At 40.5% G+C, this 138,092-nt stretch overlaps 2 protein-coding genes across 4 annotated transcripts in view; one reads left to right on the forward strand and one right to left on the reverse strand.

Annotated features, from left to right (window-relative positions):
• The first annotated feature begins 11,312 nt into the window (after nt 1-11,312).
• Nucleotides 11,313-118,297, forward strand: LOC126418448 (uncharacterized). Of its 3 annotated transcripts, none has more exons than XM_050085223.1 (11): nt 11,313-11,389; nt 12,882-12,922; nt 27,278-30,535; nt 41,169-41,276; nt 42,465-42,598; nt 56,759-56,873; nt 57,523-57,702; nt 76,581-76,708; nt 88,062-88,239; nt 91,293-91,473; nt 117,589-118,297. In XM_050085223.1, exons 2-11 carry the CDS (start codon nt 12,908-12,910, stop codon nt 117,768-117,770), a joined length of 4,479 nt encoding a protein of 1,492 aa, XP_049941180.1. In that variant the 5' UTR covers nt 11,313-11,389; nt 12,882-12,907; the 3' UTR covers nt 117,771-118,297. The 3 variants fall into 3 exon arrangements, with proteins under 3 accessions (XP_049941180.1, XP_049941173.1, XP_049941187.1); XM_050085216.1 differs by having other exon boundaries at nt 11,326-11,389; nt 12,882-12,952; XM_050085230.1 differs by lacking the exon at nt 11,313-11,389 and adding an exon at nt 11,535-11,627.
• A 14,970-nt stretch (nt 118,298-133,267) lies between these two features.
• The window catches only part of LOC126418468 (mitochondrial inner membrane protease ATP23 homolog), a 26,462-nt gene continuing 21,637 nt past the window's right edge, over nt 133,268-138,092 (reverse strand). Inside the window, exons 4-5 of the mRNA XM_050085243.1 lie at nt 134,645-134,869; nt 133,268-133,609 (exon numbers count right to left, since the gene is read on the reverse strand). Of these exons, the coding sequence (XP_049941200.1) occupies nt 133,412-133,609; nt 134,645-134,869 (423 nt within the window). The 3' untranslated portion in view covers nt 133,268-133,411. The remainder of the gene's footprint in view (nt 133,610-134,644; nt 134,870-138,092) is intronic.

A 138,092-nucleotide genomic window follows, 5' to 3' on the forward strand; every position in this document is an offset into this window, starting at 1 on the left:
AATGCGGAACAGGACCTGAAGTTCTGACGTCCGCAGTCACGCTGCATTGGGAGCCGTTGAGAGGTTAAGGTGATAAGTGTGGGGCAGAGAGAGCAGGTAGTGTGGCTGGTACATTGCTAGGTGGCTACACTGTTCCATCTCGTGAAGTACAAGATCTTATGAGACCTACTCCGGGTGGGCGAGGAGGAGGGACAGGCTTTCCACAGCAGGACTGTCAGTGTAAGTAGCAGAATTTGTTCTCGCAGAAGTGACGAGCTGGCAGTGCCACACGACTTGATACATGCAATCCACATGTCGAAGTCTAAGTTCCAGTGGTTCTGTAGACGTAGATAACAGCTGCAGCTGGATGTAGTATGGAAGCTTGACGACCCAAATGGTCCACAAGGCAGCGTTCTGCAGGATGTTAGGATCGAAAGGCCACTAGGTGCTGCCAGAGATGAGAGGATGTCCTGTCGCTGATTTGTTCCAGGTGAATTACGTAATGAAGCGCTTCCTCCGATGAGTGGCAAAGATGCTGGACGATTATCTGCCTTGCACTGAGATATCAGGGTGGATGGAGTAAGGTCAGGATACTATCATTGATAATTTCCAGTTCGTCTTGTAAGTATCCAAAGCTGTTTCACAGAGGAAGACCGCACTGCAGTTCCTTCTCTAAATCCTCGCACAAACGAAAAAATGGCTGACATCGAAATAAGTGTCCAAGGAATAGAAAAGCAACTGGAATCACTCAACAGAGGAAAGTCCACTGGACCTGACGGGATACCAATTCGATTCTACACAGAGTACGCGAAAGAACATGCCCCCCTTCTAACAGCCGTGTACCGCAAGTCTCTAGAGGAACGGAAGGTTCCAAATGATTGGAAAAGAGCACAGGTAGTCCCAGTCTTCAAGAAGGGTCGTCGAGCAGATGCGCAAAACTATAGACCTATATCTCTGACGTCGATCTGTTGTAGCATTTTAGAACATGTTTTTTGCTCGAGTATCATGTCGTTTTTGGAAACCCAGAATCTACTCTGTAGGAATCAACATGGATTCCGGAAACAGCGATCGTGTGAGACCCAACTCGCTTTATTTGTTCATGAGACCCAGAAAATATTAGATACAGGCTCTCAGGTAGATGCTATTTTCCTTGACTTCCGGAAGGCGTTCGATACGGTTCCGCACTGTCGCCTGATAAACAAAGATAGAGCCTACGGAATATCAGACCAGCTGTGTGGCTGGATTGAACAGTTTTTAGCAAACAGAACACAACATGTTGTTATCAATGGAGAGACGTCTACAGACGTTAAAGTAACCTCTGGCGTGCTACTGGGGAGTGTTATGGGACCATTGCTTTTCACAATATATATAAATGACCTAGTAGATAGTGTCGGAAGTTCCATGCGGCTTTTCGCGGATGATGCTGTAGTATACAGATAAGTTGCAGCATTAGAAAATTGCAGCGAAATTCAGGAAGATCTGCAGCGGATAGGCACTTGGTGCAGCGAGTGGCAACTGACCCTTAACATAGACAAATGTAATGTATTGCGAATACATAGAAAGAAAGATCCTTTATTGTATGATTATATGATAGCGGAACAAACACTGGTAGCAGTTACTTCTGTAAAATATCTGGGAGAGTCCTTAGAAAATGTAGTCCATCAACAAAGGAGGTGGCTTACAAAACACTCGTTCGACCCATACTTGAGTATTGCTCATCAGTGTGGGATCCGTACCAGATCGGGTTGACGGAGTAGATAGAGAAGATCCAAAGAAGAGCGGCGCGTTTCGTCACAGGGTTATTTGGTAACCGTGATAGTGTTACGGAGATGTTTAGCAAACTCAAGTGGCAGACTCTGCAAGAGAGGCGCTCTGCATCGCGGTGTAGCTTGCTGTCCAGGTTTCGAGAGGGTGCGTTTCTGGATGAGGTATCGAATATATTGCTTCCCCCTACTTATACCTCCCGAGGAGATCACGAATGTAAAATTAGAGAGATTCGAGCGCGCACAGAGGCTTTCAGACAGTCGTTCTTCCCGCGAACCATACACGACTGGAACAGAAAAGGGAGGTAATGACAGTGGCACATAAAGTGCCCTCCACCACTTACCGTTGGGTGGCTTGCGGAGTATAAATGTAGATGTAGATGTAGGCAGAAAAAACAGGCTTCGTCACTACTGATGCCGCTAACGTCCAGATTAGAGTCCACCAGGTGAACAACATGAGAGAGCTATCCTTGTGGAGGGGTGACAGCTTAGGGAAGTGGCTGGGATGCAGCCTGAGACAGCAACGGAGCATGAAACCATGTACTAGATGAGGGCAGTACACTCAACAGAGTGAGGACAGTGTGTGACAGTGGTACGGTGCCCGATGTCTTGGCAGTTGGGGGGAGGGGCATTTCAGAACGTCACACATCACAGCAGACATGGCAGGCACCAATGATGCAGATGGCGTGGAAGATACAACTGGCACAGCAGCAGCAGCTGTGGCCATTACATCATGAAAGAGTCCAGTGTGTTCGGACTGAGTGGATAAGGTGGCACTGCCTAATGGTAAAAAAAGGCACAGGTTGGGAGGGGTAGGAGCTCATGCACTGTACCCAACCCAGGGATGTGAAGGTGGTGTGTGGGGCTGTGAGTGTGTAGTTGAAAGCTGTGTTCGATGTACTTGCAGTGACACTCCATACTGCACTCAAATATAGAGATTGGCACGCTATGTCCGATATGTGATACAATGAGGAAGCACTTGTCATGGCGAACATTGTTCACAACAAGCAGTAATGATCACTGTGGAAAGTCGACACGACATGGAAATGCACGATAAAGGGGTCACCATTGTGGGTACTCCAATACTAAGCCATAGCTGGAAGTACTAGAAACATACTATTAAATAATAAACACTTTATTAATTGAGTCTTTCTACGCAAAGGGTGCATCAGATACAAAAACGTCACACAACATGGCTGAAAAAGGGCATACATTGAGAGAAAACCAAAATTGTTAGTCCTCAAAGAGGTGGTGGTCAATTCGTACTGAGTCGACTGCTGCCACACCCCTTTGTTCACTAATTCCCTATTGTTCTGGAAAAAAGTGGTATTATTCTTCAATCCCACTACTGTTCTGTTAAATGCTTTTTCAGGTCCTACTCCCTCCTCCTCTATTGTTTTGGAACAAAAGATATTGCCTCCTAAGCTCACCTCCTCCCTCTTGGGTTCCCAGTTCTGGAGCAGTGTATTGTTTCCAAAGGTCACCACCTATTGTAGTTAAAAGACGGGTTTAATTCAGCCACAAATTCAGTTTACAATCTGAGAGGGATTCCATTGGGCCCTGGAGCTTCGTTCAGTTTTAGTGACTTCAGCTTTGGCAACACCACTGACACTAATATTTATTTCACTCATCTTTTCAGTGGTAAGAGAACTAAGTTGGGGCAGTTCTCCTGAGTTTTCTTTAGTAAAGGAATATTTTAAAATGGAGTTAAGCATTTGAGCTTTTGCTTTGCTACCCTCAGTTTCAGTTCCTGTCAGCCTCTAGGGCTGAACACCAACTTTGGTGCCACTAAAAACTTTTAGATACTACCAGAGTTTCTCTGGGTTTTGTGAAATATTATTTGACAGTATTCTGCTGCAGTAGTCATTGAAGGCTTCATGCTTTGCTCTCTTGACAACCAGGCGTATTTTATTCAGCAGCTCTCTGTCTATAGTCTTATACTTTGTTTTACACTTACTACGAAGTAGTCTCTGTTTCTTTAGAAGTTTCTTTACAGTGACTGTATACTGTAGAGGTTTCTGCCTCCCACCACAACTTTGTGAACTGTTCTACAGAGTACATATCTAGCCAGTGCGTGGTCAACTGTTCTTTTAAACTTGATCCATATTTCCTCTACATCCTCCTTCCCTGTGCTGAAAGTTTCAGGTCCCTCTTTCAGATATGCATTTTTATTTTCTTTGCCCACAATGTATACCCTTCCACTTGTTTTAGTTGTCTTTTGTACTTTTGCAACTATTATTGCCACAGCTATATCATAGTCACTGATACCAGTTTCCATGTGGGTATCCTCAAAGACGTCAGGTCTATTTGTCGCCATTAGATCCAACATATTTCCATCATGAGTGGATTCTGAACAGTCTTTTCTAGGCAGTTTTCAAAGAAGGCATTTAGTAATGTTTTGCACGATGACTTATGATGCCCAGCACTAACAAAACTGTAATTTTCCCAGTTGATTGTCTGATGGTAAAAAGTCTCCACCAATGACTACAGTATCACTGGGGAACTTACATAAAAGCAAACTGAAGTTTTCTCTAAAGCCCTCAGTAACATCAGGAGATGAGTCTGGTGGGCGATATTAGGATCTAATTACCGTTTTAGGCCCACCCCTGGTACTGAGTTTTGCTCAAACAATCTCACATGAAGTTCCATTTCTATCTTGGAGGATATCAATTTCTTGTCTACTGTGACAAATACACCACCTCCATTTTCCTTTCGATACCCTTTCCCAAAAATCTCATTCCTATCAGTTTTGGGTTTCAACCAGGTTTCTGTACTTCATATAATGTGAGCTTCATTGCTTTTCAGGAGTATTTCAAACTCTGGCACTTTGTCACAAATGCTTTATCAGTTTATCACTCGGATTTTAGTACGAAGCATTTCTTTCGATTTTACACTGATACTTCAGGGTTGCTAAAACTGTCGATATCTAAAAAAATAAAAAACGAAAAGAAAAACATGCGTGAGCCCCACACACAGTCAGCTATCTGGTAGCAGCCTCTGATGTGCAGTGCACACCTGACTCATTTTGGGGAACCCGAAGGTTCTCAATCCTACGGCACAAGTCCAGGAAGGTGCAGCCTACCCTGTCACAAAAACTTTAAATTCTCTGGTTCAGTCCTTCCACTGAACCAAAGGGCCACGAACAGCTCTGTTGACAATGCTGCAAACTGTGAGCTCCATTGGAACTCCATGTCCAAGGCTATTCTTCTCAACCTTCTGTGCCAGTCGCTGGAATGATTCATGTACAACCTCAGAGCCCTGGCAACAAGCAACATTTGTTGAAGGATCATTATAATCTGCAGCTGATTGAACTCTGTCCCATCAATGGCTGCCGAAATAGCCTCTTCAGCCTTTTGGATGAGGCCCCGAGGCATACACACTCAGTGTCCTTTCCTGTTTCTTGCTGCTGTTTCCCTAAGGGATACCATCATTCGCAGTATGTTGGAACTACCGAAAATTAACAGACCCCTACCCTTTAGCATTTGCCTCCTCTGGACACCAGACAAAATAGGTTTCCCCAAATGAGGTGAAGTGAGCCTCACTGTCTCAGTTCCAGTTTTAGTGAAAGACAGCACCTCAAACTTGTTGGTTATGGTGATCAGTATAACTCCCTGGATCCACCCTGGTCTGCGTCCATCCTGTACAGGACGCCTGGCTCTACCATTGAAATGCCACTTGCAGTGAAGTGGACGAATAATGACTAGTCCCATACTTTTTGCAAAGGAGAAAGGATCCACAATAGAGGATTTGCAGCAGCCACCAATCGTTTGACAGTAATTAGTGCGATTTCCAGCTGCTTACAAGCGTCTACCAACTCTTTCCATGTTCAAGAACAGCATTCACAGTGGGGATGCATTTTGGCTAGTACTCGTAATGCGTCACAGGACAGTGAGTACATAACTTTAAACTAAGTCCCCTGATTATCTTTTAATCTGTCCAGCCTCAAAATTATTAATTCCCTATAGGAACTGAAGCAAATAAACAAGGTGAGATTTCTATTAAGGCAACAGGGAAATCTGTAGTAAAAATTGTTAGTTTCCTAAAACTTTTTGAGGTTAACTATAGTTATTAGCAAACTCGGAAATAGAGTTAATTTATGATAAATGTAGAAATACATACTCTTTAAGGGAACACTAGATGTAAGACAATAAGTTAGTAACAATATCTGCTATTGTAACTAAATCACAAAAACTGATTTATTACAAATTGAATTGTACAAGCAACGATAGTTTCTGAAAATTCTCAAAAATGCGCGTTTATTTGCTTTGATATACATTGAAATTTGGGGTGATCTGTTCTTTGGAAGTGACTGTGAATTACAAACGCTAATTTGCTGGGAAATATGTTATCCAAAACACTCGTGCCCGTAATTTAAGAAAACATAGTTTCATAAGCGTCTGCAAATACGCAAAAGAAACTATTCCTCGAGTGCAGTAATTATACAATGAAATTAGAGAACGGTTGCTCTGAATAAGAAATTTTAAAAGAGTACAAGTAAGTTTAAGCCTACAATTGACGACAACAGTACTAGTTTATCGTGGCACTCACGAATGTTCGCACTTTCACAATATATCGCCATACAAATAGGTATTGACACAATCAATGAACGATTACGCAGAAGCAATCTGAAAAATAAAATATGTAAATCCAGGATTTAAAATCAGCTCACGAAACTTGCACATGAAGTCTCATACAAAGGAAAATTCCGATGATGGCTTTTACATATAATTAAACGTGCGAATTACAGGGATTATTCACTTAGCTGTTTCTGTGGCAATTTCTATACTGGCGTGCTGAAGAAGAAAACTGCAGCGTGAGTTTATGTCAGTCAAAATCGTGAAAATGTACGGCACCAGCAAAGCTTGTATTCTGCCTGAAGCTCAAGCTTTTGGCTCAGTTCAAAACGGAACTCATCGGTGACAAAAATTCTACTCTAGTCAATGAGATTCCAGACTGAAGAAGTATCTGGAGACGCCCCAGAGGGCGGTGGGATGTCAACGTGACTGTCGCCCACCATACGACCCAACAACCCGTAATGATGGTTCAGGGTGCCATTTCCTTTCTTAACAGGACCCCTTTGGTTATCATCTGTGGCTCCCTTACAGTACAGTGGTCCATCGATATTCAACGCTCCGTTTTGCTGCCTTTCATGGCAAGCAATCCTGGGCTTACGTTTCAGCAAGAAATGCCCACCCACACATGGTGAGAGTTTCTACTTCTTGTCTTCCTTCTTTCCAAACCCTGCCTAGATCAGCAAGCTCGCTGAATCTCTCCCCAATCAGGAGTGTTAGGGTATTATGGCATGTCTCGGGATTTTGACGATCTAACGCGCCAGTTGGATAGAATTGGCACAATATTTCTCAAGAAGACATCCACCAACACCATAAACCAATGCCAATTTAAGTAACTGCTTGCAAACTGGCCAGAGGTGGACCAGTGTATTATTAACTTGCTCAATTTGTGAAGCTCTTTCTCTTGAATAAAACATCCAGTTTTTCTGAAATTATTATCATTTATTTGTCTGGACATGCACTACGTTTCTACCGATTTCCGACCCATTTCGATAATTCCTTTGTGGTGAGCTGTTTTGTTTTTTTCTTAGAGTGTGTTTGGCATACTTACACTCAACAATGTCTTATGGAGTAATTTTCTGCGATAGCTCACCACCTAGAAAGAAAGTACTGATTGCCAAAGCAAGCAATAAGAATAATATGGAGTTGACCATAGAAGTAGATGTATGTATCTCATTGAGGAGGTAAGCATTTTAATTTTGCTGTCACAATATGTATATTCGCTGATATAATTCATCATAAATAATCCATCACATTTCAGAAGAACAATTAGGTCCATACCTACAACACTAGAGACAAACGAGGCCCTTGATGTGTGACCTGAGGTTTTCCCGGCATACAGAAATTTTCAAAATGTGGTCCTTATCACCTATTATTAAATCTGTCAGTGCTTCAGAAATGAGTTCAATATGCAGCAACAAAAATCTTTGATCATTTGCACAGTACAGTAACTTAGTATGTCTGACAGGTATCTAATGACTGTTCTTAGACAGTATATATTCAGGTACCGCATTTATGTGCATGATACAAAGAAACATTTAGCATGAGAGATAAAAACCACAACTAAATTATTCGCAAAAAGGAAGAGCTAGACATCTGAGGCTGTTGTTTATTCAAAACCTTTGGACAGCTTTCCACTATTCGTTCTGAGTATTATGCTGTTTATGAACGACCCGGGGTAGACAATATTCAATTAGAACTACTGATAGCCTTGGGAGAGCCAGCCGTGACAAAACTATTCAATCTAGTGAGCAATATGTATGACACAGGCGAAATACCCTAGACTTCAAGAAGAATGTAATAATTCCAATCCCAAAGAAAGCAGGCATTGACAGGTGTGAAAATTATCGACCTATCAGTTTAATAAGTCACAGCTGTAAAATACTAACACGAACTATTTACAGATGAATGGAAAATTGGTAGAAGCCGACCTTGGAGAAGATGAGTTTGGATTTCATAGAAATGTTGGAACACACAAGGCAATACTGACCCTACGGTTCACATTAGAAGGTAGATTAAGGAACAGCAAACCTACGTTTCTAGCATTTGTAGACTTAGAGAAAGCTTTTGACGATGTTGGCTGGAATACCCCCTTTCAAATTCTAAACGCGGCAGGAAGCGAAATGCTATTTACAATTTGTACAGATATCAGATGGCAGAGTCCAGGGCCATGAAAGGGAAGCAGTGGCTGAGAAGGGAATGAGACAGGGGTGTAGCCTATCCCCAGTGTTATTCAATCTGTATACTGAGCAAGCAGTAAAGTAAACAAAAGAAAAAATTGTAGTAGGAATTAAAATCGATGGAGAAGAAATAAAAACTTTTGAGGTTTGCCGATGACATTCTGGCAGAGACAGACATTCTGGCAGAGACAGCAAAGGACCTGGAAGAGCAGTTGAACGGAATGGATAGTGTCTTGAAAGGCGGATACAAGATGAACATCGACAAAAGCAAAACAAGGATAATGGAATGTAGTCGAATTAAATCAGGCGATACTTAGGGAATTAGATTAGGAAATGAGACACTTAAAGTAGTAAATAAGTTTTGCTATTTGGGGAGCAAAATAACTGATGATGGTCGAAGTAAAGAGGATATAAAATGTTGACTGGCAATGGCAAGGAAAGCGTTTCTGACAAAGAGAAATTTGTTAACATCGAGTATAGATTTAAGTGTCAGAAAGTCGTTTCTGAAAGTATTTGTATGGAGTGTAGCCATTTATAGAAGTAAACACGGACGATAAATAGTTTAGACAAGAAGAGAATAGAAGCTTTCGAAATGTGGTGCTACAGAAGAATGCTGAAGATTATATGGGTAGATCACGTAAGTAATGAGGAGGTGCTGAACAGAATTCGGGAGAAAAGGAATTTGTGGCACAGCTTGACTAGAAGAAGGGATCACGGTAGGACACGTTCTGAGGAATCAAGGGATCACCAATTTAATATTGGAGGGAAGTGTGCAGGGTAAAAATAGTAGAGGGAGACAGAGGTATGAATACACTAAGCAGACTCAGAAGGATGTAGGTTGCATTAGTTACTCGGAGATGAAGACGCTTACACAGGATAGAGTAGCATGGAGAGCTGCAGCAAACCAGACTCTGGAAGAAGACCACAGCAACAACGGCAACATGAACGACCATCATTGGCAACGGAAAAGTTCATACCAAACAAAGATTCAAAATGCCCTGTATTAAATCTGCTATTTGTTAACACTGACATTGAAGAGTTAATGTGTAGAACTGTTCGAACAATATGCTACCGTATTGCTACTAAGATATGACTATTGGAAATATTTCTTGAGTTCAATAGCTACTGATTTTAACCATGGAATGTTTTTCTCTCAAGTTATATAAGTTTTTATTTAATGTGGTCCTACTTCACTTTCCCTAATCTTTATATTTCAATGCTAGCTCAGTCTATATAATTTGATAATGAAATGCTAAAGGGGCCCTCACACGTTCAATAATACTGTCAAACTGACAATACATTGACCGTCTGAGGGCGCGCACGGAAGCATTGTCAATACTAGAAACACTTACGAGCAGTATTGATGGATCTCAAAATATTCTCAATACTGTCAATACATGCTGAACGTGTGAGGACAAGTATTGACGATTTGACAATATTCTCCATTCAGATATTCACAGAGCTTCAGGAATCAACTAAGCGACATTAGTGTGCACCACTTATTTTTAAATACGCCGTTGTGTATGCTATGCCTCTCATTCAGTTTTTAAGACGTCTTTTTACCACAAAAGAATTTTGATATGCCTATTCAAGGGTAATCATTGTATATACCACTTTAGGACGGTTAACGTTGATTCTCGAAGACCCTGCTTACTTCATTAATTTGAAAATATAGTATAAATTGGTGTATTATATAGCAGTTTGGAAAAACGCACCCATTTCGAAAAATAGGTGATATATCTGCAATGAGTAGTAAGAGGTCTGTGAAATAAATGCCAGTTTCGCCAAATTATCAAAATGCGAGAAAAGAAACTGTTAAACGTTAATTGCCTGAATAGATTCTTGCCAGGCAGATATAATTGCTTAATAGGTTTCCACGGAATTTTACTAATGGTGCTAGCTGATATTACAGAACTAAACTTAAACATTAGGATGACTTGCCTGTCGCCAGAAATCACTAACTCACTCCTATCCTCTTCTCGACTGCGACTGCCTCTCTCATTAACGTACGGTGTTTTGCTTCTCTATTTTATCTCGTATCAGCGCTAATAACTATACGCATGAACCAGGGCTCATGGGAAAACAACTTTCGGGTCCATGGTTCTGACTTCAGACAGTAAATTAACACGTGATCAGTCGTTCCTTTTTTCCAACCAGTCTCAGGCCCGTTTCGTCTTTCTAGTTGTTTTCTACCGCTTGCAAGCTATCTACGGCTAATACAACAGCAGCACACGCTTTCATTTTCGTGTTCGACATTTTAACTGTAAGCTCTCGTTGCCAGTTCTCAATTTTTGTCAATGTTATTGATAGTCTGAGATCGCTTCCGTATGTTGAAGGTTTGACAGCTATAGTTGTCAATAAATTTGAACATGTGCAGGCCTCTTAATAATAATAAAAATGATATTAAAAGACGACTATTCTGGCCATGACACCCGGCACGCTTGTACAGGCAGATTTTAGTTTTTTTCTTATCTATCGTCTGAAAAGTCTTACTTTCCTCTGCTGCACTGATACACTAAATTCACCGTCTTATCTCTAACAAATCGTTATTACCGCGTTATTTTACTGTAATGCATCATGTTTCAAGGCAAATTGCCTCTGTACCTACAACAATGAGTAAAACGGATCGCTTTAGTGTTGAGCATTATATGCTTGAGAAAGATAACACAGATCTTTCACACTGTTACTGGACCCTGAAATTATAATAATACTTGAGAAATGATAAATATAAGAACTATTCCTATTTGTTACGTTCAAAAACGTTACCGTCGTACAGGACTTCATAACTACGCAGTGATTACTGTTGCTACGAGCCGTTTGCATCTTTGGTCTATGAAGTTGTGTTAAAATGTGTGACTTGTGTTTAAAGGCATGCGGATCAGCTGTGTGATTTAAAGTAAGCTAAGCACGAGTCTTATCGGAAGTTTAGACGCCAGTGTTTGTCTTTCTGTGTATAGAAAGTATATCGATATAAATAAAATAAACATTGTGAAGGCGTTTTGGTGTATTGCAGGTTAGGAAAGGACAACATATGTGCGTTTGGTTTGTTATGGTACTGTGTATATTTGTAAAACGTTTGTCGCCTCAAATTGTTTAAAATACGTCTTGTTCCTTCGCGGCTCAACTGCGTAAAGGTAATTCTCAGAAGTTCACTTGAAGCTAGGATAGTACGACTTTGTTAGTATTACCTTAACTATTTCGCTCCTCGTTTACGTCAAGGCGTGCTGGGATGTCTTCACTCAGGTTATTTTCTTGGTGTACCTTTCAGTTGAGAAGGGACTTTGCGTTTCTTATGCGGGGAAATGGGTAAAAGTGGTAATATAAAGGGGTCTGCAAATTTCACTTTTTACTTAATCTTCCCAAGAGCACTTCTTAAATTTGAAACATCGATAATCGTTTTAATCATACAATAAGTGTGCTAAATGTAAAAGAATTTGCAGAAAATCTGAATGGACTGATGACATAACCAGGAAACTCTTTAACTGAAAATGATAATTTTATTATTCATCGCCAAATACCGTTCCCTTTTTGTCTTCTGCCTACTCCGCCCACTCCCTTTCTGATGTGTAAGTTCCACTTTATAATGCACATGTGTTAGTCATTGACTCCGATGTCATTCAGTAACACTGTATAACGTGACTACATTTTAGGTTTTGTATACGGAAAATATATGATGAAACATTTTTCCCGAATGAGTAATCCATTAATGCTAGTGTTCACCATGTTTAACATTACAAATTCGTCAGAGAATAACAGCTTATCATTACATCCACAGTTTTATAAAGCTGAGAATAATTACTAGTTGTACTTTCAGTACATGTTAACATATCAAAATAAACTCTCTTACAGCTGTACACTGACATTTTTCATTGACCTTGCCTATGTAAGATTTCACAAATGACGTGTATACACTGTGAACTTTTACTGCATAACGTAGTGGTAGTTGTCAGAATAAGAAACAGTTAAATGCTGCTCGCAGCTTATTTCTATGTTATGACAAGGCACAAAATCCTTCTTGCTGATAACTGTTTACATACCTGTAGGGGAATTGTTTATGCAGTAAATGATCATTTGTGAAGCAAAAGAGAACACTGTGAATGTCAAAAACCACATGGAATGACATGTACTTCTTTTCATGGTGTACACTGACTCATTTAAAAAGTTCAGGTTTCTAAATAGGGCTTCTTAGTACTTCATGTAACAGCCTAGTGTTTAACATTTAATTTTTGTTATTTATAATAGTGTCCATTTTTCAGGCTCAACACACAACTTGCCATTTTAGTATGCATGTTCATTTGTACATAATGTCTCTAGCATGAATAGTATCATTTAATTATTAAACATTTAACTGAACTTACATAATGTGTGCTTTGGTACTTTCTTTATAGTATACTCTGGACGCAAAAGGAAAGCCATGGAGGGAAAACAGGTATTTTCCAAATGCCTGGAAAATAACATTGTAAGAGCTTCCTGTAATGCTGAGTTTTTGCCAGAATTTCTATTCTGTAACATGCTTGTGCATTCTAACGAAGCAAGTAGCCAATTGTATAAAACCTGTAGCCTGTTCTATAACTGCTTTTTTCTTTCACCATTCATCTCATTATTTTGGCTGACAGTAACTTGATTTGTAGCAGTCTCTTTCTTCAGAAACATGATTTCTAATGACTAGTTAACTCTGAGAGGTACTCTTTTCTGTAATGATTTGATTTCCAAGTTTTGCATGAAGCTCTTCTCGTGGCTCTAACCAAATATGATATGATACTGTATTTTGGGCTCTGACTATGCATTTGCTTGCCAGAGATTTAAGTAACACCTTCTGTTTTTATTCTGAAATGTGGTTCCCATTGCTAGATTGTGATGGGTTTGATGACACATTCTATAAAGTATATGGTTTATTTATATAATAATGGTAATATGTGATATGCTGTTGGTTTTTATTAGATCTTTGTCTATGATTGTCTATGTTTCCATTTTCAAACTGTAAGTAGATGATCACATTATAGGTTACATAATGAACAACAGTAGTTTGTGACCCTCTATAACAATATATGTTTAAGTTAATGTGACAAATGAAATTACATCAGTGCATAAGAAATTATGTTATAAAAACACTTATTAGTTGTATATTGTATTAAACATAAGATAGATTAATATGAATCCAGCACAGATACAAATTTTGTAAAGATATTATATAGTTGTTAAAATGTACCCTGACAAATCCTATATCACAAATGTGATCATTGGGATGATGATAAATAAATAAATATTTGTTCTTATGTTCATGTTTAGTTTCAAAATCAGATTTGCGTTGTAATTCGCAAACTTGGCAAACAACAGGGTTATAACTCACTATATGGGCTTGATGACAGTGTAGTCCTAGTACCCTAGATTCAAGTTTAAACTTTCCTTTAGCATTAGGACAGCACAGATGAGTTTTATGTCATCATTTTGTAATGTAATTATGCAGTCTTGAACATGGCTGTTAAAAGCAATTGTGAGTAAGCTTTGATTAATAAGACAAACTGCCAGTCAGTTGTCATAAGTTTACTTATTTAAACTTGATCTGGGTTTCAATACTTCTGTAATTATCTTCTTCAGAAGTACAAGACACTACTTGGTTACATTAGTAGAAACATATTATGTGAATCTCGAGCTAACCACTCGAGTCACATGCAGTAATTGAAGTATCCGTTAAAACAGTAAAAGTGAAATATATATGGCTGCTGACCAATTGCAAACTTCTAACTAAGATTTACAGTTCCATTGGACTTGAGCTGATTAGCTCATGATTATGTAATGTGTTTCAACAAATATGTACCAAGTAACAGCATATACTTCTGAAAAAGATACTCACAGCAGTATCGCAACCTAGGTCAAGTTTTAATAAACTTCTGGCTGCTGATTGGGGCTTTTTACTTTCTTGATCAAAGTAATGTTATCATATATTTTGTCATTTGACATGATATTGTGCTTGGCTTTGATTAAAGTATGTTCCTCTCAGCACCAGCTTTTTAAATTTCAACATTTCAGACATCCTCTTCATCGTGCAATTTTGGCCTCAATTCTCCATTTGTTGTTTCTCATCATGAATGGATGAACATTGTTGTTACAATGTTCGATATATGAAATAAATTTTAAAAGTTATGTTAATTGACATCATTGTTTAGTCAACCATGTGACGTCCACAACTGGGTAAGACTTTACCCTAATTACATGTACCCATCTTTCATTGGGTCATCATCTCAGACATTTCTTTGCTCTTGAAGTTAAGATGAAATAAATATTTGGGCAGAATGCCTTTGGCATGCCTTCTTGATATTTACCGCATTTATAGTAACTTGCAGGGCATTACTATGTAGCCGGCCGCGGTGGCCTTGCGGTTCTAGGCGCTGCAGTCTGGAACCGCGGGACTGCTATGGTCGCAGGTTCGAATCCTGCCTCGGGCATGGATGTGTGTGATGTCCTTAGGTTAGTTAGGTTTAAGTAGTTCTAAGTTCTAGGGGACTGATGACCTAAGATGTTAAGTCCCATAGTGCTCAGAGCCATTACAATGCAACACATTGAGATTTTCAAGGTCAATGTCAGTGACATTGCTTGTAAAAATTCTTAGAAACCCACAATGTTACATGTGAACCTGAAGCTCTACTCATTAGCTTTCTGTTACGTTAAGTTTGACTGCTGTATCAGCATTGGAACTGGAATTATAGTCATTTATGTTGAGACAGATATAAATTTCACACAATTTCCAAACTTGGAAGAGCTATAACTTTATTCACAATTTTCAAATACCTATGCAAATTAGTAGTTTTACACCACATACCTAGATCATTGAATTATCCAAATTTGAAATAAATCTAAAATTGTCAGTTTTATAAGCAGTAATTTAAAATGTTAAAATATGTAATTTTTGTTAAGATGTGTAATTCTCTATTTCTTAACCTACATTTCCATTTGGTAATATATATGGAATTTAATTTTTTTTAAATTCTACTAACGAGATTGGAACCAGCGACTTTATGGGTACAAAGTTTTGCATTGCATACTTTTATTTGCTGTTAGTTGAATTCTGTGTTAGAAAAATGATTTAGTTCTGTAACAGATCAATTTTTTGATAGTTTAATGGGTAAGTGGAAGAAATTATCCACACTTTATCACTTCAGTTTATTAATTACTGGCTGCTCACCTATATCTGTGCTCTCGTGTTACTAGTTTTGTTGTGATGAGCGATGGGGAGTGAGAAAGCTACTGTATGAGATTTTCACTCTGCAGCGGAGCGTGTGCTGATATGAAACTTCCTGACAGATTAAAACTGTGTGCCGGACCGAGACTCGAACTCGGGACCCGAGTTCGAGTCTCGATCTGGCACACAGTTTTAATCTGCCAGGAAGTTTCAAGCTACTGTATGTTTGTATTGGGTGTAAGACTTTGGGGGTAATCTGTGACACTATTTCCAGTGGTCACAGGCTCCTTTCTCCATCGTAGTGGTCACATATAAGCTGTCACACTCTGTGAACAAAGGTGGCGTCTGGAAACTAGTAGGTGCAAAGAATATTTAGTTAGGTGGATAGTGTGTACACGTCAGCCTTGGGTGGGACCAGGCATTTTCAAAATTCGAACTATGAAAGTTGGTGATTTGTTCAAACAAAACAGACTAGAATGGACTCGAGGTTGTCTGACTGTCCTTTAATACCTTTAGAGTATAGCAGATGCACCTCTGAAGCTGAAAAATGTAAATGGTACATGGAATTGTTTTAGTAATTTAATTTCATTTTGAAACTTAAGTTGTTGACAATGTGTATAAAACACACACACACACACACACACACACACACACACACACACAAATATATATATATATAGTGACTTACCAAACGAGAAAGTGCTGGTAGATAGACATAATAAACAAAATTTATTGTGTCTATCTACCTGCACTTTCTCGTTTGGTAAGTCACAGCATCTTCGTTTTTTATATATATTTGTTCCCACGTGGAATGACCAGAAAGGAACAGTGGTTAACAATTTCGTAGAAGTTGTATCTTAGTCCTTCCATTTAGTCTAGCAAATCATTCCTTTGGACATTTTCCTTCGCAAATGACCCATCTCTATTTAGAGTCCAAGCTGCTCTTCACCGAGGTCGTAACATTCCATTCTTCTGTAAGTGATATGTGTGAGTATTCGGCAACAGTGACTTATTAAAATGATGGTTTGTTAATAGTCACACTTGTCAACTCGTGAATTCTGTGGAATATACTTTGTCCCCTTTTTTTTAGGTTTCACCCCTGAGGTACTTTTGTGGAGTTATGCAAAACACTGACCCACATCTGGCATAACGTCTTCACAGGACTTGTTTCCTTTTCCAGCCATGTGTTGTGTAGTGTGTATTTCATTCAAATGGGTGAACTAAAATGCCATGCTCACATAAAATAAAATTCTTTGTTTCGCACAGTTTATTGACCTCAGAAATTCGTCAAAAGTTAATCTTGGGATACAAAGCGTCTGCTTTTTGATAGGGAAACACATTGTGACTAGATTCACTATTAGTCAGAAACTGACAAGTTTAGTCAATGATGTGGACCTTCCTACAATTTTCACTTATAATTTCTCTACTCTCCTATTTCCAAAGCACCTTAGTTTACAGGTATGTTGTCCTGAATTTTTTTGTTTTGCAGTCATGGACTTTTCTTCCATGTTAGCAGAACCACCAGCATCCACCCACTACTTTGATTGGTGTTTTCTTTCTGTCATGAAATTGTGGACCCCTGTCTCATCCACAATAACAAATAAATCCACAGTATCATGTGGATTCTGTATGAAAGATTTCAAACGTTCAGAAAAATGCATTTTTGCCTTGCTTGTGGTCAGTATTCGCTAATCAGCCATCTTCCACAAAATTTTCTCCTACTTGATTCTTCCCGCAGAATACACCATGCTCTTTCTTGCTGGCCTTCAAAAATAGGCATTTCATGAAACTGTAATTGTCGGTTGTTCAATACAGTGTTGTACATTTTGTCTCGGTTTTCGTAGGTAGTTGAACTTTCAGAGGGTCCTCTTTCAGTAAAACTGTTTTTTTAATCGAAAAACAAACTCCTTGTAAATGAACACTAACTTTTCATGATATTTCCAAGGACAATAAAATGTTATAATTGTGTAAAGAAAAATAATATGTACGTGAAATGAAGATTCTTCAAGAACCACCACAGCACTTACTTCAGGGTTAGGAAAAACCATAGGAAACCTAATCAGAATAAATGGATAGGGATGTAAAGTTACTACAGTAATCATCTCTCTCTGTCAGGCACTATTTTATGAGAACCTGCTGCTCACACAGCTACATTTGATGTTGAATTATCAGTGGCAGTGGCAGGCAGTCAATGATGAAGTTGAACTAATTGCAGTACCTTTCAACATCACATTCAAACCATCTTTCTTCTTGCATTGGCAAGGGCAGTTACAGCTAGCGGTGCATCTGAAGAAAAACAAATGAGAAACAGCAGCAGTGAGCATTCTTATAGCCTATGGTAAGCAGAACTTGTTTGCTATCAAAAATTTAAATTTAGATATGCCTTTCAGTGTAGGGGCAAACCAGAGTCATGTGCTGCTTTAATTTGTCAGAAGGCAGGCAACACTTTGATATTATTCATGTCGTGTGGAAGCTTACTGTAAAAAAAAAATACTGCATGCAGCTATTGAGTCTTTATCCATTAATTTTAGACACTTACTTTCTATGTGGTTATCATTCTGATTTTCAGTGTTGTAATCATGTGTGTCTCGACTGAAATTAGCTGAGCAGTGAAGATTTAAGAAAGGAATGACTTTGTATGTGTACAGTGCTCGGACAGTTAATATCTGGAGATATTTAAATTTGTCTCTGCAACGATTTCTACAACATATTTTCGTGGTACGTGTAGTGACCGTCTTTGGAAGCTTTAACAAATTCTGCATATATACATTTGCAGCACAGCCCCAGACCATAGTACATTTTAGTAAAATCTCGTCATTAGAACTAGACATTTTCCCTGTAAGAAATATGTTGAAGCTTATTTTTGAGCAAATATGTTCCTGTGATATTCTCAAGTCGCATGCCTGTCCAATACCACTTCCACAGATTTGTCTCTGTTTGTCTCCTGTAGAGCTTAGTTTCGAAGACATAAGTGTGCCATCAAACTTATGTTTTCTGATTCATAATGAGCATGTGTAAGCAAAAGTGGCATACTCAGGCTTTGCCTGCAATGGACCAGCCACTGCAACAACCCAAACACAGCACAGTGAAATGAGATACACAATTCAGCAGTGGCAAGTGCAATAAAACTGCACTACATTATTGTTTGTGAATTTTCTTTCCTTGGTCATTGTACATGAAACATTGCATGTTTCATGATAAAATTTTCTTTCTGTACCAGGGAAATTCGCAAGACGTGTTTCATATGGACCTTTTGTATGATGTAAAAGCTTATATCATCCTGCGGATTGTCATTGTGAATGGTATGTAACGATGGTGTTTTCATTAAGTCTTTTGATCTTTTTGATCAACTCCTTTCCCAATTCATTTCCTGTGGGATTTATTTTCTTTACTGGCAGATATTAGAAACAGAAGAATAATAAATCAGTTTTTACATTGGTATGTGAAGAAACTGACTGTTGGCCTTTGCCAATATTAATGCTGCACAAACCACTTACAGTGTGCTGTGTACTCATACCTTTCTTTGCATACGTTTCGCTATCATTACCCAATCTGATGTGAACCTTGGACTACACTACAGATAAGTCCTTCACTACAACCAAGATTCCTTAGTAACAACAAAACTGTCGCCTTCCGCCTTAACCTAGGCCTTGGACAGTGGTGTAGATCTATGTGCCACCAGAGTTAAGATTTTATGTTTCAGCCTAAATCATTAACAGCTACTTCAACATTGCAAGCAGGTGCAAAGGTACTATGAATAAATTGATAGCATAAATGTTTATGTAAAACTTGCATAGGAAATGTGAAAAATTCTTACTTCTGGCATATGGTCATCATCTGTCATTGGCTACACCATTCCACCCTCCCATTGACTACCTCTAACTTGACATGATGAAACTTTGCCAATATGTGCTCTATACGACACACAAGTGCATCATGTGGAAGGTCATTTTAGACTGTAGTCGGGTATGTAGAGAATTCCTTTCTTTCCCTTCAGTTTTGTACAGTAGTCATTGTAAGTTGTGATTCACTACCATTTTGATAAAATCGAGCACTTTTGTTTGTCAGTCAGCAATTCTAAGTCTTGCCTTATACCTGTTGTGTAGCATCCGTTGTGTTTAAGATATTTCCTATTTCTTACCTGCTATTTTCCTTTACCTTTCCTGGTTGCTACAATCTTTTTTTACAGATTTAGCAGTTAATTTTTTCAACATGAGCAACATATCTGTTGCTGGAATTAATAGTTTGTAGTTCCTGTTTTTGAAATATGGCACAATCAACTACTTGTCCATTTTACTATACATACATGGAAACTTTAATGTTTGTTTTACAGCCCTCAGTTGCTTGATAAACATTATTGCAATATCTGGGTTTTGATGACTGATTCCAGTATGTGTGTGAACTTGGTCAGATATGTAAGTTTTATTTGTTTTCAAAAGATTTTCCCTGTGGAAGTGTTTTCTTCCATGCAGTGGTTAAGATATTGGTCTTCAAACAAGCTCGAATACCCATCTGATCATCCAAATTTAGCTTCTGTCTGTTTTTCCTAAATAATTTAAGATAAATTCCTGGATGGTTCCTTTGAAAAGCATATGATCAATTTACTACCACATGCTTGTCCTCTTAAACTAATCTACTTCTAATGATGTTGTTGATGACATTTTAAAATCCTGATATACCTTCTTTGAAAAGTGCTTCATTTAATTTCCAAAGAAAATTTTATAACAGTTGTACAGAAAGTTTGTCTCATGTGGTGCAAGTAAAATAGGTTTTTTTTTTCCTAGGATAGTTAAAGTTAATTCAAATTATACTGCATGGTTATGTAACATCTGTAGTCATGAATGAAGGTTTTCTGCTCCTACATTTTTGGCCATTTCTGCTAATTGCCATGGCAGTTGGTATAGGTTTCAAACTACATTCAAATTCTTCCACAGTAAATTAAAATTGGGTATCTTTAACAGCTATAAACTACTTCCGTTTTCATGTAACCTGTTGTTCCATTAAACAATGAGGTTTGTCCTAAATATCATACTGTAACCGATTTCAGATTTTAGTTCAGATTTTAGGCCAGACCCTGTGAAGTGTTACGTGAGTCCTGCTGCTATTCAGGAGGGCTAGAAACTCTGGTAATCCTTCAAAAGTATGTACTCTAGATCGCCAATACCTTGATATTGTAAATTGTCAGGAACTATTCTTGGAGCCTTATATTTGCTCTTTGGAGCAGCAGTCTGGAGACAGTCTCACAATTAAAAAAAAAAAAAAAAATTCTGCCACACACTGTGACATAAAATGTGTGTTGCAGCCTAGAATGTCTTGGGGCCCAGCACTTCTTGTCTCGGTGGTGCATGTACAGGTTGTCAGAATCACACAAGTCTCAGGTTTTGTCCTTTTGGCTCAAAATCACAGTATTACAGTCGTTTCGTTGTTAGTTGCATAGGACTGTGTCATGGTTGTTCAACTCCACCTTCTGTGACCATCGTGCTTTCTCAGAATCCAGGTGAAAGTTCGTGCACCCCTTCCTCCTGCACCTTATTTAATGTAGTCGTTTCAAACAGCGTTTCATATTTGTTGATAGGGGGTAAGGGCATAGTATCCTCAGCTCTTCATTACTACTACCTGTGCTGTACAGAGGACTTAGTAACTGGCTCTTTTGGTATAACTTACCACTGACAGTCTAATGGGTATGCAGTTTGTGGCTCAGTTGTTCTGAAGAGAAAGCAGTGTAGTTCAATTACTTTGAGTATTCCAGTATATTACTTGTTCCATTTTGTCCAACTGCCACATATACAATAGCTGCCAGTTCCTTGATAGCAGTCAGTGCACCTTTCAATTGCACAAAAAGCAGGTTCAGCTGGAAAGAGCATTTACATGGTGATATGTTGCAATCAGTATTTAACAGTTTGTCTCTCATTTGTACTGAATAAGTTAACTTTCATACTAACAAGGATGGACAAAGACTAACATTTACAATAAATGCAAATAAAAAAATTAAATTCTACAACACTAGACATAGAAATAACATAGAAATAGGCACTGAGGTGGCTTTATGGTACCAGCTGTATCACTAAATGAACTCGGGGAACATCTGGATTAAATAGGTATTGGTTAAAATAATGTAACAGATTTTTAAGATGCAATTTGGAAAGGAAAAATAAAATATGAGAAAGTATTGCTTAACACAGAAATATGTGCCACAATGAAGGAAGGTAAATCAAAGTACTAAAGGTATAGTTCTTACAGGTTGCAAAAATGTCATTTGCGGCTTTTGGTTTTGTGTATGACACTACTAAATTTTGGAAACTTCACAAAGCAAGACATTCAGAAAGTTAGTACCGTTGTTCTGCTTGTTAATAGGTATACTAAGATCAAATTTCTACCATCTTCTTGTCTGAAACACCATGTCTGTTATAAGTAATCAAGTAGTGGTACAATCATACCCATAGTAGTTGTTAGCTTATTTGCACCATTGATATTTTACATAGCGTGTAAACAACAGTTGTTGTATCAAGTTGATAGTAATATACTCACCAATTGGACATCTGCATTTGAGATTAAGTGCCACAATAGTGAATGAGTATTATTATTATTATTATTATTATTATTATTATGATTATTATGTTCATTTCTCCACATTAAGTAACAACTTTCCTGTACATCAGTAATCAGTACCAGTATTTATTACAAGGCTTCATCTAGAAAAATAAAAATGGGATCTACAGTTTTCTGGATTTGAAGAAGAAGAAGAAGAAGCAGGAGTGGCAATAATATCCCCAATACACCAATGTGTTGACTGGAGCTTCCGATAATGTATGTGTCATGGCATGATGAGTTATCCTTATTTAAAGTGCATGGGGACAGTGCCGAACAGTCAGTTTATTTTTAAGAACAGGTGTTTCCATTATGTTATGACTGTTGCATGTGTAAAGGCAATAAATACTAGCTCAATAAAATATATTATGCAAATATTCTTGCTACAAGTGTTTATAGAATGTACCCATTACATTCCATTAATATTGACTGATATTGGCTTCCATAACATGATTCGTTAAACAATTATGAAATTTACTGTTCTGGTAACTTGTTTTTATATAGTGGTTTCCTTTTATGACCTGTGTTTCCAATAAATTTATTCTATGTATACAAATAATGGAAAATCCAAGATGGTATAATGACAATATTATGAGAAGTGATGGATTGCTATGCACCATATAGTGGGGATATTGAGTTGCAGACAGGCACAACAAAGAGACCGCTAAACAAATAAGCTTTTGGCTAAAAGGCCTTGTTCTGGAGTAGAAAACACACACACGTGTGCACTCCACTACTCACAGATACATGACTACTGTCTCTAATTGCCAAGGCCAGACTGTGAGTAACTGTGCATGATGGGAGAAGCAATCTGGCTAGTGGGTGTAAGGAGGAGCTTGGGCTGAGAAGAGGAAGGGATAGCTGTGAGGGGACAGTAAAGTGCTGCACGGTTTGTTGGTGGCCATTCATGCGGATAGACATTTTGTTGGTTGTCATGTCATGCCCATGTAGAATGCAGCACAGTAGTTGCAGCTTAGCTTGTAGATAACATGACTGCTTTCACAGGTAGCCTCACTTTTGATTGGATAAGTGATATTGTGACTGGACTGGAGTAGCAGTGATGGAGGATGTATAGGACAAGTCTTTCATTTCGATCTGTTGCAGGAATATTAACCATGACTCAAGAGGTTGGGAGCATGGACGGAGTGGAGATGGATGAGGATATTGTGTAGGTTCAGTGGCCGGTAGAATACCACTGTGGGTGATATGGGAAGGATATATTTCAAGGGACAACGAGAGGTAGGCAAAACCTGGTGGAGAATGTGATCCAGTTGCTCCAGTCCTGGGCTGTACTGAGTCATGGGACGAATACTCCTCTGTGGCTGGACAGTGCGGCTTTATGAGTTAGTGGGTTATTGGAGAAATAAGACACAGGAGAGCTGTTTCTGTACAAGAGTGGGAGCATAATTCAGTCTGTGAAGGCATGAGTGAGAACCTTGGTATATTTCGAGAGGGACTGCTTGTCACCACAGATGCGGCAGCAGTAGGTGGTTAAGGATGTATGGAAGGGTCTTCGTGGTATGGAATGGATGGCTGCTGTTAAAATAGAGGTATTGTTGACAGTTGATAGGTTTGATATGAAAGGATACTGAAGTAGCCATTTAGGAGTGGAGGTCAATATTGATGAATGTGGCTTGTTGGGTTGAAGACCAGGTGAAGCGAATGGAGGAAAAGGTGTTGAGATTCTGGAGGAATGAAGATAAGGTGTTCTCATTCTTGATCCGGATCACAAAAATGTCATCAGTGAATCTGTGAATCAGGTGAGGTGTTTGGGATTGTGGGTGGATAGGAAGGAAGCCTCTAGATGACCCATGAATAGGTTGGCAGAGGGCAGTGCAATGCAGGTGCCCATTGCCATACCATGGATTTGTTTGTAGTTGATACCTTCAGCGGTGCCTTTTATATATGGGGCAGTAAACAGAAAACCGGGTACTATGCTTCCACTGCCGTGCAGTCTAGCGCACTGCTTCCTGAGCGGGAAGGTGTGCCAGTCCTCGGCATGAATCTGCCTGGAGGATTAGTGTCAAGGTCTGGTGTGCCATCCAGCCTGGTGGATGGTTTTCAAGGCGGTTTTGCATCTGCCTCAGCAAATGCGGGCTGGTTCCCCTTATTCCTCCTCAGTTACACTATGTCGGCGATCACTGCGCAAAACCGTCCTGCCACAGAGGAGTGTTCCCCTCTTGACTCAGTACCACCAGAACTGTAGCAACTGAATCACTTTTTCCGCCGGGGTTTCGACTATCTTTCGTCGTTCTCCACCTGTACTCCATCACCACTCCCAACCTGTTGCCTCATGGCTCATATCCCTGTAATAGATATAGATGCAATATACCTGCCCCATACATCCTCACTCCACCACCTACTTAAATCTGGTCACAAGTATCATCTGTCCCATCAAAGGCAGGCCTACCTTTAAAAGCAGTCATGTGCTATACAAGCTAAGCTGCAACCACTGTACATTTTATGTGAGCATGGCAACCAACAAGCTGTCTGTCCACCCAAATGGCCACCAACAGACTGCGGCCAAGAAACAGCTGGACTATCTAATTACTGAACACGCTGTCCGACACAACGTTCTTCACTTCAGCGACTGCTTCACAACCTGTGCCATCTGTATCTTTCCTATCAATGCTAGCTTTTTTGAATTGTGCAGGCGTGAACTCTACATAGCAACGCACCCAGTCTTTTTACTTTTCTCATTTTCAGCTCCCTTTCCCCTCCCCCTCCACCCTTCCACCCTCTGTCTAACCTCCCGACTACACGTAGCTGTCCTACCCTCTCTCCACCTCATCCCTGTATGCTCCTACAAGCAGCAGTTTACCATCCCCCTCCCCGCCCCCAGCCTTCTCCTTACCTCCACCACCCAGATTGCTTCTCCCATTATGCGCAATTGCTCGCAGCCTGGCCCTGGCAGCCAGAGAGAGTGGTGTGTGTGTGTGTGTGTGTGTGTGTGTGTGTGTGTGTGTGTGTGTGTTTCTACTCCAGAATTAGTTCTTTTGGCTGAAAGGTTATTTGTTTAGCAATCTTTTTGTTTTGCCTGTTTGCAACTCAGTATCTCCAACACAGTGTGTGTAGCAATCCATCATTTTCACAATATTGTTATTTTCGATCATTGATGAGAAACTTGTGCTTTGTGGCATTGTTAGTGAAACAATTTTTGATTCAGGCCTAGTTTCAGAGATTTGTTTATTTAATTAAATTTTATTTTTATCTGTCATCAAGCAATATGCCTTGGGAAGAGATTCAGGAGAATCATTCCAAGAATCAGATGAATGTTGTGGGAACCTCAGCTTCAACAGAAACCATTCAAAAGGACTCAATGAACCTTACTGTGGAACAGTTTGTAATCGCACTTATCATAGGACTATACTGATTTAATTGAAATTACATGTTGCATGTATTACACATTCCAGTTACGTTTCTCGCTGGATTAATTTTTACTGATCTAAATTATAACAACAATGTATTACTTGTTGTGCCATTGTTACTTAGATATAAAAGACACGTTGTTTTGCAGTTTATAGAAAATTTTTGATTTGAAGTCTACTTTATTTCAAGGAGCAGTGACCAAGAAAGAGTGGATTATCATTCTTTTTATTAATTGTGTGGCCCAGGTGTACTTTCATACACCACAAGATGTTAGAAACACCAAACCAAGCCTTCAGATATGTACAAAATGGTCTTTCCCTACTTTTTTTGTAGTAATTTCAAGCAGCTGCTGTCAGTAGTAATGAAGATAGTGGTAGATTAGGAACGTAGGTCAACTGGCAAAAGACAAGTTTGGTGCAATATTATGTAGATGCTTCATCTTCATAGTGTGCTGACATGAATCTACGACAGCCGGGGTGCCTTAAAGTTCTTCGTTATTATTATTATTATTATTATTATTATTATTATTATTATTATTATTAAAATTTGCTTAAAGCAAAGGAGCAAAATTTAGCCTGTTAGGTAATTTGTATGAAACAGTTGCATCACTCCAAGACTGTTTCTTTTGCTTAGTGTTTCCTGGCATTAGTAATAGATCATTCCAATGTTCAGTAGTGCTTGAGAGCTAGGTTAGAAACAGGGGGTGACTAAGCTGGAGGTGGCACTGACACACATACATAGATTCACAAAGATGGAGGAAATATGGTATATCAAGTTGTTGAATTTTGGCACTCTCTACGACAAAATTATTTCTTTTGTTTTAGTCACTATCCTGAGATTCTGTTCCACAAAGTGAAACTCAAAGTCAGATCACAATTATTTTGCTGCGAAATCTGAGCCCTCCCAACCCCTGTAATGGTACCCAATACATTTATAGGTGTATAAATGGGAAGCAATAGAGGGAAGTTCTGAATTGTAGCGTAGATAGTGACTTTTTTATGCCATGAATGCCCTGCATTTCTATCATTTTCTCATTCTATTTTAAATGTGTACAGGTGTACAGTTATTTGTAACTGTTTTGATGTGGCGGTAACTAAACTATAAGGAGAGTTCCGCACATCAGTAACATTGTACTCTTGAGTTATATGGGTCTCACGTCGCTAGCTTTAACTGCATTATCTGGATCAGCTGCGTCAATAGTCTGTTGCTCCTCAAACCTTTGGCTACTACCTCAGACATCATTAAAATAATATAAAATTAACAGTGTTGATTGTACTCAGAAACTAAACTTTCAAGGTTGAAAGATATAGCAAGAGGGATAGACTTCAAAAGCATAGAACTATGAAGTGTGGATGGTGACACACACATAGCAGAGTGATACCTTCTTCCACTTGTTTCAGATACTTATTTATTTTTACACACACACACACACACACACACACACACGAGTTATTCATATCCGTTATCTCCATAAAATAAACAGATCTCTTTTTTTATTTATTATTATTAATAATAAAATGATTTTTAGAGTGAGAGATATTATTTTTCCTTTGTTAAAACCTTGCATCTTACGTAACATCACATTTATGTTCATGTTGCTGTTTTTAAAATGTGGTTTCACTACTGATCACGATCTTTGTGTTACAGGACGTGCAACATCAGAGAGAAACAGTTAAAAGGAAGCAAAAGTCAGCAACAGTGCAGAATGAAAATCAACATAAACACATTGAAAAAAATTGTGAATTGAAAGCCAAGAGAAAAAAGAAGGGTCTTGGGCCCTTAGTACCTACCCAAACCATAGAGAATTCATCTTTAAGTAAGGCAGCAGTTGATAAAAAATCTGAAAATAAATTAACTCAGAATGTGTCCAAGACTAGAAGAAACGCCAAAAAAACTTGTGTTTCAAATGAAAAAATAGGTTTGTGTTTCCAGGACCATGCTGCTCAGTCACTGTCCTTGTCAGAGAAACAAAATATCTCAAATAAAAACGAAGTAAAACCTAAAGACCTTGAGACTGGACATGCTGTGGTCCCATCATCTGATGAAAGTGGATCAAAAGTGCCATTGAGTAAAGCAAAAAAAAGAAGACTAAGGAAGAAGCGAATTCTGCAGGTGTTGGGTCTTGTAAACAAACAGGTTCCAGCAAAGTCCCGAAAGAAGAAAAAGAAGAAGTGTGGTGATAGTGAATCTAATCTTGAGGAGAAAGCAAATGACAGCAGCAATTCACAGACTGAATTTAGTAATTTGTCTAGTGACATCAGTACTAGAAACTTTTTGTTTGAACAGAATTCAGATAGTTTAAGAAACGCACACAAAACCAATAATATTTGCAATCACATTGTACCCAGAAGGCCAGTAACAGAGGACACATGTTTAGATGACAATGGTGGACATTTGTGTTCTGCTGTGAGAAACAGTTATTCCCAGGGAAATACTTTGCCAAATGGTACAGCTTCAGAAAATCCCAAAGCAGTGTCGGAAAATATTTTAGCGACCAAGAGAAAACAGAAGAAAGAGAAACAGGCTGTAGTAAGCTCAAACAATCCTTTATCCTCAGAAACCAGCAATGGTATTCTATTTGAGGGTTTACAGAATGATATTAGCTTGTCACTGAATAGCGGAAATAAGGCAAAGAAGTCATCGGGTCGAAATGACAATACTGTAGAGAAAGGTAAACCTGTTATTGAATCAGTGTCAAAACTTCCCAAAACAAAAGAGAAGGAAAAGAAGATTACTGTTTCAAATCGAAGTTTGGCAAGTACTGAAACATCCAGCTGTGATACTGCATCCAAAGTTTCTGGGAAGACACTTTTGCCTGAAAACACAGTTAGAATTTTACATGAGAGAAAAAAGGAGCCTATAGGTAAAGGCTTTCCAACCAGTTCAGTAGACAACACTGATAGTTTAAATGTAAGAGTACACACGTTCCTTCCAGAAACTGAAGGTAAAATAATTAAAAATCCTCTTTGCGATACGGAATTGCCCTCTGCTCTCTCACTACAGAGAAGTGTCCTTATAAGTGGCCCCATATATACCAGTCCAAACTTTGAAAACAGAGTCACTAGTAGTGCAGAAAGCAATCAGATATTCAACATCAGCAAGACCTCCTCAGTGCTTTCCAGCAGCATTTGCAGTGCAGCACCTGTAAAATCAAAGGAGAGTGATAACAGTCACGTGAAGATTCAGAATACTAAACCATCAATAATTACTTCAAAGAGCCCTACATGTCGTGTAGACTCATCTGGATTTTGTGTGAATGAGCATTTTTCACTTACCGATAAAAAGTGCGAGAAGACGTTATTAGAGGAAAAGGCTGTTTTTAGCAAAAGTGTGGAAAAAGAAAGTCATATTTCTATACGTGAGTTAAAGCAAAGTCCTTTGGAGTTGCAGGAAATTTCTAAAGAAACAGCTGTTTCATCGTGCGAGAAAAAGAATCTCCCCTTGTTGACTAAAAAGGAGAATACTACCATAGAAACTACTAAGGGCATCAAAAATACTCCTGTAAGTTTAGTTGAGGCTGATTGTGGTAAAAGTGCTGCAGATAATTGTTTAAGTGAGTCTTCATCAGAACCCCTCACAATGCCAAAAACAGACAAAACACGTGAAGAAATAAAGGCAGAGAGGGAGGCAAGAAAGTTAGCTAAACAAGCAAAAAAATCAAAGGTGGTAGTTACGCAGAAGCAGCCAACTGCAGCACAAACAAATGATGCTGCTTCCACATCCAGTATCACTGCCGAGCAAGCAAATGTTGTTGATAATAAACAAATAAAGAAATCCAGTGCAGCTAACACTGTTCAGCTACAACATACTGAAGTTGCTGGTAGCAGAAGTTCCAAGCTAAACGCTGCTGCTGCCGCCACTGAAAAACGAAGTGCAAATGATCCACAGAAGTTACCTGACGGAACCTCAAATATGGCGATGAGTTTGAGTCAGTCATGTGTACAGGCTGATGATAGTAGGCCCAAAGTAAATACTGTAGGTGAGAAACCAAATAAAAGTGATGCTTTGAAGTTAGCTGATGGTATTCATCCAACAGTTGTCAACTCAAGTCAGCCTCATGAACAGGTTAGCAATACTGAACGTAAGGTAGATGTCGTTGCTCAAAGCCCAAATTCAAGCGATGCTTTAAAGTTAGCTGACAGCATTCATCCTGCAGTGATCAATTCAAGTCAATCTCTTGTGCAAGCTGGAAACAGTGGACATAAAGCCAGTGCTGTCAAAAAACCAAATACCAGTGATGCCGTGAAGTTAGCAGATGGGCTGCACACTTCAGTGATGAATTCAGGTCAGCCTCATTCACAAGTTGGGAGTAGCGTTCCTAAAATAGATACTGCTAGTTCTACTCACACAGAGGGAACAAATGTGAATGTTTCTGTGAAATCTGTTGATGGAATTAGTCTCACACAGCATGTATCACCTTGGTCCGAGTTGAAACCTTCTGCAAATGAGTCCAAGACAGATGCTGCTGCAACTGAGCACCCAAATGCAAGCGACTCTTTGAAGTTAGTTGATGGAATTTCTACTCCACAACAGACCACGAATCGGACCCTCACCCAGACTGGCAGTAACAGTCCCATATCGGGAGTTGCAGGTGAGCAAACCAATACCAGTGATGCATTGAAATTAGTTGACGGTGTTCATCCTCCACTGCAGGGCACGAGTTGTGTAGACACAAGTGATGTAGCATCGGGAATTCAGGCAGCAATGGCCCAAATTAATGACCACAAGGCAAGGAAGTTGCCGCAACAGTCGGTACCAGTACAGAAACGAATCAATGCTTCAGATGATGAAAAAGTGAAGGAAAGGTCTGTTATAATGAAACAGAAGACAGAAACTCCAGTGGCAGCGCCAAGTACAGATGGAAAGTCAAAAGCTGAGCTCAGAGCTGAAAGGAGAGCAAAGCAGGTATATCTTTTTGTATCATTTCTTTGCATTTATTAATAATATAAAGTACTTAAATGTAGTATACATCTAGTGCTTACTTTTTTATTTCATGAGCAAAAAATATGAGAGTTTTTCTGTGAAACTATGTGATTATGCAAAGTTTTAAAATAACAATTAGATTTACTCTTTATTACACCAAATTACATTCCAGTAATACATTAATGAAACACACAGATCCTCTAATTTAAGGTTTACTAGTAAACTAAGATCTTCAGTGGGTTACCATAGTAAAAACAGCCACATTTTACGGCTGCACTTTACAGCTCAGCACCAAGTGTTAACACTGGAACAGTACTCAAGAATAGATCACATTTTAGTCTATATCAACAAAAATAATTATTTTCTGAAAATATAATTGTAGAGATAAAAAAATCTACTCACCAAGCCATGCCGAAACCACACACACAAATGTTGAGGAAATATGCAAGCTTGCAGAGCCACTGACGGAAGGGCTGAAGGGAAACGAGGAGTGGCGAGATTTAGGAAATGAGGAGAATTACGGAAAAGGTGGCCAGAACTGTGGATTGGGGGAGACTTAACAGATGGAATGAGAAAGAAAGACTGACTCAGTCATTCCTTCTCATCCCATCCAGTAAGTCTCCCTGGACATGTGGTCATGGGTGACTTTTCCATAACCCTTCCCATTTCTTACACCTTTCCAGTCCTTTTCCTTCATCCTTCTTCCTTCCCCTTAAAAGCTTGTACTAGAAGGAGTCACTGACTTTAAAAGCTTGCACATTTCCTTAACTTTTATGTGTTTTATCCTGCTGGTGCTTGTTGTATAGATTTTTTATCTATCTATTTATATCACATTTTTCTGTGGTATGCAGTTTCATTAATAGCTGCATTAGATTGTCCCAGCAAATCCAGACCTAGCTTTCCCTTTCCCTACCGCTGTTTTCAAATTTGTTCTATTTCATTTTACTTCCTAGTCTAGTATGTAAGCATTTAAGTGATATAACACCTTCCTGGTGTGTATCAGTAATGTTACAATCCAATACTATTGGGTTCTTTATGGAGAATAATGGAACCTTCAGTCAGCTGCACTCCTGAAAATATGTTCCCTGTAATCATACTGGGATTAACTCGGTGATTACATATTTTTTTATTTACAGATTTGTCTGCAACTCCACCTTCTGAAAAATCAATGTCACTATCCTCAAAATTATGAGATAACTCTTGAGCAGTTTCAGCATTTGTCAAACTGAATCATGCCATGTTGATGCAACTAAGTGCATGTGAACTGGAAAATGCTGTTGTGAAAACCTGCAAAAATACTCTTCTGTAGGATACCGGCTCAATCTGGTAATCAATACTTGAGCTACAGTCTTTAACGAGATTGCTAGTTGTTTGAGAAGTACAAGAACACAAACAAGATTGAAGGAGAACGTCGAGAAAGTGCACTTGTAAGATTATGTGTGGTGGTGGACTTTCAGGCAGCTCCAAAGTATTATGAGTCCTAATCAATGGGACTTGTAAACAGGGGTGTGGTCTTTCACCCCTAGTGTTCAATCTGTACATCAAAGAAGCAATGATTGAAATAAAAGAATGGATCAATAGTGTAATTAAAATTCAAGGTGAAAGGATATCAGTGATATGATTTGCTGATGACATTGGTATCCTGAGTGAAAGTGAAGAAAAATTGCAAGGTCTGCTGAATGGAATGAACAGTTGACAAGTACAGAATATGGATTGAGAGTAAATCAAAGAAAGACTAAAGTAATGAGAAGTAGCAGAAATGAGAAAAGCGAGAAACTTAGCATAGGTAGCAAAACAACCAACGACAGACGGAGCAAGGAGGACACCAAAAGCACACTAGCAATGGCAAGAGAAGTCTGCTAGTATCAAACGTAGGCCTTAATTTGAGGAAGAAATTTCTGAGAATGTACATCTGGAGTATTTTAGTGGAACATGGACTGTGTGAAAACAGGAACAGAAAAGAATTGAAGCATTTCAGACTGAGTGCTACAGACAAATGTTGAAAATTAGGTGGACTGTTAAGGTAAAGAATGAGAAGGTTCTGCGCAGAATCAGAGAGGAAAAGAATATGTGGAAAACACCAATAAGGAGAAGGGCCAGGATGATAAGACATTTGTTAAGACATGAGGGAGTGACTTCCATGGTACTAGACTGAACTGTAGAGGGTAAAAACTGTAGAGGAAGGCAATATTGGAATACATACTGCAAATAACTGAGGAGTAGGTTCCAAGTGCTACTCTGAGATGAAGAGGTTAGCACAGGAGAGAAATTTGTGGTGGGGCACATCAAACCAGTTGGAAGAATGAAGACTCAAAAAATCAATTGGGTTGAAAATAGAGCATCAAAGCAATTCGAAGGATGCTTTTGGAATTGCAGCCCGTCAGTATAGACCACACAGAAGTGTAATAGTGGTGCTTGGGAAACTTAAGTGGTTAGAGATATAGTTTTGGGAAAGATCTGATAGAATGTAAATGCTTTTTAATTAAAACAGACCTCACCAAAAAGCAGAAGTGTTGAGTTGTCAATACACACACACACACACACACACACACACACACACACACACACACACACACACACACACACAAAAGAAGGGAAACTTGCTAGCTTTCGGAGTAATCATTTTTCAAGTTAAGAAAAAGAAACACACACTTGTGCACACATGGCTATCCTCGTACATGATTCTGTCTAGATGAGCAGTACTAGTGCTGCATTTCAGCAGCTGGACTAGTTTGTGGTGGGGGTCGTGTTGGGTGGGGCGAGTATAGGGTAAAGTGGTGGGAGGTAGGAGAGGGGGTATTGGGGGTGGGTGACTAGTGACTCAGAGAGAGGCAACCAGCTTACGAGCTAGGAATGCAGGATGGAAGGGTGACGGGTACGTGGGGTAGGCATGTAATGTTCAGTTGTCGGAGATGGAGGAGAGTTGTGCACATTGAAGATGATGTGGGAACATGAATTGGGAGGAGTTGCAGGATGGACGAAGGAGAAACTGTTGGGTAGATGGTGTGGGGTCATTGGGCCACCAGAGATTAAGACCAGGACCATTACAGAAGCATAGGGTTTGGTGCAAGGATATCTCTCATCTGCGTTGTTCAAAGAACCTGGTCATGGAGGGAAGGATCCTGATGGCCCAGGTTGTGAAGCAGAGATTGAAATTGAGCATGTTGTGTCACCAGATGGCATGTTTTGTTATTAGCAACAGTTTGGCAGTGGCCTTTTATCCTGGTTGATGACTGGTTTGAGTCATATTGACATAAAAAACAGTACAGTGGTGGCAGCAGGGTTGGTATGTGAAATGGCTACTTTCATAGGTGGTGGGACTGCTGATGGGGTAGGATAAGCCTGTGACAGGACTGGAGTAGGGAGTGATGGGTGGGTGGATTGGGCAGTCTTGCACCATGGTCTACCTCAGGTATATGACTCCTGTGACAAAGGGTTGGGAGCGGGAATGGCTTAGGGATGGACTAGGATGTCTTGTAGAATGGATGGTAGTGAGGACACCACTTCAGGATGGGTGGGAAGGATCTTGAGCAGATTGTCAATCATTTCAAGGGATGCTGAGAGTTCATCAATACCTTGACAAAGGATATGGCTCTGTTGTTCAACTCAGGAGTTGTGTTGGGGGATGATGGGGGCACTTCTTTGTAGCTGATTCTGTGGGGGTGTAGAGAGGATAGAGGGTGCGTTAGTATTTGCATGGGGCATATGTTTGTTGGCTTGGTTTGCGCGGGGGGGGGGGGGGGGGGGGGGGGTGATAGAGCCTCTGTGCTCTGTGAAGACCCATTTGAGAGCTTCAGCATTCTAGACAAGGGAGTTCTCGTCATTGCAGATACATCATCCACAGGTGGTTAGGCTATATGGGAGGAATTTTTTTACATGGAAGGGATGGCAGCTATCAAAATGCAGGTACTGTTGGTGATTAGTGGGTTTAATATGGACAGAGGTGTGGTTGGAGCCATCAGAGGTGGAGGTCAGTGTCCAGAAAAGTGGCACATTGAGTTGAAGAGGACCAGGTGAAGCAGATGGGAAAGAAGCTGTCGGGGTTGTGAAGAAATTAGGATTGTATGTCTTGTCCCTGAGTCCAGATCATGAAAATAATTAGCGAACCTGAACCAGACTAGGGGAACAGAGTTTTTGGGGGCTAGGAACGTTTCCTCTAGATAGCCCATAAAAGTGTTGGCATAGGAGGGTCGCCATAGCTGCATTGCACATTTGTTTGCATACCTTCCCATCAAAAGAAAAGTAGCTGAGAGTCAGGATAAAGTTGTAAGGTGTATAAGGAATGCGGTGGTGGTTTTGGAGCGTGAAGGGTATTGGGAGAGGTAGTGTTCGATAGCAACAAGGCTATTGGTGTGTAGGGAGATGGCATCAGCAGTGACGAGTAGGGATGTGCGTGGTAAATGGGTGGGGATGGTGGAGAGTTGGTAAAGGAAGTGATAAGTATCTTTGATGTGAGCAGCTAGGGTTTGGGCAATTGGTTGGAGGTTTTGGTCTGTCAGAGCAGAAATTCTTTCAGTGGGAGCACAATAATCAGCTACAGTGGGGCATCCGGGAGTGTTGGGCTTTTGGATTTTGGGGAGCACGTAATAGTTGGTTGTGCAGGCTGTTGTTGGGGTGAAGAGGGAGGAAGACTCATGGGAGAGGTTCTGGTAAGGACGTACGAATTTCAGTAGGGGTTGGAGCTTGTATATTGGAGTTCTCAGATGGGATGCCTATAGCAGAACTTGTAGGTGGAGGAGTTAGACAGTTTTGTGGAGGCTTTCTGTTAAGTAGTCACTGCAACACATCACAAGAGTGGTGAAGCCTTTATCCTACCTAAGGTACCTCCCACCCCTCCTAAAGTGGTGTTCCTCGCCCACCAAACCCCAACAACATTCTAGTCCATCCCTGTGGTAGACTATGGTGGAAGACGTGCCGAGTCAACCTACCCAGCACTTCCTACTCCATGCCTGTCACAGACTTATCCTACCCCATCAGAAGCCAGGTCACCTTTGAAAGCAGCCGTGTCACATACCAACTCTGCTGCAAACACTGCACAGTTGTTTTTTTTTTTCCCTCTGCATGACTACCAACCAATTGTCCAGTAGGGTGAATGGCCTCATTCAATTTCAATGGCTGCTTACAACGTGGTCCATCTGGATCCTTCCCTTCACAACCAGGTCCTTTCAACTATGCAGATGGGAGATAGCTTAGCAACATGCCCTCTGATACTGTAATTGCTCTGCAGTCAACCTCTAGTAACCCAATGCCCCACCCTCTACCCAACAGTTTTCCCTTCCTCCATCCTGCCACCCCTCCCAATTCATGTTCCCACATCACCTTCAGCATGTGCAGCTCTACACAATCTTCGACAAGTGAACATCACATGCCTACCCCATGTACTTGCCACCCCTCCCTCCCTCCCTCCCTCCCTCCCTCCCTCCCTCCCTCCCTCCCCCCCCCAATCCCTCTCCTTTCTCCCTCTACCCACCCTACCTCACAGCACTGGCATTGGAACTTTCCATCCTGCTGGCACCATGTAGGGGCATAGATGTGTGAATGGAGAGGGGGGGGGGGGGGGCAGTGCGTGAGAGTTTTACTTTACTCTAGTTGGAAAGACGATTACTCTGAAAGCTAGCAAGTATTCTTTCTTTGGTGTGTGGTTATCAACAACTTAATGCTTCTGCTTTGCTGTGAGTGATCTGCTTTAACCCAAAAGCCTTTACATAGAGATATAGTTTTAGGTGTAGGCACAATTCTACTATCTTAATAAGATATGAGGTGACTTCACAAACAAAGTTAAAAATTATCATGGCAGGCCGAATAATCGAGACGGGTTTTTAGTTTTTTAATATATTAACCGACGATTGCTGACGCGCTGCGATGTTGAAGGTTCCAAATAACTTTTATTAAATGTTACCCTACACTTCAAAGTGATACAGACACATAACACTATTTTTGTCAACATAGCCACTGAGCCTCTGTAAACAGCAGTCTGAACATGCCCCTTGATGCCAGAGATTCATTTTTTGGTCAAGGAGCCATTCAAGAACCACTGTGTAAATGTCCTCACCACTGGAAAATTTCACCCCCCCCCCCCTCCCCCCCAATGTTTGCTAACAGAATTATGGGTGTGATTTGCATCCATTATTGAGTGCTACTTTCTGCTGTTTTTACAGTACTGACATTCTAAGCAAACTGGCTCTGTGCTACTGAATTAGCAAAAATTAGATCATTTTGTGCTAACAGTGAGCATCATGAATTCCCAATCTTAAAAATTGACAGTGTTGTGGAGCAGTAACAGTTTTAGCACTCTCATTGGGAACTGGCATTTGAATAGCAAATAAATTCCAAATTTTGTTTGAAATGAAGCAAAACAGGCTAAGAAACATTGGAATGATGGAAAATTTGTTCGGTAGTGACTGATCCATTCATTGAAACATTTTTGTATCATATGCTGTATTTTGTGATGGTACAAAGGAGAATTAAGGAATTACATGAGCACAGAACCAGGAACATGTCAGCTGCCTCAAAAAATCTCAGAATGCTTGCATCTGGCAGAAATAAAGGCTCAAGATTCATTAGGCAACTTTCAAGGATACCAAAAAACGTTTTTCGGCAAATATTTGCCAAAGACTTAGGCAAATGAAAGTTGTCTGTGCAGTTGTGTTAAGAATCAAAAGTGCTTGTGTCAAGACTTGCTGATTTCAATGTGAACTGTTTACAAAGCAACATAGCATAATGTTGTGTAACATAAGGAATTAAAATCCTAAGTATGTTTGCATAGAGTGCCTGTTATGTTAACATCAGAAGGTCAAATATCTTAATCTGATTATTATCTAGGAGTCCTCAGTAGTGTGTGGGCAAGAATTCACCAGATGTGACCTGAATATTTGTAGCAATATACTTGATACTTCCTCCACAACTGTGCCTTAGCTTGAAACTTCCAGAATGAGATTTTCACTCTGCAGCGGAGTGTGCGCTGATATGAAACTTCCTGGCAGATTAAAACTGTGTGCCGGACTGAGACTCGAACTCGGGACCTTTGCCTTTCGCGGGCAAATGCTCTACCAACTGAGCTATCCAAGCACTCTGGATGCCAAGCATTCTGGATGCCTTAGCTTAATTATCATGCCCAATGTTTGCTAAATGAGGGTGCTGCTGACTCTTGATTGTTCCCAAAAGTAAAACTGATGATGGTGAAATACCACAATCTAAGATGTGGAAAGGAAAATGTGGTTACACAAAATGGGTACATTAACTGTTTGCAAAACTAAATTGAGTCCTGTGAAATTATCAAATTATTAATATCTTGTATTTCTTATGAACACAGTATTAACTGATCCAGAAAGATTGTGTGATCTGACTTACAATGCACTGAGTGCATTAATGATTTAATGAGCAGCAACAATCAAATGCTTATGTTTTAATTTGTACCAAAATTAAAATATCTGCTGTATGTTGCTGTCTTAAAACAGTGACATGCCCTGGTGTCCACACTTGTTTTGAGGTACCATTAATTCCACAACAAAAGCATTGAAAGAAAAGACAGTCTCATTTAAGAATCAAAAATTATATACCTGTGATATTTGGTGAATTAGGCTGTTTAAACAAACTACTGTTAATGATTTGTGACCCTCCCCACAGTTTCCTTCTGTCAGTAACTCTCTCTTCTTCCTTCCCAACTGTATAGCAGCTCTCTGTCCCATTTCAGCTTATTGATTAAATCTGTCATGAATTTTCATGTCAATATACACTACTGTAGAGGAAAAAGTTCACTTTGCTAACGACCCATATGTTTTAAGAGGAGAAAATTCTAAAATATTTGAAATCAGTTGGTATTAAAGCAACTGGAAACCTGTGAAGAGAATCTGCAGCAGAATTATCATTAACATAATACTGAAGACAACTGCTACTATTCAATAAGCAAGCATGTGTCTCAAAAAACTTCTGCAGCAGTTGAACCACAGCAGCTGTGTCATTGAACTAACTGTTGTAATTGTTAACTGCCCCAAAAGCATCACACAGGCAGTCCTCCCCAGTCAAGGGATTAACATAATCTTGTTTCCTTTTTATATGTGAAGTGTAAAAGACAAATATATGAGCTCATACTATGGGGCAGATCTGCTTATCTACTGGTGAGATAGGAGTTACAGTTGGTACATTTTTTGCAGATGATGCTGTTGTATGTAGGAAAGTTACAATACCAGAAAATTGTAGTGAAATGCAGGAAGGCATGCCAAGGAATGACACTTGCTGCAGGAAGTAAATGTAACATAATACACATAAATATATAGAAAAGCCTATTATATTTCAGTGACACTATTGGTTATCAATCACTGGAACAATAAAATCTGTAAACTATCGTACAGTAACTGTCTGTAGTGACCTAAAGTGGGATGACTCCATAAAATTAGTTCTAGGAAATGCAAACACCAGTTTGGGATCCATTGAATGAACCCTAAGAAATCCAGAAGAGAGGAATGAGGATTATTACTGGGAGCAAACCCAGAGACTCCTGCAAACCTATCTTCAGAAAGTTGGAAATCCTTACACTGCCTTGCCTATACATTCTCGAGACTTAAAATTTTTCAGGAACCACATAGTGCCAACCGACTCCAGAGTTGTAAAAAATAATGAAATACATAAACACAACACCAGGAAAAACTCAAATCTGCATGTTTTATGTACAAACACTCAACTGTGTAGAAAGGGAGCTTTCCACATGGGCCTCCAACTGTTCAACAATCTTCCCACTTGTATTAAGTCTATCAAAGACAACGTAAAATTTAGCAAAGCCGTGAAGTCATATTTGTTGTGTCACTGTTTTTACTCTGTAAATGAATACTTAGAACAGTAATCTTGCTATCTGTGTTAAATTGAAAACAATGAGCAATATAATACATTATGATACTATATGTTAACAGTGTTAACTGATATTTTCCGACATTTGCAACACACTGTGTACCATCAGATCACATGGAATAAATAAATAAAAGTCATCCAAGAATGAAGCAACTTGGAAAACCCGAATTTGACTGAGTTTTTAGCATTACTTACCAACCTCGAACACTTCTAGAGGAGAGAGAGAACATACAGAGGGAAAAAAAGAGTTTCATCACAGTTTCATTTGGTAAGTGTGTGTGTGTGTGTGTGTGTGTGTGTGTGTGTGTGTGTGTGTGTGTGTGTGTGCAGGAAATGCCCATCCAACATCTTTCATAGACACCACAAGCAAGACAATATGCATCACAGCAGTGTTTACTGTTAAAACTCCAAAAGTGTGTGGTCCAAGAAGTTGATATTAGTTACTCTCTGATTCATCTTGCAAAATTGCTGTAATGGGAAAATCACAGAAATAGAGCTCATGCACAGTGCCAGGTCATTCATTATTCCTGCACACCATTTGCAAATGGGAAAGAAAAGGGTAGATAGGAATGAGAATACTACCCAAAGTACTGTCTACTACACACCTTAAGATGGTTTCTGGAGTACAGACATAGATGTAAAAGTCTGGGATACTTATTGGGGGGAGGAAATAGATATTAAACATCAATCTTTTCGACCATTAAAGGGGAAGCACATATTTTGTCTGTTGGAAGAAAAATGTGGAAGGTAATTAGAAAAGCATATAGGACAAGCTCACTGGTGCAACATCCCTATTCTTTATCCCATGTGCCTCCTTTGTAATAGCCGGCAGCCATCCTTCCCTCGGTCTCTGTCTTTCCCTCCTGTGACAAATCTCCTCTCACCCAATTATTTCCCCTTATTTCTTTGCCGCCCCCCCCCCCCTTTTTTAGATTTGTGCATGGTTATTTCTAAATTCAAGCCCTTGAAGACAAGTGCTGAGGAGAACTCATGTCTGCAATTTTGGAAATTGATTACTTGTAATGTATTGTGGGTGTTGGCCTGTCTCTGTTGACCAGTGGTCCCGGTTCCACCCTGAACAACCCCATTTCATCCAACTTTTGTCTCTTCGTCAAACAAAGAATCTACAGGTCTCAGAGGGTAATAATAGTTTATGTTCAAATATATATCATTATCATTTCCTATAATCTAGGTTTCTCTATTTGCATTTGGTTTTTAATATGGTAGTGGGAATACCTTGGATAGAACTGAAATAGTAGTTTGAAGTTGTGAAAGGTATTAAGCAGCAGCTTTACTCTCCCCCCTCCCACCCCACCCCCCACCCTCTCCCACCGCACTCCTCTCCACCCTCACCCACCGCACTCCCCTCCACCCTCACCCACCGCACTCCCCTCCCCCTCTCCTACCCTACTCCCCCCGCACTCCCCTCCCCCCCTCCTACCCTACTCCCCCCTCCCTCTCCCCCGGCCCCCTCCCTCCTCCGTCCCCCCTCCATCTCCCCCTACCCCTCCCTCTCCCATCACCCCCCTCCCTCTCCCCCGTCCCTCCCCCTCTCCTTCACCACTCCATCCTCTGTTGTTACATGCCTATCTGCTACTCAGTGCCTCTTTTTATATGTTGATTATATGTTTTCTTTCAATAGTTGTCTTCCATCATATTGTTCATGTTCTAAATTTGTGGGACTGTATACTTCATGCATGTTCACATTATATTTATTGCAATACAAATTAAAAGAATCTTACTATTTAATCTTTTCATAAAAACTTTGTAGGAGGCACAGAGAGCAGCCAAATTACAGAATCAGCAGCGTAAATCGGGAGATCAGAAAGAGGAAAGTAAAAGCAAGGCTGACAAGCCACCTAAGATTTCCAGAGACAAGGTAGGAATCCTGTTTTGTTGTTCTGTTGTGTCATAAATGAGAAAGTTATTATGAAATTGCTTATAAAACTTTAGAAACCCTGCTGTTATCTTGTCAGAGCTTGTTTTGGATAAATAATAGTTTGACTGTAAGAACCCTTATTCTGCATATGATGATTTTATCTTGTAATTAGTTATTTGTACATTCTATTTGTGCTCAAAGCACTGCAATAAAAATAATTTCCTTTCAAGAATGTGCATGTGTTCTGCATCTGAATGGAGTCAAAACAATGAAAGGTCATTTAATATTGCAGACCTTACTCATATTAGAATATGTATGCCAAGTCACATTCAGAGTTGTGAGGATAATGTGGTTTTCCAATGTGTTAACAGAAGCTGTAACCTCTTCTCAGGTGCATGTTACCACCAGAATTAAATATTCCAATGATAATAGATAAACGTTAGTGAGAGGAGGGGAATTCAGAGTTGGGGGGTTCCAATGTTCGCTGTAAGGTCATGAGTAAACGCATGATCTGTGTTCATTTTTCATATGTTCGGTGTGCACTCGGGCGTGCACGTGCACACGCAGGCACACGATCGGAAACTCGTTGAGCAATATTTTTTCAGAAATCCATAAAGAAGGCATTATCATAAAGAGCAGATACCACTAATTACTTTGGTTACATGGGACCTGCTGTGTGGATGTTTCTGATCAATGTGTAATAGCAGCCACTTTCATAATAGCTCTTCAACTGTCCAAGAAAAGCCACCTGAAGAGGTCTCGAGAGTAAAAGTGGAGATACTGTAAGCGAGGGTTCTGGAAGTACAACATAGTCATCAAATCATCCTGTAGAGACAGCAAAGACAAGATTAGACTAACTACACAGTGCCCACTGAATCATTTAAGCAATCACTGTTCTCATGCTTAGTTTGTGAATGGTATAGGAAGAAGTCCTCATAAGTGATACAATGGGAAGTACCCCTCTGCCATTCAATTCATGTAGTTCACAGAGTGTAGATGTAGATATTAATTTGTCACATTCTATCAGTATTTAATCGTAATAAGATTGAGAAATATTTGTAATTAGATATTTGATTGTATTATAGATGTTAGTAACATTTCGTTTATGGAATGAAATACAGCTAGAGTTTTAAGAATGTTGTAGTTAACAATTTTTCTTCTTCTCATCTTTTGCATATCGCATTCCAGCAACAAGCACCAGCCAAGAGCAGTACCGCGAGTCCTGTTTCGAAAGTAGCGCAAGGGCTTGTAGATGTTCAGCACAAAGTGAAGCTGTTCAACCATTTATATCTACGTCAGAAAGAAGCCATCTCTGCAGCTGTGTAAGCATTTCATTCCTTAGTTTAATACAAACCGTACAAGAAGTTTTTGTTATATATAGACTTGGCTGTGAAAGGTTCCAAGTTAGAATTCCAGTACATAAGAATTCTTTTTGAATTACGATAAAAGATATCTGTAAAAGCGAATGAAAGCTCTTTTGTATTGATCAGATATAAATATGGTGTACAGATTTTCTTCTAAAAGTCTTCATATTGGCTTTAAAAAAAAAGGCAACTGACTAAATTCAGGTCCATGAAACATCTGCATTTACATGAGAACAGCTGTATTTATATAAACATCTATACTGCGCAGCTCACCTTGAAGTCTGTCGTAGAGGGTACATAGTATTACAGTATTGTCTCCCACTCTTTCCTATTTCGTCTACAGGTGGCGAGTTGAAAAAAGACTGTGGGCTCATCTCAGTGTAAGCTCAGGTTTCTCTGGTGTTACCATCATGATTATTATGAGAGATCTATTTGGGAAGAAGTAATGTTTCTTGACTCACTCCAGAACCTATGCTGAACCATGCAGCTCTTCTGTATTAATTAATCCAATTTGTTGTGGCTTCCAAATTGATATATAATGCTCAAAATTTGATTGAACTTGGGTTTTCCTTCATGGATCTTTTCGGAGCGTTCCCCACAATCGGATTTCTGTAGATATTGCCAGCACATATTTCTAAAATTTTAGGTGTAGGAACATATCTTTTCAACCAGGCCCCCCCCCCCCCCTTTTCCCTTACGTGTCTGTGGAGGGGGGTCAAGGGAGCACTAAGTTCAAAATTCTCACATATTTCTGGAAATTACTGTGTCTGATTTTACTCAGCCGCATGCAAGGGGTAACACAATGTCTCTAGTAAACACTACATTGTTTGATTGGCAAGACTGCTGATTGTTTGATTGCCAAGACTGCTGACAGTAAATTATATAATTTTCTTGTCATGGCAGCTGTTTCGCCATTATTTTACTGTCTTGGGAAATGTGAATTTTACAGAGCATTGCGGAAATAGAGCACCCATTCTTTTCTCTGTCGCTTCCTTGTACAGTCCTTAGTGAGCTACCAAAATGGACAGATCCAACATCTAGCACGGTATAAACGTGGCCGCATTTTACATTCCCCACAACCATCCTCAGTGCCCACAAGAGCAGCCCTTTAGCTTACGTAAATTATGATCTCAACAGTAAGTTTGCATTTGACTGATCAAAGGTTGCTGAGACTACATTCAGTTTTACACGGTAGAGTGATTGTAGTAGAGTATGAAAGATATGGTCTTGTTATACTGTAGGTTTAATCACCTATACTTCATCTGCAAGCGCAAATACAGAAGAAATAGAAATTTCTGCACTTGATGAGAGGGATAAAAAGTTGAATAAAGAATGAAAAGGTGTCTAGACATTCTTAAACTATATGATTCATAAACTATTGGGTACAACCCTGCGCAGCATCCAGCCATAGATTTAAGAGTTCCATAATCCATTTGCCATGTCTACACCATCACATGCGAAACATGGGAGACAAATACTAGTTTGGTTAAGTCGTAGGCAGTGAAGGGCTGGTTCTATCAACCAATTTGATGGGTGTTTTCGCAGGTTTCATTCATCCATGTTCGTATTAATAATATACAAAGATATATGTTGGATACAGTAATGAAATATGCTTACTTTCGAGGTACAGCAGTAATCTGCCTTACAAAAGATTCACTGGATAACTAGCAAATGTTTAAGATAGAATGAGCTGTGTGTACTTCATGTCAAATTTATTTCTTGGGGCACAACATGTTCTCAAACTCAACTAATCAATTGTATAAAACATGGAACTTTTGGAATCTTGCCCCCGCTTGGATAAATTTCTGTGGATACGTGTGACATGGCAAAGGAAAGGGAGACTTGAGTAGAAAATGTGGGTGCAGAAGGTTAGCGAAGCGGGGGCGTGCAAATAAAGACAGACAGCTGCCACCACCCTTCACAGAGGAATGGGGTACTTAAAACTCAAGTACATAGGGCGCGCACTATCTCTGACACAGAGAGTCTACCCTAGGAATTGGAACATCGGAGAACTGTATTTCGAAAAAATGGGTACTCAGAGTGGCAGATTCAACGTGCTCTCCGCCCAACCACTACAGCACAACCTGTGGATATGGATGAAATCACGAGGCAGGAGATCGGCACTGCGTTCATTCCATACGCAGGCGCACTCTCTGGGAAAATCGCCCGCATTTTGAAGAAACACTGGGTCAGAACTGTGTTTTGTCCTCCGAATAAAACTCGTGCACTGGTGGGGAGCGCCAAAGATGACCTCGGTTTGAGGAAGGCCAGCATGTACCAGATTCCGTGTCAGTGTGGCAAGTCGTATATTGGTCAGATGATGCGTACCGTCGAGGATCGATGCCGTGAACACCAGAGGCACACTCGACTGATGTATCCGAGCAAGTCGGCGGTCGCTGAACATTGTTTGTCGGAAAATCACGTTATGGAGTATGAATGCACGAGGATTCTGGTACAGACGTCGAGATACTGGGACAGCGTTGTTAGAGAGACCATCGAAATTCGCACCAATGACGACCTCATAAACTGTGACTGTGGCTATAATCTTAGCAAGGCTTGGGAAACAGTGATTGGGTTAATCAAGAGTAAATCGAGCAAACGTATAGTTGTGATGACCACGGCGGACAGAGCCATCACTCCGACGTCATCTGAGATGCCGTCGCAATCTGTTCCACCATGCGACCATGGCGCGGGGCGCGGACAGCGATTGCCGTGGAGGGTTTCATTTGCAGTTGCTCATAGTTTGTAGTACAGCCGACGTTTTCACTTCAAGGTGCTCTCTTAGAGTTGTTCATTATCACAAGAATTAGGTCATCAACATATGCGATTACTCCTTCTGTGCAATCATACCCTTCCTTTAATGTTTGGAGTGGTTCAGTAGTTATGTTCCAGAAAATGGACCTATAAATCGACCCCTGTGGGCACCCCTTAGGGATCTTTTCGGTAACTTCATCATTCCTTGCTCGCCACTCATTGACCCTATTTCTGCAATAGTCAAGAAGACTGTGGTGTGGAGCTGCCGGGAGTTGCAGGTCTTGAAGGTGTGCAGACTTCACGTGCCACCGTAAGTTGTCGAACACTTCTGCTATTGTGTTATAGCCAGATTCACAAACAGTGGTTGTTCGAACAGGTCAAAGCCCATATGAGGAATCCAGTGTTGCCATTTCTAAGTGACGGTTGTAGTATGCACATACACATGCTTTGTGCTTGAAGAAAATGAGTATCCCACAAATTACGTCTCTTGGTAGCTTATGTAGAATTTGTTATTTACCCATCACCATCAGCAATGAGAAATTGTAGCAAATGTGAGAAATTGTAGCAAATGAAATAAAAATGTACTAAATAACTCACTACAGTCGTATTTATTGCTCGCATTGGCTAAGATATTTACAGTAGAGCGTGCAGAACACTACTGAATGCTCATTGGCTTCAGAGAATGTGACATAGGTGCACAGAACAAGCATAAACTTGACTGTCTTGTTTGTGGTGCCAATTATAGTAATACTACATTATATTTATTTTCTCTTCCGTTTACTGTTTGGATAGCCTGATTTATTGTGCCATCTTTCGACTTTTTGCGTCTTATTACGAACTGATTTAAACTAAGGCCCATGAGTGCCCTGTGCACATGAAAGTGATCGCAAAGGAGAACGTTAATCATTCTACCTATTTAATTTACGATATCTGATGAATAAATGAGAAACACACTTGGTCAGAAAATGCTTCCTGCACTCATGAACATAAATACAAGCTGTCCGTAACCAACTTTGACTGAGGAAAACTGCGTTCTAATGCCAAGCCTCAGCAGCCGCCTTAGCTCTTCCTTTGGCGGCGCTGATCACCATTTTCACATCCACATGGTGCCTGCTTCTTTCTATCTGCACAGCATGATCTTAATCCACCTACATGATGCCGTGCACTTTTATAAATTTAACTGTGGAGTCAAAATTCCTGTTACTAGTATCAAGCAAGATGCAGAGTGTGATTTCCTGAAAGAGTTGTGTGTTTGATAGTTTCGTATGAATTTGGAGAAGTTCTGTTTCACTTGATTCGCCTGGTTGATAAGTGTGTTGGTTTTCATGTGGAGGAATTCCGTTTAACTTACTCCTCCTAACATGCATGTTGACTAGTTTTTCTAATGTCTTTAGAAGAATGAAGGACAGGTTGGTTGGTTTCACTTTCTTAGCCTTGGTATGATTGATTCTTCTTGGCTTTAGAATGAATACAACCTTCACTGCCTTCCAAGCATTGGGAATGACCCATGCAACTAAACTAGCTCTACACCGTCTTCATAGGAATCCAGTTAATCCTTCTCCTGCTTGTTGCAGTGGAGCCAGAAAGATACCATCTGGACCTGGAGGCTTGAATGTTTGAAATGTTCCCATCACACACAGGATTTTATTGAAATCCACACATTCCTTGGCATTGATCACCTGTAAATGAGTACTGTGTAAGGGCTGAATTTTGGTTTGAAACATCTGCAAGTGTGCATTGGGTGAGTGAGTCTTGAGGAGGTCTTTGAGTATCTCAAGTGCTAACCTAGTATAATCACCATCCTTCATCATTAGTGTGTCTCCTGAATTTGTTCGCAACCTAATCAGGATTTTTTTGAGTCGGACTCTGGCAGCTGTACTTTTTAACTCTTCACAAAATGTCTTCTAGGATGATTGTTGTGCTTGCTTAACAGCAAGATTGGATTGAAGAAGGCTTCTCAACATTTTGTTCATTGTCCTTTCCTTCTTGCAATGGTAAACAGTCTTCTTACTAGCTTTCTTCGCAAATCCAGATTTTTGTCCCACCAAGATACATTCCCGTGAGTGCTCTGCTTGGTGATTGGGCAGTTTTTTTTAAATATGATGTCATGCATCCGCCATTTCCTCCAAGTCTACTGGATTTCTTATCAAAATTTTAACTTAAGATGGATGAAAGTTTAGGCAGACATTTCAGACTTTGTAATGTTTCAGTCTATGAACTCTCAAAGTGAAACAAAACCGTGCATTCATAATATAAACTGTAGGACTTAAAAAGCATGTCGATTGGATAATTATTTCTTTTTTTTCACAATATAAAGTTTTATTGTATTTAAAGTTCAAGAATTACAACTACATGTTTTTCGAGATAAGGAGGATACCTCTACTTGCATATTCTTGACTGTTCGATGTAAATGTTAAGAGTGAAGCAAGTGTTCTGTTCCTCACAGTAAGCCTTATAAGTAATGTTGGGTGGTCCTCAGCATACTTTAGAGGACATGTTCATGCTGCAGCCTCGCTGGTGCACATCGCTGGTACACCTGGCTGACTGCAATAAACGAACCCAATGCCCATTGGCTGGCCACAGGCACATTTAACCTGCAGCTTAATTGCTCACATGAATAAACTTAAATCCAGTTCCTTCGATTCGTGACACACCCAGTTTGTACGACTATGGTTCTTAGATCAGGGCCTGTCTTACTCGAAAGTGACTCATCGTGGCAGTTGCCCCATTACTGTGCTGCAATTTTATCTGCAACATTCCAGCAACACTTTAGGTCTTACTCTTGCGTTGCTTTCAGGGATTTCTCTCAGACTTTATCACAAGGGATTGACCATCAGTTCCAACCTTACAGTTAATGATCCTCCAGTCCTCTGTCAAGGCTGTGCTTTCTCTAATGGTGTTTCTGGAGAACATCCTTAAATAGTTTTGGTACCCAGATTGATATTTTAGCGGTCTTCAATAGTCCCGCTGCTGTCCTGAGCAGCAACTTCGCCTCTTCCCACGGAGGTATTGTGGGCACCAAATCAATAATCCCCTTTTAGCATATTTCTTTTTTGTCATTCCCGATGCTTCAGTCACTGCTTTATTGTACCGTATTTACTTGAATCTAAGCCGCACCTGAAAAATGAGACTCGAAATGAAGGGAAAAAAAACTCCTGAATCTAAGCCGCACCTGACATTTGAGACTCGAAATTCAAGGGGATAGAAAAGATTTAGACCGCACCTCCAAATCGAAACAAAGTTGGTCCATTGTAACATGAGACACAATTTAGGTCGAATGGATGAAGATACAGCTACAGTAGCTTGGTTCGAGTCGTAAGTTTAGCAGTTAAGCTTTACCAGGTAGCCGTTGCTATGTCAGGCGCTCCATCCGTATTTATACGGGTACCCTTCCTTTTTCACGAGCTTCGTCTGGTTTGAATGGTTTGCTTATTTTGCTTTGATCTGATAAGTGCCGTTCTCTTTCTTATAGGTGTTTATGTCACTCTAAGCTGAAAATGCATTATTGTACTGTGTCATGCATTGTTTGTCGCATTCTGATAATGAGTGTTCACGACATGTCGCCGCTCGTGGCATGGCTTGCTTTTGACTGCACTACCGCCGCTTACAATAAAGAAAGAGAGGAATTGCCTCATTAGCGAAACTATGGCAGGCGACTGTTTTTTGTTGTTACTTACACTGCTGCTTTCTTTGATAATGATCAACAAGAACCAAATAATAGACTGTGTGTGATAGAAGATGTTCTGAACAAGAGTTTTTCTCCATTTGAAAATCTTTGCAGACGCCTCTTGTATCACGACATGACATATCTCACTTGTTATAGTTTATTAGGCAGACAGGATTTAACAGAGATAGCAGTAAATACGAAAGTATACATGGCACAATTTTTACATTCGTCTTATTCTTATGGTGATACTGCATGTGATTCACGATTCATATAATTTCCTATTAGCAACCATCTCTTGCCACATGTAGGAAAAAGTTCAGAACGTAGAGTTGGCCATATTGACATACATCCCAAACAGTCTTGCCAGTCGGATTTTCATAGTAGACTTTTAGTGATGACTTCAAATCCAGAGTGTGTTGTTGTTGTTTTCAGTTCGTAGACTCGTTTGGTGCAGCTCTCCATGCTTTTCTATCCTGTGCAATAAAATAATTTAAACGCTGAAGTTTAAAACAAAATTTTATTAGGTTTGTAATACATCTTATATGAAATGTTTAAAATATCAGTCATGATTCTGAATCACTGTCACTCAATTCTTTGTTGCTCATTTCTTCGTACAGAGCTTCTTCCTGCGTGCCATCTAGTGCATTGGATATCAAATATTTTTTAAATGCTTGTTGCACGGTCTGATTTGGAACACACTTCCATGCATCGTAAATCCTTTGGCACACTTGGGACAAACTTGCGCACTCTACACGTCCTGTTGTTGTCAGTTGTATGTCGCTTTTTGAAAGCTAGTCTATGTAAATGCGTTTAACCTTGTCCTTAAATGGTTTATTCAAACAGACATCAAGTTGTTGCAGAATTCCTGATCCTGCCTGGAATTACTGCCAAGTCCGTTTTGCTTTCCCTAATTTTTGTTGTATACATGGAAGAATCCTGGAGATACTAGAAGGTATCAGATAGATTATATAATGGTAAGACAGAGTAGGAACCAGGTTTTAAATTGTAAGACATTTCCAGGGGCAGATGTGGACTCTGACTACAATCTATTGGTTATGAACTGTAGATTAAAACTGAAGAAACTGCAAAAAGGTGGGAATTTAAGGAGACGGGACCTGGATAAACTGACTAAACCAGAGGTTGTACAGAGTTTCAGGGAGAGCATAAGGGAACAATTGACAGGACTGGGGGAAAGAAGTACAGTAGAAGAAGAATGGGGAGCTCTGAGGGATGAAGTAGTGAAGGCAGCAGAGGATCAAGTAGGTAAAAAGACGAGGGCTAGTAGAACTCCTTGGGTAACAGGAGAAATATTGAATTTAATTGATGAAAGGAGAAAATATAAAAATGTAGTAAATGAAGCAGGCAAAAAGGAATACAAACGTCTCAAAAATGAGATCGACAGGAAGTGCAAAATGGCTAAGCAGGGATGGCTAGAGGACAAATGTAAGGATGTAGAGCTTATCTCACTAGGGGAAAGATAGATACTGCCTACAGGAAAATTAAAGAGACCTTTGGAGAAAAGAGAACCACTTGTATGAATATCAAGAGCTCAGATGGAAACCCAGTTCTAAGCAAAGAAGGGAAAGCAGAGAGGTGGAAGGAGTATATAGAGGGTCTATACAAGGCGATGTACTTGAGGACAATATTATGGAAATGGAAGAGGGTGTAGATCCCCGGGAGTAGACAACATTCCATTAGAACTACTGATGGCCTTGGGAGAGCCAGTCCTGACAAAACTCTACCATCTGGTGAGCAAGATGTATGAGACAGGCGAAATACCCTCAGACTTCAAGAAGAATATAATAATTCCAATCCCAAAGAAAGCAGGTGTTGACAGAAGTGAAAATTACCGAACTATCAGTTTAATAAGTCACAGCTGCAAAATACTAACGCGAATTCTTTACAGACGAATGGAAAAACTGGTAGAAGCCGACCTCGGGGAAGATCAGTTTGGATTCCATAGAAATATTGGAACACGTGAGGCAATACTGACCTTGCAACTTATCTTAGAAGAAAAATTAAGGAAAGGCAAACCTACGTTTCTAACATTTGTAGACTTGGAGAAAGCTTTTGACAATGTTGACTGGAATACTCTCTTTCAAATTCTAAAGGTGGCAGGGGTAAAATACAGGGAGCGAAAAGCTATTTACAATTTGTACAGAAACCAGATGGCAGTTATAAGAGTCGAGGGGCATGAAAGGGAAGCAGTGGTTGGGAGGGGAGTAAGACAGGGTTGTAGGCTCTCCCCGATGTTATTCAACCTGTATATTGAGCAAGCAGTAAAGGAAACAAAAGAAAAAATTCGGAGTAGGTATTAAAATCCATGGAGAGGAAATAAAAACTTTCTTTCTTTTGGTGTCAACCATATAATTTGTCAAAATACACGGGAGTTTGGTCAGCATGTCCCATCTGACCAAGAAGGTATTGCTTTTCTGCACGCCGCCTAATTATAAAGCGCTGAAATTCCACATGTTTTTCTTCATAATTTTTTGGCAGCTTCTGTGCAACTGAAGTTCGCCTCCGAAGTGAAAAATCCCAGTGCTTCATAAACGATCAATCCAGCTCTGAGTAGCTTTAAAAATTTTGATTTTTTGCTCTTTAGCAATTTCATGTACCTTAATTTTTAAAATTTTGATGTTCACAGGCAGGAATTCCTGATGCTGTCCCTTAACAAATTCATTTAAAATCACTTCTAGTGCATGATATCGTCCACACTTTGGCCCACTAAATGCTTTCCTGCTACTTGAACATTGAAGTATTTGTCTCTCTGCAGTCGCCATCGCCTGGCATTGCTCTCGTCAACCGCGTATTGCAGAACTGCAGCATGATTAGAACTTTGTTCCGCAAAAGAAATAACTCTCTTCTTGAATTTGGCACTATAATGAAAGCGCTTCGTTATGGTCCACTAACACCAACAAGCACTTCACAAAATTCCACGAAGCAATAGGTGCCGCTACGTGAAATCTTAATGAGCCCCAGCGTATCAACTCGTGCAACAATCCTAAATCCTTCTGCATTGTTGGTATTTTTGTGTAAAGAAATTTATTTTTGTTGCTACGAATATTTGAAAGGCTGCTACATTTCAAGATGAACAATACGGAATTTCTGTTTATTTCATTGGATAATGTATGAAAATGCAGTGGTCGAAACTCGGGGCAGAGAAAAAAGCTTGTCTTCTACCTTTTTAATTTATTTGCTGACTCAGAGGTTTTGACGCCAGTATTTATCTTTGTGCCTGCAAAGCATGCCTGTGTAGAACTACATATATTCGACGGCAGCAGTTAGTTGTGGCGGCACGTACCAACATTTTTCAGAACTTCCACTTACTTTGCACTAGATTCTAAGCCGCAGGCGGTTTTTTGGATTACAAAAACTGGAAAAAAGTGCAGCTTAGTTTCAAGTAAATACGGTAATTACTTTAATAGTATTCTTCTCTCCATTAATATTGTATTGAATCAAACGACATTTCTCATTTAGTCTCTATTGATAATATAGTTTGATACTATATTCTTGAAGTAAATGCATTGTATAAGTTCTTGCGTCCAGCTATATGTTTACAGATGGTTTCTTTCATGTCTGAAAAAGTTGCATAACTTCTTACAAAAAGTGATCTGATGATACACCAAAGCTTCTGTAGGCCGTTTTGTCTTTTATTCTTACCCATGTCTTTTAATTTGAAAGAGTATAGCCTATTATTGAAGCTATACCTGATCTGCCCACATAAAGTTATGGATGTCACATTGTTTAAAAATGGGTTTTATTATTCTTAGTTCATTATAAATTGCTAACTCTGTTCGCTTCTTTCCATTATTATTCAGTGTATTTTCACCCTCTGTAACTATATTCTCAATAAGTCTCTTACCAACTCTGGCATAAGTCTCCCATGTTAAGTATATAATCATTTTTCCTGCAGTGTTCTGTAACGGGTCATAAAATCCCTTAGCACTTTGAGTTCTTTCTTCTTCTGGTGTTTTTTTTTTTTCCAGTCGTCAGTCTTCTGACTGGTTGGATGTCCCCCACCCCCATTCCTTTTCTGTACCAAACTCTTCATCTCAGAGTAGCACTTGAAACCTGCAGCCTCATATTTGCTGGATGTATTCCAATCTCTGCCTTCCTCTACAGCTCCCTCTAGTAGCATGGAAGTTATTCCCTGATGTCTTAATTGATGTTGTACCATCCTGTGCCTTCGTCTTATCAGTATTTTCCATACGTGCCTTTCCTCTCCGATTTCTGTGCAAAACCTCCTCATTCCATACCTTACCAGCCCACCTAATTTTCAATATTCTTCTGTAGTACCACATCTCGAGTGCTTTCGGGAGGACGATGGTTCAAACACATGGCTGTCCATCTGATTTAGGTTATTCGTGTTTTCCTAAATTGCTTCAGGCAAATGCCGGTGTGGTTCCTTCCCTAAACACATGGGACTAATGACCTTGCTGTTTGGTCCCATCCCCCAAATCAGCCAGCTCAAGTGCTTTGATTCTCTTCTGTTCCCATTTTCCGACAGGCTACGTCTCACTGCCAAACAATGCTGTACTCCATTCTCAGAAGTTTCTTCCTCAAATTAAGACCTATATTTGATACTAGTAGACTTCTCTTAGCCAGAAATGCCTTTTTGCCAGTGCTAGTGTACATTTAATGTCGTCCTTGCTCCATCCGTCACAGTTATTTTGCTACCTAGATAGCAGAAATCCTTAACTTCATCTACTTTGTTATCACCAATCCTAGTGTTAAACTTCTCGCTGTTCTCATTTCTCCTACTTCTCATGACTTTTTTTTCGATTTATTCTCAATCCATATTCTGTACTCATTACACTGGTTATTCTATTCAGCAAATCCTGTATTTCCTTTCACCGAGGATAGCAGTGTTATCAGAGAATCTTATCATTGACATTTTTTCACCTTGAATTTTAATCCCAATCTGGAACATTTCTTTAATTTCCATCATTGTTTCTTCAATGCACAGATTGAACAATAGCAGTGAAAGATTACATACCTGTCTTACACCCATTTTAATCTGCGCACTTCATTCTTGGTCTTTCACTCTCATTATTCCTTCTTGGTTCTCGTACATTTTGTATATTACCTGTCTCTCTCTGTTGCTTACCCGTATATTCCCCAGAATTTCTAACACCTTGTATCATTTGACAGTGTCAAAAGCTGTCTCTAGGTTGACAAAGCTTGTGAACATGTCTTGATTTTTCTTTAGTCTTGCTTCCATTATAAAGTGCAACGTCAGACTTGTCTCTCTGGTGCCTTTACCTTTCCTGATCGTCATCCAACACATCCTCAATTTTCTTCTCCATTCGTCTGTATATTATTCTTGTCAGCAACTTGGGTGCATGAGCTAAGTTGATTGTGCAATAATTCTCACACTTGTCAGTTCTTGCAGTCTTTGGAATTGTGTGGATGATATTTTTCCTAAAATCAGATGGTATGTTGCCAGACTCATTTTTCCTAAAATCAGATGGTGTGTTGCCAGACTCATACATTCTACACACCAACATGAATAGCCGTTTCATTGCCACTTTCCCCAGTGATTTTAGAAATTCTGATGGAATATTATCTATCCCTTCTGTCTTATTTGATCTTAAGTCCTCCAAAGTTACCTTAAATTTTGATTCTAATACTGGATCCCATGTCTCTTCCACCATAGCAGATAAATCTTCCCCCTCGTAGAGGCCTTCAATGTACTCTTTCCACCAATCCATTCTTTCCTCTGCATTTAACAGTGGATCCCCGTTGCGCTATTAGTGTTGCCATCCTTGCTTTTAATGTCGCCAAAGGTTGTTTTGACTTTCCTGTATACTGAGTCAGTCCTTCCGACAATCATTCATATTTAAATTTCTTCACATTTTTCATGCAGCCATTTTGTCTTAGCTTCCTTGCATTTCATGTTTATTTCATTCCACAGCGACTTGTATTTCTGTATTCCTGAATTTCCCTGAACATTTTTGTATTTCCTTCTGTCATCGATCAACTGAAGTGTTTCTTCTGTTACCCATGGTTTCATTCCAATTTCTGTGATTGCCTTTCTAGAGGTATCCATTTCTCTTCAACTGAAATGCCTACTGAGCTGTTCCTTATCACAGTATCTGTAGCCGTAGAGAAGGTCAAGCGTATCTCTTCATTCCTTAGAACTTTTGTATCCCACTTCTTTGTGTATTGATTCTTCCTGACTAGTTTCTTAAATATCAGCCTACTCTTCATTACTACTAAATTGTGATCTGAATCTGTGTCTGTTCATGGGTATGCCATACAATCTAGTATCTAATTTCAGAATATCTGGCAGACCATGATGTAATCTAACGGAAACCTTCTCCTATCTCCCAGCCTTTTCCAAGTATACTTTCTCCTCTTGTGATTCTGGTGCATATACAGTAAAGACAATATGGAGATACGCCCTCTCTGAACTATAAGATGTGACAGTCTTTTATTTATTTATTATTTTATTTATAAAAGTGTGCAGATATATTCTGTTCTTTTATGCTTTCTGCACTCACTTGAGATTCCAGCAGCAGCCCTTTGTTCTTGTGATACTCCGCAATGGATCATCAAATAATTCTGAAATTTGATCGTTCCCTGTAATTTCTTTTTCATTTCAATGATGGCAGCAATATCAGTTTTAGCTTTACTTAATTCTTGTTCCAACTCTGTTTCTTTATATGCCTGACCTTGTACATTCAACATTGCTATTTTAAATACTGGACTTGCATCCTCCCCAGTTTTTCAAAGTGGGCCTGCTGTAATGTCTTCTACTGTTCTGAGGTGATGTAACAAGAAGACCTTGTTGGAAAACCACCATGCTAAAACTGAGACAGCAGTACTATGGGTCTGATTCTGTTTCCTGCCCGCATGTCTCATGTGAACTCCTTCCTCATTCTCTTGCTAACTATCTTAGAAGAAGAAGAAGAAGAAGAAGAAGAAGAAGAAGAAGGAGAAGAGGAGGAAGGTGTTTGTTTTTTTCGCTTCACTCTGAGACAGTCTTTCCCACTTGTGACACAGCCAAGGCTTCAGGCTTGAACTGGTTTAGCTTATCAGTAACTTCTTCTACTCTTGGAACTTTGGCCTCACATGATCAAGTTGCAGAAATGCTTCCATTGGCACAGTGCCCAATGTCTGGGTATTTCAGATATTTTGAACATCAAAACGCTAAGTGGGTCCAATGAGTATAGGAATGTGTGTTCATCCACACAAGCAAAACCACACACTGATGTAAGGCTACTCAGGGAGGTCACGCAGTATGATTCCTGAGGTTCATTCATGACACCTCATCCTATCTGTCTTGCATCGCTCAGCATGTATCATGTCACACATTGGGTTGTGTGAGTGCTTTCGTTTTTTCCCCACTTGTTCCATCCAATAAACATTTTCATTTGAACTGGATTGCCCAAGGAAGAGTACGTATCCTTCTCACCTCTGTGAAATGATCTGTCGTTGCATGGGCTCAAGCTCACTAGACAAAAGCGGAAGCGTTCATGAGGGAGAATGTGGGGGTAGGGTACGGTCGCGATTTGGAGATAAAATTTTATAATTTGTTTAATTTTGTGTGTTTTATGTTTCACACCATGCCTTTCCTTATTGTCCTCTTTGTTTTGTGCAGATTGGGTGTCTCACAGCCTCATTCAAACTTATATAGGTATTTGTATTTGTCTGCAGTGTGTAGAGTTTATAGCGTAAATATATTTACGTTTCAGTGGAGCAGAAGCATCGTTACATCCAGCCATCGTGCGGCTAGGAATACAGTATAAATCAAGGGTTGTGACTGGATCAAATGCTCGTTGTGTAGCATTATTACATGCAATTAAACAGGTAAAGATATGGTTTATTTTTGAATATGTGATATTACTTTTGTAGAGAGGAAATGTACTTCGTTTTTAAAACCAAATACCTAGTAGAAAGTGAGACTTTACTATTTCTTTGCTCTTGGAGCCTGTAATTTTCAATTAATTTTGACCAGAGTATGTTTATATTTAATCATAGCTACATAATTGAAAGCTGATTTCTTCCTACATATCTCAGACTTTATCATTGTTCTGTGTCCGATGCAATTGAAATTCAGGCTAAACTGCACATTTTAGTACAATAGAATAAATTTAAATACCTTCAGCATACCTACCTGTTATGATTATCGTACTTTCTTTTCCAGAGTTCTTTAGTCACATAACTGATGTCTGCCTCAACTAATTTCACCCCTCTGCTCCCAATATATTTTCTGTCATAGTATATAGTCTCACAGATTGCATTTAGCAACATGACTGTAATTTTTATGGAACGTTATTCTGTGCATCATTGCGTGTGCTGCGGTGTTACTTGAAACTGTGTAATAGTAACTCAATATGTTGAGATTGTTGAGCTGTTGTATAGAAGATCTTAACTAAAATATGTAACTTCTAGCAGACATTACTTCATTAATCAGGTTTTGGTATTGATGAGTGATGATTATTTTAAAACTGTGCAGGTGATTGAAGACTTTCACACGCCCTCACAACAAGAGTTCTCACGCGGTTTGGAGAGCTCCTTACGTCAGCTGACAACATATCTTCATGCCTGCCGTCCTCTTCCAGTTTCTGCAACAAATGCTTTACGTCATTTGAAGTGGCAGCTGACATTGTTGCCAAACAATGTGACAGACTCTGATGTAAGTTATCTTCCAAGTCTTTGGTAGTCAGATAAGTGTATTTGGTGTTCATGTGGCACTGCTTTCCAGATAGTATACATTTTACTTGACCTAACAAAATTTTCCTTTGAAATAATGTAAAACCCATGAAATTTACATAAACTTTTTTATATTTTGAAAGTTATGTGGTTGTACTGAAACATTATTACAGTACACAATTTACTCACATGCGTGTTGCATCTAAAAAGTAAAACAGAATTATTGAAGAGAAAAGGAAGTATCGGCAGTGTAACGAAGTATATTCACAAATAACTGACACTGTAAATAATTATTATATGCTGGATTGATTGAAACTGATAGAAGTGATTGTGAGACAAATATTTGGGAGGATCTGGATTCATTTCCCATCTGGCCATCTAGATTTAGGTTTTCCATAGTTTCCCATAAATCAATTAAGACAAATGCCAGGATTGTTTCTTTGTAGAGATCACAGTGGTATCATTTTCAATCCAAATATGTACACCATCTCTAATGACTCTGTTGTTCACCATTCTTTTCCTGAGTGAGTGAAATATTTTAATGTTTGACTCCTTAACTGGAGAAATAAAATATGAATATTTTATGGTGCTGCTGCTACTAATATTGCTGTAAACTGGAAAGGAATATGCATGTGTTAAGTACCATTTACAAAATATGACAAGGAAGTTATAACTGAAATTAAGATTAGCTTTGAAGTTAGGATTGAGATACCTTGTCTCTCATCTTCTAACCCCTTGTGTTCAAGAAAGCTGTATTGTAAAGATTTGTGGCAAGAGATGGTGATAAGATTGTTTTTCTTTCAAAGGTAGCACATTTAGCAGTTTACTTTTTAGCACATGAGATTTTTTAAAAATGAGAAAAGATAAAGTGAAATCACACATGAGATACATCAATAAGCAAAAGGTAGAAAATGTTTGTGCAATCATTGATGCTTATACATAAGTGCATACTTTTGTGTACCTGCAATTTGACAGATGGGTCATTCCATGTCAAAGGGACCATTATTAAAAGGTGTCCCCACTTAGCCACCTCCAAATCTGATTAAATTTCGTGTTAAGGTTCTATGTGGTCTTTGATGGTTATGTACAAAATTTCAGTCCAATATCTTCTGTGGTTGAATTTTTAGAGACTTTTAAGGAGAGGCTACTCATTTTCAAATCACATTTGAAGGTGCAAATGTTCTAGCAGACATTCGGTCATTTAATTTAATATACACAGACACCTTTTTATGCTGAATCACACCATGGCAAAAATTAGGGATTTAGCCATACCTAAATACAGATAAAAGCCTCTAAAGTGGCTAAAAATTCATTGCACTATTCTGAGAGCCAAGGTTTGACTGATCACTGCTACTTTTCATATGAACCAAACACACCAAAACTTCAGAGGGTTATTTCTACCTTTGATGTCTGTTTGTGGATACAATTTAATTAACATTGGATGCCTAGATGAAAATATATGCATTTGCAAAGTTGACAAAAATTTTCTACATTTAAATTTTAGGGTATTTTTGAGGGGCAATATCTCAACTTTGTCTTGTTCAATCCTTTTTGCTTGGCACAGCTGGAAAGAGCATGCTTTAGGCTTTCAAAACTATAGTGTGTATTTTCTGGATCTCGCATACTGATGAGTAAGGTTACCTATCAAAAGTAGGGAAAATTGATTAGTGAGAAATACAAAATATTAATACAATTTCGAGTTTTAAATAAAAAAATTTATAATTGTAGTTTTAATAGTATTAGATTTGCTTGTGGTTTAGGGACTGTAACTATGCTAATAAGAAGTGTTTTTACATTGTTTTACGTTATAGAATATAAATATAATAAATCCTCAGAAAATTCTGTTAAAATTAAAAAATCTAGACGATCATATTGGAACACTAGCTCGCTTTAGATCATTTTAATCCTACAATGCATGAGGGTGCATATATGCATTGTCACTCAGTTTCCATCGACATTATAAAGCAGCAACAGTTTTTTTAGGCTCTATCCTCACAGCAGTGATACATTACTGAATCACCACGTTCAGTTGTTGCTTTCAATATTGGCAGTTTTCGCAGTGTGTCTTTTGTGCAGTTTAGTCTTCGGTGTTGGCATTGTACAATCTGTCTTGGTAGTTTGAATAACCATTGTTGTAGCTGAAGGTATGCACTAAAACAATATATTTTGATACATTAATTTGTATATTTTATATACATACAAGTCTGAATCTGCTATGCTTCAAACCAGGATATTCACGTGCTTTCAGAACTGCTTGTTATTAGTTAGTAAACTATTGTATCGAATGAACTAAGAGTCCCTTGCACCCTGCTACTTTGGTGGATCAGATGGAGCTGATTGTGATAAGTCATCACCATTGTATTATGGAAAAAGTCACCTACAATCAGTTAAGAAAATGTCACCATTGGACAAGAAACTTCTACGACATAAGTCTGGTCTTGATTTTACTGAAGATGCCCCACTTTGTTATACCATAATGCCTTCTTGATGGCAAAATTTCAATTCCTGCAGAAGACTTGGTGCAACCTGGTTGGTAAAGAAAAACATGTAATCAAGAAGTCTTTAACACCAGTAACCATTGCAATGCATGATAGGTTGAAGTTACTGTCTAATGAAGGTTTTAAGTCTGGCCGGAAAATTTGTACCAAATGTAGACCTGAAGTGGCCCAAAAAGAATCATACCACCAGGATAAGCAAGAATCACCATCCACTGAAGACATGGATGTTGTTGTTACTTGCTGTACTGCTAATATTTCATTATCATCACTTGGAGAGTCACCATTAAAGCTTCAACGGATTAGTAAAATGATTCAGTGGGATAAATAAAGCACAAATTTCTGAAAGCCCAAGGCAGCATTACTAAGGTAATTGCCACAATTGCTGGTGTGAGCCAAGTAGATATTGCTCAAATACAAATGGAAGAGTGCCAAAAATGTAAAGATATGGACACCTTAATTGAAGAACTTAAGATAAAACTCCAGACTTCAAGCAATTGCAGTAAAGTTCAAATTCAGACCCTGGTCCCAAATCACTGGGCTATTGAAAATATGGCTAAAGAATTTCCTGTTTCAACTAAAATGGTGAAGAAGGCTAGGAAACTGAAGATGGAAGGTGGGATTTTGGCAACACCAGCAAACTGAAAAGGGAGAAAGCTCAGTGTTGAAGTAAAACAAAAGTCCTCATTGTTTTTGAAGATCATCAGTTTTCTCGTTTATGTCCTGGTGAAAAGGATTGTGTTGCTGTAAGAATAAATGGAGAAAAGATTCACAAGCAGAAAAGCCTTCTCCTTTGTAACCCGAAAGAAATGTTCATTGCTTACTGTAAGCAAGATGTAAATCAGCTGAGCTTCTCAATGAGAGCTCAGGCCAAAATGGTGTACTACAGTACACACATTCAGTAGTGTATGTGCAATTCATCAAAATGTCAAATTAATGTTGGCTTCAGCAGCATCCATCTAAGATGACTACAAGAATTCGATGAAAGAAACTGTATGCAGTTTGGAATCAAAAGATTGTATGCTGCAACATTGTGAAGAGTGTGCAGAAAAAATACAACTAGAGGCTTTTCTTGAAGATGCTTTTAAAAACGTTGACTCTGAAGAAACAATGGAATACAAGAAATGGGCCCATACTGACAGACACACACTAGAGTCATGTCAGAGAACTGTTGTTGATTTCATGGGGGCACTGATTTTGAAAATTACCAGTTTAAGAAACCATCACTTTGTATGAAAACACAACATTTATACCTTAAGCAGCTAAAAAGAAATCTCGCAGAAAGTGAATTAATTATATTGATGGAGTTTGCTGAGAATTATTCATTTGTTGTTCAAGATGCTGTGCAAGGATTTCATTGGGAGAATAGTTAGGCCACATTAGTTAGTTGCCTATTTTGATGGCAAAGGATGTCAGAGTATTAGCATTTGTATGATCAGCAATCTGTCTCCATTGTGGTACTATTGCTATTCATGCGTTTCAAATAAAGTTAATAGCACATTTAACGACAAAGATTGAAAACATTAGGAACATTTATTACGTTAGTGATTGTTCACCTGCTTAGTATAAGAATTTCATCAATTTATGTCTGCATGAAAAGAATTTTGGCATCACTGCCAAATGTAATTTTTTTGGAACGAGCCATGCTAAATCACCTTGTGATGGCACTGGAGGAACAGCAAAAAGACTAGCAGCCTGTGCTAGTCTGTAGAGGTCATTAGATAACCAAATATTGACTCCATAAGATTTGTTCAAACTCTGTGATGGTAATATTCCAGGCAAACGGTTTTTTTATGTACCAAAAGAAGATATTGAAAAAATTCAGCCTGATCAAGAAACAAGGTTCACCATGGGACATACAATATCTCGAACAAGAGAAAATCACCAGTTTAAGGCAATTAATCGTAATCAGCTTAGAGCAAGCAGAGTTTCCAATGATGGTACAGCTTTGACAACTCATGCCTTCGATGCACATGGAGAAATTCCAGCTATGTGAATCGCAAGTTTACAGCCAGGAAAATATGTTGCATGTATCTATGACAATTTATAGTGGGTTAGAAATGTGTGTGAAATTTCACACGAACAACAAGAAATCATCATGAGCTTTGTGCACCCGCACAGTTCTGCTTGTTCCTACCACTGGCCAACTGTTAAAGACACCTGCTGGATTCCTGAGCAACATACACTCCTGGAAATTGAAATAAGAACACCGTGAATTCATTGTCCCAGGAAGGGGAAACTTTATTGACACATTCCTGGGGTCAGATACATCACATGATCACACTGACAGAACCACAGGCACCTAGACACAGGCAACAGAGCATGCACAATGTCGGCACTAGTACAGTGTATATCCACCTTTCGCAGCAATGCAGGCTGCTATTCTCCCATGGAGACGATCGTAGAGATGCTGGATGTAGTCCTGTGGAACGGCTTGCCATGCCATTTCCACCTGGCGCCTCAGTTGGACCAGCGTTCGTGCTGGACGTGCAGACCGCGTGAGACGACGCTTCATCCAGTCCCAAACATGCTCAATGGGGGACAGATCCGGAGATCTTGCTGGCCAGGGTAGTTGACTTACACCTTCTAGAGCACGTTGGGTGGCACGGGATACATGCGGACGTGCATTGTCCTGTTGGAACAGCAAGTTCCCTTGCCGGTCTAGGAATGGTAGAACGATGGGTTCGATGACGGTTTGGATGTACCGTGCACTATTCAGTGTCCCCTCGACGATCACCAGTGGTGTACGGCCAGTGTAGGAGATCGCTCCCCACACCATGATGCCGGGTGTTGGCCCTGTGTGCCTCGGTCGTATGCAGTCCTGATTGTGGCGCTCACCTGCACGGCGCCAAACACGCATACGACCATTATTGGCACCAAGGCAGAAGCGACTCTCATCGCTGAAGACGACACGTCTCCATTCGTCCCTCCATTCACGCCTGTAGCGACACCACTGGAGGCGGGCTGCACGATGTTGGGGCGTGAGCGGAAGACGGCCTAACGGTGTGCGGGACCGTAGCCCAGCTTCATGGAGACGGTTGCGAATGGTCCTCGCCGATACCCCAGGAGCAACAGTGTCCCTAATTTGCTGGGAAGTGGCGGTGCGGTCCCCTACGGCACTGCGTAGGATCCTACGGTCTTGGCGTGCATCCGTGCGTCGCTGCGGTCCGGTCCCGGGTCGACGGGCACGTGCACCTTCCGCCGACCACTGGCGACAACATCAATGTACTGTGGAGACCTCACGCCCCACGTGTTGAGCAATTCGGCGGTACGTCCACCCGGCCTCCCGCATGCCCACTATACGCCCTCGCTCAAAGTCCGTCAACTGCACATACGGTTCACGTCCACGCTGTCGCGGCATGCTACCAGTGTTAAAGACTGCGATGGAGCTCCGTATGCCACGGCAAACTGGCTGACACTGACGGCGGCGGTGCGCAAATGCTGCGCAGCTAGCGCCATTCGACGGCCAACACCGCGGTTCCTGGTGTGTCCGCTGTGCCGTGCGTGTGATCATTGCTTGTACAGCCCTCTCGCAGTGTCCGGAGCAAGTATGGTGGGTCTGACACACCGGTGTCAATGTGTTCTTTTTTCCATTTCCAGGAGTGTATTTTCATGACTTTAGAAGCAACATCAGTGTCATCACCAGGAAGACAACACAGTTATCCACAATCTGCCCTTGACAAAATTGTAATACTGTTTAACCAAAAATGGAACTGACTCTTTAGTATTTTTGTTTTGCAGCTTTGCTGTGTTGAGTATTTTACGTGTTTTTATGGCATGTGTTTAATTAATGTTTGAAACTGATTTATATACTGGAATAAAAAAAATTAATTATGGGACTTCAAGAGCAAAATATTTCACTTTTCAATCTTCTCGAAGTGCTAAAATAATAACTTTTGAAATGTATTACTACTCATAAATATGCAAGATCCAAAAATTAAACTATATACCTTTGAAAGCTGAAAGCATGCTCTTTTCAGCTGTGGCTAGGAAAAAAGGACACAATTGAAATATTGCCCCCAAAAAATACCCAAAAATTTACATGCAGAAAATTTTGGCAAACTTTGCAGATGCATATCTTTTCACCTAGGAGTCCAATGTTAATTAAATTTGATCCATACATAGACATCCAAGGTAGGAATAACCCTCTGAAGTTTTGGTGTGATTGGTTCATATGAAAAGTAGCAGTAGTTGGTCAAACAGCTCTCAGAATAGCACAACAATTTTTTTTAGCCACTTTAGAGGCTTGTATCTATATTTAGGTGTGGCAATAATCCCTAATTTTTGCTATGGTGTGATTCAGCATAAAAAGTTGTCTATGTATATTAAAGAAAATGAATAAATGTTTTCTAGGACTGCTAAAAAAGCCTAGCAAACTTGGCCCATTTGGACTTTTGTATGTATTCCAAAGATGAGTAGCCTCTCTTTAAAGGCCCCTAAAAATTCAACCACTGAAGATACTGGACTGAAATTTGGTATACAAGAATCCAAGACCATATAGAACCTCCACACCAAATTTCATTACATTTGGAGATGGTTGAGTGGGGAATGACCCAGGTGCTACTGTTTTTTGCCATAATGAAAATTAGCTTTCAGAAGAGTGTCTGGCTTTCTTTCTGTTTGATCAGTACAAAAAGAACCCAACTTTTCTTAATTATGTTCATTTGCTTTTATTTGCATATATTTCATTGTAAGAATTCCTGTATTGGCACAATGCTTGCTATTCTTCATCAAATCACGAGTGTTATTTACAGCTGTCATCACTTCTCACTTCCCATTTTCTACACCTTTCTAGTTACTAAGTTTCCTTCCTGGAGGTCTCCAGTCATCATTGCCTGATGTTCACCTTCCTGCCATGTTCTTGGAGAGCATTCCCTCTTCCTTCTCCTTTGTGGAGTCCATGTCCAAACTCGTTTTGATCACCTGCCATAATCCATTTTTTCTAGATGGACAAGCACAATAGCTGTTGAGCTTCTATTGCTTCACTTAACATCTTACTGACTCCCATAATCTCTCTTGCTGTATTATTCCTCACATGGTGGATCATCTGAATGCTTTGATGTTTTATATCTCCAAAAGCTAGCCTCTCTCTCTCTCTCTCTCTCTCTCTCTCTCTCTCTCCCTCTCCCCCCCCCCCCCTCCCCCTCCCCTCCCTCCCTCTTTCTGCCTGCCTGTTATTCAACTCCCATGTCTACACCATATGTAACAGGACTGTCAAGTGAATTGTCTTATTGGACTTAGGTTTGGTGTATTTTGTTATTTATGTCAACTCTGTGTCTACTGTTGGATGGCAACAATACTCCCAAGTATCTGAAAACATCACATCCTGTGATTTTGCCAGTTCAATGTGTAGGTCTTCCACATTCCTTTCTCCTACTGCTAAATATTAATTTTTCTGCATTTTGACTGTCAGTCACCTTTCTTCATATTCTTACTTCTGCTTTTGCACCAAGTAGGTTGCATCATTCTTATCTCCAGCTACAACAACCTAACTGTCAGCAAAAGAAGGGTACAATGTTTTCTGCCCTGTTTTATCAGTTTCTTTAGAGCTCCTTGTAGACTTTAAATAAGTTTGGCAACCTAGAGCACCTTGTCACTTTCTTTGCAATAGAATTTTCTAAAACTGTAGTTATTGCTCATTTTTGTGGTAAATGAAAACCATAGCTTCAAAAATTTGTTCAGTGAATGAATGTATGTTGGAATTGGTGCATTTCTTCTTGTCCAGTTTCTAGTTGCTAATTATTATTATTATTATGTGCGATTGGACCCATACGGATCACGCAAAGCTTTTCCGATTCAATTTTTTAATTCTCCAAACTTCTCTCATTCTTTCCCCATGAATTCTCTTTCTTTCCTCTGTCCATTTTGTCCCCTGTCTCTTGCAAACTTCATTCTCGGGTTGTACTTTCCAACTATTGATTTTTGCCTGTATACATTTCTGTTTATAACTTCTGAAGAATTTATTTTTGCATTTGCTAGATCTGTTTTGGTTTCTTGTATCCAGGGTACGGTTTTCAATTTTTCAATGTATATTAAAATTTTGTGGGAGAGTCTGGGTGTTGGAAGTCTGTGGATATGACCGTAAAATTTTAGTCTTCTTTTCCGGATGTCTGCGGCGAGGTTAGATAATTTTTCTGTAGTTTTCCGAGACTGTAACCTGTATCCATCTTCCGTTCTTTTTGGGCCAAGAATCTTTCTGATAATTTTGCGTTCCTCTTTCAGGATGCCTTCCAGGTCGCCTTTTCTATGGAGTGTGAGTGTTTCGTTGGCATATAGTGCTTCGGGCTTGATTACTGTATTGTAGTGTCGTATTTTTGAGTGAATGGAGAGACACTTTTTATTGTAGATGTTGTGGGTTTTCCAGTATGCTCTTTTCAGTTTTTGCAGTCGAACTTTTTGTGCAGTTTTCTCTCCCCCTGTGGGTTCTAGGACCTCGCCTAAGTATTTAAAGAATGGAACTCTCTCAATTTGTCCATATTTTGTAGTCAGTTTTTGAGTTTCAAATTTTGAGCAGATGAATTTGGTTTTTTGGAAGGAAATTTGTAGCCCAACTTTTTCGGCGCATTCTTTGAGAATGTCTATCTGTTTAATTGCTGTGGTCTCGTTTTCTGCTAGAATGGCCACGTCATCTGCAAATGCCAAGCATGAAATTTTAATACCATCTTTAGATCTTCCTAGTTGTATAGGCTTCCAGTAATTTTGATTCTTCAGTTCTTTTTCCCATTCTCGGATGACTTTGTCTAAGACAAGGTTGAAGAGGAGTGGAGACAAGACGTCACCTTGTCTGACGCCGGTTTTGACCAGGAAGGGCTCTGATATTTCACCCAGGAATTTTATCTTAGAAGTTGTGTTTGTGAGCGTTTCTTTGATAAGGTTTAGGGTTTTCGGATCGAGTCCTAGCTCCTCAAGGATAATAAAGAGAGATTGCCTATCGATTGAATCATAAGCCTTTGCGAAATCAACAAAGGAACAAATGATCGGACTGTTTCTGACTGCTTTGTATTTTAGTGTTGTCTTCAAATTGAAAATTTGTTCTGCACAGGATCTGTGAGGGCGAAAGCCAGCTTGGTATTCACCAATACTGTGTTCGAGTTGTTCTTGTGTTCATTGAAGAAGACAAGCTGAGAGGATTTTATAAGTGACTTGGAGAAGGGAGATTCCTCGATAGTTGTTTATATCTGCCATGTCTCCCTTTCTATGCAGTGGATGAATTAGGGTGCATTTCCAATCTTCTGGTAGTTTTTCTGTCTGCCAAATGTCTGTGATGATTTGAGTGAGTTCTTTGAGGGAATTTGGTCCCAGATTTTTAAGTAGTTCTGCAGTGATATTATCTTCTCCGGATGCCTTGTTGTTTTTCAGTCTATGAATATGTCTTTGGATCTCCTCTAGTGTAGGTGGTGGGGATTCTGGATTTGTGTAGATAGCAGTTTCTTGAGGGAATCTTGAAGAAGGTTCAGGGCAATTGAGGAGTCCGGAAAAGTATCTTGCCAGCTCCTCACAATTTTCCCGATTTGTGAGCGCTAGTTTTCCATCTGGTTTTCTGAAACATAGATTTCGTGAGCCGTATCCGTTGATTCTCCCAGCAAAGGTCTTATAGAAGTCTCGTACATTATAGTTACGGAAATTTTCTTCAGTAGTTGCTAATTTATAATAGATCATCTTTGTAGTTTTTCAGCACTTATTTTCCTTAAAGGCTATCAATACAAATAAGGATTATTTTGATGATAGTGAAGTCGTGATCCTCAGAATGCATTTAACCTTCTCTCACTACTGTTCTTTAGTACACATAAATCAATCTGAAATCAATATATATTTAAGAAAGGAAGAGAACATCCAGTAGCAGTAAAAATGAACATTTTTTTCCAGTCATTGTTTAATGTAATCTGTTGCACATCAATCATCACTGTCCTGTGTTACATGAATGGATTGTATAATCATCTCTGTTATTATTTCCGATTTAGGATGTTTTCTTCAACATTATTTTTCAATTAACTGCCTTTCCCTTTGTCAAAATATGCTATATGGTTAAGTGATTCAGAAATTCTTCCCTTTTTTATTTGAAATCATAGTTTTATCATCTCAACTTGCAATTACATTTGCATAATTGTCAAATCAACAACTCCTACACCACAGCTTTGGTCACTACATATTATAACGTCATCTTTCTCTTTACGTACAGCAATCTCTCCGCATCTTTCAGAACTTCCCCCCCCCCCCCTCCCCCTCCCCCATTTTTAGCACAACCAGGAAGGGTGGGGGTTAAAGCTATCCATATATAGGGTGATACAAAAAGGAATAACAGATTCCAGTTGTTTATTACAGACACACTATGAAAGATAAAAACTTATTGTGCTTGTCACTGGATAGAGGAAGGTTTATTGAGTCTTACATTTGCATGGACGTGAGTGCCAAGCATTCCTCAAGAAACATCCAAATAGTAATCCCTTTCATTCCACACGTGAATCAACAGGTCCCTGTTTAATAAATCAGCAGCTTCAACAATTCGATTTCTTGGCTCTTGAAGAGTAGCTGCCTTAGGTGGGACAAAGACTTTGTCTTTCATGTACCCACACAGAAAAAAATTGCGAGATGTGATGTCTGGCAACCTCCACCTGGGAGGCCAAAGACAGTGAACAAGATCTTGTTGTCCACCTCTTCCAATCTACACTCCTGGAAATTGAAATAAGAACACCGTGAATTCATTGTCCCAGGAAGGGGAAACTTTATTGACACATTCCTGGGGTCAGATACATCACATGATCACACTGACAGAACCACAGGCACATAGACACAGGCAACAGAGCATGCACAATGTCGGCACTAGTACAGTGTATATCCACCTTTCGCAGCAATGCAGGCTGCTATTCTCCCATGGAGACGATCGTAGAGATGCTGGATGTAGTCCTGTGGAACGGCTTGCCATGCCATTTCCACCTGGCGCCTCAGTTGGACCAGCGTTCGTGCTGGACGTGCAGAACGCGTGAGACGACGCTTCATCCAGTCCCAAACATGCTCAATGGGGGACAGATCCGGAGAGCTTGCTGGCCAGGGTAGTTGACTTACACCTTCTAGAGCACGTTGGGTGGCACGGGATACACGCGGACGTGCATTGTCCTGTTGGAACAGCAAGTTCCCTTGCCGGTCTAGGAATGGTAGAACGATGGGTTCGTTGACGGTTTGGATGTACCATGCACTATTCAGTGTCCCCTCGACGATCACCAGTGGTGTACGGCCAGTGTAGGAGATCGCTCCCCACACCATGATGCCGGGTGTTGGCCCTGTGTGCCTCGGTCGTATGCAGTCCTGATTGTGGCGCTCACCTGCACGACGCCAAACACGCATACGACCATCATTGGCACCAAGGCAGAAGCGACTCTCATCGCTGAAGACGACACGTCTCCATTCGTCCCTCCATTCACGCCTGTCGCGACACCACTGGAGGCGGGCTGCACGATGTTGGGGCGTGAGCGGAAGACGGCCTAACGGCGTGCGGGACCGCAGCCCAGCTTCATGGAGACGGTTGCGAATGGTCCTCGCCGATACCCCAGGAGCAACAGTGTCCCTAATTTGCTGGGAAGTGGCGGTGCGGTCCCCTACGGCACTGCGTAGGATCCTATGGTCTTGGCGTGCATCCGTGAGTCGCTGCGGTCCGGTCCCAGGTCGACGGGCACGTGCACCTTCCGCCGACCACTGGCGACAACATCGATGTACTGTGGAGACCTCACGCCCCACGTGTTGAGCAATTCGGCGGTACGTCCACCCGGCCTCCCGCATGCCCACTATACGCCCTCGCTCAAAGTCCGTCAACTGCACATGCGGTTCACGTCCACGCTGTCGCAGCATGCTACCAGTGTTAAAGACTGCGATGGAGCTCCGTATGCCACGGCAAACTGGCTGACACTGACGGCGGCGGTGCACAAATGCTGCGCAGCTAGCGCCATTCGACGGCCAACACCGCGGTTCCTGGTGTGTCCGCTGTGCCGTGCGTGTGATCATTGCTTGTACAGCCCTCTCGCAGTGTCCGGAGCAAGTATGGTGGGTCTGACACACCGGTGTCAATGTGTTCTGTTTTCCATTTCCAGGAGTGTATATGACATACATGTCCAACCAGTATTCTTTCATTCGCATGTGCAACCGGCATTCCAAGTATTTTGAATGCCAATCATAAATCTGCTTGTGCAGATGTGGCCTCTAGCTGAATTGATGGCAGAATACATGTTGCACTTGAACTATGTATTGACTTCATACATATTCCAACACAGAAAATTCTCTCTCTTGTGATGTAGTTGCCGTTGCTACAAACAACAGTGCAGCTGTGTCAGAACTTTGAACCTTCCTGTTTCCAGTAACATGAACAATGTATTTCTATTTTTTGTAGTTTGCCTGTAATAAAAAAATTGAAATTGTACTTTCTTTCAGAATTACCCAATAGTCACTATTACTGCTCACAACATTGTCTAAAGCACAGACATATGGATCGGATATTGTACGACTGCATGCCTGAATATTGGTATATTTCTTGCATTCATTTATCCAAAAAACTCTTCCATCTGGCCTCGTCACCTTCTTAGAGCAAACTTAAGTTAATTGAAATCAGTAATTTGACCCTTCTGGACTAATCAGTGCACCATCAGGACACTCCTAGAACTTCATAAATAAGCATCTGTAAGTGATCTGTAATGCACTTACAATGGAGGGTACCCATCCGTACCTGATCTCAAACACACATTCTGTTTACTCAACTACCCTTGCCCTTTCACAGCCTTTGAAGTTCTCAGTGTTCACAAAAGCAATCTGATGATTCCAAGTTCTTTCATATTTACCCCAGTGTGCCAGTACTACACTACCTGGCGAATAAGTGAAGCACCTAGAAAGGGAGGAGGGAACGAAATGAATCCTCAATAGTTGAGAGCCTATGTGATGTTATTTCAGAGATTACAAAATTGAGTCAGATTTACGGAGAACTTAGCAGTATGAGCCCACTAACCAGTTATGACATTGCAACCGCTCAGGCCTGGATGCATGTAGTGATTCAATTAGCCAGGGTGTCATGAAGCCATTCTGTCCTCTCCTGAAGGCACCTTAGTAACTGGTCCTTGATGTCGTAGATACTGGTTCTGGGACAGAGTTGACGTCCAAGTTGGTCCACACATGTTCTATCAAGGACAGACCTGGGTATCGTGCTGGCCATCAGAGTACCTCAATATCATGCAGACAATCCATAGAGACACGTGCCATGTGTGGACGACCATTGTCCTGTTGAAAAATCACTTCACAATACTGTCACGAGAGAAGTAACACATAAGAACACAGAATGTCCGTGACATGCTGTTGCTTCGTCAGAGTTCCTGCAATCACTACCAGCCGTGACCTGAAGTCATACCCAGTGGCAGCCTACAGCAAAATGCCAGGAGTAATATCCAGAACTTTGGAAGGATGGGACCTATTCTCAGGTTGCTGCCATACATGCCAATGATGATCATCTAGAGTGGTGCTGAACTCAGGGTTGCTGTAGATTCTGGAAATCAGGGAATGTCAGAGAATTTCAAACATGTCAGGCAAATATCAGGGAAATTTGGAAAAAAAAGCCCTGGAAAAATCTTGGTTTTGTCTCAGTAGATGAAATGGTTTGTTTACTGAGGTGTCATGCATCATTGCTGGCTGGGTGCAGCTGAGTATGTGCACCATTTCTGTACTCCTCTCATTCCTACTGTTTCTCCCCTTCCTACCCCTCCCCTCACATTGCAGTCAGTGCTGCTACCATTTCTTACCGCTAACGTAGCAGCTGCTGACAAGAGGCAAGGAGCTCATATTTTGACAAATGCTATGGCTGAAAATTTAGTTGTGAGAGTGCGCTTGTCTTTTCTACATATGTCTGTAGCTCAACAATCATCTTTACATTGAGTTGGTACCTATCTTCATTATTACTGATTTTCAGAGTACTTGAACAAGTTATTTGTTGCCTGGCTTGATCACCATGCTCTCATTTCATAAACATGCTGTTTGTGGCTTGTGAATAGCTGGCCACAGGAGTGGATGTTTATGATGGGCCAAAACTGAGGCCGTTTCTGCGAGTATCTGTAATGGGTATTGGGCCTGCCGATCTGAATCTATCCAGTTCCCACTAATTTGCGCAGCCTGCCTGTCAGGTGTAGTTTCACCGATCTGCCCGCAGGCCAAGTCTATCTGTGTGTGAAATAATGCAGCGGATTTTCATGGTTTATGCATGTACCCAGGACTACGGTGCTCCTCAGTAGGCCAGAGGCCGTGGGCAAGGGATTTCAGGAATTGTGACTGTCTCGCTGCAAGTACATTGTACAGTGTGGTGTTTTATAGATATTTTATTTGTCCTAGTACATTTTGGCACTTCGAGAGTAATTTATGTTAGAAAGTATGGACGATAAGAAGAAGAAAATTGTTTCAGTCACTGGCAGTTGTACGCTATGTACTCATATATTTCTCGAAAGAAAAATCACACAATACCTGTAAAATATATCTAAAAACAAAGATGATGTGACTTACCAAACGAAAGCGCTGGCAGGTCGATAGACACACAAACAAACACAAACATACACACAAAATTCAAGCTTTCGCAACAAACTGTTGCCTCATCAGGAAAGAGGGAAGGAGAGGGAAAGACGAAAGGATGTGGGTTTTAAGGTAGAGGGTAAGTAGTCATTCCAATTAAATATGTCTGCTTGTGTCTGTATATGTGTGGATGGATATGTGTGTGTGTGCGAGTGTATACCCGTCCTTTTTTCCCCCCTAAGGTAAGTCTTTCCGCTTCCGGGATTGGAATGACTCCTTACCCTCTCCCTTAAAACCCACATCCTTTCGTCTTTCCCTCTCCTTCCCTCTTTCCTGATGAGGCAACAGTTTGTTGCGAAAGCTTGAATTTTGTGTGTATGTTTGTGTTTGTTTGTGTGTCTATCGACCTGCCAGCGCTTTCGTTTGGTAAGTCACATCATCTTTGTTTTTAGATATATTTTTCTCATGTGGAATGTTTCCCTCTATTATATTAATACCTGTAAAATAATAGATATAACACAGCTGACAATAATGAACATGGTAGAACCAAAATTTTGTGGGCGGTCACCTACAGTGTTGGTTTACACACTTCTTCCCCACTTTATACACTTCTTTTAAGAGGCCTACATTTTTCTGAGGTGATTTCTAAAATCTGTGAAGGTATTCTAAATCTGTCTTGTGACTCCAAGGAAATTCGTATTTTTGTCACCAAATGTGTTCTCCAAAATGAAACACACATACCATTTGGCTTGCTATCTCCATCTAAAAGCAGTTCATTACAAAAGATGTTGATGTTAGTACTTAAGAGTTTTGCTCACTTCAGGAAATGCCATCCGCTTGCAAGTCTTTTTTCAATATTTCCTCATTTGCACCATTGTTTCTTGTACCATAGCTGCAAAAGACAGATTGTCAACTTATGTCTTTACTAACTGTTGAGATCTCAAAATTTGTCAGGGAAAAATGCCAAAACTTGTCTGGAAATCAGGGAAATATCATTTGGGGAAACTTGTGGCAACCCTGTGAACTGTGTTTCATCACTTAACAATGTAACCCCATTCATCAGAAGTCCATGGTTCCTGGTCAAGCCATTAATGTGTTATGATGTTGATGCCAGCCTACACCTGGGATATTAATTCCCTGGTCTAGCTGCTGCTAGTCTCTGACTAGTGGTGCAGGAAGATACTGAATGCTGCAGGAAGTCCATTATTTGTTCTTTGATGGCAGGTACAGATGCGAAGGGGTTATGATATGCTCAATGTGGAATACAGCGATCCTCCGTTTTGGCGGTCAGATATAGTTGTAGGAATCTTGGTGACAATTATGCCTGCCCTCATGTTTCCACGTGTTCCATCATTGGATCACTCTCATATCTGAATGACCCACAGATCTGCAGACTGTGCTTTCTCACATGAGTATGTGGCATCTCTGTCTCCTTCACAGTGATTACTCAACATATGAAGCCGTTCACATCCCTTATATACCGTACTAGGCTTGGTAACAACACTAAACGTGAACAACATCCTACCTAGAAGACTGCATCTCTAATCTACCTACCTGCCATGCCAATGGTGTGTGTGTGTGTGTGTGTGTGTGTGTGTGTGTGTGTGTGTGTGTACGTACAAAGTTATGTTGAAATCCGACCATGACTTCTGCTGCTTTACTTTTATTGTTAGGCAGTGTGACATACTAAAAACAGCACAACTTCCTGTCTCACTAACTTTAGCACTTTGAATTATCATTTTCGTGTTCCCTTTGATAACAGTTAATATCAGTAATATCATTTAATGGTTGAAAAGTAAATGGTGATACTACACATAGCCAATCAAGTATGAGGATCCGTAATGGATGTGAACATTGCTATACCATTACTACAGTTCAAACTGCAGTGAGGCATAGTATTTTTCGCAGTAACGAATTGTTGACAGAGGTGAAAAAGGGGTAACTGACCTGAAAACCTCCTAGGACAGACTAAAGACCAGACCTTTGATGCCACCAAGCGACTCCATTAACCCCTTAAAGCTGAGTGGCACAAATTTGGATCATACCTGTGCGACACTAATAAATGGAAGATTAACTGTTTTTAGCACAGGAGCAGTAGATGCAGATTCTATATAAAACTATCAACACTTGCAAGCTATGTTGACATCTCCCGATTGTTTCAGATATGTCTAGAACTATATTTTTATTTTATTTATTTTTTTATTTCTTTCTTTTGTGTAGGAATTTATTCAGGCACTAAGGGACGAAGTTGCACTGCTCTGCAAAACTTAAGGATGAGCTTTATGAAGTAACATAAGATACTAACTACTAGGTGGAAATAAAGGAAAAGTGTGGGAGCGTGTTGCTAGAGGTCTTCCAGTCATGTGCAGAAAGTAGGACGTCCCAAGATATGAGGTTAGTATGACTGTAGCACCAAATGAGGCTGGCCCCCGCAACATGAGGCAGTGGAAGGAATGGGAAGAGACAGCATATGTCAATCAGTGAACAGTTATGGTGCACTGGTGGTGATCTTCATTACAGTGTAGCTGAAAGATAACATTTGGATGCAGAAGATGGGCGTAGTGTGAAAAGTGTAGCCCCAGAGATCGGGATTGGTCAAACCATTGCTTCACGTGCATGAGGAGCATTTCAAACCACAGGCACTGCTGTCCAAAGGCAACAGGCAAGAAGAGACATCAAACATTGAGTGCAGTTGCAGCTACATTGAACAGGAATCAAAGGCACACAATCCACAGAGGCACAGAAATTGCTTGGGGTGGTCCCTTTGCCCAACTACCAGTATGTTGTTTTTTGTTGACATCCGCACATCAGTGATGGTGCTAAGAGCATAGGGACTGAAGTAAAGAGGAGTGGGATCACATGCTCTTCTTAGGTGAGAACAGATTCAGTCTGAGTAGTTCTTGTGGACATATGCTCATATAGTGAGAGGTGGGAACAAGTAATGCGCTCAAGAACGTTGCCGAACATGTTTGTTTTGGTAGCACAGGTGTTGGTGTGGTAAGGCATAATGTTGCATGGGAAAACTGACCTCCAAAGCTAAGAAGGCAGTACAATCACTGGTCAACATTATTGTGACATTGTACTCCTTTCCCATGTGTGTCTTCCCAGGGGTGCGTTTGACCCTGCCTCCATTTTTATGGATGACAATGTGCAACTGCATCAAACAGCACAGGTGAAGGAGCTGGAACCAGGGGACATGCAGTGAACGGACTGGTCTGTCCATTGCCCCCGACTTCAATCACGTCAAGCACACGTATGATGTGTTTGGAAGACAAAGTAATGCAGCTTGCCCATATGCACCAACAACTGTCCAACTGGTGGGGGAACAACAACTCCTTACCACCTTGTGGCCATCATGGAATCACGTTGTAGAGCATACATTGCTGTCCACGGTAATCGCATACCCTATTAAGAACCATGTCCCACCCTTTGTAACATTGATAGTGCCATCACAAATCATGTTGACTTCAGTGCAATTATTGACTTTTAATGAAAGTGTTATTTCTGTTTATCTCATTGTTTATTTCTTTTAGTTACCTTCTGTACTATACTGTACAGTTCTTTCTATGTGTGGTCCAAGAATCATCGAGCTGTGTCACTTGCCAGTGATTTCATGTGCAAGTTACTTTGTCGCTAAGTTTTCATCATTTAATATATTCAAGTAATTATAAATCACATAAAGTTAGTCACAGAATGATTAGAGTAGCTTAAGAGAAACATCAGACCACATTTTATATGTGTGGTTATGTCAGTGTATACATACAATAATTTGTTGTTTTTGCTAACATTGTAGTCGTGCATGTGTACTTAAAATTTACAAAGATTACATTTTTTGCAGGCAAAGAAGAAGTTACATGACTCTGTTGACACATACATAAGAGAACAGATAGATGTGGCAGGCCAGGCAATTTGCAATGCTGTTCTAGACAAAATAACTAATGGTGACACGATACTCACGTATGGATGGTGAGTTGTAATTTGATAGCATAGTCTTGTACACTTTTCAGTGAACCATGTTCTTTCAATAAAATTGATGTGGCACCATTAAAGCAGTTATTAATCTTCAGAATATGCGAGGTATGATCAAAAAGTAAAAGAAATTTTTTAATTTCACAGGCTTTTATACATCCAATTTCCAATTTTTTTATATTGTTGGTGCACATGGTATATTCGCATTTTCAGCTGTTTTGAATATTTAGTTTATTGTTGACAATCAGAAAAATTATGTGTTTTTGAATGCTCGGTGAAGCAGATGGATCAAAGAATTTGCATTAAATTTTGCTCGAAAAATGGAATAAAGTACAGCACTGCATTCAAAATGTTGACTGACTTTTTGGCAAATTTACTATTGAAAGACAAGAGTTTGAGTCTTACGAATGTTTGAATCAGAGTCGAAAACTCGTTGAAGATGACAACCACTGTAGATGCCCTAGCACATAAATTTCTGATGAAAATGTGGAAGAAGTGAAGAAAATGATTCTGGAAAATCCCAGTCACCATCAGAGAGGCTGCTGATGATGTTGGCATATCCGTTGGCTCATGCCAAGCAATTTTTTCAGGTGTTTTCAGTATGTAATGTATAGCAGGAAAGTTTGTTCCGAAATTGTTCAACTTTGACCAAAAACAATGTTGCATGGACATCTCTTGGGAATTTCTGAATGAAGTTGACAACTGTAAAGCTTCTTTTCATTGTTTTCTTCAATTACAATGGAATATTACAACATGAGTTCCTGCCTTATGATCATACGGTCAATAAGAAATACTATCTGGAAGTGATGCGCCATTTTCGTAAAGTCCAAAGAAAATGACCAGAATTGTGGCAAAAGAACTCATGAAAATTGCATCACGATAGTCCTGTATTCCTTGCACTCACACCTGAATGATTGGAAAAAGCACTGGCACGAGTGTATTATATCTGAGTGGGATTACTTTGAAGAGGGGACAGTGTTGATGTTCATGAATAAATAAAGATTATTAGAGAAAAACAAAAACCTCCGTTACTTGCTGATCATATCTCATATATCAGCTTATAATTCAGAAGCTGTTAAGGCCAAATATAGATGCTGGGAGGGGGACGTAGGAGAAAAAGGAAATTCTGAAAAGACCTAAATTAAGGAATGGTTCTCAAGTAATTGGGTTTTACATCTACATCCATACTCCGCAAGCCACCTGACGGTGCGTGGCGGAGGGTACCCTGAGTAACTCTATCGGTTCTCCCTTCTATTCCAGTCTCGTATTGTTCGTGGAAAGAAGGATTGTTGGTATGTTTCTGTGTGGGCTCTAATCTCTCTGATTTTATCCTCAGGGTCTCTTCACGAGATATACGTAGGAGGGAGCAATATACTGCTTGACTCTTCGGTGAAGGTATGTTCTCGAAACTTTAACGAAAGCCCGTACTGAGCTACTGAGTGTCTCTCCTGCAGAGTCTTCCACTGGAGTTTATCTGTCATCTCCGTAACGCTTTTGCAATTACTAAATGATCCTGTAACGAAGCGCGCTGCTCTCTGTTGGATCTTCTCTATCTTCTATCAACCCTATCTGGTACGGATCCCACACTGCTGAGCAGTATTCAAGCAGTGGGCGAACAAGCGTACTGTAACATACTTCCTTTGTTTTTGGATTGCATTTCCTTAGGATTCTTCCAATGAATCTCAGTCTGGCATCTGCTTTACCGATGATCAACTTTATATGATCATTCCATTTTAAATCACTCCTAATGCGTACTCCCAGATAATTTATGGAAATAACTGCTTCCAGTTGCTGACCTGCTATTTTGTAGCTAAATGATAAGGGATCTATCTTTCTCTGTATTCGCAGCACATTACACTTGTCTACATTGAGATTCAATTGCCATTCCCTGCACCATGCGTCAATTCGCTGCAGATCCTCCTGCATTTCAGTACAATTTTCCATTGTTACAACCTCTCGATACACCACAGCATCATCTGCAAAAAGCCTCAGTGAACTTCCGATGTCATCCACCTGGTCATTTATGTATATTGTGAATAGCAACGGTCCTATGACTCTCTCCTGCAGCACACCTGAAATCACTCTTACTTCGGAAGTCTTTTCTCCATTGAGAACGACATGCTGCATTCTGTTATCTAGGAACTACTCAATCCAATCACACAATTGGTCTGATAGTCCATATGCTCTTACTTTGTTCATTAAACGACTGTGGGGAACTGTATCGAACGCCTTGGGGAAGTCAAGAAACACGGCATCTACCTGTGAACCCGTGTCTATGGTTCTCTGAGTCTCGTGGACGAATAGCGCGAGCTGGGTTTCACACGACCGTCTTTTTCGAAACCCATGCTGATTCCTACAGAGTAGATTTCTAGTCTCCAGAAAAGCCATTATACTCGAACATAACACGTGTTCCAAAATTCTATAACTGATCGACGTTAGAGATATAGGTCTATAGTTCTGCACATCTGTTCGACGTCCCTTCTTGAAAACAGGGATGACCTGTACCTTTTTCCAATCCTTTGGAACGCTACGCTCTTCTAGAGACCTACGGTACACCGCTGCAAGAAGGGGGGCAAGTTCCTTCGCGTACTCTGTGTAAAATCGAACTGGTATCCCATCAGGTCCAGCGGCCTTTCCTCTTTTGAGCGATTTTAATTGTTTCTCTATCCCTCTGTCATCCATTTTGATATCTACCATGTTGTCATCTGTGCGACAATCTAGAGAAGGAACTACAGTGCAGTCTTCCTCTGTGAAACAGTTTTGGAAAAAGACATTTAGTATTTCGGCCTTTAGTCTGTCATCCTCTGTTTCAGTACCATTTTGGTCACAGAGTGTCTGGACATTTTGTTTTGATCCATCTACTGCTTTGACATAAGACCAAAATTTCTTGGGGTTTTCGGCCAAGTCAGTACATAGAACTTTACTTTTGAATTCGTTGAGCGCCTCTCGCATTTCGCTTCACGTAATTTTTGTTTGTCTGCAAGGCTTTGGCTATGTTTATGTTTGCTGTGAAGTTCCCTTTGCTTCTGCAGCAGTTTTCTGACTCGCTTGTTGTACCACGGTGGCTCTTTTCCATCTCTTACAATCTTGCTTGGCACATACTCATCTAATGCATATTGTACGATGGTTTTGAACTTTGTCCACTGATCCTCAACACTATCTGTACTTGAGACAAAACTTTTGTGTTGAGCCGTCAGGTACTCTGTAATCTGCTTTTTGTCACTTTTGCTAAACAGAAAAATCTTCCTACCTTTTTTAATATTTCTATTTACGGCTGAAATCGTCGATGCCGTAACCGCTTTATGATCGCTGATTCCCTGTTCTGCAAATAGTTTCAAATAGTTCAGGTCTGTTAGTCACCAGAAGGTCTAATATGTTATTACCATGAGTCGGTTCTCTGTTTAACTGCTCAAGGTAGTTTTCAGATAAAGCACTTAAAAAAATTTCACTGGATTCTTTGTCCCTGCCACCCGTTATGAATGTTTGAGTCTCCCAGTCTATATCTGGCAAATTAAAATCTCCACCCAGAACTATAACATGGTGGGGAAATCTACTCGAAATATTTTCCAAATTATCCTTCAGGTGCTCAGCCACAACAGCTGCTGAGCCAGGGGGCCTATAGAGACATCCAATTACCTGCTTTAACCGTGACCTTCACCCAAATCATTTCACATTTCGGATCTCCGTCAATTTCCTTCGATACTATTGCACTTCTTATCGCTATAAACACACCTCCCCCTTCACTGTCCAGACTGTCTCTGCGATATACATTCCAATCTGAGTTTAGGATTTCATTACTGTTTACATCTGGTTTCAGCCAACTTTCTGTCCCTAGTACTATATGGGCGTTGTGACCGTTTATTAATTAGAGCAGTTCTAGGACCTTTCTATAGACGCTCCTGCAGTTTACTATTAGCACATTAATATTGTTATTCCCTGTTGCATTTTGCCTATTCCTACCTTGCTGCGTCTCAGGAGGTGTCTTGTCGGGCCTAGGGAGGGAATTCTCTAACCTAAAAAAACCCCATGTGCACTCCACACGTACTCCACTACCCTTGTAGCCACTTCCGGCGTGTAGTGCACGCCTGACCTATTCAGGGGGACCCTACATTTCTCCACCCGATAGCGGAGGTCGAGAAATTTGCAACCCACATCTCCGCGGAATCGTCTGAGCCTCTGGTTTAAGCCTTCCACTCGGCTCCAAACCAGAGGACCGCGATCGGTTCTGGGAACGATACTACAAATAGTTAGCTCTGATTCCACCCTGCGAGCGAGGCTTTCCGCCTTCACCAATTCCGCCAACCGCCTGTACGAACTGAGGATGACCTCTGAACCCAGACGGCAGGAGTCATTGGTGCCGACATGAGCAACAATTTGCAGTTGGATGCACCCAGTGCTCTCTACCGCCGCCGGCAGGGCCTCCTCCACATCTCGGATGAGATCCCCCAGCAAGCAGACAGAGTGTACACTGGCCTTCTTCCCCGACCTTTCCGCTATTTCCCTAAGGGGCTCCATCACCCGCCTAACGTTGGAGCGCCCAATAACTAACAAACCCCTCCCCCCGTGTGCCTGCTCAGACCTTGCTGAAGGAGCGGCCACATGCCCACTCACAGGCAGAGTGGGCGATGCCACACGGCCAGCCTCCACATTGACCCTCCGCCTCGTGCGCCGTGAACGCCGCTGAACCTGCCACTCCCCTTGGGGAGAGGGTGGCCCAACCGCGCCCGGTACCCGCGAAGATGTCTCGACAGCAGGGACAGTGGGTGAAGCATGTAACACATGGGGTGTACCATGCGACGCACCATACTCCACACTGCCGCTACACTCTGAGGCGGCAGCCTGAAGACGGCTGACTGCGGCCATCAACACGTTCAGCTGTTCGCGAACAGTGGCCAGCACCTCCTGCGTCCGTACACAGCAGTCACACATCCTATCCATCCTAAGGAATCAATTTACGGAAGAGAGTTAATCAACTTTTAACTAGACTGCTAATTCACTAAAGGCGGCTGATTTAATGCTAAAGACTATAAATGGTTCACCAAATTGAACAGAAAGGTAGCAAATTAGTATAATCTTTTTAATAAAACATGCTTCTCAGTCAGTAAAATTAGCTCATCTATGATTTCATTTCATAGCACTAAAATTGTTTGTCATATGTTGTAGCTGACAGTAATTAATTGAACTTAAAACTGTGTACTAATTTTATTAGGTGTATGGTATCCTTAAGTAATTTAGCTGGTATGAATGTGAGTGAGACCTGATGGATACAGTCTTACTGTGTTGTCAGATTCCTTGCCATTAGATTCTGCATTCGACTAAACATGATATTTCAGTATTCCATTTAACACCATTTTTCAGATGAAATATTTTGCTTTTTATCTGTCGGAACTAATACCACACAAGAGATCTCTCTCTCCCCCCCCCCCCCCCCCCCCCCCAACAGCCTATAGGTTGCAGGAAGGGCTTGCTGCAACTTGTAATTAAAACCGTCTGCCAGCTGAAGCAAAGAACTGTGGTTTATTACATGTTCAGTGCTGAAGGACACAGGAGTGAGGTGACAACTTATGGCTCATATTTCATTCCATGTCTGTTAAGTGCTACTCCAGATATAACTTTGTGTGATATTTTTTAACACATTTTGTCCTGAACAATCCCAGTAGTCTGGTAGATGCATAATTTGACTTAATGACATGGCACGAGTGTATTATATCTGAATGGGATTACTTTGAAAAGGCGATAGAGTTGATGTTGATGAATAAATAAAGATAATTAGAGAAAAACAAAAACCTCCATTACTTGCTGATCATATCTCATATATCAGCTTATAATTCAGAAGCTGTTCAGGCCAAATATAAATGCTGGGAGGGGAACGTAGGAGAAAAAGAAAATTCTGTAAATACCTTAATATAGGAATGGTTCTCAAGTAATTGGGTTAATGCTAAAGACTATAAATGGTTCACCAAATTTAATGACATGGAATCTTATAAAGACAAGGGCTTAATTTAAGCCAGATGTTAAATCCCATCTTAACATGATTAAAACAAAATACTCATTGTCCTAGCAGGTGGGGGAATGCAAATCTCAGGACACATTTATACCACTTTGACATTGCATGTTTACATGGCATCATTAGACAGCTACAATGGTGCACAGCTACAATGGTGCACTTTCTTCTGTGAATAGAATGAGGGAGAGGGGTCATCTCTGATGAGACATCAGTTGAGCAAGATACAGTACAACAATTCTTCTGAGAATGGCAGCTGGGCAGGCCTGTGACATAGTTGAATGCGGGATCTGGTGGAAAACTCAAGAAGAATATAAGTCATTATACCGAAAAAGCCTACATTCTCATTAAAATCAGTTAAACGTATATTGGTATAACATTACTGGCAAAGGGAGAGATGTACAGTAAGAAACAAAGCTAAAAGAAGTGTCTGAGATCCACTGTAAATCACAAGTTAAAAGCAGCAAATAACTTACTTAAGCCTGTTTGCCACAAAGACTGTCATTGTTTAGGAACATCTAGTAATAATAATCCACAAAACTGAAGAGTTTCTTCTTCCTCTCTGAGGAAGAAATCAATGTTGGCAATATTTGAGATGGGAGAGAAATATTTACATACTACTTAGCAAGACCAAGTGAGGTGGCACAATGGACTTGCATTCAGGAGTGTGGTTCAGATTGCTTCCAGATTTAAATTTCCTGTAGTTCCCCAAAGTCGCTTAAAGTGAATGGCAGGATGGTACTTTAAAAGGTAATAGTCAATTTACTTCACATTTATGTCTAAATCTAAGTTGTGGTCTGTCTCTAATGACCTCATTCTCAAAGGGTGCTAAAATCTGTCTTCCCTGCTCCTTTCCTGTTTCCTAGCTGCCAAAACAAGAACAACTTTAAAGGAGCCAATAGTCACAAATTTTAAAAAGTTTAATCTTGTGCTTTGTTAACTCTGTAAAACCAATAGGCTATAGTACAGGTGCTGGAAAACAATAAATCAGATTGTGTGCCAGAACAGAGACAGAGACGTGGAATTAATAGTGAAATATCCCTTCTTAGTGGACCAATTTTGCAAAAGCATGCCTGTGAAATGTTCCACAGTCTGCAAGTTTGTGTGATTCATGAAATGCCACTAGGCAACACAATTATTGTCACAAAGGAATCGTGAATCAGCAGACCTCTATTATTTATTTGCATTGATGCATTACTGAAATAGATTTTTGTGAGGATTGATGTCTTACTTCAGCTGATGAGCCGAGGTTAGGGAGTCACCACTCTTCCCTGTAGCAAGTCAGCTGCACAAGATCCAACCACTGGACTGGAAACATGTTAACAATAACTGTTTAGTCTCCAAGTTACTGTTTACAGTATATTTGGTGGCCTCATCAGAGAAAAGCATCTCAGGATAACTCTCCAGAAACAATATGATTTACTCCCACTTTAATTGCAAGCAACTGTTTGCTCCCTAATCTGACACAAAATTGCCACATCAGCTGAGGCTAAATCACTGTATACTTGACCTTGAAAATCACATTGCCAATCAGGAATTACTATAGCAAAGCTGCATCTGTAAAATCTCGTGCACCTGTGCTGGAACTGTAAAGTTTCTCTGTGAAATTTAAAACTGCTGTTAGCACTCCATATCCACATCTCATCAGTCTTGCCTTCTTCTCTCCACAAGAGTCCATAACTAACTGTAAGATTTTGCAACTTAGTCACTTCAAAAATTTAGACTTCTTAAACATTTGGCTATCAAGCCACAGAACGCCATTTGTTTAGCAGCCGTTTGTGTTATAGCTAAAAACACTATAACTCATGACAAAATTTGTAAATTATCTTGCAGAAAAGTTCCAATGACATCACTGTTATTGTTCTGAATACCCAGTGTAGTGAAGGCATCCCAAACTGTCGTACTAATCTCAGATTTGGAGATAATCTCCCCAACCCAACCAGACTGCCAACAAACGAAGTATCCCATTGCCTATGAAGATTTTTACATTTCATGTTGTGACTGGTAGAATAATAATAAAGAACTATGTGAAGCAATTTCACAAACTGCTTAAGTTGGTAAAGGATGACTCATAATTGCCAATAATTGGTTTAACTGCTTATCAGAGTATCATTTTGTTTAATCAAACTATGGGAAGTCCTGGTTGGAATATCAACAATATTATGAATGGGTAGATCACTGTGCCTAGAAGGATAACACATTGAGATGCTGACAGGCACAATGAAAAGACTGCTACACGTTGAGCTTACAGCCAATCTCTCTTTCAGAAAGGAGAATAAAAACTTGCAATTCACCCAGCCAGGCACACCCCATGCATACACGACAGCTATCTCCGGTCACTCTGGCCAAAATGCAATTGTATTGTTCCAGCAGTAGCAGAAATCCAGAATGGGGCAGGGAAGGGAGGAGATATAGCAGGATATGGCTGGAGGGAGAGGAGTCAGCGCTGCCTGGAGGAGCGTGCAGGTAGTAGGAGGTGGGATAAGGCTACCAGGAGCAGCATCAGGAGGCTGTAGGAGGAGGTGAGCAGAAAAGGAGAGGAGCAGAGAAGGGGAAAAGACTGGTGGTTGCAGTGGCAGAGAGTGAGGGGACGTGAATTTGGAGGAGATGATAAGAGAGAAGAGGTGAAACTGTTGGCTGGAGACTGTGGAGACAGTAGGTTACCTTAGGTTGAGGACAGGATGATTTCTGGGCCAGAGAATGTGTTGTAAGGATAACTCTCAACGATGAAGTTCAGAAAAGCTGGTGGTGGAGGGCAGGATCCAGATGGCCTGGGTTGTAAAGGAGGCAGTTGAAATCGAGCATCTAATGTTCTGCTGCATTTTGTGCCAAAGGTGGTCCACTTTTCTCTTAGCCACACTTTGGCAGTGGTCATCCATCCTCATGGACAGCTGGTTGGTAGACATACCAATTTAAAAAAAAAAAAAACTGTGCACTGATTGCAGCAGAGCTGGTATATGATATGAATTTTTTCACTGGTGGCCTAGCCTGTGACAGGACTGGAATAAGTAGTGCTGGGTGGGTGGATTTGGCAGTTCTTGCACCTGGGTCTTCCACAGGCATGTGATCCCTGTGACAAGGGGTTAGGATTGGCAGTGGCATAGATGTGGGCTAGGATGTTGTGGGGTTTGGGTGGATGATGGAACACTACTTAATGAGGTAGGGAAGGATCTTGGGTAGGATTTCCCTTGTTTCAGGGCGTGGTGATAGATAATCAAAGCCCTGGCGAAGGATATGGCTCATTTGTTTCAGTCCAGGGTGATACTAGGTGATGAAGGGGGGCACTCCTTTGTAGCTGACTTTTAGCAGTGGTGGGAGGATTGGATGTGTGTGTGGGGGAATGGCATAGGAAATCTTTTTGCAGACCAGGTCTGGGGGACAGTGCCTCTCTGTGAAAGACTTTGTGAGCCCTTCAGCGAACTGGGTAAGGGAGTTCTAATCACAGCAGATGCACTGTCCCTGAGTGACCAGGCTGTGTGGGAGGGATATTTTGGTGTGGAAGGGATAGCAGCTGTTGAAATGCAGGCATGGTTGGTGGGTTTTATGTGGACGAAGTTGTGGATGGACCCATCAGAAACGAGCAGGTCAACGTCCAGGGTTGAGAAAGACCAGGTAAAGCAGGAGGAAGAGAAGTTGAAGTTGTGAAGGAATTGGGATAGGGTGCCTTGGCCCTGAGTCCAGATAATGAAGATATCATCAGTGAACCTGAACCAGGCAAGGGGTTTAGGGTTACGGGCACATAAAGAGGTTGGCATAGGAGGGTGTGATGCGGGTTCTCATGCTATACCATGGATTTGTTTGTATACCCCCCTTCAGAGGAGAAGTAGAAGTGTGTTAGTTAATAAAGTTAGTAAGGTGTATGAGGAGTGAGGTAGTGGTTTTGGAGTCTGAACAACAGTGGGAGAGGTAGTGTTCAATAGCAGGAAGACAATGGGCATGAGGGATGGTGGTGTACAGGGAAGCAGTGTCAACATTGAATAGGATCCAAGAGGTAAAGGAGTGTGGTTGGTGGGGAGTCGGTGAAGTAAGTTGTTGATATCTATGACTTGGGAGGCTCAATTTTTGGTAGTTGATTGGAAGTGTTGATCAGTGAGGGCCAAAATTCTTTCAGTGGAAGCACAATAACCAGCTACAACGGGTTGCTCAGGATTGTTAGGCTTGTGGATTTTGGAGATCAGGTGGAAGGTAGGTGTGTGTGTGTGTGTGTGTGTGTGTGTGTGTGTGTGTGTGTGTGTGTGTGTGTGATGTCAAAGGGGTGAGGAGGGAAATGAATTCAGGAGAGAGGTTCTCTGATTTTTTCCGCAATTAGGATGATTAGGTCAGGATCTGTTCTGAGGCTGTGTTTGGCTGTCCTTTCTTCTGGTGAAAAGTTGTTCTTGGGAAGGGACCTGGGGAAGGAGGTGAGGCCAAGTTGGATTCTTGAAATGTGACCTAAGGGTGGTTAGGTTAGAGGTGGGGAGGATAACAGGTATGAATGGGGATTAGGTTGGAGGGATTGGTGGCAAAGGAGTGTTCCCATTTCAAGGATTGGGAGAAGGAGAGTAGGTCTTTGTCAAGTCCAGCATGGTTAAATTTGGGTGCAGGGCTGATGGTGAGGCCTTTGGATAGGACTAGAACTTCTTTGGGGCAGAGTATTTTGGTGGAAAGGTTAAAAACTGTGTTCTGGGATTGTTTCAGATCTGGATGTAGTGGAGTGGGGCAAGGAATTTCGGTTAGCTATACAGATGTGAGTGCTATGAGGAGTTAACGAGGAGGAACACTGTGGGTAGGTTGGGAATTGGGTTGGCAGTAGGATGTCAGCAGACTGGATAACTAGGAGGTGGTGTCTGGAATGCTCTTCCAGGTGCTGAAGTGCAAGGGATTCAACTTCAGAGATATGATGCTTGTGATAGGGATTGCATAAGTAGCAGTATCTTCTTGAGGGAGCAGAGGTGGTTCTGGGATGCCTGTGCTTGGAGATGCATTTTTGCAATAATGAGTTTTTGAGGGACAGAGACTGGTGGAATCTGAAAATGTGAAGGTCAGTGTGAAAGAAGGGGGTGGGGCTATCCTTCCCCGTTCCCCACCCCACTCCAAATTGATGCGTCCACTCTGTGCAGAACAGTTGAATTCTGGCCAGAGTGACTGCAGATAGTGGTCGTGTGTGAGGTGTGCTTTCTTGTGTGAATGTGTTTTCCTTTTCGAAGAGGGCTTTGGCTGAAAGCTCAGTGTGTAACAGTCTTTTCTTTGTTTTTGTCTGCAACTAAGCATGTCGTCATATGCTGAGTAGAAATGTGCCTTTTCATAATATTTTGTTTAGTAATCTATAACTATTATTAATTTATAAACAATTTTCTTTATTTTCAGTTCATCGTTGTTGACGAGAATTCTGCTGAAGGCTCATGATAGCGGGAAAAGATTTCATGTTGTTGTGGCAGATGGGCGGCCGTGGCTTGAAGGGCGGGAAATGTTGCGCCGACTTGTGAAGCATGGCCTAAAATGTTCATATGTATTGTTACCCGCTGCCAGTTTCATCATGCGTGAGGTAAGGTTCAGTCTCCCATGCCTGTAAAAGTTTTATCATGATGTAAAGCAAAGAGAAAAGTGGAACACCCGTATAACAGTGTGATATAACAGCAAAAGATTGTCAAAACAAGATGATGAACAGCTGTGGAATGTTAGACTGGTGGTTTTTCAACAACAGCTCTTTTGCCCAGATAGACAGATAATAAATCTGGAAAATTAAATGAAACATGAAATACACTACTGGCCATTAAAATTGCTACACCAAGAAGAAATGCAGATGATAAACAGGTATTCATTGGACAAATATATTATACTAGAACTGACATGTGATTACATTTTCATGCAATTTGGTTGCATAGATCCTGAGAAATCAGTACCCAGAACAATCAACTCTGGCCGTAATAACGGCCTTGATACGCATGGGCATTGAGTCAAACAGAGCTTGGATGGTGTGCACAGGTACAGCTGCCCATGCAGCTTCAACACAATTCAGTTCATCAAGAATAGTGACTGGCGTATTGTGAAGAGCCAGTTGCTCGGTCACCATTGACCAGACGTTTTCAGTTGGTGAGAGATCTGGAGAATGTGCTGACCAGGGCAGCAGTCGAACATTTTCTGTATCCAGAAAGGTCTGTACGGGACCTGCAACATGCGGTTGTGCATTATCCTGCTGAAATGTAGGGTTTCCCAGGGATCGAATGAAGGTTAGAGCCACAGGTCGTAACACATCTGAAATGTAATGTCCACTGTTCAAAGTGCCGTCAATGCGAACAAGAGGTGACCGAGACGTGTAACCATTGGCACCCCATACCATCATGCCAGGTGATACTCCTGTATGGCCACACACCGTCAGGTGGCTTGCGGAGTATGGATGTAGATGTAGATGTAGATGGCGATGAGGAATACACGCTTCCAATGTGTGTTCACCGCAATGTCGCCAAACATGGATGCGATCATGATGCTGTAAACAGAACCTGGATTCATCCGAAAAAATGACGTTTTGCCATTCATGCACCCAGGTTTGTCATTGAGTACACCATCGCAGGTGCTCCTGTCTGTGATGCAGCGTCAAGGGTAATCGCAGCCATGGTCTCCGAGCTGATAGTCCATGCTGCTGCAAACAATGTCGAGCTGTTAGTGCAGATGGTTGTTGTCTTGCAAACGTCCCCATCTATTGACTCAGGGATCAAGACGTGGCTGCAGGATCCGTTACAGCCATGCGGATAAGATGCCTGTCATCTCGACTGCTAGTGATACGAGGCCGTTGGGATCCAGGACGGCGTTCTGTATTACCCTCCCGAACCCACCGATTCCATATTCTGCTAACGGTCATTGGCTCTCGACCAACTCGAGCAACAATGCCGCGATATGATAAACCGCAATCGCGATAGGCTACAATCCGACCTTTATCAAAGTCGGAAATGTGATGATACACATTTCTCCTCCTTACATGAGGCATCACAACAACATTTCACCAGGCAATGCCGGTCAAGTGCTGTTTGTGTATGAGAAATCAGTTGGAAACTTTGCTTATGTCAGCACGTTGTAGGAGTCGCCACCGGTGCCAACCTTGTGTGAATGCTCTGAAAAGCTAATCATTTGCATAACACAGCACCTTCTTCCTGTTGGTTAAATTTCGCGTCTGTAGCACGTCACCTTCGTGGTGTAGCAATTTTAATGGCCTGTGGTGTAAGTGTGGAAGGGAAGGGAAGGTGTGGGGGGGGGGGGGCGGGGTAATATTAGTATTGGATGATGATGAGAGCAGAGAGAGGGTGGAACCCGGTGCCGGCGCACAGACTGTTCCAACCAAACAGCACCAAGGGGGCCACCGAGCTTAACGTATCTATTAGACTTACGGGTCACTGTGAACTGTGTCACATACCCTTACTTCATGAGAGACTGCAGAGAGATTTGTTATTTAAACCAGGAAATTGGCACAAAGTCTGATGATCAGAAGTTTACGCCACCACCTCTATCCCGCTTGCCAGCCAAATACTGACATTGAAAATCTATTCCACTGCCAGGATTTGAGCCAGCTTACTCCCAGTTCAAGCGCCATTGACCAAGCGTTCGTTAGTGACCTTTGCCTTGGTGACGGGTACTAGGATGATAGTATTTCTACAGCTTACCCCACCCCCTGAGAGACATTTTTTAAATTTTTTCTAAAATTGTGATTAATGTTAACTGCTTGTATACTTGTAGTAGATGAAGAAAAACTGATTATAATGCAAATTGATGTAGTTCTTAATTGTCTATCCCATCAATTCATCCAGATTGGGCTCTGATTTATTAAGAATGAAAGCTGTTCGGAATGTTCTTAAAAAACAAGTACAGAATATATTTATATATTTGGAGGTTTTATTCATATTTGAATACATATCCACCAAAAATCAATCAAAATACACTTTTTTTTGCTGAAGGTGTAGTTTTATTTGAAACCAGATGTTTTACTCCACATTGTTGACCACCCTCAAACATTTGGTCATTTTCAAGAGGATTTGTATGCAAGCTTTTAAGTACACATTAACTGATCATATATGATGCTAAATTGAAGAACCAAATGTGATCCTATTTACACAGTCACTATTTAGTCTCTTCCCATTCACTGGTGTAGTGTGGCTGTACTTAATTTTGACTCCGGACATACTTGGGCACACTGTTGTATGATAAGCTGTAATAGTATGGTTAATAGTCAGTTGGGATGCTAATGTTCTTGAAGTACTCTCTCATGTTCGGTTCTTTATTGTGAAATAAACTACATTCTGTTAATTTTATACATATGAACATACTTACTTGAAAATATCGAACTAAAAATTGACCAAAAGTGTGGTGTAAAACGTTTATTGTGTAAAAAAAAAAACTCTTTTAATACTTAGTGGATTAATTAATAAAAAAGGAACCAACTTGCTACTGCACAATCACGTGAGACAATGTCACAATAATTTGGATTCAAGGATTATTATATTCATACTGTGCATTGCTTGTAATGAGAAATAATACTTCTTTGTAGTCAAATTATCTGTTTGATTAAAAACCTATGTAATCACGTTGGAACCATTCACAATTCCACAGGCAACAAAGGTATTACTTGGAGCCCATGCCCTCCTGGCAAATGGATATGTGATGTCTCGCGCAGGGGCCTCGCAAATAGCTTTGCTTGCTCACACTTACAATGTGCCAGTCTTGGTTTGCTGTGAAACTCACAAATTTAGTGAAAGAGTGCAGACTGATTCCTTTGTCTACAATGAACTTGGTAAGTAGGCATAAATCACAACTGTAAGTAAAAATAGTTAGATATCTTTATTGTATTGTATGAAATATTTAGCAGTGTTAAATAGTTTACCAAATTCATGTTTCAAATGGTGATGAAGAACACAATTAAGTTTCATGTAATTGTTTGTGTGTGAATGGGGACCTCGAGAAGCATATTAGGTCTAGCCGCTGGTGATTTGTATGCAAATCAGAGTCTTGTTTAGCCACCAAGTGAGGTGGCAGAGAGGTTAAGACACTGGACTCATCAGTAGTAAAGATCAGGGTTAAAATCCACATACAGCAGATTTAGGATTTTAGCAATTTCTGTAAATCACTTCAGGCAAATGCAGGGATGATTCCTTTGACCAGGACAGAGCTGATTTACTTCCCTGTCCAAGCTTGAGTTCCATTTCTAATTACCTCATTTTGACAGAATCTTAATCAGGGAAAAGTTTTCATTTGTTCTTTAAGGCTGTCATAATGACTTCGACTGCAGTCATAACTGTGTTGTAGGGTCAACTAAAACTCATATTTGGGGCGACGTGCTGCAGAGCCCTGCATGCAACATTGTGTAAGAAGTAGTGTGTTTGAAAATATTTATTAGTCCTGTCTGTGAACTTTAAGGTGTCCCCAGTTAAAAGATGTTTGAATAACTTCTGGGACTGCAGAAAGGTAAATTTGTCAGAAAGTGTCGACATTTCGAAAGGTAAACCCCCGCACCTCACCTCCTCCCTGCTGCCACCCCTAATTTTCAAAAATGGTAGAGATTCCGGGATGGTCCATTTCAGCAAGAACATTTGCTATTGGCTGGATCCGACTGATGTTAGCGAGAATACATAGTGCAGCACAGCTGTGGGTTTTCATGGCAAATGCACCAAACTGCAGCCACTGGGGCGTATTATACGTTCATTTTCCTGTTGATTAAATTTAATAAAGATCTGGACAAATCAAATCAAGTGGCTTGACAGATGTATTGCACCTTAGGACCAAATAAACCATATTTAAGAGGGGAAAATAAATCACTTGTTTGATGAAGAAGCAGATGGTAATGCAGCCTTTTCCAGATTTCTCTTTATCATTTACCAGATGAAGATATAATTCATAGCTCATTCCTTCTTGTGGCACATTTCATTCTGGCTTCCAACTTAGTGTCTTAATTCGGATTCCTAATCGTGTTCCTACAAAAAGAGCAACAACTGTGTCATAACCTCAGGTAACTTTTGTTTAAAGATATAGTGCATTTTACAACCTTTTTTTATGTTTGCATGAAAAGCAACAAATTCTGCTGCAAAGTACAACACTTTATTTCTCCATGCTGGCATTGGATGAGAAACATCCCCACAAGATATAATTGTATTCACTCTGTATTATGTTTTCGTACTTTACTTTTTATTGCTGGAAAAACCAATGATTTATCAGTGTCTTGACATTGTAATGCGATATAGCCTCCAATGTATTTCAGCACATCTAGGAGAACATGAGAGATTAGAGTTGTCGCACACTGTTCCCACATCTCTTAATAAGATTTTTTTCAACTTTCGCAGTTTCTGGTATTTCTTATACTTGTGATTCATCAGCATCATTTCCTACAGTGTCCACGTAGTATAGTGGTTTAGACACACTCATCATATGCTGAAGATTGTGTGATTCAATCTCATCAGGTGCTTTTTTATTTTTATATGCATAACTTTTATCGTTATTATATTGATTTAAACATATTTTTTTATTTGCTCTTTTTCATTTGGAATCTTTGTCCATACTTTTCATGTATTAACTTTGATTTAATTTCTACCATTTTATCTTTTTACACTGCTGGAAAACAAAACTTAGTACACCTGGCAAGACAACATCGATGCGCTGATGGCATATGCCACTTGGGAGATAGTAGGTGTACTGATAATGGTTTCAACATCATCCATCAACAGACAGAATAGTGGCATAGTTACCAAAGTGGCATCTGTGTCTGCTCTTTAATAGGAATGCTCATATGCTCATAGCGAGAAGGTTCAGTGTGATGCAAACGTGGAGCAAGCAGGCAACCATGCCACAGAGACGCACTTGTGTGTTCTAGAGCCAACTGAGCGAGTTTGAAAGGAGTTAAATTGTGGCCTTCTGAGTGGTGAGACGGATGTTTCAGAGCACCACACAAGTTGGACATATTGTATCAGCTGTGGAACGATGCTGGTATCGGGGGTCATGTGGACATTCTCACCTGTAGTAATGGTACTGTGTGTCTGCACAGCACAGGCGCCCACCAGTATCGTCATATTGTGAAGAGCAGCGGTGGCAGATCATACAGCTACCACGACACAGATGAGAGGGCTTGTGAGACCAGACGTGTCAACATGAACTGTTGTGAACCAGATATTAGTAGTGGGACTACAGGCGTGCACAATCTTCTGCTCATCACAGCATAGACATGCACTGCTTGACTGGTGCTGTCAGATGATCACTCTGAAGATGGAATGGTGCGCCGCAGTCTTCATCGATGAAAGCAGATTCTGCCTGGCCATAAGAGATGGAGTTTAGTGCATATACCTGGTGAATGTTGTCTCGTAGAGTGCATTGATCCAAACTTACTGGCTCCACCCCAGGCTTATTGTCTGAGGTGTGATAAGCTACAAACTTTGGTGTTTCTGGAGGGGATGGTGACCAGGGCTGGGTATGAGCAGAATGTTGTTAGACCTGTTCTTTTGCCATTCTTGCAATAGGAAGGTGATCGGTTGTTCCAGTATTCTCTGCAAGATGTGCAGCAACTTCCTTGGCCAGCATGACCTCTGGACTTGTCCCCAATTGAGCATGTGTGGAACACGATGATGGGACAAGAAGTGACTCTTCAACCGACAACTCTTACAGAACTATGTCAACACATCAAGCATGCTCAGCAATAAATCTTAAATGAATTGGAAACCTCTAAAAGGAAATACTAATTTGTTTTCCTTGGCCGTGTATATTTTTGCCCATGAATTTAGTTTTATTAATAACTGTCTTCTTTTATTTAAACCTTAATCTCTGTTATTTTGTCCATAGTGCAGCAAGAATCCGTGTTTTAAATGTTTGTATGATGACTACTGTCAAAAAAACATGTGCATCTTGTAACGAAAAATATGTTGTCAATACCATTGCATAGCTAATACAAATAGATTATTTTGTTTTGTACCCGATAGATTGGTATTTTCAAATGCTTATTAAATACCAGTATTATGATAGATAAATACAAGTAATTAAAAATCACATCACAAAAGTTTCAGATAAGAAAAGGATGAGAGGAAGAAAAAATTAGAACAAATAAAAAAGTTAATATGATGATTAAAATGATGCAGCAAAGCATTAGAAATAAAAATTATTTTTATAGCAATTAACTAAATAACAAGAATGGTCAAAGTTATTCCAGTAAAGATGTAAAAATAAAAATAAAAATGTAGTATCATATGTAGGGATTTGAACCCATAACCTTCAGCATGTCAGGAACACTACGCTATGCCACTGGTTTTGGTAAAGGCATTATTTTTAAGTTTCTGCCACATGACGTGAAAATGTCCGTGCATTTGCATCAAACTATTCATTCACATTTCAAGAGCTCATCTTTGAATTTTTCATCTTTTGAGCAACACTAATGCCCTGTACCATGGTGCAGTTGCAGTAACCCATGCTCATATTGACACAAAAAGAGTTATTTTCCTTGGAGGCACATCACGATTTCCATGTTCTACTGAATGCACAGATACTCCACATGACATCACAGTGCAGAAGGAAGTGTGGGAAACTTTTGCTTGCCAGGGGCTAGAATGGCCTACTTCCTTCTTTATATAGGGTTTTCTAGAAATGTTGCGACAAACTTCGGGGGAAGTGGGGCACATCATAAAGATTGATAATTGCATAGCAACCCATGGTTAAAAACGGCTGGGGTAGGTGGTAGCAGAGGTCAGAGACCAAAAAGGAAACAAACGCATGCTTCATTTGAAACATCTTTTATACCTAATGAGTAAACACTGTGTATGATACGAACACATCTCTAATATTCCAACAGGTGCTCAAAGTTAGCACCATCAGTCGGTACGCATGCCTGACACTTTGAAACACACTAGGAGAGTATTCCAACAGGTGCTCAAAGTTAGCACCATCAGTCGCTACGCATGCCTGACACATTGAAACACACCGGGAGTTTCTTTAATTGTAGCAGCTGCGCAGACAATTCTTGCGATATGATCCATTTTAGACTCCACAGGATCATGATACAAGAGATTTCACGGCTCCCCACAGAAAGAAATCAGGGCTCAGTAAACCCAGTGAGCGTTGGGGCCAGGGAACTGGTCCACCACACCCAATCCATCGAAACAGGAATGATCTGTTCAAATGCACACACAGCCAGTCCAAAATGAGCAGGTATCCCATCACAATGGAACCACACTTTTTACCCATATTTGTTGGAACATCTTCAAGCAAGTGGTGTTCCCATCCAGTGCTCTCGTGTACAGCACCACCTAGCAGTGTATGATGACTTTTGCAGCTGTGGGCTGCCGTGCAATTCTCAATCCTTATTATGTACCCCACCTCCCGTAGAAGTTTGTCACAACACTTCTGGGACACCATGTATGAGTATACCTTAGGGGGTACTAGTTGAAATATCAGTGTTCTTTTGAAGAGTTTATCCAGCCACATACCCACAAGTTACTTAAACGACTTTGTTGTCTCCTAGTGGCTTCATGAACATTTGATGAAACCTTCTGTTTCTGTGACACTCGTTTTCAACCTTCATAACATCTTAAGCTTCATAATAGTTGCTTAGTCACCTTTCTTATTCCCTTCTTTTTCACATGATGCCAATGGTATTATTTATTTGTATATAGTGTTAAGTATGTAGTAACAATAACACCATCAGCTGCATTTACTGATGTTGTTTATAGGAAACTGGTTTCAACGTTGATGACTTTTGCAGCTGTGGGCTGCCATGCAATTCTCAATCCTTCAGGTCCCTCTATAATCATTTTGGTAAAGGTAATCTTCACCACACTTTATGTTGAAGGTCGGGGGGGGGATTACAACAGTGTCCACAGAACTATGTAGGAGGTCAGGGGAACAGGGGGGTGGCGGGCATAATTCCACTCCAAGCTTTGCTAAACACCATGTGTCAGAAAATTGTCTCTGATCCGTCAGTTGTCAAGTGAGGGATTACCTGGTTATGCGCTACCCATTCCACGAGTACCTCACAAACTATGCAGTGTTTATATTGCTTATGCCCTCCATGTGGAATACTGATATTTATATACTTATTACCTATCTAAAAGGGTAATTATAATGTTCTAACTGATCAGTGTGCATTAAAAAAAAATTAAATTTCATCATATCACATATTGTAACTTCCATTTGCAAACCTAAAATTTTATGTTAGTGCTTTAATTCAAGAATAATTCTTAGGAACCTTATACTCCCCCTCCCCCTTTTTTCTCATCTAAGAAAGAGTGCTTTACGATCAGTAACAGTTCAAAATAATGTAAGTTGCTCATTATGCTTAACTACTCTAGCATCCGTTACCAAGAAAAGATGACAGTTAAAACTGGGGTGAAACAATATCTGCTTGACAAAGACATGACTCACTCTCTCTCTCTCTCTCTCTCTCTCTCTCTCTATCTATCTATCTCTATCTGGTGTTTTTTTAAATATTTCCCAGTTTTACTGGGTGTCTATGGCCCTGGACAAGTGGGATAAATCCACAAATGTTTTATTGTTTTAGATTTCAGTTAAATATTTGTAATTTTTACTGATAAGAACTGATTCCCTAACAAAGAATTTGACTTTAGCCCACTGCTGCAGAGTAATACTGCAGCAATAAAATATAAACTATAGAAAAATACCAAAATAAAACTTAATTGCAAAAAGACGATGTCATTTACAACAACAAAGCACAGTGTACACACAAGCGTCTCCCGACAGCAAAAAGTGTCAAGGGCTTTAGGACGAAAACTGTGCAATACTTCGTAACAGAAAATTGCTTTCGATGAGCATGACATCACAACTGTTTACATTAGTTTCGTTTGATTGGTAGCTTGCGGGCTCACGCACGTGTGCAGAGCTGAAGTTACATATAATCAGTGCCCTCTACTGCTCCTGGCTACTGGAAGTGCGACTGCTAGCTACATAAGCAGTAGCAGCAAGCAGCCAGATTCTAGCCAGAAAAACTTTCCTAGTGCACCCAAGCTGCCAGATCTGCACATGCAGAAGTAGACCAAGTTGTTGTGGTGGGGAGGGGGATAGCCTTTACGTTACTCAAGTTTACGTTTAGAGATTTTGCTGTTTTCTCTGTGTTAATCGCTTTCACATCAAGTGGGCGGGTGGGGAGATTGTATGAATTTGTATGGCTGGGAGCTATCAACTGAATTAAAATACATTCACATTATTACAGAAGACTGAAATATGTTATAATTTTCAGTCTTCTTATTTTATTTCCACATTGTTGGCAATCAAGCATTGATCGTCTTGCAGAATAATGAAGTTATTTTTGTTGAGTTGCTAAAGCAATTAATCTTCCCTGCAGAGGCAACCAACTTATTTGAAACTAAAGTGTTTCATTCAGCACCATTTGCTAGTTTCAACTGTTTGGTGAATTTCAAATGAACATTTTCATCTTCTGGCACAAATGGCATGACCTCAAAAAGAACAAACATGAGATTATGCAGTAGGGGTACTCCAAGAAAATTGACATCCCAGAAAACGTACTGAAAAGCTTATTTTCAGGTATGGGCCTACTTCATTGTGAATCTGGACATACGAATGCGCACTTAACGCTGAATTATGCATTTTAGTGTGGTTTGCGAAATTCCGATGCTCTAGGAGTATTCCGATGTTTCTTTTATCATCTACATCCATACTCTGCAAGCCACCTGACGGTGTGTGGCGGAGGGTACCTTGAGTTCCTCTATCGGTTCTCCCTTCTATTCCAGTCTCGTATTGTTCGTGGAAAGAAGGAATGTCGGTATGCTTCTGTGTGGGCTCTAATCTCTCTGATTTTATCCTCATGGTCTCTTCGCGAGATATACATAGGAGGGAGCAATATACTGCTTGACTCTTCGGTGAAGGTATGTTCTCGAAACTTTAACAAAAACCCGTACCGAGCTACTGTGCGTCTCTCCAGCAGAGTCCTCGACTGGAGTTTATCTATCATCTCCGTAACGCTCTCGCGATTACTAAATGATCATGTAACAAAGCGCGCTGCTCTCCGTTGGATCTTCTCTATCTCTTTTATCAACCCTATCTGGTACGGATCCCACACTGCTGAGCAGTATTCAAGCAGTGGGCGAACAAGCGTACTGTAACCTACTTCCTTTGTTTTCAGATTGCATTTCCTTAGGATTATTCCAATGAATCTCAGTCTGGCATCTACTTTACCGACTATAAACTTTATATGATCATTCCATTTTAAATCACTCCTAGTGCGTACTCCCAGATAATTTATGGAAATAACTGCTTCCAGTTGTTGACCTGCAGTGTAAGACCTCTTAACGCTATAGACATATGAACGCACGCAAATGTTTACTTGAAGATGCTAAACATGCAGGGTCAATAATATTGAATAAAATATTTTGTCTCAAATATGTTGACAGCTTTAGCAGAATTTTACAAATCTGCCTTCTGTCACAAGATGTGCATCAGAACTTGTGTTGTACCTCCACTAGACTTGATGTTATTTTTCAATTTGTGTTGTTTTGTCTTAATTTTACAGAATGCCATTCTTCAATAATTTATAACTGGCAGCACACCATGTTTTATTATTGTAACTCCCCACAAGACCTTATATTTACTCATTGAGTAGATTATAAACAGCCAGTTATAGTTTCTTGGTTTCACAAATAACAGATACGTGTGTTAATTTTATATACTGTTTGAAAAAGTCATGAATTGTATTTCTGGCATATGCAAACAACTGGGGGTGGATCTTTTTTCTTTTATATATATATATGAAAAAATCAGTTATCTGCTATATTAGCAGGTCCTTTGCCTCTCCATTTTCTACGATCCATTGCTTCCTTCTTAAGGCTGCTGTATGTTGTGCCGTCCATCATGTCATCCAGTATCTGGAATCTCTTCCTTCCTCGCTTCCTTTTCCCTTCTACATAACTTTCTAAAACTGTTTTTATCAGTCCGTCATTCTTTCTTAATATATGCCCAATCCAATTTCTTTTTCTTCTCTTTATTACATCTAGTAACTGCCTTTTCTCTCCCACTCTTCTCAGTACCTCTTCATTTTTTACTCTGTCCATCCAACTTATTCCTTCTATCTTCCGCCATGTCCAGATCTCAAAAGCCTCCAGCCTTTCTCTGTCTTTTTTCCTCATAGTCCATGTTTCAGCGCCATATAGAAGAACACTCCATACAAGACATTTTATGAGTCTCTTTCTGAGTTCTCTGTCCATACCGCTGCAGAAGATTCTCCTTTTCTTATAAAACGCCTCTTTTGCCATTGCTATCCTTGTTTTAATTTCTGTGGTGCACTTCCAGTCGGTGTCTATCCTGCTTCCAAGATACTTAAAATTTTGCACCTGTTCTAGTTTTTCTCCATTCAGCACAATTTTTAGTTTCTTATTTCCTCCTATTGCCAGTACTTTTGTTTTATTTGTGTTAATTTTCATTCCATATTTTTTTCCGTTAGTTGCAATGGTGTCCACCAAATCCTGTCATTCTTTTTCCCCTGTGGCTAGAAGGACCATGTCATCAGCAAATCTCAAGCACCCTACTCTTCTTCCTCCAATTTCTACTCCTTTGTCATCTAATGAGCATTGGTCAATCATATTTTCCAAGTACAGGTTGAAAAGAGTAGGTGATAAACAGCATCCTTGTCTTACTCCTTTCCCTAGTCTGATCCAGTTTGTACTTTCTCCTCTCACTTTAACTGAAACTTTTTGATTAAGGTACAATGAGTTTATAAGTCTTCTGGTTTTCCAGTCCACTCTCTTTTCCCTCATAATAGTCGCCAGCTTGTCCCAAACCACATTGTCAAATGCCTTTTCTAAATCGATGAAGCACATATATAGGTCTCTTCCTTTTTCAATAAACCTTTCTCCTAAGATTCGTAGGAGCCCTATTGCATCTCTGGTGCCCGTATTCCGTCTAAAGCCAAACTGCTCCTCGCCGAGATTCTCCTCTATTACTTTTTCAAGTCTTTTATTAATTATTCTTAACATCACTTTGGCTGCGTGTGAAATGAGGCTGATTGTCCTGTGCTCGCTGCATTTCTTGGTTCCTTGTTTTTTCGGCAATGGAATCATTACTGTTGTCAAAAAGTCCTCAGGCCATTCACCACTGTCACATATTTTATTACATAACCTCAATATTTCTCTTATTCCATTGTGGTTCAAGCATTTTAGTATTTCTCCCGGTATTGTATCTGTACCTACTGCTTTGCCATTTTTCATTGCAGCAATAGCAGACTTTACTTCTTCCATTATGATGGTTGGTCCTTTCTCTTCATCACTTACACTGTTGTGTGATTCAAGTTCCAGAGTTTCTGGTTTGCTATTTGTGTCATATAGCTCTTTTATATATTCTTCCCATCTCTGGAGGACATCGTCACGATCTTTATACACTACCTCTTCGTCTTTACTCAAAATTTCCATAGTAGCACTTCCTGCTCTGTTTTGTTCCCATGTCATAGTCTTTACTCTGTTGTATAGTAAGTCGTATCTTCCTTTCCTGTCCAGTTCTTCAATTTCATCACATTCCTCTTTTAGCCATTTTTTCCTAGCCTGCTCTGTTTCTCTTCGCAGTTCGTTATTTAACCTTCGGTATATCTTTCTTGCATCTTCAGTGTTCTTGTTTTTCAATTTTCTTCTCTCCTCCATCTTGGAAATCATTTCTTGTGTGACCCATGGTTTTTTTGACCTTTTCCCTTTTACATATCCTATATTTTGCTGTCCTGCTTTAATGATTCCTTCTTTCAGCATATTCCAGTACTCGTTGGCATTATCAGGTGCTTCTTTGTCTCGTAATGTGTTTAGAAAGTCCCAAGACAGCATTTCTGTAATTTGTTCTTTGTTGGACCTTATCTTCTCTAGATCCCATTTCTTCACCATTGTCGCCTTTTTCAGTTTTTTCATTCTTATTTCTATTTCTGCCATAAGTAAGTTGTGGTCACTATTAATATCTGCACCTGGTAATGTGTGCACCTTCTTGATTCCATTCCTGTATCTTTCTTCTACCAGTATAAAATCGATTTGGTTTCTATATTTATCCCCTGGTGATTTCCAAGTGTAGAGCCTCCTCTTATGGTTCTTGAACCATGTGTTTGCCACTATCAGCTGCCTTTCCCTGCAGAAGTCAATTAACCATTCACCTCTGTCATTTCTCTTTCCAAGACCATGACTGCCTACTATGTTTCCCTCTTTCCCTTCTCCCACAATGGCGTTCCAGTCTCCCATTACTATTTTGCAGCATTTTTTATTTTCGTCCATTATTCTCTCTATTACATTGTACGTTTCCTCTACAATTTGGTCATCATGTGTGTGTGTGTGTGTGTGTGTATATATATATATATATATGTATATATATATATATATATATATATATATATATAAAACAAAGATGAGGTGACTTACCGAACAAAAGTGCTGGCAGGTCGATAGACACACAAACAAACACAAACATACACACAAAATTCAAGCTTTCGCAACAAACTGTTGCCTCATCAGGAAAGAGGGAAGGAGAGGGGAAGACGAAAGGAAGTGGGTTTTGAGGGAGAGGGTAAGGAGTCATTCCAATCCCGGGAGCGGAAAGACTTACCTTAGGGGGAAAAAAGGACAGGTATACACTCGCACACACGCACATATCCATCCACACATACAGACACAAGCAGACATATGCTTGTGTCTGTATGTGTGGATGGATATGTGCGTGTGTGCGAGTGTATACCTGTCCTTTTTTCCCCCTAAGGTAAGTCTTTCCGCTCCCGGGATTGGAATGACTCCTTACCCTCTCCCTTAAAACCCACTTCCTTTCGTCTTCCCCTCTCCTTCCCTCTTTCCTGATGAGGCAACAGTTTGTTGCGAAAGCTTGAATTTTGTGTGTATGTTTGTGTTTGTTTGTGTGTCTATCGACCTGCCAGCGCTTTTGTTCGGTAAGTCACCTCATCTTTGTTTTTATATATAATTTTTCCCACGTGGAATGTTTCCTTCCAGTATATATATATATATATATATATATATATATATATATATATATATATATATATATATATATATATATATATATATATATATATATATATATATATATATATATATATATATATGATGACGTGACTTACCATACGAAAGCGCTGGCAGGTCGATAGAAACACAGACAGACACATACATACACACAAAATTCAAGCTTTCGCAACAAACTGTTGCCTCATCAGGAAAGAGGGAAGGAGAGGGAAAGACGAAAGGAAGTGGGTTTTAAGGGAGAGGGTAAGGAGTCATTCCAATCCCGGGAGCGGAAAGACTTACCTTAGGGGGAAAAAAGGACGGGTATACACTCGCACACACACACATATCCATTCACACATATACAGACACAAGCAGACATATTTAAAGACAAAGAGTTTGGGCAGAGATGTCAGTCGAGGCGGAAGTGCAGAGGCAAAGATGATGTTGAATGACAGGTGAGGTATGAGTGGCGGCAACTTGAAATTAGCGGAGATTGAGGCCTGGTGGGTAATGGGAAGAGAGGATATATTGAAGAGCAAGTTCCCATCTCCGGAGTTCGGATAGGTTGGTGTCGGTGGGAAGTATCCAGATAACCCGGACGGTGTAACACTGTGCCGAGATGTGCTGGCCGTGCACCAAGGCATGTTTAGCCACAGGGTGATCCTCATTACCAACAAACACTGTCTGCCTGTGTCCATTCATGCGAATGAACAGTTTGTTGCTGGTCATTCCCACATAGAATGCATCACAGTGTAGGCAGGTCAGTTGGTAAATCACGTGGGTGCTTTCACATGTGGCTCTGCCTTTGATCGTGTACAACTTCCGGGTTACAGGACTGGAGTAGGTGGTGGTGGGAGAGTGCATGGGACAGGTTTTACACCGGGGGCGGTTACAAGGATAGGAGCCAGAGGGTAGGGAAGGTGGTTTGGGGATTTCATAGGGATGAACTAACAGGTTACGAAGGTTAGGTGGACGGCGGAAAGACACTCTTGGTGGAGTGGGGAGGATTTCATGAAGGATGGATCTCATTTCAGGGCAGGATTTGAGGAAGTCGTATAAATATATTTTTCCTGCGTGGAATGTTTCCCTCTATTATATTGATATCATTAATTTGAACCCAACATTTACATTTGTTATTGTCACTGTTGCGTTTCGAAATCTTTTCTGTCGTCTTATTTTCTTTTTCTGTTTTTGTCAGTAGTTTCACTTTGTATTCACCTTCTCCTTTTTACCGTAATCTGCTATACAATTTTATCCTGCCTATATATACTCAATAATACGTAACCCACTTCCAAACCATAACCAAAAAAATTTTTTTTTGCCACTTTCAACACTACCACCGCTATAAAATCCACCATTTCTAGTTCACAAACAGTTCCTTTCACCTTTTAAACAACCATTTCGGCTAGTTCTAATAACTTTCGCTTTATTTCCATTTCCGTTTTTCCCACATCACTGATAATTTTTAGCCGTTTCCCACGTCATTATTTCTTCGTCAGACAATTGCTAGCCTCATTTTCATAATCTGCCACCACAAAACCACTCCTTTTAATATATTACACGCAGTTTTTTCAAAATTTTCCCTAATTTCTCCGTCCTCTAACGTGTTTTGGCGGCAACACAACCACCAAACCTTTGTGCACATCGTTGTCTACCAACCCAAGTCCAACATAGCCCAGCTGTAACCAGCACCTTTTCGCCTTTTTTCACACCAGATCTCCAGTTACTTTCCAGTCCACCTTTATCCCTCCCCATATATTTTTATTTTCATTTCCTCATGTTACACTTTCCACCTTCTAATACCATGTCACCCTCACAACACCCCCACAACGACCCAATTAAGTTATATTTACATTCCCTCCGCAAACATGCCTTCGCCCTAGCCAGATTACGCTCCTATATTCTATTTTCTCAGGCTTGTCTGACATTTGGCATTACCCCCAAAGGCCTCACACTTAAAGTTCCCATCTCTGGCTGCAACCCTTCTTTCCATCAGTCCCTATACCAGTTCCAAACTGAACAATCCATTGCCCTCACCCACCTAATTCTTCACCTACACATCAACTCAGCCAATGACCACACCCGTCAACTCCTATCCTTAATAAAAGTCCTTAATCTTTCCTCTCCCACATCCACACCGGCTGTTCAGAGCATCCTCCTACAGGCCAACCGTAAATTAGAACAGCATGCCACCCTCCACCTCAAAAAACTATCCAATCTCCTGGTTTCCCACCTCCGGAAAGGCAACTCACTCACCCTTCACAACCTTTCCAGCAAACCTCAACCTCCTCTCATTGCACACAAACCCAGTCTCTCCCATCTACTCAATCTCCCACTTCCAGCTCCACTCCCTCCAAAACCTCAAAATTCCAATCAACACAATCTGGAACCACAACACCCTAATTCAGTAGTTAACCTTTCCTCCAAACCTCTCTCCCAATCCGAAACCTCTGTCCTATCCAAAGGCCTCACCTTCAGCCCCCACTCCCAGATTCAACCAAACAGCCCTCGTCAAAGATTTACTGTCCTACACCTGTACTCTCTGCTGGAAATATCACTTTGCCACAAAGAAAAATGATCCTAATCCTACTCCTAATGATCCAACTCCCCAAGACACCATCCAAATTGAACCCTGCCTGGAACAGTTCCGTCCTTCGTCGCAGCGGGACCCACCTCCTCTTCCTCAAAATCAGCCTCTCCAAACCTTCCAGGAATTTCTGACTTCCAGCCTTGCATCTCAATCCTTCTTAAAAAGCCTTAATCCTACTCCCAACATCACCACTGCTGAAGCCCAGGCTATCTGTGATCTGAAGGCTGACCGATCCATTGTCATTCTTCCGGCGGACAAGGGTTCCACGACCACGGTACTTGATCGTCGGGAGTATGTGGCTGAGGGACTGCGTCAGCTTTCAGACAACTCCACATACAAAGTTTGCCAAGGTAACCCCATTCCCGATGTCCAGGCGGAGCTTCAAGGAATCCTCAGAACCTTAGGCCCCCTGCAAAACCTTTCACCTGACTCCATCAACCTCCTGACCCCACCGACACCCCGCACCCCTACCTTCTACCTTCTTCCTAAAATCCACAAACCCAATCATCCCGGCCGCCCCATTGTAGCTGGTTACCAAGCCCCCACAGAACGTATCTCTGCCTACGTAGATCAACACCTTCAACCCATTACATGCAGTCTCCCATCCTTCATCAAAGACACCAACCACTTTCTCGAACGCCTGGAATCCTTACCCAATGTGTTACCCCCGGAAACCATCCTTGTAACCATTGATGCCACTTCCTTATACACAAATATTCCGCACGTCCAGGGCCTCGCTGCGATGGAGCATTTCCTTTCACGCCCATCACCTGCCACCCTACCTAAAACCTCTTTCCTCATCACCTTAGCCAGCTTCATCCTGACCCACAACTTCTTCACTTTTGAAAGCCAGACATACCAACAATTAAAGGGAACAGCCATGGGTACCAGGATGGCCCCCTCGTACGCCAACCTATTCATGGGTCATTTAGAGGAAGCCTTCTTGGTTACCCAGGCCTGCCAACCCAAAGTTTGGTACAGATTTATTGATGACATCTTCATGATCTGGACTCACAGTGAAGAACAACTCCAGAATTTCCTCTCCAACCTCAACTCCTGTGGTTCCATCAGATTCACCTGGTCCTACTCCAAATCCCATGCCACTTTCCTTGACGTTGACCTCCACCTGTCCAATGGCCAGCTTCACACGTCCGTCCACATCAAACCCACCAACAAGCAACAGTACCTCCATTATGACAGCTGCCACCCATTCCACATCAAACGGTCCCTTCCCTACAGCCTAGGTCTTCGTGGCAAACGAATCTGCTCCAGTCCGGAATCCCTGAACCATTACACCAACAACCTGACAACAGCTTTCGCATCCCGCAACTACCCTCCCGACCTGGTACAGAAGCAAATAACCAGAGCCACTTCCTCATCCCCTCAAACCCAGAATCCCCCACAGAACCACCACAAAAGTGCCCCACTTGTGACAGGATACTTTCCGGGACTGGACCAGACTCTGAATGTGGCTCTCCAGCAGGGATACGACTTCCTCAAATCCTGCCCTGAAATGAGATCCATTCTTCATGAAATCCTCCCCACTCCACCAAGAGTGTCTTTCCGCCGTCCACCTAACCTTCATAACCTGTTAGTTCATCCCTATGAAATCCCCAAACCACTTTCCCTACCCTCTGGCTCCTATCCTTGTAACCGCCCCCGGTGTAAAACCTGTCCCATGCACTCTCCCACCACCACCTACTCCAGTCCTGTAACCCGGAAGTTGTACACGATCAAAGGCAGAGCCACATGTGAAAGCACCCACGTGATTTACCAACTGACCTGCCTACACTGTGATGCATTCTATGTGGGAATGACCAGCAACAAACTGTCCATTCGCATGAATGGACACAGGCAGACAGTGTTTGTTGGTAATGAGGATCACCCTGTGGCTAAACATGCCTTGGTGCACGGCCAGCACATCTCGGCACAGTGTTACACCGTCCGGGTTATCTGGATACTTCCCACCGACACCAACCTATCCGAACTCCGGAGATAGGAACTTGCTCTTCAATATATCCTCTCTTCCCATTACCCACCAGGCCTCAATCTCCGCTAATTTCAAGTTGCCGCCACTCATACCTCACCTGTCATTCAACATCATCTTTGCCTCTGCACTTCCGCCTCGACTGACATCTCTGCCCAAACTCTTTGTCTTTAAATATGTCTGCTTGTGTCTGTATATGTGTGGATGGATGTGTGTGTGTGTGTGCGAGTGTATACCCGTCCTTTTTTCCCCCTAAGGTAAGTCTTTCCGCTCCCGGGATTGGAATGACTCCTTACCCTCTCCCTTAAAACCCACTTCCTTTCGTCTTTCCCTCTCCTTCCCTCTTTCCTGATGAGGCAACAGTTTGTTGCGAAAGCTTGAATTTTGTGTGTATGTATGTGTCTGTCTGTGTTTCTATCGACCCGCCAGCGCTTTCATATGGTGAGTCACAGTAAGTCTCAGCCTATGTGGAATAGGATACCAGAGACTTTATATTACACTGGCATGCTCACTTACCTGGCCCATTTGCTTCTGAAACAAGGGAACCATTCCAGGGATAGGAGAAGTCTGAGGGGCCAGCAACTTACCTCTGATCCAGTTGGCTTTCACTATCCATTATTTCAGCCACACAGGCCCTAAAGACAGGCAGGGGAACTGTCGGTCTTCATCGACCACTGCGTGAAGAATGCACGACAGGTGGCCTAGTGTCTTTCATGTAAAATCTTGAGACAGAATTTCTGGCCAGGACGTTCCTTCAAGAGGCAAAATACTCAATACTGCTGACAACACTATCATAGTTGTCATAACTATTGCTTTGTAAAATAAAGGAAAAACACACAGTGCACAGGGCCCACGGGCTGGTGCATTTGGATGTACTTCTACCTTCTAAGAGAGACAGAGAGAGAGAGAGAGAGAGAGAGAGAGAGAGAGAGAGAGAGAGAGAGCTAGTATAAAATAGTTTTCTGCTGCTGTTTTCATGCACCACTCATCAGTCGGATATAGGTGAGCAGTTGCCTTTCCTGTCTTTTACGAAATATTCCATCCAGGAATCTTTTGTTATGTCTATTAGTTTCTTCCTCAGGAAAGAGACAGGATAGGTTGGGGAATGTTAAAAAAGGAAGGACAGGTCATTCAGACCCCAGGATGTGAGGGACCCACAGACAGTCTGAGGTTTAGGCTAAGGAAACATTAAATATGTAAAAGAACAAGGGGCAACTTGAACTGCTGAAAGTATAACTATATTGAGAAAAAAGGTTACAGAAGGTGAGGGATTGCTGTACAGAGATAAGAGGTGAATGAATGTGCAGAAAATAACAGATAAGAGAACATCAGGTAACTGTAGTGTAAAGATTACTGAAATGGAAATGGTAAAAGACAGCTAAACACAGAATAGTAGTAGTCAGATAAAAAATTGTTAATATGTGAGAGAGGAGAAAAATCACCAAAGTGAGTGAAATAATGGAAATGATCGTATGGCATTGTTGGCCCGGAGCCCCCATTCGGGGAAGTTCGGGTGCTGTATTGCAAATCCTTTTTAGGTGACGCCCCATCGGCGACTTACGAGTCAATAATGATGATGGATACACAACACCCAGTCCCCCGCTGGGAATCGAACCCGGGTCCCCTGTGTGGTAGGTGATCATGCTACTGCTACACTACTGAGGTAGACACCAAATTGAGGAAGAAGGTGGCCAGACAAAGAAACAGAATGGTATGGAAAGAGATAATTAAACAATAAGATTACGTCCAAATAGGGAAAAGGATTTCATTGGTAATGAGGCAAAAAGAGTTCCTATGTAAAAAAAAAAGCCCTGAAGGCAAAAATATGGTTTGCCAAATAATCTAAAGAAGGTGAAGAGGTAATTTACACAACCTATTGGCCACTGACTGACTCAGGACTGAAGACCACAAGAACAACAACATTGGCCACTAAAATAATGTGCAGAAAATTGAAACAAGAGATAGTTGTTAAATGTACTATAAATGTAACTGAAAAACCAATACACTACTCTGCAAAACTTAATGATGAAATAGATAAAGTAACAGAACATATTAAAAACTTGGTGGAAATGAATGAAAGCGTGGGAGTATGCTGCCATAGGTCTCCCAGTCACGCGCAGAAAGTTGGATGTCACATAGCATGAAATCAACTTGACTGTAGCGCCTAATGGTGCTTGCCCCATAACATGAGGCACTTGAAGTAATGGCAAGAGACAATGTTTGTCAACCACCATGCACTTGTGGTGCACTTCGGTAATCTTCTTCGTTACAACATGGCCCAGAGACAGCATCTGGACTACTTCACATGGGGAAGAATCCTGGGGAGACTGGAAGCAAAATGAAGTGTTGTGAGTCTAGCCCAGAAGTTTTATATTGCTTGCAGCATTGTTTCATATGTAAAAAGAATGTTGACAACCACGGGCACTGCTGCCTGAAGGAGAACAGGTGGTCAACTATGGCAGCAGATTATTGCTACATTGTGAAACAGGGCAAGTCAAACAATGGGTAAAATTGCAACCACATGCAACAGAACTGCAAGACATGCAATCGCACATGTCACTGTGGTGCAGCTACCGCATCGATATGGTCTCTTTGCCTGGTGATCAGTACATTTTGCTCCATTGACATCCCCACATGGGCGGCTGGTTTCCGAGCATGCCAAAGGCATAGGAACTGGACCACTGAGGAGTGGGGTCACATGCTCTTCTCAGATGAGAGCAGATTCAGTCTGAGTAGTGATTCAGGATGTATCCTCATATGGTAAGAGGCGGAAGCACCCAGGAACGTTTTTGCATTGTTAACATGATTTCTTTTTGCTGATTCAGTTTTATTGTTTGGGGAGGTGTAATGTTGCGGGGTGTACAAACCTCTAAATCTTTGAAAACATTATATTCACGTTTTAACATTTTTGCAACAGTGTACTCCTTCCCCATGTCGGTCTTTTCAGGTGTGCATGCGGCCCTTGTGGATAACAATGCATGACCACTTCAAACAGAGCTGGTGGAACTACTCTTGAAATGAGGATATTGAACAAATTGACTGGCCTGCCAATTCCCTCAACTGAATTGCCCTCAAGTGCTTGTGAGATGTGATGGGGTGTGTTGCAGTGTGTCCACATGCACAGATGACCAGTGAACAGTTGTCAATTGTACTGGTGGAAGAGTGGAGTGTTCCACTACAGCTCAGCGTGGGAGCTGCATTGCTGTCTATTGTGATCATACACACTATTAAGAATGACATCGTGCCCATCGTAATGTCCATGGAACCACCATAAATCGTGATGACTTCAGTACAATCACTGCATTTTACTAAACCATCATTTCTGTTCATCTCACTGCGTATTTCTTTAAGTTATCTTCTGTACTACACTTAACATTTTGTCCTGTGTGCAGACCAAATTTCATTGGGTTATGTTTGTTGTCAGGGACACATCATGTGAGAGTTTGGGACAATAGTGTAAGTCTCCAAGGAAATGAGAGAAGATTGCTAAATGCAGAAAGACAGAAGCCACACAAAAATAATTGGTCTAGGAACAAGGAAACACAACCACAGAACAAAGAGGAAAGACTGTTGAAGAATGAAAGTGGACAGCAAAGAAAAAATAATTGCTTAACAATGAAAAAAGTACACCAGATAAAGAAAAAGATATTGCTGGTGTAAGTTTATGGTAGTAAGCCATTTGAGGTCTTTGGGTTATGTATACAGAGTGGGCCATTGATCGTGACCGGGCCAAATATCTCACGAAATAAGTGTCAAACAAAAAAACTACGAAGAACGAAACTTGTCTTGCTTGAAGGGGGAAATCAGATGGCGCTATGGCCGGCCCGCTAGATGGCGCTGCCATAGGTCAAGCTGATATCAACTGCGTTTTTTAAAAAATAGGAACCCCCATTTTTTATTACATATTCATGTAGTACGTAAAGAAATATGAATGTTATAGTGGGACCAATTCTTTCGCTTTGTGATAGATGGCACTGTAATAGTCACAAACATATGACTCACAATTTTAGACGAACAGTTGGTAACAGATAGGTTTTTTAAATTAAAATACAGAATGTAGGTACGTATGAACATTCTATTTTGGTTGTTCCAATGTGGTACATATACCTTTGTAAACTTATCATTTCTGAGAACGCATGCTGTTACAGTGTGATTACCTGTAAATACCACATTAATGCAATAAATGCTCAAAATGATGTCCGTCAACCTCAACGCATTTGGCAATACGTGTAAACGACATTCCTCTCAACAGCGAGTAGTTCGCCTTACGTGGTGTTCGCACATGCATTGACAATGCGCTGACGCATATTGTCAGGTGTTATCCGTAATGTTCGCACATGCATTGACAATGCGCTGACGCATGTTGTCACGATAGCAAATATCCTTCAACTTCCCCCACAGAAAGAAATCCGGCGACGTCAGATCCGGTGAACGTGCGGGCCATAGTATGGTGCTTCGGCAACCAATCCACCTGTCATGAAATACGCTATTCAATACCGCTTCAACTGCACACGAGTTATGTGCTAAACATCCATCACATTGGAAGTACATTGCCATTCTGTCATGCAGTGAAACATCTTTTAGTAACATCGGTATAACATTACGTAGGAAATCGGCATACGTTGCACTATTTAGATTGCCATTGATAAAATGGGGGCCAATTATCCTTCCTCCCATAATGCCATACCATACATTAACACGCCAAGGTCGCTGATGTTTCACTTGTCGCAGCCATCGTGGATTTTCTGTTGCCCAGTAGTGCATATTATGCCGGTTTACATTACCACTGTTGGTGAATGACGCTTCATCGCTAAATAGAATGCATGCAGAAAACCTGTCATCATCCCGTAATTTCTCTTGTGCCCAGTGTCAGAACTGTACATGACGTTCAAAGTCGTCATCATGCAATTCATGGTGCATAGAAATATGGTACGGGTGCAATCGATGTTGATGTAGCATTCTCAACACCAACGTTTTTGAGATTTCTGATTCTCGTGCAATTTGTCTGCTACTGATGTGCGGATTAGCCGTGACAGCAGCTAAAACACTTACTTGGGCATCATCATTTGTTGCAGGTCATGGTTGACGCATGTGTGTGTGCTCTCTCTCTAGCTCATTAAGGAATTCACCCAAAAGGTTGTGAAATTTTTTTTAGGTATTGCCATTTCTTGATGAAGGGACACTGACTTTATAAGGTTGATGTATTTGATGACAAAATAATGAAAAGAATAGACCTTAAAGGTTTTCCTGTTGTTTTCCAAAATTTTGATAAATTTGGAAAAAGACTTAGTGGGGTGAATGTAAGGCTATATTAGGAAGCTAGCTGTGTATTTCATATGTTTAGAGTTGAGTCGAGGTTAGCATGCTGAGTGGAATAATGTGATTGTCGGCAGTTAGAACAATAGTCAGAGTGCTAAGTATGAAAGCATATGTGCTTGCATTAATCATTTGTCATCACCCTGAGGCGTTTAGTGAAATAAAAATTGATGATTTAAATGTTGGTTTCTAAATTTTTATGCGTCTGATTAGCCAAGTATCATGAGTAACACGGCACATGACTGTTAAATTCCTGTTGCCAAAGAAAGGAAAAAATATTGCTAATTAGAGAGAGATTATTGTTAAATTGGAGGGATCTCTACACACTAAATAAAAAAATTGCCAAATGACAAGCAAGTAAATAGCCCACAAATGGGATAAAAAAATGCTAAAAAAAAGAAAACGTGGTCAGGGTGTATACGACCTGGGACAACTGGGAGATCTGGGAATTTTTTCATCCGGGAGAAAACTGGGAAAAACCTGGGAATTTTTTAGAATTCCGGGAATTTTTTATTGTTTTAGTTTTTGGTTACATTTTTGTAACTTTGACTAGTAAGAACCAATACTCTAACAAAAAATATTACTGTATTTCGCTACTGCAGCAATAAAACACGAACAAGAGAAAAAAAAACGAAAATAAAACATAATTTGCAAAGGAAATGTGCCATATACAGGAACAAACAACAGTGCTCATACAAGCGTCTGCCAACAGCAAAATGTGTCATAGGCTTTAGGAAGACTATGCAATGTTTCATAACAACAAATTACCTCCAATGAGCGTGATGTCACAACAGTTTACATTAGATTCGTTTGAGCGGTTGCGAGCGAGCTTATGTGCATGTGCAGGTGAGTCGCATAAAAGTAGTACCTTCTCCTGCTTCTGGCTACAGAAGTGTGGCAGTTAGCTGAATAAGCAATAGCAGCAAGCAGCCAGGAGCCAGATGCTATCTGGAAAAATTTTACAGGTGCACCTAAGCTGGCAGATTCACTTAAGCGCAACAGGCCCGGAACTAGGGGACTGGAGCGAACCAGGGTACCTATCTGTCCCGGGCGGCAGTTTCAGAGGGGTGGGGGGCACCAAATTCATATTATTGAGGAAAAAGACCGTGTTTGATAAAGCATCAAGCATCCAGCGCACGTTGATCTATCGATTACTCATATGATTTTGAACGCCTCCCTGTTGGTTTTTAAACATTTTTTGATCAAATTCTAAGTTGATTTCTGAATGAATCTTAAGTTGATTTTTGAATGCGTGCATAGTGTACGCGATGTCTCTGTCAGGGGAATCCCCGTCGCATCTAGAAATAAACTTTCCTGCACACAAAAGGGGATGGGTCTATATGAGCTAAGCACCAGCCGGTGTGGCTGAGCGGTTCTAGGCGCTACAATCTGGAATCGTGCGACCGCTACGGTCGCAGGTTCAAATCCTGCCTCGGGCATGGATGTTTGTGATGTCCTTAGGTTGGTTAGGTTTAAGTAGTTCTAAGTTCCAGGGGACTGATGATCTCAGAAGTTAAGTCCCATAGTGCTCAGAGCCATTTGAACCATTTTTTATATGAGCTGAGCGAATAAAGCCGAAAGGGTAAATGACAATCGCTGTTTATGTGGTTGACTGGGTTTGCAAATGATCAGCGTTGTTATAATTACTAGCGAATTCCATAGATTCAGACTACCAGAGTGGAAATAAACGACTAATAGGAATAACAGGCGACTAAGATTACGTATTGTCTTTTCCGTGTATCCAGGAAAATGAAATTTTAACAGAAAATTTTTGGCCAGACCGGTACAGTACTAAGGGCCAGTTATACAGTCCCTGACTAGCAGCTGCTAAAATTCTATTCTGGGAGTAGCGCGAAAAATGCGTTGTACGAACACTTAATAACGCCTAACCGGAGAACAAATGCGGGGTCACTAAACCGCTGATTGTGGCAGGGTTAGTGAAGTTAACCAGGGAATAAATTTTGACACTGGCAGGAATAGCTACAGAATGGGTGATGACAAGATTGTTTGTTAGAATGAGGAAGGAGAAGAAACGGAGATGCACACAAATTACGGAAGAGTATGACAATTCCAAATTTATATAAAAATTTCGTACTATTACTTTTCGATCTCATGCTTAAGAAGCTAGATAGTATGAATGAAATGTGAAACTATTTCCTAATATAAAACCTTTTACTTGCAGTTGGCCTGGTAGCATTTGATATTGGTACTTCGTGAATTATATTCTGTCCTGCTGTAAAAATGACCTTTTGTGCCAAAACAGTGTCGTTTATTTGGTTTGTGTAACAATTGCTGCAATATTAGGCAGGTCAATTTCGTTTTATCTAGCAGAGTATTTGGGTACTATTTGTATTAACAGCTTTTCTGCGTTTTTTCATGTAGCAAAACGTTTGACGAACTTTGATGAAGTAATGATTCTTTCCCAGAAAGGAAAGTACGCCATATAAAGCTGTGGCAAGATTAGAGAGAAAAAAAAAAGCTAGGACTTAAGGATTGAAGAAATGTGTACTGTCTTGCTTGTCTCTTGTCTTTACTCGTTTTATGTATCCCATATTTAATTTTATGTCACACAGAACAGCAAGTTATTAGCAAATAGGTAGTAAAGCCTGAAAATTTTCTAAAGAGTTCTTGTCCTCCCGGTTGCAAATAATCCCATACACTACAAACTGCGAGATTTTTTAAAGAGGGGCAGGGTGTCAAACCGGCCGACTGGGAGCAGGAGAGGCACCATACGAAATGTTAATTTCCTCTAGCTTGAATATAGTTTTATGGCACCCATTACAAACTATAACATGTTTGAATTCCACAGAGTGAAATACAGAGACGTGCGATGGAAGAATTCTGTGAAGAAGCGTGGCACTGCACTTTGACACACTTAAGACCAAATAACATGTCTTACGTTCCCTCGATCATATATGTTTTATGTATCAGACTCTTCAGAAAGATGTGCGCTACAATATGAAGATATTTTTGAAAAGTCGATTTTTTAAATTTCTGGCGTCATACCTCAAACGCTCGAGGGAGGGATTGCGCCACTATTTAATATTGGCCCGGTTTGGAAATATGGAAGATCCGGACCTGATGCACAGAGCAGTCTGAGTTGTAGTGGGGAGGTGGTAGTCTCCACGTGACCCGTGTTTACGTTAAGTGGTTTTGCTGTTTCCTCTTCATTTATTGTTCTCATGTCAAATGAAAACAAAATGGATTTATGCAGTTGGGAGCTATCAAGTGAATTAAAATACATTCACATAATTACTGAAGGCTAAAATAGTTGTTAGTTTCAGATTTTATTTTATTTCTACGTTTCTGACACTCAAGCGTTAATCGCCTTGCAGAAAAATGAAGTTATCTTTGTTGGTTTGTTAAAGTAATTTGACTTATTAATCTTTTCTGCTGAGGCATTCAATTTATTTGAAATGAAGTGTTTAATTCCACACTATTGCCTAGTTTGAACTGTTCGCTACATTTGAAGTTCATGTTTTCATCGTCTAGCACGTATTGCATTAAGCCATAATGAAAAACCAAACACGAGATAATGCGATACTGGTACTCCAAGAAAATTTACATCTGAATCTGGACATAGGAATGTGCACTTTAAGCCGCATTATGCATCTTAGTAGGGTTCACAAAATTCCCATGCTTTTGGAGTATCCCCTAACGTCTTGTCTCTTTTATGACATAATGTAAGATCTTTTAATGTTTTACACGTACAAACATACGGGCTTCCTGCACCATCGCAGCTGCGCAAGCACGGTGGCGCCTGTCATCTGACGCAACTGCTGAAACGAATCTATTTCTAACAGGTCGCGGGAAAATATTCCGAGCGGTTGTTTGAATAGCGTTACTTTCAAGTAAAGTAAATTTCCTTTTACACAAGATGAACTCCGTCCGCCAATGTCCGATGAATTTCTTAAATCGCAGAGTGTTTGACTCTCATTCAAAATTGAAATCTTTGAGAACGGCCATTTAGAATATTTTCGAGCCCAGAAGATCAGACATTTATGTCGTTGTTAAAAATTTTACTGGCACATTTGTGTGATGTATCTTAAAGTGTAACACGTGCAAAAAAGATCAACATTATGTGTGCAAGCTTAACTTCTCTTGCAGCTTTTTAATCTTAGAGGCCAATATTATAGGCTACGGGAAAGCTTTTCTTTACTTTAAGCAGCACTATGTATATTAATTTAAACCATTACCTTTCCCTATTTGTGTGTTCACGCTACTTAACAGTGATGTTGCTATTGGTTGACTACATCACGTGTCCTATGCTCTGAATATCCGCTCTCATCGGCTGGGGAGATCGCTTGACATGAGCTACGACTGGCTTACAAAAGCGCATCGCAACCTCGATCTCAATCCTTCCAAAAGTAACATGCGGTGTTTGGTGGAATTCGAATTTATATTTTCATAATACGAAATACGCAGTGTACATGTTGCTGCACATCAGACATCATTCCAAAACGTGTTTGTTTTTTGTTTTTTTTTTTTTGCCCCCCTGAGTTTCGTTTTCTAAACTGCCAGGAAATTCTACCCCGGTGTATAAAACTACAAGCATTGAAAGGATTTATAAGTTTTACAGTTCTGAGGAAAAGTATACTATTACTTAACATGGAAAAAGTGTATTTTCATCCGGGAGAAAGTGTATTTTTAACATGGACATCCGGGGAAAATCCTGGAATTTTTTTTTTTTCCCTCGTCCACGTATACACCACCCTGGTGGTGCATTGCATGAAAATAAAATTGTCAAGAAAAGTAATAAATTATGAGAGGATTGCTGGGCACTACATACTTTCAAAAGGTCAAATATTTAGTATTGTAGATTGACATGTATAAAACTGACGACACTGTCCCAACTTTTGGAACTATTAGTTCCTTCCAGTAGGGAGGGAGAGGAATTGGTTGAAGAAGGTTAAAACGGAACAACAGGACACTCCAGCCCCAGGATATGTGGCTCTTAATCATTTGTAATACTTGTATCCGAAAACAATTGTCAGAGAAATGTAATAAAAGTTTTTTTTTTTTTTTTATCCTTCTTTTTTGCAGGTGACCCCGATGCTTTAGGTGTGCGAGGATGGCATGAAGTTGGCTGCTTGACACCTCTGAATCTCACGTATGATGTGACTCCACCAGATCTTGTAACAGCAGTTGTCACAGAACTTGCAATTCTGCCCTGTACCAGTGTTCCTGTAATATTGCGCATTAAACCATCTGAGGCTGGCTTTTGAGGGCTGACACTGGTATGAGAGTTAAATAATTAGCGTTCTGCTAATCTACAGTTTGCCTTTGTTCTGCAGCTACTAGTTTTTGTTTCAACAAAGCTTCCATGTCAATAATACCATTGTTTGAGTGAGAGTGCCAAGAAAGTAAAATCAAAAATGTTATTAACTTTATATGTGATTAAATGAAAGTTGTCAAATAATTATGATTACTTATGTACTGACACAGTACAACAGCAAAGTAAGACTGTACTTATTACAATGTAAATAACTTCAGAAACATGGTAGTAAAATAATATACATGGAAAATAAGACTGTCAAGGGAATGTGTCTTCCCAGTTTTCCCCTGTATTGAAACCGATCTTGTTATCAAGAGCCAGTAGGCATGGATATCTCAGTGATGATTCTGTTGTTTCTGTTAATCTTGTTTCATACGCCATTTGTATTGATATTATGTTGTGTTTGTTAAATATATTTTTCTTGTAATATGTTGTTTAAATTTTGGTTTTAGTAAAGTAAGTGGTTCAAAAACTAAATTTGTGCAGTTATTAAAATCTCTGTAATGTCATATATGGCAAGGATAGGTATCTTGTTTTACTTTTATTCACAACAGAACTGAAAAAAATTGGGCACCATTGCACTGTCTATGCCGGCAAACACACAATGCCACTGCCATAGCCCTCAAGATGAACTGGTCCCACCATAGGAACTGAATAGGTGTATGCCACATCTCTCTATTATCACCACCATAGTTCAGTGCTTAACACATTTCCAGAAGTTGTCAGTTTATGTACCCTTAAGTATCTATTGGAAGCAAATAAATGTACCACTGATGGATCTCAATATTAGGATGAGAAAAGTCTGGTTTCCAGAAATGAGAAAGAAAGGAGGTTTTAGTCAAACCATGGATAAAATTTTGAAGACTTTATACGCGAGGAGTCACCTGCATTCTGCTAGTGGGGCTTTTCAAGAGAGGTCGGAAGTCTCACTGTGGTTGTAGTATTAATGCATTAGTGTCACAAAAAATTGTGACCACACAACATTCAGTTTTCTAAAATTATCTGGGTATGATGTTTCCATGAAGAAAAATTTTGGAATTAAAACCAGTCCCCGATCGAGGTCTCGGGTTAGGGACTGACAAGGTTAAAATGATATTATCTAGAATTGCTGATCAGTACTTCTGAGAGACACAAAAATACACTACTCTAGCATTCAGAACTAACAGCTCCTCCCTCAGGGAGGAGAGGGCAGAGTATGGAAGCAGTGCGTAAAAACAGAGGTTCAGGTCTCTCAAGCCCAGGCATATTGAGATATCTATTGGCTAGGTAATTACAATGCTAGTAACAGAAAATGCGTAACAGGTGTTACATAATTATGAAGAGCAAGTTAGGAAACAGTGTGTTATACACTGGTGGAATTGTTATTCTCAAGATTAAAACTAAATTAATGGTAACCACAGTTGTACAGTTTTACATGCCGCAATCACTAGCAGATGATAATAAGAACAAATGGGAGGTATGGAACAAAGAAACCAACTACTGAATGGCAAAACAAACTCAGGTGTGGATACTCAGATTGTAACCTAGTGCTGGTTAGAATACAGGATATTAACAAATTAAGTTGAGACTGCTAAGACAGTCAGTGCTGAACTACATTAAAGTGTTGAGTGCAGTACAACAGAAAAGGAGTAGAATGTAACAAAGAAATAATTGAAGCCCAAAAGGTTACTGAAAGGGCACCAGCCATCAGCAACTCTCAGTATTTGGATCTGGATCAAACAAAGCAATGATGTTGAGTAGTAGGAATATCGTAATTACCAATCAGTGAAATTATGAAGGATCACAAACAACAAAAAGAGAGTGGCAAAAGCAAAGAATATTTACAGTGTAGTTCTAATAGTATGAAATGTGAACATAACATTTTGGAGAAATTTTCTGAAGCAGTATTTATGGAGTATAGAGTTGTAGAAAAGTAAGATATGTACAATAGAAAGAGAAGCTTGTGAAATGTGCTGCTGCAGAAGGTGCCTTCAAACTATTAGACAAAGAAGTTCGTAGTGAAGAACCACTGACAAGAATAAACGAGGAAAGAAGTCCATGGAAAATCATTACGGGTGGGGGGGGGGGGGGGGGGGGGATGTGGACCATATGTTGAAGCATCTCGTGTTCTATACACTAGAAGTGTTAACTAATTGATAGGGACGTGGAACAGAACTTAAATACAGTTCAGCACTGAAGTGAGGAACATGGCAAAGGTGTGGGAATAGGGGTGCAGGATGTAGAAGTATGCCAATAAAGATAATTCACCACAGTGTAGGCATTGGTGTTTTGTACTTGTGAGATGTGGAGGGCAGGATTACATAAAGGAAGAGAGAGCTGAAAGAAAAATATGGATGAGAATTTACAGGACTATAACCCAAAGTGTCAGGCCATAGTGAAAAGGAAGGCAGCAGGAAGTGGGGTACCGTTGTAAGACAGAGGCTAACAGCAGTTGAGGTCAGGGAGATTATGACATCAAAATGTTTTGAAGGCAACTTCCCCTGCATAACTCAAAGGTGATCCAGGGGTTGCAAAACAGCAAAACAGTTATTGAAGTTTACCATTTCATGCTCAGGAGGATGCTCTGCCTGAATAAAAATCTATGTAATAATTCCAGAAAATGTCTGTTTTTAGGCTTTTGTGACCAGAATCAACATGCATAAAACTCTAGGTTGTAGACCATCTCAAGTAAAACGATGAAACAATATTTCAGCTAATATTGCCAGTGGCTTTCATCATGAAGTCCATGTGCAATAGTGTCTTCAGTATTGATTTAAATTTTACAACGCTTTCTGAAATGTCCCACTATAGTTGATTACTGTGCTCCCACTGAAAGAATCTCTACTTCAACACCTCCAGCCAATTGCTCAGAGTCTAATGTCATATCAGCGATACAAACTGGTTCCTTCAATGACCCAAAAATGCCATGCTCTCTTCCCCTTCCCCCAGTGCTACCTGGATCCCAAGTTGTCACTGTTGATCCCACCTCCCTAAACATTCCTGATGCACCTGGCCTTGTTACTGTTTATACAACTTGCCAATTACATCCCAAATGCGCAACGACTTCTCTTCTGAGGGGAAGATATAAAATCAGATCTGCAGCACAGCCATGGGCATCCGCATGTCACCTTCCTTTGCCAACCTGTGTACAGGCCATCTAGAGGAAACTTTCCTAACCCTAACCTCTCAAACCCCTTGTTTTGGTTCAGGTTCTTTCATGAAATCTTCATTCCTCCACAACCTTATCACGACCTCTCCCGTCCACTTCACCTGGTCCTCCTCAACACAATGTGCTACCTTCCTGGTCGTTGACTTCCACCTCTCTGATGGCTCCATCCATATTAAGCCCACTAATCACCAGCAATACCGGCATTTTGACAGCTGTCACCCTTTCCACACGAAAAATTGCTCCCATATATGCAGTGATGAAAATTCTCTTGTGTACCACACTGAAATTCTTACAAAGACTTTCACAGATACGCACTACCTCACAAAACTAGGCTGCAAACAGATTTCCTGCACTATGTTCTTACATAATCGTAATCCTCCACTGTCCCAAGAATCAGCTGAAAAGAAGTGCCCCCGCCCCTATAACACAATACCACTCCGAAAATGGAGTAACCAAATCACATGGGCTTTGATTATGTACCCACCCACAATACTGCACACTCCTCCTAAAATGGTATACCATTGCCCAGCCAATCTACACAACATCCTGGTCCATCCCTGTGCCACTCCTAATCTCTTGCGGCAGGGTTCATATCCCTATGAAAGGCCCAGGTTCAAGACTTGCCCCAGCACATCCTATCCTACTCCAGTCTTGTCCAGGGTTATTCTATTCTATCAGAAGCAAGTTCACCTGTGATAGCAGTTGTGTCATATACCATCTTCACTGCAATTTCAGCATTTTACATGGGCACGACCACCAACCAACCGTCCACCAGAATGAATGATCACTGCCAAACTGTGGACAAGAACAAAACTGTCCATGCACTTGCACAACACATTGCTGAGCATAACACACTAGAGTTCAAAGACTGCTTCACAACCTTTGCTCTCTGGATCCTTCCCTCCAACACCAGCTTTTCTGGATGCTGAAGATGGGAGTTATTCTTGCAACACATCCTTCACTCTTATAGTCTTCCTGGCCTCAGTCTCTGCATAACCCATTGTTCCCACACCTTCTACCCAACAACTTTCCCTTTCTCTGTCCTGTCACTCCCTCCCTATCCACACCATGCTCCTCATGCATCATACAAATTCCCTGGCTCCAGTGCCCTTATGTAGCATGCCTAGCCCCTGCACCTGCCATCCCTCGCTCCCACATTCCTGTCATTATATATCTAATTCTACATCTATACTGTGCAGACAACTGTGTGGTGCATGGCAGAGGGTACATCCCAGTGTATGAGTTATTACGGTTTCTTCCTGTTCCATTCATGTATGGAGAGTGGGAAGAACGATTGTTTGAATGTCTCTGTGCATGCAGTAATTATTCTAATCTTATCCTCATGATCCCTATGTGAGCAGTATGTAGGGGATTGTAGCGTATTCCTAGAGTAATCAATTTAAGACCAGTTCCTGAAACTTTGTTAATTGATTGTCTCAGGATAAGTTACGTCTATATTCAGGAGTCTTCCAGTTCAGTTCCTTCAGTATCTCTGACACACTCTCACAGGTTAAAAAACTTGTGACCATTCATGCTGGCTTTTTCTGTATACATTGAGTATCCCCTATTAGTCCTATCTGGTGCATGTCCCACACACTTGAGCAATACTCTAGAACCGGTCACAGGAATGATTTGTAAGCAATTTCCTTTGTAGACTGATTGCACTTCCCCAGCACTCTACCAATAAACCGAAGTCTAGCACCTCCTTTAGCCACAACTGAACCTATGTGATCATTCCATTTCATATCCTTACAAAGTGTTACATTTGTATGAGTTGGTCGATTCCAAGAATGACTTACTGATATTATAGTCACAGGATATTACATTTCTGAACATTTAGAGCAAGTTGCCAATCTCTGCACCAAGTTCAAATCTTATCAAGATCTGACTAAATATTTATGCAGCTTCTTTCAAAGAGTACTTCATTATAGATAACTGCATCATCTGCGAAAGCCTGATTTTATCATTAATATTGTCTGCAAGTCCATTACTATACAACATGAGCAGCAACGGTCCCAACACACTCTCTTGAGGCACACGTGAAGTTACTTCTATGTCTGACGATGACTCCATCCAAAATGACATGCTGCATCCTCCCAACCAAAAAGTCCCCACCCCAGAAAAAAATTTCGCTTGATCCTCCATATGATGTACTTTTGACCATAAGCTTGGGTGTGTACTGAGACAATACTTTTTGGAGACCAAGAAATACTGCGTCAAGCTGATCGCCCTGATCCAAAGCTTTCAGTATGTCATATGAGAAAAGTGCCAGTTGGGTTTCACATAATCGATGTTTTTGAAATCCATGCTGGTTGGCATTGAAGAGGTCATTCTGTTCGAGATACCTCATTATGTTTGAGCTCAGAGTATTTTCTAAGATACTACAACAAATTGATGTCGAGGATATTGGATCATAGTGTTGTGGATCATTTCTACTACCCTTCTTGTAGACGGGTGTGACCTGTGCCTTTTTCCAAGAACTGGGCGCAGTTTTTTGTTTGAGGGATCTATGATAGATTACTTAGAATAGGGGCTAACTCAGCCACAAATTCAGTATAGAAACTGACAGGGATTCCATTGGGGCCTGGAGCTTTGTTCAATTTTAATGATTTCAGCTGTTCTTCAACAGCACTGACACTGATACTTACTTCATTCATCTTTTCAGTGGCATGAGGATTAAATTGGGGCAGTCTAGCATCTAATACAGCATGTAACACGACGTAGTGGGGACCAAGACAGTTATCTTTAGCATACGAACTCGTGCAGAAATGTACTGTTTTCCCCTTACACACAAAATATCACAACAAACATTGCTCTCTGACTCATGCTGCCTGTCATGTGGATCCACTTAAAAGTTGAGCTTGAAGTGACTACACAGTTGTGATACCTTCGTACCATATTCCAGCATACACAATCATCAATCCCTGGTCTTCCAGCATCTGCCTCAGCCCTAACCTGTGGCAGTAGGTCTTTAGATGCCACAGTTTCGAGTAACTCAAGGATTTCATATGTGTGGTGGGTTCAGTGGGAGGGCATGCAGGCCAAGCAATCGGCTAGCATGGCCTATCTACTGTTGCCCAAATCACTGGTCCAAATGATCTCAGACTGCACTAGAAAAATAAGGTTGTGCGTCCTCGTGCTGGAACCATGCCTTTTGATACACATGCATTGACACATCTTCCAAGAGCCCATATAATATGCTGACAAGGAATCGCAAGTATGCAGCTTAAGTGAAATTTGGTGGACGAAGGTATAGCCTAGTCACATGTCCATCCAGAAACTCTGTCCAAATGTTCAGACAGTATCATTTCTGAAACCCATGAGGGTGCACAGCGTGTGGGTTTCCATCAGCCCACACATGACTATTATGAGAACTCAGAACAGCTTCCCTGGCTTCATCCTTGAAAAAGGATCCGCCTTGGCAAGTTGGTTTCGTCCACAGCATGGCACAAGAACCACGTGCAGAAGTGGGCTTGTGATGCAAAATCATGTGGCTACATTGCCTATATATTCTGGGTGAGGTATATGTGTAGCTGCTGCTCGTACAGAACATGCCAGTCAGTTTGCTGATCCACATTCAGTCTACTTGCTACGTTTCTGACACTTTTTGTCGCATCCTGTTCCACTTCGTAGAGCACAGCCTCTTCAAAACTCTGGTGTGCTGCGCCACTGTGGAACAACACGTGTCAGTCTGGCTGGTGGTGGTGAAGGTATCTCTCTCTGAGGCCCACTGGTAGACTGTACCAAACAGTACACTGTACCAAACAGAGATGCAAAGCTGTCTGGTGGTGTGGAAAATAGTCTGCATATTACTGACAAGCAGCCCTCCTGTTGCAGAGGGCTCACCTAGTAACATTATGTTGGCATATTTCACGATTGTGTAGTTTACCACAGTCAACAGTGATATACTAGAAATGAAATGTACACACAACTTGTACTCTGTGTTTAATGAATTATTACTACTGTACAGTATGGAAAAAGACCACAAGCACAACAGCAGGTACAAACCTATCTGGACAGATCACAAACTCAAGTGAACGGGATGTAAATGAATCTGTAGTGGGCATGGGACATCACATGATCAGTGCTTGAGGAGCGTAATACCCTTGTCTGTGGTGCTGGAAATGTGGGAGATTTTAACGTGTGTTGTGGTATTTTATGTATAGCGAGAAAAATGGAATGTTTCCGGACATGAGTTCCTGTCATAAACCTAACAGACTTGGTTCCCACTACAAGGTCACAGTGTCTGTAAATGGAATTTACTGACACCCTGTACATCGGCATTGAGTCAACAGAGACATACACATATTGAAAAGTTTGCTAGCTTTTGGAGAACTCTTTTTACACAGGAAGTTTGAATATAAATGCCTTCAGTCACAATTTTGTTGTTGTTGTTGTTGTTGTTTGTGTGTGTGTGTGTGTGTGTGTGTGTGTGTGTGTGTGTGTGTGTGTGTGTGTTACTTGTACTACATTACAGTATGCATTTTGCTCTGTGTGGATCCATCTTCAGGTGCAAATAATTTAATACATAATTTACATTTGCTCTTAGTGAGTTGAAATGCATTTTCCCATTATGATGAAGTTAGATATTAGGTTCTATATTTGTATGTAACATTCTCGTAACAGGAAATTGCATTTCACCTCTCTCAAGAGCAAATGTAAATTACGCATTAGACAATTTGCACCTGAAGATGGACCCACAGGGTCCGAAATGCATCGTCTAATTTAACAAAACATGAGAAAATTATGAATGAGGGCATTTTCATTCAGACTTTCTTTGCACTGAATACAGTGAAGTTCATACCTGCAAAATATGGATAAAATTGAATCCTTTTTTTGAGTTGTAACGCGCGCGCGTGCGCACACACGCGCGCACACACACACACACACACACACACACACACACCTATACAGCTACATTCTGCAGGGTGCATACTATGTGTCTGAACCGCATCTGCAGCTTGACTAGGGAGGAGATTGTGACGAGTGTAGAGGGTGAAGGGGAGAAAGGAGGTGGGGAGTGTGAAAGAGGTTTGGGGAAAGGTGGTCGGCAGGCAGGAAGGAGGAAGCAGCAGCCTGGGATAGGGATGCTGCATGGACACCAATATTGCTACACACAATGACACAGGTGAATGAGTTGGGAGGGGGTGACAGAGCAGAGGCAAGAGAGACTGTGTTGAGGAGAATGTGGATTGAGTGAAGTTGGGTCTTGGGTTGGGTGGAAATGGGTGTGGCGCAAAGGGCAGGTGGAGTTCGAGCCAAGGACGACTGCAGGAATGAAGAATGTGTCACAAAGGCAGTTCCCATCTATTAAATTTAAAGAACCTGGTGATGGGAGGCAATGATCTAAATGACATGGGTTGTGAAGCAGCAACTGAAATAGAGTGTGAAATGCTAAGTAGCATGTTTCATCGCTGGTAACCAAATCTTCTGTTGGCCACACTTTGCCCTTGATCATTCATTCGGGTTGGTGGACATGCCTACATAAAATGCTGTGCAAAAAATTTCAGTAGACCAGCTGTATGACATGACTGCTTTTGCATGACTCTGTGCCTCTGGTGATAAGCATAGGAAAAGCATGTGACAGGACTAGAATAGGACGTGCTAGGTGGGTTAATGGGGCAGTCCTTGTAGTTCGGTCTTCCACAGAGAGATGTCAGGGGGTTAAGACTGGATGTGGCATAAGGGTGGACCAGGAAATTGCCTAGACTGAGTGGACCACTTTGGGAGGGATGGAAAGGATTGTGGGTAGTATTTTCTTTGTTTCTGGGCAGAATGATAAAAAGTCAAAGCCGTGGCAAAGGACATCTCCAGCACATTGGGCAAAAGGAATACCTGTCACAGCAGTGTTTCAAAAAATTTGAGAATTTTTGGAGGGTGTGCCTAGAGTGCTTATCCAGGTGTTGGATGGCAAGGATTTCAATTTTGGAGGTAAGTTGTAAGTAGTTCGGGTTGCACAGTAACAGTATCTTGCAGAGGGAGTGGAAGTGGTTCAGAGATGTCTGTACCATGGACATTTGTTTATCTAGTAAGAGGTTAAGCAGAATCAATTTTTCTCCTCACCCCAACAATTCCATACACATCCACCTCCTTCGTGCTTCCCAAAATCCATAAAACCAACAATTCTGGACACACTACTGTAGCGGTTACTGTGCTCCCACCAAAAAATCTCCGTTGTTGATCAGCACCTCCAAATAACTTCCCATACCCTAGCCTCCCACATCAAAGATACAAACCATTTCCTGTACCATCTGTCAACTAGGACTATCTATATCCCAACCTGTAACTGTTAATGCCACCTCCCTTACCCAGCATCAGGCATGTCTATGACTTGCTGCTATCAAACACTGTTTTTCCTGGCTCCAAACGCACCATCTCATTTCTTATGCATCTAATTACATCTTCACACACAGCTACTTATCCTTCGAGGGAAAGGAAAAAAAAACCAGCTCTATGGGACAGTATGGGCCATCTAGAAGAAACCTTCCTAGCAACTCAGATCCTTGACTGGTTCGGTTTCATTGATGATATCTTCATGACCTGGACCCGGGGCCAACAAACATTATCTTCATTTCTCCACAACCTAAACACTTTCTTTCCCATTTGCTTTACCTGGCCCTCCTCGGCCCAATGCGTCTCCTTCCTCGACGTTTACCTCTACCTCTCTGATATCTCCACTTATACCTTCTGTAGTTTGGCCACCCATGGATGTGATGCATGTGTAGTGAATATTCCTTTGCCCAGTATCCTGAAAGTGTTGTTAAGGCCTTCACAGACAGGCCTCAAATATAATTTTTCCCGAGGGCATGCAGCTTTACTGTATGATTACATGATGATGGCGTCCTCTTGGGTAAAATATTCCGGAGGTAAAATAGTCCCCCATTCGGATCTCCGGGCGGGGACTACTCAAGAGGATGTCGTTATCAGGAGAAAGAAAACTGGCGTTCTACGGATCGGAGCGTGGAATGTCAGATCCCTTAATCGGGCAGGTAGGTTAGAAAATTTAAAAAGGGAAATGGATAGGTTGACGTTAGATATAGTGGGAATTAGTGAAGTTCGGTGGCAGGAGGAACAAGACTTCTGGTCAGGTGACTACAGGGTTATAAACACAAAATTAAATAGGGGTAATGCAGGAGTAGGTTTAATAATGAATAGGAAAATAGGAATGTGGGTAAGCTACTACAAGCAGCATAGTGAACGCATTATTGTGGCCAAGATAGATACGAAGCCCACACCTACTACAGTAGTACAAGTTTATATGCCAACTAGCTCTGCAGATGACGAAGAAATTGAAGAAATGTATGATGAAATAAAAGAAATTATTCAGATTGTGAAGGGAGACGAAAATTTAATAGTCATGGGTGACTGGAATTCGAATGTAGGAAAAGGGAGAGAAGGAAACGTAGTAGGTGAATATGGATTGGGACTAAGAAATGAAAGAGGAAGCCGCCTGGTAGAATTTTGCACAGAGCACAACATAATCACAGCTAACACTTGGTTTAAGAATCATGAAAGAAGGTTGTATACATGGAAGAACCCTGGAGATACTAAAAGGTATCAGATACCATTATATAATGGTAAGACAGAGATTTAGTAACCAGGTTTTAAATTGTAAGACATTTCCAGGGGCAGATGTGGACTCTGACCACAATCTATTGGTTATGACCTGTAGATTAAAACTGAAGAAACTGCAAGAAGGTGGGAATTTAAGGAGGTGGGACCTGGATAAACTAAAAGAACCAGAGGTTGTACAGAGATTAAGGGAGAGCATAAGGGAGCAATTGACAGGAATGGGGGAAATAAATACAGTAGAAGAAGAATGGGTAGCTTTGAGGGATGAAGTAGTGAAGGCAGCAGAGGATCAAGTAGGTAAAAAGACGAGGGCTAGTAGAAATCCTTGGGTAACAGAAGAAATATTGAATTTAATTGATGAAAGGAGAAAATATAAAAATGCAGTAAGTGAAACAGGCAAAAAGGAATACAAACGTCTCAAAAATGAGATCGACAGGAAGTGCAAAATGGCTAGAGGACAAATGTAAGGATGTAGAGGCCTATCTCACTAGGGGTAAGATAGATACCGCCTACAGGAAAATTAAATAGACCTTTGGAGATAAGAGAACGACTTGTATGAATATCAAGAGCTCAGATGGCAACCCAGTTCTAAGCAAAGAAGGGAAAGCAAAAAGGTGGAAGGAGTATATAGAGGGTCTATACAAGGGCGATGTACTTGAGGACAATATTATGGAAATGGAAGAGGATGTAGATGAAGATGAAATGGGAGATATGATACTGCGTGAAGAGTTTGACAGAGCACTGAAAGACCTGAGTCGAAACAAGGCCCCTGGAGTAGACAATATTCCATTGGAACTACTGACGGCCGTGGGAGAGCCAGTCCTGACAAAACTCTACCATCTGGTGAGCAAGATGTATGAAACAGGCGAAATACCCTCAGACTTCAAGAAGAATATAATAATTCCAATCCCAAAGAAAGCAGGTGTTGACAGATGTGAAAATTACCGAACTATCAGTTTAATAAGTCACAGCTGTAAAATACTAACACGATTTCTTTACAGACGAATGGAAAAGCTAGTAGAAGCCAACCTCGGGGAAGATCAGTTTGGATTCCGTAGAAACACCGGAACACGTGAGGCAATACTGACCTTACGACTTATCTTAGAAGAAAGATTAAGGAAAGGCAAACCTACGTTTCTAGCATTTGTAGACTTAGAGAAAGATTTTGACAATGTTGACTGGAATACTCTCTTTCAAATTATAAAGGTGGCAGGGGTAAAATACAGGGAGCGAAAGGCTATTTACAATTTGTACAGAAACCAGGTGGCAGTTATAAGAGTCGAGGGGTATGAAAGGGAAGCAGTGGTTGGGAAGGGAGTGAGACAGGGTTGTAGCCTCTCCCCGATGTTTTTCAATCTGTATATTGAGCAAGCAGTAAAGGGAACAAAAGAAAAATTCGGAGTAGGTATTAAAATTCATGGAGAAGAAATAAAAACTTTGAGGTTCGCCGATGACATTGTAATTCTGTCAGAGACAGCAAAGGACTTGGAAGAGCAGTTGAATGGAATGGACAGTGTCTTGAAAGGAGGATATAAGATGAACATCAACAAAAGCAAAACAAGGATAATGGAATGTAGTCTAATTAAGTCGGGTGATGCTGAGGGAATTAGATTAGGAAATGAGGCACTTAAAGTAGTAAAGGAGTTTTGCTATTTGGGGAGCAAAATAACTGATGATGGTCGAAGTAGAGAGGATATAAAATGTAGGCTGGCAATGGCAAGGCAAGCGTTTCTGAAGAAGAGAAATTTGTTAACATCCAGTATTGATTTAAGTGTCAGGAATTCATTTCTGAAAGTATTCGTAGGGAGTGTAGCCATGTATGGAAGTGAAACATGGACGATAAATAGTTTGGACAAGAAGAGAATAGAAGCTTTCGAAATGTGGTGCTACAGAAGAATGCTGAAGATTAGATGGGTAGATCACATAACTAATGAGGAAGTATTGAATAGGATTGGGGAGAAGAGAAGTTTGTGGCACAACTTGACCAGAAGAAGGGATCTGTTGGTAGGACATGTTCTGAGGCATCAAGGGATCACCAATTTAGTATTGGAGGGCAGCGTGGAGGGTAAAAATCGTAGAGGGAGACCAAGAGATGAATACACTAAGCAGATTCAGAAGGATGTAGGTTGCAGTAGGTACTGGGAGATGAAAAAGCTTGCACAGGATAGAGTAGCATGGAGAGCTGCATCAAACCAGTCTCAGGACTGAAGACCACAACAACAACAACAACAACAACAACAACAATCCACAGACAGATTTCACAAACCCCTAGTCTTCCCACCACCCCTAGGAATCAAATAGAGAACAGCACCTCCCCATAATTCAGTATCATATTGGACTGGAAACTGAACCATATCCTTCACAAGGGCTTCAACTATCATCATAGAAATGAGGAACGTGCTACCCACAATCATTCCCACCCCTCCCAAAGTGATACTCCAATGCCCACTCAATATAACAATTCCACCCTTTTGCCATATCCACTGTCAGTGTCTTGCAATAGGGATCAGATCCTTCTGGAAGATGAGGTTCATGGCCGCCGAACACATCCCACTTCAGTCCCATCTCAGGCTTTTCATATCCAATCAGAGGCAGGGCTACCTGTGAAAGCACTCATGTCATATAGCAGCTCTGCTGCAATTCGTGCACAGCATTTTATGTGGGTATGACTACCAACCAGGTTTCTACTTGAATGAATGGCCCTGCCAAACTGTAGCCAAGAGCAGAGTTGACAACCCAGTGGCAGAACATGCTGCTGAGCACAACATTCTTGATTTCAATGGCTGCTTCACAACCACTGTCATCTGGATCCTCCTCCCCAGCACCAGCTTCTAAGAACTATGTAGAGGGGAGTCGTCCTTGCAACATAATCCTCGTTCTTATAATCCTCCTCAAGTCTCTGCTAGTCCCCCGTCCCTCACTCGTCCAGGTTATCTGGCCTCCCAGCGGCAGTTTCAGAGGGTGCCAAATTCGTATTCTTGAAGAAAAACCTTTCACAAAGCACCTAGCATCCTGTGCATGTTGGTCTATAAGTTATTCATATGATTTTGAAAAGCATCCCAGTTTCTTTTTGAACATTTTTGAACACTTTCTAAGTTGGGCGCCACTATCAAGTTTTTGTCCCGGTTTGGAAATATCGTAGATCTCTTGGAGAACAGTTCATGTGTCTGTGCAGGCAGATCTTCATTTTCCCAGAATATAATGCCTTATAACAATCCATAAAAATGAGCAAAGTTTAGTTAAGGTTTTGACGTTTCCATCAGTTCTTCGTTTAGTGGTATTGAACAGTTTGGAATTTATGTACATTTGTTAACATTCCTTTTGCAGAGAATAACTTAATAACTGAGCCACTTTTATAATTTCATTTAGTTGTACTCTGACTTCCCAGATGGCTTTATCCTCACATCCGTGGCAATTTTCTTGTAGTTCCCATTAATCCACTTCCCTTTTTGTCGGACCTCATGGCACTATCAAATGGCTCCAGAAAACCCCCCCTCAGGCAGATGGGAAGGTTATCATCATATTAAATTATAATACTGGCACAAAAAATCTGCTCACAGTAAAGAACAGTGTGAAGATTACTGTGAATCTACTGACATGATTTACTTGCTAAAAACAGCATGTTCTACCAACGTTTCGCATTCTGCAAGGCCATTGCATAGACTTATTCTCGCTGCAGTTACATCTTCAGATTACTCACTTCAAATATTAGTGCTGCACAACTTTAAAGACGTAAGAACAGAATCTCTGGGCATCCTCTTACTTTACTGCATCTATCTACGTCTCATCATTGTTCTCATCCAGTTGCTATCCTTTTGCTAATCTGCAGTTGCTTCCCTTCTGTGCAGATTGTGTTAATGGTGCATAACATATGGCACAATGTTGCAAATCACCTCTGTTAACTCTATTACTTATAAGAAAAATGTTCTTTAAATGTGTAACTGTAATCCTTAAACAGAACTATTACCTTCCCACTTGGCCATGGCTCTGTGGAATGAGGAAGACTTGGGACTGAAGGTGTGCTTGCTTTAGATCTTACCAATGCTGTTTCCATGTTCTCTGGTGACATCCTCCTCTTATAGGAGGATATAACACTTTCCCCATATCTCCCTACAGCTTTAACTGTGCTCACTACTACATAAAATGTATAAAAGTGGTAAAAGCAGTACCTGTTGTGATTTGGGATTAAATACTTTCCCAAACTTATCATTAAAGATAACTTCACAGTACCTGAAGAGTTGACTTTATAACATTAAATGACTACTAATGTCCAGCTTTCTTTGGATATTGTGATGACTGTAAGGCAGATGATGTATCTCCAAACCCCTCTTTGGATGTTATTTTTTAAATCATTCCAAATTCACTGGGAGCACAAAAGTAGTGCTAATGTTGATTGTGCCAGAACTAAAGACAAACACTAACCTAACTTACCTTGTTTTTATGGTCCTTGTATGAACTGTGAGTTCAGGCAGTTACTCTCACCCTCATTATCTTCAACTTTTCACACATTTTCATATCTTTCCTCTTCTCTGGGAAACTAAGTGGGGAGGGGGGGGGGAACCTTGGAGTCAAAAGATCTGTGTGTCTGCTCGTCGCTCGTCATACTGCTGCCAACTTCCCTACCACGTTTAGTTTTAGCAAGTTGTGGCAATTAATTTCTTTCCTATGGATTAACTATCAATTTTGACCATAAATCTATTTTTAGATGTAAAAAGAAAAAAATAAAGTTGGATATTTTATTGCTTTATTTTTAAAGAAATATTTACAGTTAACTGCTTTCCAGCAATTCAGTCACTACTGCAGTTGTTCCCTTCAAAGAATGTGGAGATAATATGACGGTCACATGATAGAGCTCTACCCAGCACATAGTACTACAGTTCATACCCATACATAGGCCCTTCCATATAGGCACGATGCATATCATATGAATTACGTCGGATACGACGCCCTACTGGCTCGAGATCAGCGTAGCACTTTGGGAAAACACGATTCACAGCTGCACGAGCCTCTTCCATTGTCACGTTACGCACAGCAATAATTGAATGTGCAGCCTTTCTCTTCACACATTCCTGTAATAAGATTTGTTATATTAAAATCAAGTTATACTGAAAAAAGGCAATAAAGAATCTCACATGAACAATGTACACACTGTTTTCCTAAATCTTAAATCTGAGTCCCACCAATATGAACAAATAAATTATCTTACTACCTTAGTGAGAATCAACTGGCAAGAAGTAAACAATCAATTGTTTCAGTCTTTTTGCTATGCCTATCTGACTCAGCATCTTCGCTATACGGTGAGTAGCAATTTTCTTTCTCCTAAGATTGTTACATTCCATCCTGGATTTTCCATTGTTTTAAGTTTTCAACCCCCCCTCCCCATAATTTCGTGTAATATATTTGAAAGCAAATTCACATTTTTCCTACACAAAGTCCCACATCTCGAAACTTCCATGGACTCAATAATAGTACTAAATAACAAGCAAACAATGGGCCTACAATTTAATAAGTTTGTAACACAATTACATAATGTCCCAGTGGTTTCATTTTGGTAACACTCATAAAAGCAGTAGTAAAAGCTCAAATTTACATTACAGTAACTTCAGATATATTTGCTTTCACTGCCAATGATGTCAATATGCCAAAAAGATCTTTGCTACAATCACATGGCACAATCTTTGTGCCGACTGTTGCTTTGAACACTATAAGTGACTTCCGCAATGCACTACATTTGTAGAAGTACCTCAGGCTACCACTAGATGTACAGTAACATACATGAAAACAGCAACACCTAAAAGAATGACAAGTGAATCCAGATTTAGAACATGTCTAGTGCAGTTTTCCAGCCATAATGGATTAAGATTGGAAAGACAGGCGTAGCACTACCAGTCTCATCACCAGCGTGGTCAGGGTTACACTAAACTATCGCAGAAGAGCATTAAAGTGAGTACGAATGTTGAAAGCAACCGACATATGTGCCACTATATCAGCAACCGAGTGAGTTTGAACAGGGCAGAATATCAGTCTCTGGGAAAAGGTTTGTCACACAACTGTTGTAACAACACATACAAGTTAGTAACTAATCGAAGACTGAAAATACAAACCTGATGCCGCTGCTTAATATTAAAAGGTGAGGCATCGCCCTGATAGAATGCACTCATAAAGCTGCAATGTGTAAGATTTGCTGCTCTCACTTCCGTACAAGCAAGGTGGTCCAAGTTTTTGAAGTCGAGTTTGTTGCGGCAGTAGTCAAACATGTGTATCATTTCATGTGCCAATATGCCTTGAACAATCCCTTCTTTGAGTGCAACATTTTGGCAGACAACAATCTGAAATAAAATTCATGTACTCTCAATTTTTCCCTGTTACATAAATAAATATCAGCATTCATTCCACCAAAAAGGAGAACCTTCAGGGATGTGGAACAATTTGAAGTGTACATTAACATAAGACAAAAACATCATAGAAACTTATTATGTATACTGTATTATAATAAACTATCATTGTTCTGCTAAATGCTATGCACGCCTAAACCACCTAAATTGTATCCAGTAAATTTGTAAATATTTTCATGCTCAGTTAATAAATGTCATCAGATTTTTCTATATAGGAATAGTTTTAAGGTACCAAAGTACATAACACAGTTCTCATTTCCTAAATTATCCTTTGATATGGTACCTTTGTTAGATTGGAGACTGCTCCAAAGAAACAAACAACTGGCTCTAGGATATTTGCAACATCATTTGCAAAAATACAATCAACATAACATTGTAATCTTTGGGGATATTAACACTAGCGTTAGGGTTACAACCACAAAACAACACTTGCTAAATGTCCTCGGATTTCACAATATGTTTTGCACACAAATAACAAGCCAACAAGGCAGTTTCACATCTGGAGAATGTTATAACAAACGTAGAAATAAATATGTGTGAAACTGGGCTTTTTGTACCATGTGCCCATCATATCACGAAGGGATTTGGTTAAAACTGTTGACAAAAACCCCACAATGTGAACAACTCAGGTATGTTAGACTTGTTAATGACACTAATATCCACACTTTCAAGTCACAACTGTGTATGATGTAATGGTCCAATTTCCTGTCTCATTCACAAATGTTGATGAACCTTTCGACAGCTTTGTAAATCTTGTTTCAATATGTTCAATAAGTGCTGTCCTAAAGGGGACCAGAGGTTACCAAACACAAGTAATCACAGAAGTTTACATTGATGCTTCATACCTGACCTCAAAAAATAAAGAATGCAGGTCATCAGTCTCTCTAACATATCAATGACCAGTGAAAAAGATAGACTTCAGTATCTTCAACTAAAGAAAAGGTATAGATCAGAAATTATAAAACAGAAACAAATGATAACTATATTCAGCAACCACAAAACAAATAAATTCAATGCTGCCTGGAGAATTATCAAAGAACTGGGCAATACCAACAGAACCTTTTGTGATAATACCAATATCACATCCGATGAAATGAATAAAATCTTTATTGATTCCGGCAACAATGGACACTCAACACAACAACAACTATGAATCAGGCACTAATAACCATTTACAAAAGACAAAGTTATTCATGTCTTATGACAAACCTGCAACATCCTCAGTCAACTGGGTACAAATTGCTGTCCCTGGAATTGAAGTAGCTCTGGCAGAATCAGAAGACTTGTATAGGCGGTCATATTTTGTTATTAAAAAAGATAGCGGACATTATATTACAACCACTCTGTGTACTAATAAAATGTGTTTATATGGGTTGTTCTTTTCCAGCCTGTTTAAAGATAACGGTAGTTATCTGTATATGTAAAAAAGGAGACAAGAAATATTTTGATAACTACTGTCTCATTTCTCTTGTACCAATACTTTCGAAGATAGTAGAACACTGCATGTACCAACAAATTTACAAACATTTCACCTGCAATGGTACACTTACAAACACAGTATGACTTCAGTGAAAATTCTTCTACACTGAAAGCTGTTTAAAATGTTGCTTCAACAATACTCGTGTCTTTGAAGCAAAATCATCCGACAATGCGCTACTGATTGACATAAGCAAACATCTGACTGTGAGTCATCAGATTCTAACAGGTAAACTGAGGTGCTCTGGCATTCAAGATACAGAACTTACCCTTATAGAATAATATCTTGACAATAGGAAGCGGACGGTACACTTTAATGGTATGAGCTCTGGATTCCTAGACGTTTCAAGAGGCGTGCCTCAAGGTTCTGTAATGGGACCCTTATAATCTGTATTAATGCCCTACCTAGTATAATGCCATGTAAACTGTTCTGTATGATGATGATGATACCATTTTCATTGCAACTGGAAACGACAGAGGATCTAAAGAAACAAAGCAAATCCAATCTAAGAATTTCTAGTAAAGACAATAAATTAATTGTAAACAAAAATAAAACCAAAAATGTAGTTTTTAGTTTATGCAATACCAACAATGGTTGTACACCAGTTACACTTCTTGGTGTACTCCCGGATACCAAATTAGGTTGGAACCTCCACACAGATTCTATATTATATATATTATCAAAGGCTCATATACCTGTTTCATAAAATTAGAGAATCTGTAAGTGAAAACGTGATGCTCAGCTCTTATTATGCATTTTTTCACAACCACATAACACACTGCTTACTGCTTTGGGGCAGCTCCACTGGGGTAGAAAGAATTTTGTGGCAGAAAAGGCTATCACATGTGTAGCGGGTATTTTCAAAAACACTGTACCTTGTAGGTTGCTTTTCAAGAAACTTGGTGTCATGACAGTCCCATCATTATTCATACTTACATGCCTAGTTTACACAAAGGAAAACCAAGAAAAATACATATTAAGACAATATTTCATTATCACACGTGACAAAGAAAATACTGACCAATCCTTTACAAGATTAACCAAGGGTCACAATAGCTATACTTATCTTGGAGTAAAACTATTCAATGCACTGCTGCCAGAAGCACATACTACCTCATGCAAAAGCTTCAGAAATGTCCCATAAAACTGGCTTAAAAAGGATGCTTTCTATACCAGACAGGAAATTTTTTATTTTGTTAAGGAAGATCTGAAATTTTAACGTATGCTCATTGTATGTATTCAGCTCTACATGATTTAACCATTTTCTTTATTATTACACGTATCATTATGTATTAGACAATTTGTACAAACTTAACATCAACAGCATGCAAAATGCTTGAAAATGAAAACAGATAAATACAGGCATACTGTTAAAATGTGTGGTATGAATAAAAAAAAAAGGAGGCTTTGAACTGTTAGCAATCAAGTCCTTCACCTTAAAATGCATAGTATGACCATAAATACGAGATAAAGAGAGAGCAACTCTACAGCTCTTGTGTAACCATCTTCTGAGCACATTTTGCCTTTATTCCTAGTGTATTTGGAAAGGTTTTAAAAATAGATTGTTCAAAGACAGGTTTCAAGATACATCATTTGCCTTACTGTCAGCACAATACCCAATCGGGGACAGGGAAATGAGTAACTGCTTATCATAAAAAAGGCAATTCTTCAAATTGTATG

Source organism: Schistocerca serialis, chromosome 1, assembly GCF_023864345.2.
Source record: "Schistocerca serialis cubense isolate TAMUIC-IGC-003099 chromosome 1, iqSchSeri2.2, whole genome shotgun sequence".
Taxonomy (NCBI): domain Eukaryota; kingdom Metazoa; phylum Arthropoda; class Insecta; order Orthoptera; family Acrididae; genus Schistocerca; species Schistocerca serialis.

Excerpts from the sequence above, each read along its gene's own strand:
- LOC126418448 (XM_050085216.1), top strand. The coding sequence starts at position 12,908 with ATGGAGGGAAAACAGGTATTTTCCAAATGCCTGGAAAATAACATT. Across the intron at positions 30,536-41,168 it reads CTGAAAGGAGAGCAAAGCAG|GAGGCACAGAGAGCAGCCAA; the intron begins GTATATCTTTTT and ends AAAACTTTGTAG. Across the intron at positions 56,874-57,522 it reads TATTACATGCAATTAAACAG|GTGATTGAAGACTTTCACAC; the intron begins GTAAAGATATGG and ends AAAACTGTGCAG.